Genomic DNA, 144,179 nt, shown 5'->3' on the forward strand with positions numbered 1-144,179 from the left:
ACGTAACTTGCACAACCAATGCAGAACTAGTGCCTTTATCCATGGGAGATGGAAAGAACATTAATCTACTCACCCAGAGTAATATCTTGAAAGGGAATCATGCAATGTCATTTAGGCATAGCAAAATTGAGGATTACTTGAATTTTATTCTTTTGTGTTTTGTGATCAGTTTAACATGGTGCATTTGTCAATCTCATCCATAACTTAACTGTGTTTTGTTTTTTTGTGCCTTAAACTATCATTTACGCCTAAAATTAAACTTGTATTCACTTATGTATTTAAACATGTATGGGAATTTAAGCTTTTTATGATGATCTCTATACTATGCAGTAAACCGTGCCGTTCATTCCCAAAGCAGTGCGCTTTTACCTTGAACATATGAAGTATTTTATTGCAAATTATCAACATACTTATGGTTCTATGTAGTCATAAATTTATATGTAATGCCTAATCTATGTTATGTAAGACTGTTCACTTTTTACAGAGTTTTGCCACTTTTTTGCAAGATGTTAAAACATTGGTAATGGAATAAAATACCTTAAATACTCGTATAATGGCAGCCGGTCTATATCCAGTTATTGGCTGGAAGGTTGTAATGAAGTTTGGCTTTCCGACAACATTTTGCCAAATCTTGCCTTAGCATATTGAGGAAATCTATACAGAAATGTCTTACACACTGATATTTTTATCGTCTTGCTCTTTAAAACAAACTTTTTCAAAAAAGAACTCAGGTTCTAGTATGGCAACTATATTGTCTGTATATTTTTTACAAATAGGTTAATAAAAACTATACACAAAGTAATAATCTGTGGTGTTTATTATGTATTCGGCAGCATGGTGTTTTCTGGTAATCTTGTTCCACACATTTGTTCAAACTAGTTTGTAACAGATCTTTGTCAAAGTTAAATATAAATGGTGCATTAATATGTATTGCATTATATTAGATGGGATTTAAGTATTGTATTCCTCAAATTCACCCAATTGAAGTCATGTTTTTGAGGATCTATGTGTATGTGAACAAGAAAAAACTTTATGACCAGGTACAATGGATTAATTGTGGATATAAGGAATCTACAAAATGTGGCCTATTGTACTAACTTGGGCACATGTTTAAGGAACACTTTTGTTTTTTAATGTCATTGTATTACTCTTTATGGGCCAGATGTACTAAGCTTGAAAAGTGATCAAATTGAGTGTGATAAACCACCAACCAATCAGCTCCTACCTGACATATTTTTTTCAAACACAGCCTGTGACATAACAGGTAGGAGCTGATTGGCTGGTGGATTTTTACTTTCCATTTTATCACTTTTCAAGCTTAGTACATCTGGCCCTATGGCTCATCCACAGCCACAGTTTTGATTTAAAAATGACACTTTTGTAATATGGGGACTTTGTGTAACACTATCAGATGCTCTATGGAGATTTACATGTCATGGCATAGGCTCATTCAGAAATTCCCAAACACAGTTCTCATGGCACATGCTCGGTTCAGTTTTTTTAGTATATCCATGTTTGACCAGGTTATGGTATATAAGATCTGCAGTGTCTAGGTCGACCACTATTGGTCGACAGTCAAAAGGTCAAAATGGTCAGAAGTTCGACATACGGTTTTCATGTTTTTGGGTATCTAGGTTGACATGGACACCATATAAATGTACTGCATTCACCATGCTTCAGGCATTATCATTTATTTATTTACAGTTTCTTATATAGCGCACACATATTCCGCAGCCCCAGTGGAGCTACAATCTATATTCCCTACCACGTGTACTCGCGCACACCTTAATTCTAGGGTTAGCCAATTAACCTACCTGTATTTGTTCGGATCTGGATATAATCTAACTGTATTCCCACATTGATGGTAAAGTATGAACAAGTCAATTTTATTTTATTTTTTAATGAAAAACTTATGTCAAGCTTTTGACTTTTGTCCATGCTGACCAATAGTTGTTGATCTTTTGACTGTCGACCTAGACATTGTATATCTAACGAACTGGAATGTTTACCTCATATAGCAAATATAATCTTTTTTACACAACATTTTTTATTTGAATTTATATAACAAATGTGAGCGACGCTGGCATTTTTAGTAGATATTTTGTGAACCTCTCACTCAATGGGTTAATTGGGAAGGCCAAATAGGTCACCAATTCAATATGTACATTAACCCCTTCAGTCCTGCCGGGATTCAGGGGTTGCACTGGTGGGTTTTTTTTAGGGAGCGCTCCCCAAAGAAAAAGGAAAAACACCACTGAAGGGGTTAAAAGTGCTATGGACAAGCTCTTTTAAATCTATGTACTACAGGAGTTGAAAAGAGGGAAAACTTACCTAAAAGAAACGGGGAATGGGTTGTGCTTGAGTATTTTGTGGTAATCACTCAACTAAATGAACATGCCACTGCAGAAATACTAGTAGATCAAAGGATATGGCGGTGTCATGATCCAGGTAACAAGACATCTATTCTTACCTCTAAAGCAGTGGTTCCCAACCCTGGTCCTCAAGTACCCCCAACAGTGCACGTTTTCCAGGTCTCCACACAGAATCACAGGTGACATAATTAGCTCCACTTGTGGATCTTTTAAAATGTGTCTGAAGAATGAGTGCACCTGCTGGGTGACCTGAAAAACGTGCACTGTTGGATGTACTTGAGGACTAGTGTTGGGAACCACTGCTCTAAAGTATCTCTGCAGACTGTCATTGGGCTCCAGGTCTGAATCCCTTCAGTGCTGTTTGCATGTAGTCTACAGCACAACTTCTCCAGAGGTCACCTGACGCTGCAGCAATTCATGTCTGCTTGTCAGCTCCTGTCTCCTGTGGCTTCCACACCGCTGCCATGATCAGTCACAACCATGCATTGTACAAAGGTTTTTCCCACCTTCCTTGGACATGTGAGCAGTTATGTTCATTCCAGTCAGATTTTTATTCACAGCCAATCCTGAGAGTTCTCCTGTCCTGCTTACTGCAATCACTGCACATTGGCTGCTACAAGGATGCTGGGTAAGATAACCAACCTGCCAGTTCAATGATGTCTGCAGCCTAGCTGCTACCTGTGCAAGCTTTCCTTTCAAAGACTTTGGATAATTGCATCCAGCTGCATAGTCTGTCTCCTTCCAGTGTAGCTGGAATTAACTACCCACCAGTGCCAGTGCTGCTACTGCTCCAGTGGACTCTGCTCCGTCCAAGGACCTGTGTCATTCCTCATCGGTTCCAACTGACCGCCTGAGTCTTCTACTAGCTTCCTAGCTAGTCTCCTGCTCCATCTATGTTCTACCATCAATATCCACCTCCATCAATGTTCCATCATCATTCCTGAACCAACTCCATTGGTATTCACAGTTACATATGCATCAGTTTATTGTGCTTCACAGTTAATACCTGCAATAAGAACTGCATCAGTGTTTACAATGCACCCATTGCCTCTGACCATCGATGTTTATACATCTCATGCAATGCCAATGACTGTGTGTTATACAAGTTATCGATTGCTAGTCTTTTCACCGCTGTTCACCATCCTGCGTGTATAATAAAGGCTTTGTATTATACTTGCCTGCTTCTTGCATTCTGGCCTTCCACTTACCATATTCTGGTTCAGGCTTCCAAGTTCCTAGAGTCCTCTGAGTCAACCCCTAAGCCCATGGCTTCTGGTTCCAACCATGCCTCGGGATTGAGAGGTAGACACTAAAAATGCCATAACTTCACCATCCGGTAACCGAAGCAATTGAGGGCGTTTTGTCTGAAAGAGAGGAGATCCCCTTTCTGTCTGGAGAGCACATGGCAAGAACACCCTATACCTGTGGTTCCCAAAAGCGATTCTCAGAATATTCCAACAATCCAGATTTTAAGGATATACATACTTTGGCAAGGGGCCACGTATTGCTATGTCACCTTTCCTGAGTTAGGAAATATAAACAAACTAATAATATTGTCGGAAAGTTCAAAAGTGCGGGATTATAAAAGTGGGGATGTTGCCATAGCAAGATTCTAGCTATTATCTTCAGGAAAGTGCTAGAGAAATATCTGTTTTTTTTATGGGCAATCTCTCTCTACTTCTAAAAACCTGGACTTTAGTAAATATACCACTATCTTTGTGACCGAATTGGGTAAAGGGGTGGTTTCAGAAAGTTTATATTCAGAAACCTGCCAGTATTGTTCATCCGGTACTTATGTATTATCTGGGCTCCCATGTTAAATGCACCCCATTTTTTCATACCCCTACTATCCAACTACGCATGGAGTTGATTTTATATAGTGTGGCGAGCGCAGCGAGCCACCGTGCCCGAAGCGTGGCGAGCGCAGCGAGCCCCGCGAGGGGATGCGGTCTCATAAGAAAAACGGGAGCCCAGATATTACATAAGTACCTTTCATCCTATAGGTTCTATTTGGCCACGGACACATATCCAACTGTAACTGCTACCCATATACACCGCAATGATTTCACTATTGCAGGGCAGTTGTTTCTGCCACTACCAGGGTACCTTCACTGGTACAGCTTACCTCTGGGTTGTGTGTGTAGCTGCTTCAGCACCTCTTTGCTGGTGACTGCAGAGTAGTAGCTAGATCATTTACACAGCCCTTGGTATCTCTTATCTGTAAGTTGCATTATTTAATCAAATAGGGATCCTAGAGCAATAATAAAGAACAGTAAGTATTTATTGATGAATAGCTCAAAACCTACTGTCCCAATAAAGTGATAAGAAAAAGGTAATACAATCTGTACAAGGTTTTTATACATTTGGCATTCCTTTAAAAAAGGAAAGCATCCCTTGACCCTTTTGAGGGTCAAGGAATCTATTAAAAATCCACTTGTTACCCAGCTGTCTTTCAGTAGTAGAATCTCAAATAATTTGTTGCAGGAGAAATGGGTGTTTCACCTTTGGTTCTGTGCTTCCACTAACTTTTGCTGGTGCTTTGGTGATAAAACATGTTTTACATATGGGTAACATAACTGCTTTTCCTCTACCTCCCCCATGGCAGCCATTACATATGGGTTTTTCCCTGATTGGGTAGCTTTGGAAAGGAAAAAAAGACTCCTCCTGTATAAAAGGCTCCTCCTCCTTCTTGCTTGTGTCTTTTTTTCCTTTCCCTAAAAGCATGGGTAGCTGAAAGGTGGTGGCTTGCCCTGCGAAGTTTGGCTAAAAACCTCCCCTCATTCCTTCCGGGGTTATTGAGGGGAGAAAGGGTACCTGAGAGTGCCTGGGTCTCACGGGCCGCATGCCGTCCTCAGGTATGGGCGGCTACAGGCGGTGGCGTCCTAGGTGGCCGAGGGAGCGGTCATCTGTCCGGGTCCATCAAATAGTGAAGCCGGGCGGACGTCGGGGACACTCGCAGCAACATGGAGCTGCGAGTGAGAAGGCGTGCGCGCGGGAGGCGCCGGAAGATGACGATGGGCGCTTCAGCGTCACCTGCGTGGGAGCGCGCGTCCGGGAGCGCTGGACACGTGCACGCAGCGCGCGGCTGGATGACGCGGCCGGCTCCGATTGGAGGGGGGCCGGCGCGCCAGTATATGAGCAGCAGCGCTATGCAGCTATGTCACCAACGGAGCTCCCAGCTGAGGGGTGTAAGCGGCGGCAGACGGAGGTCTCGTTTGGACGGAAAGTACCTCTGGGTGGTGAGTGTGCGCTCACAACGTGAGTGTTATGCCCCTTTGTTTTTGCCGCTTGACACTAAGGTATAATGTCTTTTTAGACTAGACTACCTAAAAATGGAGGAAGAAAAGAGACAAGCCATACAAAAGTCGGGGTAAGCCACCATGAAAGTAGAGCTGAAAGGATTAAAGTATATACATGGATAGTAATTAAGGGCTTGTTTTGACAGGTCCGACAGCAGTAAAGATAAAGCAGGAAAAGCCAGGCATAAGAAACAACATGTTGACAAATGCCTGATGTGTGACAAAAACTTGCCAGACAAACATGTGGGCAGTGTATGTGAGACATGTAAAGTCCCAAGGATCCCACTGTCACAAATGTCCGGATTAGTGGACATGCTTAAAACAGCCCTTACCGGGACTTTTGTGACCCAGGAAGACCTGGTGAAAGCAACCGGGAAAAGAGGGCGCTCCCGCATGAGTGAGGGAGAGTCTGGGGAGGAACCAGGAATCTCTACAGCAGAGGCTATAGAGGACACAGAGGATACACCAGTGGATAAAACTGAGAGTGACTTCAGTGTGGATATGGTGGAAAATTTGTTAGCCTTGACAGGGGCGGATCCAGGATAAAATGACAGGGGGGGCACCATGATAAAAGAGGGTTTAGGTGAGTGAGGGCCAGTGTTAGTGGTGCCAGTGTACATGCTAAGAGAGCGGCAGAGAGAGGGTGGCAATGGGATTAAAAATAGGCCCACCATGGCAACAAAAGTGAAGGATATAGTTGTGCGCGCGCCGAAGGCGCGCTCTGGAAAAGGGGGTGTGGCCACTCAACAGGGGGCATGTCCTTGAGTGGAGTGTACAACACCATATACAACTTCTACACATTATGCTACAAAATACTAGACCCCATTATACTTGCCCCTTACACATGATGCCAAATGGAATGAGCCAAAATTCAAACAATGCCACATGGATTGTGTCAAAATTCACACAATGCCACACAGATTTAGCCAAAATTTACATAATAACACACAGATTGAGCCAAAATTCACATAATGCCAAATGGATTGAGCCAAAATTCACAAAATGCCAAATGGATTGAGCCAAAATTCACATAATGCCAAATGGATTGAGCCAAAATTCACATAATGCCACACGTATTGAGCCAAAATTCACATAATGCCACACGGATTGAGACAAAATTCACATAATGCCACACAGATTAAGACAAAATTCACAATACGCTTCATAAACAGGGACATTGTCCACCAAAGGCGCGCATTAAACATTGACACCATAATGTCCATTGCACGTTAAGTTACACGGCATGATGTCCATTATGTATTATGCCAAACACCATAATGCCTATTAAAAATTATGCTACATACAGTAAGTGCTGCTTATCTACATGCTCATTGCCAAGGGTTCCATGCTCATTGCCATGTGGGATTACATGCTCATTGCCAATGGGGAATACATGCTCGTGGTAAATGGGGGACAGCCGCCGCCAGGCAGAAGTGATAGCCACTGACTGTGGCAGAGCCTGGCTGAATTTCGAGCACTGCAGGTCCCAGCTATTTGAAATAATACCCATTTCACACCAGAAAATGCATTCCCAGGTTGGCCCCTTTTACACCAGCCTAGTCCCTGCATTTTCTGGTGTGAGGGGGAGAGAAAACCACCCCTCCCCCCCTTTAACCAGTTATCTCATTTATATATCTTCGGAACTAACTGACCCATTTACATGAGACAAGTATCATATTGAAGAACTTTTGAGTGGGCTTTGAATGATTTTGGTCCAGTGAGTTTGGTTCCAGAGTAATCTGCCCTCAAAGAACATGAACAGCCATGAAATTACATTTTAAAAAAAAAAATCGATTTACACGCTATATCTCTGGAACCGATTGACCTATATGGCCCATCCTGGTACCATATTGAAGGCCCAGCGATTTGGAATTGAATGACATCAACCACAAGCTCCTGTGATGCCAGGGAGGGAACTGGCAGCCGTCGGAACCGGGTGGGGGTCGGAATTGACGGGTCCCATATTATCCTATGGGGAAAAAATGTTACAGCTTTGCCAGGCGATATCTCCGGTTCCCGGGGGGCTAGAGACATGGGGCTGGGCTCGTTGGAAAGCTCTGGTCCTCATCTACAAATTGAATGACAGGGGGGGCACGTGCCCGGGTGCCCCCCCCCTGAATCCGCCACTGAGCCTTGATAAACAAGGCACTCATTATAGAAGAAGCCCCGGAGGAGCTTAAATTACAAGAGTTATTATTATTAAGAGACAAGAAAAAGAGGAATAAAATTTTCCCTTTGTCTCAGCCTCTAACGGAGATAGTGCTGGATGAATGGAAGCATCCGGATAAAAGGACTGTGGTCCCGGCTAAGATGGGGAAGATGTACCCATTCCAGGCAGATCTCACTACGGCATGGGATGAGCTGCCGAAAGTAGACGCAGCAATTGCAAGACTTTCGAAAAAAACGACCCTCCCTTTGGAGGACGCAAATAATTTCAAAGACCCAATGGAACGCCGAATGGAGCTGGGGCTGAGGAAGCAACACCTGATTGCAGGAGCAGCACTGAGGCCGGCAGCAGCCATGGCCATCACATCTAGGGTGACGCGAGAATGGTGTAATCAGCTGGAGGCAGACATGCTGGACGGCATAAGGAGGTCGGAGCTGCTCAAAACGGTGCAAAATGTGCAGTTGGCAATTGAGTTCATGTGCGAAGCATCACTCGACGCAATGAGATTAGCGGCTAGAGCCGGTGCGGCAGCAGCAGTGACCAGGCGGGCGCTATGGCTCAAACCATGGGCAGCTGATGTACAATCAAAGAACAAACTGTTGACTCTCCCTTTTCAAGGGGACTACTTGTTTGGCACCCAGCTAGACCAGATCATTACAAAAATTTCCGGGGGCAAATCAGTGTGGCTTCCTCAAGAAAAGCAAAGTAGAAAGGCGCCTGGAAATAGAAACTTCAAATTCCAGAGTCAGGAATATAGAGAGGCGAGAAGCTACAGACCGGGCAGAGGGTACAGAAGAGGTACCTGGCTTTCAAGGGCGAATTTTCGGGCCCAAAGAGGCAGAGACAGCAAATTCGCCACAAAACAAAATACACAATGACGCCGAACCCCAGGCGGTTGGGGCCAGGCTGCTCGAATTTCAGAGCACCTGGGAGGTATCCACTTCAGACAAGTGGGTACTGGAGATTATACGACAAGGCTACAAAATAGAGTTCAAAGAGCGTCCAGGGTCATTCTTCACAGAATCTCCAATACCAAGGGATCCGGTGGAGAAGGAAGCTTTGCTGTCCAGCCTAAAAGAGATGGTACAGCAGAAAGTGGTGGTGGAAACACCGCAGTCACAAATAGGAGAGGGCTGGTATTCACGGTTTTTTGTGGTTCAAAAACCATCGGGGGGATTCAGGACGATACTGGATCTAAGGAAACTGAACCAGCTAGTAGAAGTAAGAACGTTCAAGATGGAGTCGGTAAGAAGTATATTACCAGACCTCAAGAAGGACGCGTACATGACTTCTATAGACCTCAAAGACGCATATCTCCACGTGCCCATTTGTGTCAGCCATCAGAAGTACCTGAGGTTTTCTATCCAGGGGATAAGCTACCAATTCAGGGCACTACCATTTGGCCTAGCAACATCACCAAGAACATTCACCAAAGTACTAGTGGTATTGGTGGCAAAGTTAAGACAAAAGGGCATAGTAATATGGCCATACTTAGACGACTTGCTAATCATGGCAGAAACAAGAGAACTGGCAGTGAAACATACCGGGGAGGTGTTACAATTCTTGACAATACACGGGTGGTTGATAAACAAAAGCAAAAGTCAATTGGAACCATCAAACAAGATAAAGTACTTGGGGGTGATTCTGGACACTCAGGCGCTCCGGGTCACTTTGACGCCAGAAAGACAGGAAAAGTTGATTCAGTCAATAAAACCCTTATTAGGGGAATCAGTGACTACAGCGGAAGCATGTATGAAGGTGTTAGGACTGATGGCCTCGGCGTTAGAAACCTTACAGTGGGCAAGGTTTCATACGAGAAAATTGCAGAGGTGCTATCTGACGCAGTGGAATGGCAACAACAAGGATCTGACCCAGCGAATTCGACTAACACAAAGGGCGAAAGAAGATCTGAGGTGGTGGTCAGACAGAAGCAGATTGCAGGCAGGAAGACTATTTCATCTGCCCGACCAGGTGGTGATAACGACAGACGCGAGTGGAACTGGCTGGGGAGCAGTCTGCGAGGGTCAGTCGTCCCAAGGGGTCTGGTCAACAGACGAGAAAAAAATGCACTCAAATCTCAAGGAGATGAGGGCAGTAGTGTGCGCATGCAGAGCCTTTCAGAAAATACTGAAGAACAAGGAGCTGGTAGTCAGATCGGACAACCAAGTAGTGGTGTCATACATAAACAGACAAGGAGGAACACGGAGTGTAGGCATGATGCAGGAGGCCGAGAGACTGCTGGCCTGGGCAGAAGTACAAATACTAAGTTTAAAAGCAGTTTACTTGGCAGGCAAGGACAACCAAGTGGCGGACGGCCTAAGCAGGACTCTGTGTGTATCAGGAGAGTGGGGACTGAACAGAGAAGTCTTTGCAATGCTAGCGGAAAAGTGGGGCAACCCGAGTGTGGACCTCATGGCATCAAGGCAAAACAGGAAAGTAGAGAGGTACTTTTCAAGGTTCCAGGACCCACAGGCCGAGCAGTGGGATGCGCTAACAGCAACCTGGCCAAAACAACTTCTCTATGCATTCCCACCGTTCCCGATAATCCCAAGGTTCCTAAGAAAGGTGCAAAGGGAGAAGGCGACGGTGATCGCAATCCTACCAAGTTGGCCCAGGAGGCCGTGGTTTCCCCAACTACTTCGGATGACAATAGAGGGACCAATACAACTCCCAAGGAGGGCGGATCTGCTAGTACAGGGCAGAGTGCAGCAACCTCAACCATCAGCCTGGAATCTGAAGGCGTGGTTGTTGAGACCAGGACACTGCTAAAGAAAGGGTTCTCTAGTAAGGTGGTGGAGACGCTACTTAAAGCTAGGAAGAAGAATACATCGAAAGTGTATTATAAAACTTGGTTAAAGTACACTTCGTGGTGCAGGGAGAAAAACAGAAGTCCGGAACAGATTCCAGTGATATTAGACTTCCTACAAGAAGGCCTGGATAGAAGACTGGCAGTTAGCACTCTATAAGTGCAGGTGTCAGCACTAGCAGCGATGCTGGATAAAAGTATAGCAGAGGATAGATATATCCAAAGGTTCTTCCAAGCGGCGAAGAAAATAAGGCCAAGGTTTCATCAGCCGTTAGCACCATGGGACTTGAATTTAGTTCTCAATGCACTCACTAGAGAGCCGTTTGAGCCGTTACAAGAAGTCTCGCTTAAAATACTTACCTGGAAAGTGGCTTTCCTTGTGGCCATAACGTCGGCCCGAAGAGTATCGGAGATACAGGCGCTGTGGTCAGAGGAGCCATTTATGAATGAGTTTGAAGATAAAATAATATTACGGACAAATCCGCAGTTCTTGCCCAAAGTAGTAACGAACTTTCATGTAAATCAAGAGATTGTACTCCCGTCGTTCTGTGGGAATCCCAAAAATGATAAGGAAGTTCGATTGAACAAACTTGATGTAGTCAGGGCCCTGACGATATATAAACAAAGAACGGAAGAAATCAGAAAAGATACAAACCTATTCATACAGTACTTACAGAGGGTAAGAACAAAGGGCAGAAGGCGTCAAAAATGACAATTGCCCGATGGATTCGGTGCTGTATTCTGGAAGCTTATAAAGTGATGGGAGCAGAACCGCCCAAAGGGTTGAAGGCGCATTCTACCCGAGCAATGGCAGTTTCATGGGCGGAAAAGGGTGAAGCATCCATACTAGAACTATGTAAAGCCGCGGGATGGGCTTCGGTGCACACCTTTGCTAAATATTATAGGCTAGACGTGATGGCGTCAGCAGACGCAAAGTTTGGACGTAAGGTATTGTCTGCAGTGATATAAGAGTGTAAAAAAAAAATAAAAAAAACAAAAACAAAAAAAAAAGTAAAAAAAATAAATAAATCATCATGTGAAATTATTGTTATGTTGAAATATAATTGCCCAACCCTGAAACGTGGAACTGCTTGGGTATAACCCATATGTAATGGCTGCCATGGGGGAGGTAGAGGAAATATCAGATTCTTACCTGATAATATGTTTTCCTCTACTCCACCATGGCAGCATAGTTCCCTACCCTGTATTTCTGTGCAACTAATTGTTTGTGTTTGAGAGCTAGAAACAAAGACACAAGCAAGAAGGAGGAGGAGCCTTTTATACAGGAGGAGTCTTTTTTTCCTTTCCAAAGCTACCCAATCAGGGAAAAACCCATATGTAATGGCTGCCATGGTGGAGTAGAGGAAAACATATTATCAGGTAAGAATCTGATATTTCTTCTTCTTAATTTTCAATGTCCCATCTCCTAGTATTGGAACAGCCCACAATTTGTGTAACCCTACGTCAGCCAATAAAATTATTCAGTTTTAAAATTGCTGTAATCTGATCAGTGAGGATGGACCATTGTGACATACACTTATGGGGCCTACACACCTAGTGATTTAGGGGCATTTTTCTACACAATCTCACTAGTTCGATTACAAAATGCCCCTACATTGCTCCATGCATAGGGGCATAGTGATAACGATATGTGATGTCCCTATCACTCTGCCGATTAATATCCTGCACGCTGAATCAAGCTAGTTTATCACTAGGGTCAGGGCCAGTGTTCTCATCAGAGAACACTGGCCCTGACACCTCTCAGCACACAGTGCTGACACATCGCTGTGTGCGGAGCCAGTGGCGTAACTATAAATTTTGCTCCCCCCAGCCAAAATATTTTCAGGCGCCCCCCCCCCCCCCCCCCCCCCACATACTGTCCCTTATACATTAGGCAATACATCTTAATGTCACAAACTATATGATACACACTGTAATTCCACCCCACACCATAATGTACCTTACACTATACACTCTATGGTTAGGGTTATAGGTTGCGGGGTGTATGGTTAGTGTTATAGGCTGCGGTGTGTGTGTGTAAGGTTAGTGTTATAGGCTGTGGTGTGTGTGTGTAAGGTTAGGGTTGTGGGATGCGTGGTGTGCATGTATGGTTCGTGTTATAGGCTGCGGTGTGTGTGTGTGTATGGTTAGGGTTATAGGCTGCGGTGTGTGTGTAGTTAGGGTTATAGGCTGCGGTGTGTGTGTGTATGGTTAGGGTTATAGGCTGCGGTGTGTGTATGGTTAGGGTTATAGGCTGCGGTGTGTGTGTATGGTTAGGGTTATAGGCTGCGGTGTGTGTGTGTGGGTATGGTTAGGGTTATAGGCTGCGGTGTGTGTGTGTATGGTTAGGGTTATAGGCTGCGGTGTGTGTATGGTTAAGGTTATAGGCTGCAGTGTGTGTGTGTATGGTTAGGGTTATAGGCTGCGGTGTGTGTGTGTATGGTTAGGGTTATAGGCTGCGGTGTGTGTGTGTATGGTTAGGGTTATAGACTGCGGTGTGTATGTGTATGGTTAGGGTTATAGGCTGCGGTGTGTGTGTATGGTTAGGGTTATAGGCTGCGGTGTGTGTGTGTGTGTGTGTATGGTTAGGGTTATAGGCAGCGGTGTGTGTGTAGGTTAGGGTTATAGGCTGCGGTGTGTGTGTGGTTAGGGTTATAGGCAGCGGTGTGTGTATGATTAAGGTTATAGGCTGCGGTGTGTGTGTGTGTATGGTTAGGGTTATAGGCTGCAGGGGGGGTAGGTGTACACACTCACACGCAAACTTGGTGCAGGTGTATTGGTGCAGTTATTATACTTATCTGCTCCTGCAGAGGTCTCTCTGCTGGCTTGAAGTCTGCACAGCCGTGCAGTCTGGAGCAGGAGGGTTCTATTAGGCAGGCAATGAAATAGCGCTGCAGGCGCTATGTGGAGAGACGGACACCGTCGGGCAGTGATTGACAGCTCCCCCAGCATAATGTCACAGCGGGCTCCGTCTCCTCAGCTCCCCCGGCATAATGATACAGCGCGGACTCCGTCTCCTCAGAGCAGCAGCAAATATAGCGCCGGGGCTCTCCTCAGTCACAGGAGGGATGCTGATCCTAGTTACACAGCGCGTGCACAGCACACTACAGCGCTGGGACCCTCCCACAAGCAGCGCTACAATTGGCTGCTAACGGAGCGCTGAGGGGCTAACTGCGCTGTCACTCAAAGATGTGACAGCGCAGGACCGCCTATACATGGGGATGGTAGCTGCAGGGGACAAACAGCCTGCGGGCTGCTGCTGGGGTTGACATGGAGAAGGTTGCTGAGCGCACCTCTCCAACACCTACGCCCCTGTGGCCCCGGCTCCCCCCCGCCACCGCTGGGGCTGCCTACCGCTAGTTACGCCACTGTGCGGAGTGATCTAGCATGTCGCTACATGTGCAGGCCCCTTTACAGATAAAATCTCTAAAGGTGATCTAAACTCTTTTTTTTACTTTCAGATGTGACCAGGGTGACACAGGTTTAGTGATCCTTTTAGAATCTGTTTGCTGTGGGAATGTTGCCCACAGCAACCAGATTCTAACTATTATTTTCAAAAAGGGCCTAAATTAGTGGTTCCCAAACTGTGTGCCGTGGCACCCTGGGTGGACTTGTTGGGGTGCCCTGGATTGGTGGTCCATGTCCATGGAAAAATTATTTATTTACCAATGTAATAAGCAAAATGTGAACAAACAGAAGTGAATCCTGTCCATTAACGCATAACTGGCACGGAGGATGAGATATAAACACAATTTGCTTAATTTAATATTTTTTTACTGATTTTATCAATGAAAAACTTTTGTCCTTTTGTGCTGTGAAAAAATTCTGATACTCAGGTGCCGTGATTCACAAAAGTTTGGGAACCACTGGGCTAAATAAATAAGTAGAATTTGATTGGTTGCTATTATTTATTTATTACCAGTTATTTATATAGCACACACATGTTCCGCAGCATTGTGCAGAGAATAATTGCACATTCACATCAGTCCCTGCCCCAGTGGAGCTTACAATCTATTTCCTACCACAATCATTCTAGGGTTAATTTTGTTGGAAGTCAATTAACCTACCAGTAAAACCCACGGAAGCACGGGCAGAATATACAAACTCTGCACAGTTAGGACCATGGTGGGAATTGTACACATGACCTCAGCGCTGTGAGGCAGTAATGCTAAACATTACACCATCCATGCTGCGGGCAACATTCTGGGTGAAATGTAATAGGATGAGATATTCAGAAAGTGGAGATTTGGGAAGAAATCTCCAGATATTTTAAAGCGGCAATCATTTACATTTGAAAATCAAACTGGTTTTGCAGTGTAAATGATTGCCGCTTTAAAAAACCCTGGAGATTTCTTACCAAATGTCTCACTTTTTGAATCTCTCATCCTATTACATTTCACCCTTGGTCTTTATTAGAACTCCAATCTTAGTAAATTTACCCTAGTGTATGAGAACTTACAGTGTAAAATGCCAAACACTACAAATGCAATGCAACTGTACAGATTTGAAATATAGGCATGGAACTTTGCACTGGTTAAGAGTGGAATATTCTATACTAAATGTTGATTTTGTGGAGTTAGATATTTACATTACTCTGTCTTTCTTTATTTATTTTTGATGGAGCCAGTGTATGCTTTGGTGCTACCATCAAACAGCAGCGCTTACTGTATGGGAAGAGCAAACACATTTGTTTATTTTTCTCCAGAAGACTAGTTACCTCCAAACTGTAAAATGGAACTAAAGTTAATTTTATTGTTTTTTTTTTCATTATTTGAAAAATATATAATGAATATCCCTTTAACACTGCTTTTAAACCCCAGGTTAAAACGGCTTATAAACTGATAAAGTATATGTTGTTGATGCAAAATACAGTGAGCGTACGCTGATAAAACACACTTTTTGGATTGGAAAAACGCTTTAGATCTTTTAATGCTGGGTATACATTAGAATGATATAAGGGGATTTTTGTAAGAACTTACCATTCAAATCCCTTTCTCTGAATCCATCCTGGTGACACAGCTCAACCATGGGATGTAGGAGGGTCCGCCAGGAGCCAGGCACCTATGCTAAAACTTTGAGACAGGCAGGCTCCTCCCTTCAGCATTCCTCAATTCAACTTCCAGAGCACACTAGGATACATTACTCAGTACAACGCCTGAACATATTGATATGCAGAATCAAATAAATAAACCATTATAACATGACAACAGATGAAACGTCATTACTTGATGAGCGTAAGGGAGGGATCGCTGTGTCACCAGGATGGATTAAGAGAAAGAGATTCGAATGGTAAGTTCTTACAAAAATCCCCTTTTCTTTTTCATCCATCCTGGTGACACAGCTCAACCATGGGACGTTCAAGAGCCGGTCCTTTGGGAGGGTACGCTCAGGCACGCAGTTCTCATTACTGATTGCCCAAATGAAGCGTCCTCCGACGCAAACTCATGGAACCTGAAGAATTTGGTGAAAGTGTGAACAGAGGACCAAGTGGCAGCCCTGCATACTTGCTCCGCAGTAGACCAGTGACGCACAGCCCAAGAGGAAGCAACCGACCTGGTGGTATGAGCATTAAATCTGGAGGGCACTGGTCTGCCAACTTTAGTATAGGCAAAGGCAATCACCGACCTCAACCATTTAGCAATGGTTTAAGGAGAAGCTTGCCACCCTCTCTTATGTAGGTCATACAGTACCAGTAACAAGTCAGTTTTCCTAAACTTCTTCACTCCTTCACATAAATGCGCAGTGCGCGAACAACATCCAATTTCTTCAGTTTGTCCCTATTACTTACCTCCTCTGGAGGACAAAACACCGGGAGCATGATTTCCTGGTTTAAATGAAAAGTGGATACCACTTTAGCCAGAAACTTAGGAACTTTTATCATGATATACAGAGATTGCATTTCTTTCCTGAAACATATATTTCTCATGTCTGTGTACTTCATTTACTAGCTCTACCCATTTTGCTATTTCTGGTTGTTTTGGTGAGAACCATTCACGGGCAATTATGACCTTAGCCAGTGTAAACATGCATATAACATATTGATATATCTCTTTGGAGCATAGTTCTCTCACTTCCAGACCGAAGATACAGGCTCTAGGACTATATTGTATGTTGATCGGGACTGTGGAAATAACATCATTCCAGACTTTCTTCCAGAATGCAGACACGGTGGGACATTCCCATAATAGGTGCCAGAATCCTGCCTCATCCTCCCCGCACCTTGGGCAGTATGCATTTGTTCTCAGGCCACATTTAAATGGGATGGCTGGTGTCGATCAAAAATGTACAAACCCTAGTATATATATGACGGTATTTGGCAGGTGTATAGTAAATACTAAATAATGTATGGTAGAGCACTCAAGTAATCTAGAAACAGAGGAACAAAAGCTTGCAAGTGTATGATGTCGCAATATACGTCAGATTAAGTATGTTGATAATCAATACCCCAGTCCCCCTCTCCAAACGTGGTAATAACTAAAGACCCTTCTTCCCATTTTAAAGATGGTAACAGATATAACTTACACTAAATATTCACATGTTTATAGGAATAAAAATTGTAAAAATACTATCTTCACAGAAATAAGGGCAAAGGCTCTATTAGAATAATATATATATATATATATTTTTTTTTTTCTTCTCTTTTTTTTTCCACAGCTATATAGAAAAAGCTCACTTTATAAGTAATCACTTGTTCACTATAATAAATATCCTAAGATAGTCTTAGTAGACACTAGACACTACCACAAACTTAAATTTGGTAAATCACTGATGCAAAGACGAATGTCCTGTACTAAGGAATAGAATGAGGAATAACACTAATGTCACATACTATATAACGGAAGAAAGTGGGGAATGGGCTGGAAAGAGGGAGAATGTGAATCAATAGCTGAAGTCCTTTGTAATGACTCGTACGCTCACAAATACGTAAAATAAAAGATAATATAACGTACTGGGAAGGGAAAAAAGGAGGAAAGGGCTAGTAAGCCAACTCTAGCATGTGAATAATTGATAAAAGGGAACTAGTCAATAGAACTAAGACAGCAAACTGTACTTATATCATCTAAATGTAATGTCAATTGTATGTGGTATGTAAGGTAAATGTTGTAACTGCTTCTTTGTTTTTATATGTACGGAAAATTGAATAAAGAATATTGGATATGTCAGAAACTTAGGAACTGTTCTCAAAACAGCCCTATCTTCATGAAATACCAGAAAAGGATACTTGAAAGACAAGGCCCCTAGTTCCAACACACGTCTGGCCGAAGCAATAGCCAATAGAAACGGCAGTTTCCAGGTCAGAAACTTAAGGTCAGCTGACCTTAACAGCTCAAACTGGGTTTCTGCAGCACTGCCAAAACCAGCGACAGATCCCAATGTGCCACTGGTTGTTTATAGGGAGGTTTAACTCCCTGGAGAAAGGTTTGAACCTCCGGCAACAAGGCCACTTTCTTTTGAAATTAAATGGATAAGGCTGCCAATTGCACCTTCAAGGATTGTAGGCTTAACCCAGTGGAAAAAAAACATCCTGGAGAAATTCCAGAAGTCTAGACACCTTAAATCTGGAGGTGTGAACTTTTTTTTAATTCAATGATTTTTATTGAAATTTTTGAGATACAATAAACCTACTTCCCCCCCTGCATGGATAGTAAATGTAACAAGCACAAACATCAGATCCCGCATAATTGGAAAAACGACATCCATAGGGTATATATACAGTAAAATACAGTCGATATGTTAATATCAATGAGGCATACGGAAACATGAGAAGTTTTGCATTACAGTATAGGTGAACCACCAACATCCAAAGGTGCCATCTGGACTGGCGGCAATAGGGGATATATAACTCAGAGATATATGGTAAAATGTCTCGCTACGATATGACATATACTAAGAACATGGTAAAGACAATCCAGAAAAGAATGCTGCAAAATCAGACGTTCGAGCAAACAGGGAATATAAGTAATAAAAAAAAAGTAGGGAATAAAAATAAAACTTAATTACCACTAACTAAAGTACTACCTACACTACCCAAAGCAAAACCCCCCAAAAGAAACCTCCCCAAAACCCCCCACCCTGTATGACCTAACCCCAACCTAGGTATACTTGGATCCCTAACAGCCCCCCCCCCCCCCCCCCAACTAACTATACTACCCATTACTAAAAAGGAGATAAATTAGTGGCCGTCAGCTATCTTAGCTAACCTAGCCTAAAAACCTAATTCACCCCTTTCTCCCATCCCCTACATTACCGTACCTACCTAAACCCCCCCCCATATATTGATCGGATAATAAGCGGATGGGTTAACTGGAGCAATGGCTTGATAATATTCAAGGATTGTAATTGTCTATGCAGAACCCTTCTCTCCCTCCGACAACAGGATATCTTATTAACTAGTATAGGAATAACTGCACATAGAACTAAAAGAACGTATAGTTTTCATAAGAAAAACTGACCAGACTCTACTAAGGAAAAATAATAAGCAAGATAGGGCTGTCACACATGTACATAACAAGCACAAGAGTCATTATGCCAGCAGACATTGAAGGGCGCAGGAGATAAAAGTATTAATCCAGCCAATCCTCCGCCAACAACGGAGATGTATATAGAGCAACCCTCTTCATTTTGAGATAATCAGGAGAGTGTCCAGGGTATGCTCTCCAATATTTCAAGTAGCACATAGACGGTTTCAGGGGCCATTGAGGGACATAAGGATGAGCCACAGCGGAAGCCAGGTAGACAAAGATTGAAAAGTGAGGAGCCATATATTTGGACGAAGTTCCAGTATAACAGTCGGCCAGTATGTGAGGGTATTTAGGATTTGCAGACATTGCAAAGGCAACAGCCATAAGTACAGTCCCCCCAATCTATCCAGCACATCGCTCAGGTGTAGAAGAAGAACCATGCCATTTGGGGCCATCATTGCTGGTAGGTGGACCATCCGAGGAGAACACATTTAGGATGTTGGCAACGGATTTTTCCATGATCTTGCCAGACATATCAATACAGGGTAACCCAACCAGTGTAGCAACAAATGTAGGTGCTGCAGATGTAGCAGGATCATAGCACTGAGGTGGTTTCTCCCCATCTTCAGGGTCACATTGATCAGGAGCAACATAGGTTGATAGGGAAACCCCCTGCACCTCAGACAGTTTAGCAATAAGTCTGTCGGCAGAAGCGTGTATAGCCTGCAGTAGATGTTGAAGAGAGACTTCCATACTCAAGGGATTATTGTATGCAGCCAGTGTACTAAAGTTTAAGGATGGCAATCTGACTGCCATAAAGGAGCCCTTATAAACAATGGTGGTGGCTAGCACACCACCAGATACACCTAGGATAGTGGCAGCAGAGGCGCAATTGGTAATGAGCACCCCCACCTGCAGCCTGCAGAATGTATGCCTTGTGAAGCACGTGTCAGCCTGAATGATTACAGGGAGACCGTGGAACCAAGACGACCACCAGAGCCTATACAGCAAGCAGGCAGAGGATTGCAGGGGAGAACAGCTGCCACTCCTATACAGGATAGTGCCAGAGTCTTTATTGCAGAGGGCTGCGTGTGAGGCAGTAACAGGCGCAGCGGCCTCCCAGCAGGTGCGACCACGCCACCCCACAGCCCGGGAGTCACATTTACCACCGGAGCCAGAGGCAGAGCGCATCAAGGGGAGAATGAATGCAGTGTCCCTGAAGCGTGTCCCGCCGGCGCGTCAACGGGCAGGAGCAGGCCGGAGATGCAGAGCGGGTCCAAGATGGCGCCCGCGTCTGGAGCACGGAGCGTAGCAGGCCCAAACTGCCACCGAGTCTCCCACTAGCCGTCCCGGAGTCCCGCGGATGGCGCAGAAGGTGCAGGAGAGGTCACAGGGAGCAGAGGGTGAAGATGGTTTGCCAGTGGTCCATGGATCAGGATAAATTGGTAGGATTTATAGCGGAGCTTGCCCCACCAGCATCCGCTCATGTCCCTGGAGGTGTGAACTTATTGTCTCTCACACCACCTAATGTATGTTTTCCAAACTCTATAATAATTTGCTGCTGAAACCGGTTTCCGTGCACTAATCATAGTTCGGATAACTGCCTCAGAGAAACCTTTCTTCTTCAAAAATGGAGGTTTCAAGAGCCAAGCTGTCAAATTGAGCTGAGCTAGGTCCTGATGAAGAAAGAAGAAAGGGACCTTGCTTGAGACGGTCTGGTCAAAGTGGAAGACGGCATGACACTGTAAACAATCTCAGTATGTCAGAATACCAAGACCTCCTTGGCCAATCCGGAGCTATCAGAATGATCTTTGTCTCCTGTGTCTTCACTGTTTTGGGGACCAGACATGGGAAATGCTGGTAAGACATATGCAATGCTGAAGCACCACGGAACCGTCATGGCATCCACTGCCCATGCCATCGGATCCCTGGTTCTCGAACAGAACCTGGCATCTGACAATTGTGTCTGGATGCCTTCAAGTCCACCTCTGGGAGCCCCCAGAGGGAAACAATTTCCTGAAACACCTCCGGATGTAACATCCATCCTCCTTCCAGCAGCTCTGCTCTGCTGAGAAAGTCTGCTTCCACAATCTGAATCCCCGGAATGAATACAGCTGATATAGCCGGAACATTTGCTTCTGCCCACCAGAAAATCTGAGATACTTCCTGCTTCGCCATCCTGCTGCGAGTGCCTCCTTGGTGGTTCAAATAAGCCACAGCCTTGGCATTGTCCAACTGAATATGAATGGGAGACCCCTTCAGAAACTCCTCCGCCTGCAGCAGTGTCTTCCAGACCGAACACAGCTCCAGTATATTGATCGGCAAGGATGACTCAACACTGGTCAATAAACCTTGCAACCTCAGGTTCAGGGTTACTGCGACTGGCATCGGTTGTGACCACCAACCAATCCCAAGACCGCAGGGAGCATCCCAATTGGAGGGATTCCAGATCTGTCCATCACAGTAACGAGTCCGGAGTCTCCTGATCCAGAAGGACAATTTCTTGTTTCATGGACTTCGGGTTCCCCGACCAACTGGAGAGTATGTTCCATTGGAAAGGCCTCGAGTGGAACCTTGAGTACTGAAGGGTCTCAAAATTTGCAACCATCTTGCCCAGCAGTTTTAAACACTGCCATACTGATGGACCGGGTGACTGAAGAATGGCCAGCACTAACAGACGAATGTCTCTGGCCTTTGTTTCTGGAAGAAAAACACGGTGAAGGTGTGTATCCAGAATTACTCCCCAAAACTGTAGCCTCTGAGTGGGACATAGCTGAGACTTTGGTAGATTTAATATCCACCCATGGCTCTGCAAGAAATGAGTTGCAGCCGCCAGGTTTTCTTGCAACTTCTCTGCTGACTCTGCCTTGAACAAAAGATTGTGCAAGTATGGGATAATCACAATTCCCTTGAGTCTGAGAGCCGCCGCCATGACCACCATTATCTTTGTGAACACCCTCGGTGCTGTAGCCAACCCAAATGGGAGAGCCTGAAATTGCAGATGGAGGTCACCTATCGCGAAACGCAGCAAAGACTGATCTTAGCAAATAGGCACTTGAAAATAGGCGTCTTGAATGTCCACTGATGCTAGAAATTCTCCTGGCTCCAAGCTCAAGAGAACAGTCCTCAGCGATTCCATCCTGAAGTGGTCCACCCACAGGTGAAGGTTCAGCGATTTCAGGTTCAGGATAGGCCTGAAAGAGCCGTCTGGTTTGGGGACCAAGAAAATAATGGAGTAAAACCCCTTCTTTCTTTCATTCCGCGGTACCGGAATCACCACACCCTTCACTAGGAGAGACTTTGCCTCCCCCCAAAAGGGAATTTCTCGAGCGCACCTTCCTTGGTAAAGGTGTAGGAAGAAATCTCATCGGAGGAACTCCCCTGAGACTGATCCTGTATCCTTTAGAAACAACACTGAGAACCCAAGGATCCTGGGCGGAGAGAGCCCAATTGTCCCGGTAAAGCAGGAGGCGACCCCCCCCCTCTCTGTTCCCAGAATGGGGAGCCTCCATCCCGTCATGAGGAGGGCTTCTCCTCCCCCTTGGTCACCTGCTTTCTTGCAAAGGCACCAAAACGGGACTTGGGAGCTTTTCCTTTCCCCAAAGGATATCTACCTCTATCAGACTGCCCTCTGGTGGAAGCACCTTCTCTAAAGGAGGGACAAAAGGAGGAGCGAAAGGCTGCGAACCTAGACACTCCCTGTTTTGCACTGTGGCCTGTTTGATAAGGGATTCTAGTTCAGAGCCAAAAAGCAATTCCCCTTTAAAAGCTAGTGCTTCAAGAGACTTCTTGGACTCATTAGCTTCCCAAGCCTCAAGCCATAAGGACCTCCTGGCCGTCACTGAAATGGGCGACACTTTTGATGCCATCTTAACTCCCTCTTCTCCAGCCTCACAGGTGTATTCATCCGCAGCCCTTAACTTTTCTGCCAAGGCCAACGCTTCAGAATCAGGCTGAAGCAGAGAACACAAGGTATTCGCCCAAACCATCATGGCCTTAGAGACCCAGGCTGATGCAATAATGGGGCGTAAAGTAAAACCAACTCCTTCAAAAACTGCTTTCAAACAACCCTCCAATTTCTTATCCACAGGGTCTGTGAACGCAGCACCCTCTTGCACTGTCAAAACCATAGTTTTAAATAGCCTGGCCACTGGGGCATCCACAAGTGGAATCTTTTCCAAAATGTTACATGCTCCTCCAGCATGGGATATAAGCTCAAAAAACGTTTGGGCATAAGGAGTCTCGTATTGGGCATTTTCCATGCTCCCCCCAGCAGTTCTTGCATGCCTACACCTGAAGGAAAGGTAACTGCGTCTCTGCGCTTTTTCTTAAACACACCCTGCTGGAGTGTCTTATTCACATCAGACAGATTTAATGCCTGTTTAACAGCCAAAATCAAATCTTCAATACCAGGGACAGAGGATTCAGTTTCTTCCCTCTGATCCCAAAACATCTCTTCAACACATTCTCCCTCTTCTTCAGAGTCAAAATTAGGAAGGGGTGGTGTGGTGCCTGGGTGAAACCTCAGGATCCTTAGCAAACTGCTCCATAAAGGTATTAATTTTGTGTACACTCTGAGCAGTGTCCTGCATCACCTGTAACAATGCAGGGTCCCCTTGAGAAAGAGGAATGGAGCCAACAGAAGGTTGTGAGGATGACAATGGCCTAGGAGATCTAACTAACTCATCCCTCTGTCTATTTAGAGACTGTACCAAGGCAGACACAGACCTTCCCAGAGCCGCTGCCCACACAGGCTCTGGTTGCTCAGCCCTCTGGGCTTGCGCCCCACTGGGCACAGATTCACAGGCAGGGCACAAATCCCCATGGTCCATCTGTTCAGCAGTTAATTTTACCCCGCAAAACTTGAAGTTAATTAACATGGCAGCCGCTCCCTCCCCAAACACAGCAGCATTACACCTTTCTGTCATGATAAAGACTCACAGTTCAATAAGTTAGGCGTTTGTACAAAGCAATACACCAGTATACTTAGCTGTCTGCCGTAGTAGACCCTCAGTGGTCACAGAGGAAAGCGCTGCCTCAGAAGAAACTGTCACTCTCTATAGATATAAATCTCCTTCCAGCTCCGCACAGTGTGGGAAGAAAGGACGCCAGGGCAGAGTGAAGGAGGAGACCAAGTCCCTGATTCAGCGGGGAGGGGAGCTGTATTTTGCGCCCTCCCCCTGCAAGCCGCTCCTACCAAGTGTTTCTTCTGCCTTCTAGTGTCTCCCCTCCTCTGGGGACCACTTGGAAGTACCCAGCTGAGCTCCTGTGATAGACTTCAACACCAATGGAGTTTAGCCTGTAAACCCTATTCAAGATAGCGGCCGCCATCGCGGGGTGTCCATCACCCATGATCCCCACCCTAAGCAGGAAGCCAGCTAAGGAGTCTCCCAGGGCCCAGGAAACCTCTCTGTGAGGAGGTCAGAGCGCTGTGCTGAGAGACCAGACAGCATCTCTCAGCACACAGGGAGCTGACAGGACGTGCATCTGTCAGGCTCTGCTGTGCTGTCAGTGTGAGGAAACTTCCACAGCAAGCTTCACACTGCATCCTGTACTAACTAGCTGTAATATTAATAGAAAAAAAAATCCTAGCTACCCTAACACATGGCTCCGGTGGGCACCTAAAACAAACTGGGGAATGCTGGGATGCAGAAGGGAGGAGCCTGCCTGTCTAAAAGTTTTAGCATAGTTGCCTGGCTCCAGGTGGACCCTCCTACATCCCATGGTTGAGCTGTGTCACCAGGATGGATGAAAGAGAAAATTACAACCAGTCTGTTAGTTTGCTACCACAAGCTGAAAAACTTCAGGAAATGGTCATTCCAACTAATTGGGAAAATCAAACAGGTTTAATTTTTTTTAACAAAGATCAAGATAAATAAAATGAAGGACCTGGGATTAGGGGCAAATATCTGCAGATGGGTAGGAAACTGGCTGTGTAATAGAGAACAAAGAGTGGTTGTGAACAGTGCAGTTTCAAATATGATACCATTACTAAGTGGAGTGCCACAGGGTTCGGTTCTAGGGCCCATTTTGTTTAACATTTTTATTAACGATATTGGGATAGGGTTACTCAGCAATGTATCCATCTTTGCGGACGATACAAAACTGAGCAGAGTTATTAAATCATCAGAAGATATCACCACGCTTCTAAAACTCTAGCATGTATTAAAAGAGGCATGGAAACTAGGGATTCAAAAATAATTATGCCTCTGTACAAATCATTGGTTAGACCGCACCTCGAATACGGAGTACAATTCTGGGCCCCACACTATAAAAAGGACATCATAGAATTAGAAAAAATCCAAAGAAGAGCAACTAAGCTTATTAGGGGAATGGAGACTTTAAGCTACGATGAGAGATTAAGCAAGCTGGGACTATTTACACTAGAGAAGAGACGTTTAAGGGGGGACATGCTCAACATGTACAAATATATCAGGGGCCAATATAAGGAATTGTCAAACACCCTTTTTTTCTGCTAGACAGGAATCTAGGACGAGAGGGCACGAGTTTAGATTAGAAGAAAAAAGATTTTGTTCATCTAGAAGAAAAAAATTCTTTACAGTCAGAACAGTCAAACTTTGGAACTCTCTTCCTGAAGAAGTGGTGTCGGCAGACACTATAAATACGTTTAAAACAAGGTTGGATAAACATTTATTGGTTAAAAACATCCACGGGTATGAATAAGTAACAATCTGTCTTTAAAATATCAGAACATACTATACAACAAGGGATTAGCTACTATAAACATAGGTTGAACTAGATGGACGCAAGTCTTTATTCAGCCTCACCTACTATGTAACTATGTAAAAATAAGTAGGCGGACACTTAGGGCCAGCGCTACCTGCTCAGTACAGCTTGTAGGTAGGCACCGGCCTTAAGAGGCTCCCCCCTTTCTGTCACTGCTGCTGTAGCCTTGCCTGTCAAAATATAACCGTATGGGGCAATATTCTACTCATTATGTAAGTGGCACTACTCTCATTATGTATAAGGGCCACTACTCTTGGCATCATGGACCTTATTCAGATCCATTCGGTCCTCCGGAGGACCGATGTTGTGCGTTTGCAAACGCATTTCTGCGCATGTACAGAAGCATGGTGCGTGCACCCATGACAAACATTCGGTTCGCCGGGTGCACAAACCCTACACAGTGGGCGGGGGGCACTGGGCAGCACCATTAGCATATGGGAATGCCCAGCATTTCATGGGCTTTCCCATGAGAACATTGGCCGTTCTCAGACTAATGAGGCCGTGACGGACATGCGCGGAGGGGTGGGGTGGTGACATAACTGGATGTCAGCTGCCCACCCTGTCCTCGCACAGGGCGTCCGCAGTTTAGAGTTACTACATAGGTGTCTCTGAACTGCGAGCCCTGGAGAAATCATTCGATGATCGTCAACCATTGAATGATTTCTCCCCGCCTGTCATGGATGATTATATGAATCATCTATTCGCAGCCGTGCGGGGGGCATTATTCTGACTTTTTTTGTGTGTAAGCGACACTACTACTCTAATGACGCCTCCGTCTGTCAGAACCTGGAACAGTAAAGGAGCTTGCAAAGACATGGGCATGAGAGGGTAAGTTATCCACAGGCAATGGAGGGATGTGCACAATACAAACATGGGGGAAAAGGGCAACTCAAAATGGGAGGTGGCAGAGGACATATAGAAAAAACATAGGAAGGGAGAGTGCAATATAAATCTTCAGGGGGTGGAGGACAAATACCTAGAGGACTTTGTGCTGGGGAGTGGGCGGACACCACAATGCAGAACAGGGTGATGGGGGCTGTAAATTACAGGACACATAGGGCGAGATTTAATGCCACCTGAGTTCAGCGGCAGTGTGAGATTTCCACCAAACGCTGGTGTTTTTTTTTTAAAGGGTAATTAACTTACAAAACCATGCCTTGTAAGTTTATTCCTCTTTAAAAAGAAACGTCCGAGTTTGGAGGATCTCGCACTGCCGCTAAACTCGATGGGGAAGGGACACGCAGCACAATGCAGGACATACATATGGGGAGGGGATGTACAGTAAAATGCAGAATATGTCAATGAGGGCAGTACAATAAAAGACAAAGATATGGAGAGGGAGAAAGCAGCAGAATGCAGAACATATCAAAAAGAGTGGATGTCCAATAACCTAGTTTATGCTTATATGGGATCCAGACTTTTTTGACGACATGAACAATAGGTCAAAACAATCAACAAAAATGTTAGCATGGTGATGGTGGAAACATAAAAAGGTCAACATTAGTTTTTTATGAATATGATTGGAAACGGTAAAGTGTGCTGAGAGAGGCACCTAGGCAGAGGCATAGCAAGGGTATGTGGAACACTATTTGGGGGATGGGGTGATGATAACGGTTTTTGTGATGCTGGCGATCAATATACCAATGCCGGCATCCCGACTAGCTAGGTGTGCTCTAGCGGGGAGTTTTATGGTTAGGCTATGGGGGTGGGAATGTTGGGCACTAGCAGGAAGGGAGGGTTAGGGTGGGCAGGTAAGTATACTTTAACAGGACCCCTGCCAGAATACCCTCCTTTGAAATGTCGGCATCCCCACCTCTGGATATCTGTCCACATTTTAAGGTAAACCTTAGGAGCCACATCCACTTTTATAATATTACTAACATATATGCGATTAGTATTGCTCTCTTAATAATAGCTGTACTGTGTGTCATTGCATTTACCTAAAGGGGTGCTGGTAGAGATCCAGCTAGCTAGATCATAGCACATACCGAAAAAAGCCAACCAGAGTTTCTCAATGGATAAGAAGGTTGTAAAGAAGGAAAGAACAAGGGGCCTGATTCAGACTCGACTGCTGGGCTGCAACTCTTCAGAGCCCATTGATCAGATAAACACCGCCCCGCCTGAGTTTTCCCATGCCCCTGAATGTGTTCGCAGCCGCACATGCAGGAGGAATTACATTTGCAACCACTCACCGTCGAATGGATTTCCCCCTGTTCGCAGCCACTGAACATGTCCAGACTTACTTGGTGCTGTGATGGCAGTGGGCAGATGGAGGACGCTGCTGACTCCAGCGGCCATCAGTCCCAACAGCGGGGCGCCATATGTGTACTGTTCATAAAAGGCGGCCAGCTTCCAATCACTATGTGAACAGCAAGCAATGGCAAGTCATTGCTAACTTCCTTCACAGGGGTCCCCGCATATGCGCACTTGCGGTCAATCGATATTTGCTCAAGCTGCAGATTCACAACCCAGCAATCAGGCCCAAGTAGAAAGACAACAGGGAGCAGTAGAGAAAGAGTTGAGCGGACACAGAAAAAGGGTAGGCTAGAGATACCAAACTGTCCACTGTCTGCCATATGGATCAAATGGGGGAAGTTTGGCATCAGAGCCAGAAAGAAAAATGCCTTAGAGGAGATATCAGCTGAGTCCCATTCATGGGAAAAGAAAGTACGGATTATTACCTGTTAGTACGCTTTCCTCTACTCCACCATGGCAGCCACATATGGGGTTTTCCTCCAATTAGGTAGATATCTGGAAAGGGAAACACAACAGCCAAAAACCACCCATAGACACGGCCCCCTATATAAGGCCCGCCCCTTCAGTGCTCTGTGTCTCAATTATATAGCTTTCCAATACATTTTATATATCATATTTAGGGCTGGGAAACTGCTGCCATGGTGGAGTAGAGGAAAGCGTACTAACAGGTAATAATCCGTACTTTCCTCTACCTCCCCATGGCAGCCACATATGGGTAATACCATAGCAATAATACAGTAGGGAGGGAATAATTCAAAGAAATAATAATTAGTACTTAAAAGGATACAAGGTTATCTTCACCCCCTTATTTCTCCTTTCTTTCCTTCTTTTTTTTTTTTTTTATATCACTGCACTGAGGATCTTCCTGCCCAGTTTCGCATCACTGGAGGCTCCTACATCCACTCTGTAATGTTTTGAAAAAGTATGAGCCGAAGCCCAACATGCTGCTTTACAAAGTTCCTCTATTGAAGCTGCCCCTTTTTCTGCCCACGATGCAGCCACTGCTCTTGTCGAATGGGCTTTAATTCCTTTTGGCACCTCCATTTTTCTTATCTTATAAGCTTCTGCTATGCATTCTTTCAGCCACCTTGCCAGTGTAGCCTTTTACGCACCTAAGCCCTTATTTTTTCCTTCCGTTACTAGAAAAAGCGTCTTTGACTTCCTCCAGCCCTCCACTCTTTGGAGATAAATTATTAATGCTCTCTTCACATCAAGGGTATGGAGTCTCCTTTCCTTCTCATTCTCTGGATTAGCACAGAATTCTGGTAGCACTATTTCTTGGTTGATATGAAATTGAGATACTACTTTCGGAAGGAAATTAGGGTTAGTCCTCAACACCACCTTGTCCTCGAAGAAATTAAGAAATGGTTCCTCTGCCCAGAGTGCCTGCAGTTCCGATACTCTTCTGGCAGATGTAATTGCCACTAGAAAAGCAACTTTCATTGTTAATTTCTTGATAGATATTTCCTGTAGCGGCTCAAATGGCTCTTCCGTTAGTACATTTAATACTAAGTTTAAGTCCCATGGGGCCATAGGATTATGAAACTGTGGCCTGATTCTTCTTAATGCCTGGACGAATCTCCTTACATACTTATCCTCAGATATTTTTGTGTCTAGCATAGCTCCTATTGCTGAGATCTGAACTCTTAGTGAGCTGGTTGACAGCTTTTTTTTTAATCCAGCCTGCAAGAAGTCCAGGACTGTGGGTATGGACCTAGGGTTCCTACGCCCTGCATCGCAGAACTGAATATAAGTTTTCCATATCTTATAGTATGTAGTTGATGTATTATTCTTCCGGGCCTTAAGTAGCGTGTTTATTACCTTCTGAGAGAATCCTTTTTCTACCAGTGTTCTGGTCTCAGTAGCCACACCGTCAGACCCCAGTTGTCTGGTTGTGGCCGCGTGTAGTTCCCCTGTCGTAACAGGTCCTCCCTGTCCGGTATCCTCCAGGGCACATCTACCGACATCCTCATTAATTTCTGAAACCACGCTCTCCTCGGCCAGAAAGGTAATACTGCTATCACCGTTGTCTTCTCCCTTTGTATCTTGTTGAGCAATCTTGATATTATCGGGAACGGAGGGAACACGTACGCTAGGCCTGTGTCCCACTGTGCCGTCAGAGCATCCACTTGACTTGCTCCTGGCTCCCAATGCCTTGACATGAAGATAGGTACTTTGGCATTGGCTCTTGTGGCCATGAGATCTATAACTGGGCATCCCCATCTTTTTACTATGAGTTGAAAAACTTCCTGTGACAGCTCCCATTCTCCGGCTTTTACTGCCCTTCTGCTCAACGCATCTGCTGCCTGATTTTGGTCTCCTGCTACAAACACTGCCGTGATGCTCTTTACGTGTAGTTCTGCCCATTGGAGCAGCTCTTCTACAGCCTTCATCATACTTCGACTCCTTGTTCCTCCTTGCTTGCAGATATAAGCTACTACCGACTTGTTGTCTGATCTGATTATTACCTCCTTTTTGTATAGCCTGTCTTTGAAACTTTGACATGCTAGATAAACTGCGTACATCTCTCTTAGGTTGGAATGTAACTGACTGTAGATCCTGTTCCATTCTCCTTGTGCTGCTTGTCCTTGGCAAATCGCTCCCCAACCTGATTGGCTGGCATCGGTTGTGACAATAATTTGCTCGCCTATTATAAATGACCTTCCTTTTGATATTCTTCTTTGATTCATCCACCAGCGTAGATCTTCTTTTGCCTTCTTTGATATATGCACTCTTTGCGACAGATTTTTTTCCGTCTCCGTTCCATTGTGCTAGCAGACAATTCTGGAAGGCCCGCATATGAAACCTTGCCCAATTTATGGCCTCTAATGCGGCTGACATAAGCCCCAGTATTCTTACGCAGTCTCCTGTGCGTACTACTTTTCTCTTCAGCAAACCTGCAATCTCGTTTCTCAATTTGCCGCTTCTTTCTTCCGTTAGACATACTGTCATTCTGACCGTATCTATTACAAACCCCAGATACTTCACTGTATTGTCTGGTTCCAGTTGGCTTTTCTTTTGATTCACGATCCAGCCGTGTTCCTGTAGGTAGCTCATCACCCAGTTTGTATACTCTCTTGACTGCTCTGCAGACCTCGCCATGACAAGTAAGTTGTCTAGATATGCCCAAACTGGAATACCTTCCTTTCTTAGATTTGCTATCAGCACTATTAGCACCTTTGTAAAAGTTCTTGGTGAAGTACAGAGGCCGAAGGGTAAGGCTGTGAACTGATAAGTTATGCCTTTTAGGCGAAACCTTAGATACTTCTGATGCAGATGATTTATCGGGATGTGCAAATAAGCATCCTTCAGATCTATAGTGGTCAGAAACGAGTTCTCTTTTATGTCTGGGAGTATTGTGCGCACTGACTCCATCTTGAATCTCTGCGTTTTCACAAAGGTATTTAGTCTTCTTAAATCCAGTATTGTTCTGAAGCCCCCCGTGGCTTTCCTTACCACAAAAAACCTGGACTGCCATCCTCTGTTCTCTTGGTCTTGTGGTACTACCACCACTACACCTTGTTCTATCATATTTTGGAGGCTTTCTAACAGCGCTTTCCTCTCTTCTGGATCTTTCGGAATTGGCGACTCCTCCTTCCAGGATCCTGGTGTTTTTATAAACTCTATTTTGTAACCGGATGAGATAACTTCTCTCACCCACTTGTCCTCTATAGATCGGTCCCAGACATGATGAAATTCTCTTAGTCTGCCCCCGACCTTTAACCTGACGTCATTGTGACACGTTTCTAAATCCAAATCTTCCTTCCTTGCCTCTTTGGCCACGAAAGGAGCCTCTATTACTAAACCAGGGTCTTCTGTACCCCCTTCCTGGCCTGTATGCTCTTGCCTCTTTGAAATCCGTTGTCTGAAACTTTTGCTGTCTGACAAACGGCCTCTTTGTAGACTTTTCCTGAGGGAGCCATGCTGATTTCCCTCCTGAAGTTTTTGATATTATATCATCTACATTTTTTCCAAATAAGTATTCACCCTGAAAGGGCAATGACACCAATTTATTTTTGGATTGGGCGTCTGCCACCCAGGGTTTCAACCAGAGAGCCCTCCTGGCGACAATTGTTGCTGCATTACTCCTAGCTGCCAAGTGCACATTGTCCAGGGAGGCGTCACATATAAATTAGATAGCCACCTGTATATTCTGGATTACTTTAAGTAGCTCTGATCTCTTAATCCCGTCTAGTAAGTCGGACTCTAGGTCCTGACACCATGACCTTAAGACCCTGGAGGTCACTGCCACCGCAGAAGAAGCTTTTATGGCTGCCCCAGAGGTCATATATTGTTTTCGTAGGCACATTTCTAATTTTCTTTCCATTGAGTCTCTAAACACATTCACGTCTTCCAACGGAAGAGTGGTTTTCCTGGAAATTCGGGCAATAGCTGCGTCAACCTTAGGTACTACTTCCCATTTTTTAACCTGCTGATCTTCAAATGGGTACATTTTCATAATCCTTAAAGGAACAGCCACCTTTTTATCCGGATTGTTCCATTCCTCCTCTACTATGTCTTTCAATGGTTTGGACAGAGAAAATGTTTTACATTTTTTCTTCTTATCCTTAAACAGAAGATCTTGTAACTTCCCCTCTTCCTGAGGATCCTCTATATCTAAGGACTTATTGATCAGTCCCAATAGATTATTCAATAAATCTGGATTAAATTCCAGCTCGGCTTTGTCAGAGGGAAGTTCACCTTCCTCTATTTCATCCCCTGCAGCTATGCCTTCCGCCTGTTCAGAACCATCTGAATCTTCTGACGGGGGTTCTCTGGGTCACTTCTTAGACATTTTCTCTAAATCACCCTTTGATACAAAGGTATCAGCTAATGCTGATCTAAGCATAGACACCAGGTCATTCATTTGTTCTGGTGCTAGAAACTGCACCCCTTTACATTTGTCACATACTGATCCAATTGTCTTGTCAGGCAATACTTTGTCACAAATTGAACATTTCGCCGTATGCAGTTTTTTATGCTTCATCTTTGTCTCCACTTTCTCTTTACTTGTTTCTCTGAAACAATACGGAGACAAACCTGAATCCTAATCTCAGTAGTATTCCGTATGAGAAACGGAAAAAATAAAAAATATAAAAAATATCAAAGAAAAAATGTCCCCTGGCTTACCCTGCCTTAGGAGTTTGTTTTTTCTCCTCCTCCATAGTGACCACTGCACACTCTAATACAGAGGAAACAGAAACAATGGACTATCATTCCATGTAAGAATGGAGGAGGTAAGCCAGTGCCCCAGCAGCGCTGCTGCTTCGTAGGGCCTTACCTGGACAGCTGGCAAAACGGACCGACTAAGTTCTAGTTACTTGGTCCTGCGTAATCCCCTTCCTGTTTAGCAGCGATGTGCCCGGCGCTCAGGGGCAAACGCAGGATTTTCAGAAGGGGGTTTCCAGAGGGGCGGAGCAAAGCACAGAGATGGACACTTAGGTGACCCAGTATATGCTTTGATGTCCCGTGGGTGGTAGGGGGTATTATATCAACCGCTCAGCATGTAGGGCCTGGATCAGTAATTTCTACTAATTACCCCTTTACTGCACAGATGGTGGGTGATGGGGTGGGAGAAGGGGGCCTTGGGCTGAATGAAGGGGCCCTGATACATAACTTCCAGGGTGGTAGAGGATGTTTAATATGCAGAGGAGGGATGTATAGTGGAGTGGGCTTATTATTCATAATTTTCTGGTGGAGGACAGCTTGCTTGACTGCAGATATCTCCAGTTCCCGGAAATAGATTTCTTAGATTTTAATGGAATTAAAAATTAGAGAATCCCACCTACCAAATGGTATTGGGGACTAGGGGATGAGAGTTCAGAAGGCAGAGCAATCTGCCAACGAGTATATAAAACTACATACCAGGTGTGTGGAGCTGGAGCAGTAACCAGCTGCTGAAAGGCTGATATTTCTGGTTCTGGGCACAGTAGAGACAATCTTCTAGTGTCTTTCAAAGGGGGAGAGTCCCAGCTTTTGGAATTTACCCTCAGAAAAACTCTATGTCAGACAAAACCTGAAATATCTGACTGGGAAGAGCAATTAACAGGCTTGGATGGTGACCACTGCTTTGAAGTCAGATATCTCTGGTTCCCAAGGTCCGATTTTAAAAATTCTTGTACTCATGGAAAGAGGGGACCCTCAGCTTTCAGGCTAAGGCCCTTAGACTCCTGGGGGGGTTTCTGGGTACTCGGAAACCCCCCCTGCGTGCGCTACTGGCGCTGTCTCCATACCAGCGACCTCCTTAAGTAGCAACCAGTTGCCGGCGTCCCGCGCTGGGTATCCCGCGTCATCACCCTGCACCGCGACTTCTGCTGATGTCAGACGCCGCCGTACGTGCGTCCCACGCCGCCGTCACAGGCGTCAGACACCGCGACCATCGACAGCGTGTTGTATGCGCCAGCTCCCTCGCGCAAACTGGTCCCGGCTCTTGCTGATCCCTGACACCAACGCTGCCGGAGGGGGAACGTACCAAGGTACACGCTATCCCTAACTGCACACAGCAGCGGGCGCCTAGCTTCATCTCCCCACTACACTAGGTAGCGGGAGATCCATATTCCTTGCCTAACCCCTAACTGCACTGGGCAGCAGAGAAGGCTCTTCACAGGGTAAACCTTCCATCTACCTGGAAAGGGAAAAAAGCCACAGAGCACTGAAGGGGCGGGCCTTATATAGGGGGCCGTGTCTATGGGTGGTTTTTGGCTGTTGTGTTTCCCTTTCCAGATATCTACCTAATTGGAGGAAAACCCCATATGTGGCTGCCATGGGGAGGTAGAGGAAAGAACAGTATTTCACTCCACTCCAGTGGAGCCCTCATTAGTCAGCCCAGAGACACCTAGCACAGTCTGAAGTAAAACATAATTGGTAATAAAAATGCAAATGAAAAAATGTAAATACAAATACATTTGCAGTAAACTAAAAGCCATAAGGCAAAAGGCTTTAGCTGTGGAACCATGACAAGAGGAGGTTGCATGGGGGCCAGAGAAGTTTAGACACACGAGGTCCACCAGAGCTCTAAATGGGCAAGTAGGGTTTGAAGGAGAAAACAAGGGGCTTGATTTAGACTTGATTCCTGGACTGCAAATCTTCAGGTCCCAGTGATGAGGTAAATTCTCCCCACCCCTGAATGTGTTCGCAGCTGCACATGAAGGGGGAATTCCATTTGCAACCACTCACCATTGAATGTATTTCCTCGTTTGCAGCCACCAAGCTGTCTAGACTGCGATGGTCATGGGAAGATGGAGTACACTGCTGACATCAGCGGCCATCCCTCCCAACAGCCGGTCACCATCTGTGTTTCCCAGGGCACTCCCAGAACACACTGGTGTGCTGCACACAAACAGCCACCAGCTGCCAATCAACTACTCAATGGGTGGTGTTTACAAGAGGAGATTTCTTGGGGGCCAGATAGGTTTAGAAGTTGAAGAACCTCATTTTGTGTATTGGAAGCCTTGATTTTTCCATCATAGTGACCCTGGAAGTAAAAAAGGAAGCTCCAGTGATGTTAATATCTCTTATTTTGGTGATGTCCTTTATCTCTCTTTTGGACTCTTCAAAAGTTATGTTGGGGGACTGATTAGCTTTCCTGTATATCCAGTCATTCGCTGTATAGTATAATGGCAGAATCACATCTCTACGCAGAGAGGCTTCTTAAAATCTAGGATGGAAGACTTGATGAGCTCTGTCCAATAAATGCAAAGCATTGGGGGTTGTAGGGAGCACAAACACAGTTAAAATCAAAGAAGGTAGTTCACAAGGTGTGCAACTTCACAGACCCAGGATTGTTGTAGGTAGATCCCACATTTGTTAAATCTACCCCCGTTTTTTTTTGCCAGATGGGCAACTTTCTGCTCAGACTACTTTTGATAAGCAATAAGCTCCTTTTGTTTTCTTTCTTGAGGCAAAACAATACTTCAAGTATCCAAAAAGGTTGTGGAATCCATGACTGAGGTCATGGGTTTGATTCCCACCACTGGCCTAGCTTTGTGGTTTTCTTGTTCCCCCCATGTTCGCATGGCCTTCCGCTGGATGCTCCCGACAAAAATGTGCCTTAGTGTGAAAGTGTGTGCGTGTTGTAGGAAATATTGGGCCTGATTCAGAGTTACAAAAAAGCACACACTGTTAAAACCATGTTTCACTGCAGGTGGAGCCGATATAATGTGCAGAGGGATTTAGATTGGGGTAGGTTAGATATTTTATGAGCAGGGTAAATACTGTCTGCTCTTGCATGTAGCCCACAAATATTGAACAGCTTTATTTTTACACTGCAATTCAGATTTCCATTTGAAAACTAAATCTAACTCTCTTCCATATGTTACATCAGCCCCACTTGCAGTTCAACATGGTTTTGCCCATTTGTGTGCTTTCTTGTTTTGCTTGTAACTCTCTGGGGGCAGGGACTTATGTGAATGGCCATTCTCTGTAAATCACTATGGAATATGTGTGCGCTATATAAATGTCTACTCAGTAAACTTGATTAAAGGCCCATACACAGTGGATGATTCTGCGATGAAAGCAGCTCACTTTTGCCGTTTGAGCTGCTTTCAACTCAAAACCGCCCAGTTTGTATGCCCCGGCTATGAGCGGTGAGCGCTGTTGCGTGCTCCTGCATCCTCGCCGAGTGATTTTCATCACATCTGTGACCATACACACTGGGCAAAAACACTGAGTGTGTATGGACCGTAAATCATCTTTCAACTCATTCAATAGCTGCCTTACGTAGAGTATGTTTTTTATTTTTTATCATGCAGTAAATGTAGCAGGTACATCAACATGTTTAATTTATATAGGTGTAAAGTAGATGATATAGGAGGTATTTGCTGCTTTACAAATACGGCTTGTAGCAGCATACCTCCCAATTGGGACTCTCCTGCACAGAAAAACAAAGCACTTCAAACTGGCGCCCGTGTATTCATTTAATAAAGTGCATCTGGAAAATCCCTACAGAGACCATCCACCTCTGAATGAAAGCATACCCGGGGCCGGCAGTGTCCAGCGGTGGGGTGCAGTTCAGAGTCCCCCATCAGAGCATTAGGGAAAAGACAATGTGCGTATGCACACAGTGTCTAAACACGAAGGCAGGGGGCGTGGCTGGAAGCTAACAGAGCACTGCCCATGACCACAACAGTACCAAACCCCTTTTCGGAAGGCCAGGTAGTGTATGTCAGGCAGTGCACGGGGGTCTTGCAGCACGATTTTAAAAGACTGGGAGGTATGCAGCAGCCTTCCCCAGTTTTCATATGGAGACAAACAGTGGCAGCTGCAGCGCCAATCATATAGGGCCTTATTCTGGTTGACTCTTTGGGATGCGCGTTCTTTCGGAAATGACCAAACGCCACGCAAGGAGGACATTCTAAGAACACACGCCCACAGGTCATCCGCATCCGTTCCGATGGACTCTCTAAGAGGGAGTGTCTTCAGACTGTATCCAAACGTGTGTGCGGTGGGAACTCAAAGATTCTGCACGGTCTTACTGCGTCTGAGCGGACGGGAATCTGACCGTATGCACCGAGTTGGTGTATATGCGCAAACTTCACTAATCTATTCGGAAGTCATGCTTCAGCAGCATGACCCATTTATCCAATTAGGGTACCTCATAACATATATATTTATTTTTCATTAAATCAATTACTTCCTAAATGACACTTAAACACATTACTAGCACTTTAGATTAACCCTTACATCATGTTAAGTTGTAAAACTTCCATGTCCATTGCTTGCAGTGTAAATGTGGGGCAGATACCAACAATAAAGTTGTGTTTGCTGCATATATTCTAGTATTTTGTAATGGCCCTTTTAGGCAGCAATGCTTCCAATTGAACCTGTGAAAAGAGTGTAATTAATCACTAATGACTAGAGGAGTGTATTGTATTGTGCTCAGCTGCGAGTGTTTAAGGTGCGAGCGTACTAATTGGGCGATCCGAATGCCTAGCGCATGAACCATTGCCTTCCGAGAAGTGAAAGCTGCTTATTGACATAGAAGATTTCTGCCGTGTTGGTTCGCTTGCACGCCTACCACTGTTCGTGCACTCCCACGTGTACGCCCAGTTTTGCCCACTTTGAAACCATGCCCTTGTGTCAACCTTTTCCTATGTCAACCTAGACCCAAGTCGACCATTTCCCATGTCGACCTAAGGACTGTCTACCATCATGCTGTAGACCAAATGACCGCATCCCATTTATAAATACATACTCCATATATTTCATTAATATCTTTTGTACCATTATTTAATAAATATATTAGTTTTATTTATTACGATCTAAAAGTACATGATGGTAATTTTTAAGCATCCTAAAGTGAGCGCTGGAGATATTGTGCCCTACTCCAGGCTTTCCCAACCACGGTCCTCAAGGCACACCAACAGTGCAGGTTTTAGGAATATAAAGGCTTCAGCACAGATGGTTTAATCAGAATCCCTCAGATACTAATTAAGTCACCTGTGCTCAAGCCTGGATATCTACAAAACCTGCACTGTTGGTGTGCCTTGAGGACCGTGGTTGGGAAAGCCTGCCCTACTCTGTACAAGGGCCCTCATTCTGGTTGACTCGCGAAGCTGTAAATTTCACAGCTTTGTGAGTCAATTAAACGCCACCCACCGCAACGCCTGCTAATTTCCCTCGCACGCATAGCAGACCATCAAATGATTTCTCAAGCGCTCGCAAATCTAAAGGTGCCCATACACGTTACAATTATTCTATACAATATTGTATACAATATCGCATCTCGGTTTTGCGATAAGATGAGATCTAGTACAAAAAGTATGTGCAGCACATACTTTTTGTACTAGATCTCATCTCATCTGATCTTATCGCAAAACCGATATGCGATGAGATATTGTATACAATATTGTATACAATAATTGTAACGTGTATGGGCACCACAAGTCAGTCTCTGCTGACTTAGATCTGTGGCACCCTTGTATGGGAAGAGGGTGGGCAGCTGACCTCCTGTGATGTTAGATGCCTGCGGCCGGCACCTGCATCACGGGCGAATTGCCATGGAAAGCCCAGTGGTTTCATGGGAATAATCAATTTGCCACACCAGTTCGCACAAAGAGGCCTCACATGCGCACAGACAAAACACTGCTCCCTGCCCTGTGCAAACATGCAGGGGAGCGAATCAACCAGAACCAGGGCCCAGGTGCATAACACAGGTGCGGGGGGATCCCTGTTCCCTCAATAGCAGCTACTGTACTCTATGATTAGTGAAGAGTGTAGCCTCAACCATTAGTATTATTGTTTTCAGTGTGAGGAAATAAGTCACTGGGTGTCTGGGGCACTTTCAGTTTTATAAATATGCCATGAATCCTGTTCCCATTCCTCTCTTTCCATCGGTGTCAAAAGTATTTTGACAGGAGGAGTAGCCGTCGCCCGCGCAGTGCTGTACAGCCTGCAGTAATCTTCCCGGTACTGGGCTGCTATCTCTTCTCTCCCCTCTGACAGGGGCTACATTCCTGACCAGCACCATACCTTGCCAGCAGGGGGCATAAGGTTACAGCACACAGATACTGATGAGCGGGAGTACTGTACCCGGTTACACACATGATCGCACGCACCATGCCCCATGAGAACAGTCCCACCCGGCCAGGCCCAGCAGCAGAGGCCCTGTGCACTCCCAGAATGCGCGCGTTGAAGCAAACCTTACCCCGGGAGCTTGACGTCACGCCGCTCACGCGCGGCCATGTGCCGTCACCCTCAGGATTGAACCTGTAGAGTGCAGGCGCGTTCTTCACACGTCACTTCCGCTAGGCCGCCAGTCCTCAGACTATTGCGCGAGCGCCATTCGGGAGCTAGTTCTCTCCGCTGCCGCTGTGTCTGGCTGCCTGGCTGGGGCCGCGGGGTCACGATGAGGCGCAGCAAAGCGGAGCTACAGAAGTATATTGAGAATGTTCAGGGCAGCGCGGCCTCTCCCCGGGAGGTAAGGAGCCGGCTGCATGTCACATGCGCTGCCGGCTTACCGGCACTCTCTTAGGCTGTTCAGATGGTGCTTTCCCCCCCAGTCAGTCTCCCCGGGCTATCTACACTGTGGCCACCCTTTGATGTGCTGTACTGGAACATACCGTCTAGCTTGCATACAGCTGCACTCATGCTGTCACTGTGTGCTGGAAGCGGCTTCCCGGCGCCGGGTGAACACACTCTATCCCGGTGTTCTGTCTTTCAGCTGCTGCTTGCTCGTACATATTAATCTAGCTAGCACAATGGTTCCCCTGCTGCATGTGCCCCGTGTGAGCCCTGAGCAGCAGCAGTGTATCACCAGCTGTAGTTATTAGATATACTTTTTGAATGCCGCTTATTCTCTTTCAGAAATCCATGAAGGGATTCCTCTTTGCCAAGCTGTATTATGAAGCTAAAGAATATGATCTTGCCAAGAGGTAACAGCCCCCCGTCATGCTCTACATGATATTCTACTACTCGGACCACGACACGTGTGTTTTCACTTGAATGAATATCACTTGAATGAATATGTATATACGGGACTATGTAAAAACCGGACCTGGACCACACTCTGGACTGCCGGACAGGACATCAAAATCTGCAGTCCAGAGCTTGTAAGGTCCGGTCCGGGGGGGGGGGGGGGGGGGTGTCTTGTCAGGGGGGTCCCTGTGATAGCTATCACCAGGGACATGGGGAGGGGAGATTACAGCCTCCCCGGGTGGTCCGGACTGTCCGGCTTTTGCTACATGCCCGGACCATACAGGGAGGCTTTATTCTACCCCTCCTCCTCTACCTGATGACAGGTGTGACAGGCAGCCCCCCCGGACAGGACACCCCCCGGACCGGAGGCTACAAGCTACAAAATGCAGAGTTTGATGTCTGGTCCGGGGGTTTTGTCCTGGTCCGGTTTTCACCCATACCCTGTATATACTAGGTTAGCAAGATGTGCAGTTTGTGTGTGCCGGGTGGAAAGGTATGTTAGAGGTCTTGACGTGTGATATGGGGGTCTGACAGGATTACGACTGTCATCAGACCAATGTTAGAATCCTGACTGCCGGTAGGTACTCTGATGGTGGGGTAGCACAAAGAAGCCCCTTGTGGGCTCAGTAGCTTGCTGCACTCCTTACAAGTTCTATTCTCCCCTATGGGGATCGTGGATCACCACAAGGGAGAATAGACCCTGTAAGTCGGGATGCCGACTTTTGGGCTTTTAACAATCGGGATTCTGATATCTGGAGGCCATCCAGCATGCATGTTCTACACTTTTGTCCTCACATTCACTTGTCTGATCATAATTTGTTATCTTTAATGCAGTGAGGTTGATGCATGCATTACCTTGTTTTAAAGTGTATAACTGGGTGTACACCTAAAGATTTATCTATTTGGCGGGAACAAAAATCTAGTAATATTTTGGAGTATATTACACTCAATAATTTGCTCCTAAACACTGGAAATCAGACCATGGTCACGAAGACAAATTGGTTAAATGCATCTTCTTTAACAAAATTCTCCAAACAATACGTTTTTTTTCCCCCTCTATTTTCAGCATTTGAGAACAAAGGGTTGATTGGCATGTGTTTCTATAAATTACCAGATTTGTGTCCCCACTAGATAAATTGGATAGAAATATTTGTGTACCTAGCTTTTAAACTATAGACAATTTTTGGACAGGTTTTGTTTCCTATAACCTATTTATAGTGAATAGTAAAGGAGTAATCCATCTGTTGAGTTTTATGGAGGCATGGTTGTCTTGGGACTTGTATACCTATTATAATATTCAGGGTACTTGTTTCCTAGCACGGCCACAATCGCGGGCATCGGGTGTCATTTTTAGTGGTATACGACGCGACCGACGCAATGCCCCCGATTTTCCCATTGAAATGCATTGAAAACAGTCAAAATCGGGTCGGTCGCGTCGTATGCGGCTAAAAAAGGCTTAAATGGTCCAGACGCGATGCCCGCGATTTCCCCATAGGGAACAATGTTAAATGCCTCAATTTAGCCGCGATGCCCCCGATTTCCCATAGGAAACAATGTTAAATGGGTCAATTTACCCAAATCATCATAGGGAACAATGGTAAATGGCCCAGAAACCCCCCAAAACACCCCTGAACAGTGAAATGTCCCCCAAAAAGTATTTTACGCCACCCCACGATCAACGTGAACCCAAAGCGTGGCGAGCGTGGCGGTACGCGTCCTCCGACCTTTTCATACCCCCACTATCCACGTCGGCATGGAGTTGAGAATAGAATAGTGTGGCGAGTGCAGCGAGCCACTGAGCCCGAAGCGTGGCGAGCGGACGCGGATACCTTCACAGGTAAACGCTTCCCTTCACGGGCTTCACAGGTATCCGCGTCCCCTCGCGGGGCTCGCTGCGCTTCGGGCTCGGTGGCTCGCTGTGCTCGCCACACTATTCTATTCTCAACTCCACGCCGACGTGGATAGTGGGGGTATGAAAAGGTCGGAGGACGCGTACCGCTGCGCTCGCCACGCTTCGGGTTCACGTTGATCGTGGGGTGGCGTAAAAGACTTTTGGGGGGACATTTCACTGTTCAGGGGTGTTTTGGGGGGTTTCTGGGCCATTTACCATTGTTCCCTATGATGATTTGGGTAAATTGACCCATTTAACATTGTTTCCTATGGGAAATCGGGGGCATCGCGGCTAAATTGAGGCATTTAACATTGTTCCCTATGGGGAAATCGCGGGCATTTTTCCTCACGATGCCCACGATCATGATCTTTGTGGCCGTGCTAGGAAACAAGTACCTTATTCAGTTATGTAGTGTTCCCGCTAGGCTTATTTCACAGGGCGCTGCGTCTGCCCCTTTAAAATCTGCCAAATTACGCACTGCCTCTTTTTGGCCGCCCTGCACAGTTAATAGCCGCTGACAAATTACTGTCCCTCCCTGCCCGCTGACAGTGTACGCTGTTGAGCGCGGCAGCGTATGGACACTACCCCCTCAGCCCCTAGCCGTGCTGTCAGTCCTGCCCTCCTCAGCCCTGGCGCGGTGACTGAAGGCATAGTCTTGCCCTCCTCAGCAGTGGAGCGGTAACTAGTCTATGCCCGCTGCCGCATTCACAGTGTACGCTGCTGAGCGTGGCAGCATGTGGACTCTTCCCCCTCAGCTCTGCATATATATCCGCGCTGACTGTCCCGCCCTCCTCAGCCCTGGCACGGTGACTGTCTATTCCTTGTGCATGCAGACTATAGGTCTGCTGAGGATCTGGGAATTACAGGGGGCTTGGTTTTCTTCTCCCGCCGAAGTAAAACCAGCCCTACTAGAGTCCTATGCAAATCTATGTACTATCTGCGGTTACTGATGTGTAAAACTATATATGGCAGAATCATTAATTCATACACATTGTAAAACATAAATATTTAAATCTGTAAACCTCCGTCTGGTTATATACAGTAAACTGTAACACATCATCCATACATGTCCTGTTATTATACTATGGTTGTGGTACAGCAACAGTACTCTATTGTATGTGTGTATTTATATGTATATTTTGTAATGATGATGCATGCTTGAGTTGGGGCTTACTGAAAGTCAGTTTTATGTATGTATGTGTGTATGTGTGTTGAATGCTTATATATTGTTTACTATTTTTCAGTGCTTTCTCCAAAGTATTATGTACACCTCCTTAAGGTGTGTACACATGGTGCAATATGGTCGCTGAGCGATTTTTGGCTTATCGATTAGGGACCATATCGCACAGTGTACCATTTTTTCTTCTTCTTACTTCATGGCAGCCATACAATGGGTTCATCCCTCTCTCCCCTTACAATTAGACAGGTAGTTTTTCCCTAGGACACGCCCCCTTCTTCCACCAGTACATAGCCAGCACCTTCCCCCATGACTCCAGTCTTTTTCCTGTCTCCTAGACAGATAGACAGTGTAGTACAGGTTTTTATTTATTTTATTTCTTACCTACTGGTAGGCGTTACGCTGCCAGTCCTGGGCAGCATTGGGGTGGCGGTGCCTTTCCCATTAGGAGGTCTGGCCGGCGGCATGTACCTCGCTTGCGTGTACTGGTAAGCGGAGGGAGCCGGAGGTTTTCTCCTAGTTAAATCCCCGCCGGCAGACAGAAGCGTCTGTGCGGCGCGTGCTGGGCTCCCGGGGTGCGGGTCATCAGGCGTTCAGGCGCGCTGCTCTGACCCGAACACGCTGTCCCCGCGCAGTACTGTGACGCAACCTTGCGGTCCACGGGGCAGGAAGTCAGGCGGGCGTGCGTTCCAAGCGTCGGGATGACGCGCACGCTGCCTGACGCTGCCGTAAGGCGGAAGTAGCCTTCTTAATGCGCCTGGTCGGTGTTACAGGCGCTTCCTCGTGCTAGCTGTGCTGTTTGCAAGCCCCGTGGTACCAGAGACATGGAGGAGGAAGCCTCTCAAAAACTTTCTACGTTGCTGCCCAGGTAGGTCCTCTCAGAGGACTGAGTTTTTTTATATATGGAAATTACGCAGAGTAGTTAGTGATTATTGTTATTTAATCTTCTAGTGTGCCTGTGGGGACTAAGAAGAAATTGGCCAAGAAGAAACATGTTAGCAAGACATGTATTGGTTGTGATAAGATTTTCACTGGAGAGAATTCCTTGTGCCGCAGCTGTGACAAGGGAGCTGATACCAGTATTGGGACTGTTTCCCAGATTAGTGAGCTTATGGCCTGGATGAAAGATAACTTTGTCTCCAAGAAAGAATATCAGGGGAAAAGGTCCAGGTCACAGACCAGTCTGGATGTAGAATGTGATTTGCCTGCGACTGCGGATATTGATGATGATGATGAGGATGATGGGGATGACGGCACAGAAGCCGGTGAACTAGTGGAAGAGGAACGGTCCTTTAATTTAGAGCTGGTGGAGGTGGTTCTTAAAGAACTGTATAAAACACTGAACTATAAACAACCAGTGAGAACCGAGTATGACGCTCTGTTTGAGGACAGGTCGAGAAAGGGGAGGTGTTTTCCCGTGCACAAGGTGGTTAAGGAGATCCTAATTAAGGAGTGGTCCAATGCGGACAAACGGATTGGGCCTGTGAAAAGGACAGAGAAGATGTACCCCATAGAGGATGCAGAATTTCTAAAGTGGTGTAGTATCCCCAAAATTGATGCGGCAGTGTCCGAAGTCACCACCAAAACTACGATTCCTCTTGAGGATGGGGCATCTCTTAAGGATGCTATGGAGAAGCGTATGGAGAGCGCTTTAAAAAGGCTGCACATCTCTAGCGCCACATCTATCAAATCAGGAGTGGCTATTGCCTCCTTGGCTAGAGCCCTTAGGATATGGTGCGCCTCTTTACAAGAGGACCTACAAGAACGGGTGGCTAGAGAGCAAATGATCAGCAGTCTGGCACAAATCCAACTTACCGTTGATTATATATGTGAGGCATCCCTAGACGTGCTGGATTACTCAGCGAAGGCGTTGACCTCTGGAGTGGTGGCAAGGAGAGCCCTGTGGCTCAAGTCTTGGGCAGCAGACACCCACTCTAAAAATAAACTGGCAACCCTGCCGTTCGAAGGGGAATTCCTTTTCGGCAGCAAACTCGACCAGATGATACAGAGGATGTCGGGTGGGAAGTCAGTGAGACTCCCCCAAGATAAAAGGGGAAGAGGTTTCAATTATTTCCCCAGGCAAAGCTTCAGACAAGCCAGGGCCTATAGGCCCGGGAGGCCTTTTCGGGAGAGATATACCTCAGGTATTTCCAGAGCCTTCTTTCGGCAGACTGTCAAAAGAGGGGATAAGAAACAGTGACAGGTTGTGTCCCGTGGACAATTTACAGGTGGCCGGAAGATTGCTGCAGTTTGCCCACATGTGGGAACAAACGGTACAAGACACCTGGGTTCTAGAAGTGGTGTCCACGGGATATCGCCTAGAGTTCATTTTAAAACCCAGAAGGGAAAATTTTTTAGTTTCAAGGATTCCAATTTTAAGGGCGGAGCAGGAAGCATTGGCCCTGAGCATAAGAGATCTGGCGGATTCGGGGGCCGTGGAGCCGGTCCCAGAGGCAGAGCAGGGCCTAGGGTTCTACTCCCGTTTGTTCGTGGTAACAAAAAGTTCTGGAGGTTTCAGAACAATCTTGGATCTAAGAGATCTAAACGCCAGAATCTGGAAACGCAAGTTCCACATGGAAACAGCCAAGACTATCCTTATGGGTCTGAGAAGGGAAGACTACATGGTCTCTATAGACCTAAGAGACGCTTATTTCCATGTCCCTATCTATATACCAGACAGAAAATTTCTCAGGTTCTGCATCAAAGGAAAACATCTTCAGTTTACCTGCCTTCCCTTTGGTCTCACATCCTCACCGAGGGTATTTACAAAAGTACTCGTAGTCATGATAGAGTGCTTAAGGAGAAAGAACATAGCAATATGGGCTTATTTGGACGATCTACTTATCTCAGCAAAGTCAAAAGCAGAAGCCGTCCGAGATACAGAAATAGTAGTCCAGTTCCTACAAGATCACGGATGGCTGATCAATTGGAACAAGAGCCATCTGTGTCCTACACAGACCATCCAATACCTAGGCGTCATCGTGGACACAGTACGGTTCGAGGTCACCCTGTCCGGCCAGAGATGCGAGAAGATTCAAGAGCTGGTAGAGGTAATCCAAAGGAATCGGAAGGTTCCGCTGAGACTAGCAATAAGTCTCTTAGGGATGATGTCTTCAACAGTGGAGGTGGTACCATGGGCCAGGTGGCATATGAGGACACTACAGTGGCATCTCCTACCCTATACCAGAAGCCAAGTTTCTCTGGAACGCTACATCACACTCCCTCAATCAGTGGTGTCGTCACTTCAGTGGTGGCAAAGCAGGTACATGGCGGTCAGAAGAATGTCTCTTTCAAGCCCACAGTATGTAGTGCTGACAACAGACGCAAGCGTCACAGGGTGGGGAGCACATTGCTCAGGCAAAACTACCCAAGGTATCTGGTCCGTCCAAGAATCGGATCTATCATCCAACCACAGGGAGCTTCGAGCAGTTTTCATGGCCATGAAGTTCTTCTCAGGCGAAATAGGAAAATCCCACCTAAGAGTCTTCTCAGGCAACGTAGCGACAGTCGCTTATATCAACAAGCAAGGGGGGACAAGGAGTCGCCCACTGCTAGAAGAGATCCGGTTGATCATGGGCTGGGCAGAGAAACCTCTCCGATCCATCTCGGCATTACACGTGCCAGGGGAAGAAAATCAGCTGGCAGACTTCCTAAGCAGGACTCAAATTCTGCCAGGAGAATGGGAGCTGAAGGACTCAGTCTTCAGACAAATCGTTCGCAGATTCGGCCAGCCACAAATAGATCTGATGGCGACGCCAGAGAATACGAAGGTTCAACGATTCTTCTCCAGAAACCTGGCACGAGGATCGGAAGGCGTGGACGCCCTGTCCCAGAGATGGCAGTTCTCCCTGGTATACATCTTCCCACCCTTCCCACTCATACACAAAGTACTGTGGAAGATCAGGTCGGAGAGAGTTCGGGCGATAGTTTTTCTCCCATATTGGCCCAGGAGGGCCTGGTTCCCGATGGCAGAGGGCATGGCGGTGGCAGAGCCATGGTTTCTTCCAGTGTCACAGGATCTTCTGATGCAGGGCTCAGTAATGTGCCAGGACCCACAGAAACTTCATTTAGCGGCATGGAATTTGAAAGGAAGCAACTGACAGATAAAGGCCTGTCAGCAGTCGTAGTAGACATGCTGCTTCAAGCAAGGAAGAAAGTTTCCTCTGATATATATTATAGAATCTGGAGGATCTTCGCGGGATGGTCTGAACATAGATTTCCTTTTCCCAAGGCTAGACTGGCGCATGTTCTACAGTTCCTCTGTGAAGGGTTTAATAAGGGCCTATCCATAGCAACTCTGAAGGTACAAGTTTCAGCCCTTAGTGTTCTACTGGATAAGAAGTTAGCAGACCAAGGACTGATAAAAAGATTTTTTTCAAGCAGCCAAAAGAATCCGTCCAAAAGTTAGACCAGTGATTCCTCAGTGGGACCTCAATCTGGTACTAAACGGTCTCATGGCAAACCCATTTGAACCATGTGAGAGAGCTGGGCTAAAATTTCTTACGTGGAAGGTAGCGTTTATGGTCGCTATTACGTCGGCAAGACGTGTAGGGGAGTTACATGCGTTACTATGTTGTGAACCCTACCTTAAGTTATTTCCGGACAAAGTAGTCCTAAGAACCAAACCTTCATTTTTTCCGAAGGTAGTCTCATCTTTTCATAGGAGTCAAGATATTGTTTTGCCTTGTTTTTTTCCAAATCCAACCACTAGAAGAGAAAAAGATCTTCATACGCTGGATATGGTGAGAATAATCAAAATTTATTTGGATCGTACAGCAAGCTTCAGGAAGACGAGATCGTTGTTTGTGATTCCACAAGGAGCAAAGAAAGGATTTGCGCCTTCAAAACAAACTATCTCAAGGTGGCTCAAAGAAGTTATTTGTTTCACCTACAAGAAAGTTGGCCGACAAGTTCCAGAAGGTATAAAGGCACACTCGGCTAGGGCAATGGCAACTTCCTGGGCAAGAGAGGCTAACGTCTCGGTCAAAGACATATGCCAAGCTGCGACATGGTCGTCCATACATACCTTTGCAAAACATTATGCATTGGATGTAGCTGAAGAATCTTTTGGGAGCAGAGTTCTACATCAGGCCTTGATTTAAGGTATTGTAGCCCACCCTACTGCTTTGGTATATCCCATTGTATGGCTGCCATGAAGTAAGAAGAAGAAAGTTACGGATTATACTTACGATAATTCCTTTTCTTCGGAGTACTTCATGGCAGCCTGTATTATTATCCCCCCCCCGTGTTTGTGTTTTTCCCTAGGATCGGTGGCGGAGACGAGTCAAAAGACTGGAGTCATGGGGGAAGGTGCTGGCTATGTACTGGTGGAAGAAGGGGGCGTGTCCTAGGGAAAAACTACCTGTCTAATTGTAAGGGGAGAGAGGGATGAACCCATTGTATGGCTGCCATGAAGTACTCCGAAGAAAAGGAATTATCGTAAGTATAATCCGTAACTTTTTTCAGCAACTTTTTCAGTTTTGACTGAAGTCTCATGGGCATGCTTCTGCAACCAGCGACCACTACAGGGCTGGTTGTGGGAGCGCGCACTTAGCGATATTGCATTGAAAACACAGGGGCTATGGTCGCTCAGCAATTCTGGCTAATACAGTATACACTGTATAGCCATGTGTGTACAGGGCATTACACTTCCTTTCCGGTGCTAATATAGCAAACAGAAGAATAACTTGGATAAAGCACCAAGCAAGCTCATTACTCAATTTTCATGCACAGTCTGTAAAATTGCAGTCAGTAGTTGGTTGGTACTTTCTGTATTTCTAGACTGTATTTATTTCCAAAGTTTTATATATCTCCCCTTGGTCTGTTACAAGTACTATATACTTTCTTAAATGCTGAATTTTGGCCTTGGGTCTATCTACTTTTCTTGTGTCTGAGTACAAGTGGCCTCAGTCACCTCTTCACCAATTTTTTAGTTTTGTCCTAATTGTTGGGCAATGTATGCTTATAGTGAGACCACTTTTGACTGTGGGCAAAAGGAACTGGAAAATACTGAAACTATGAATAGTGGAAGAAATTAAAATAAACGCAGTGGTGTGATTGGGGTAAGGAATGTAGCATCAGAAGGAAAAAAATATTTTATTTTGTTAACTTCAGAAACACGAGATGATGATTTAGTCATTTAGCATAATGATTAGGATGTCAGTTATGGTTTTGACTGGAAAGCCTGTAATGAGGTCATAATTAAATTTTAAGTTCAGAATTGTTTTTGTTACTGACTTCTCAGCAACTATTACCTGTGTTCAACAACGGTACTAAGTAACAATTGTTACTAAGACTAAACAGTTGTCAACACAGGTGAAGTCACTGCCAATATATGTCTTGTTTAAAGGTGCCCACACACTAGAAATATCTGCAATCGTAAGATGTGCGCATAAATAAGCCTTGAAATCTTTTGTCCGTCCTGGACAAAAGATTTCAGGCAAGCGCACATCTTTACCAAAGATTTTTCTTAAGATCCCGTGTGCGTTCCTATGGATCTTTTGTTAAATCTTCTGATCTTTCGTGCAGCACGTAAGATCAGAAGATTCATCTAAAGATCCACGGGAGCACGCATCGGGCCGATTTTCGACCTATTATCAGTAAACATCGGGCGATATATTGGTCAGAATATCAGAAATCGGCCCAAAAATCGTTCTGGTGTGTGGGCAACTTAAGTTTATCTCTCTATGGGACCTATTTATCAAGCAATTATCAACACATTGACATCTAAAATCACTTGTTGGGATGTGTTAATTTATTTGTGATGCACATATGAACCAACAGTGAACTCTGGGCTTAATTCATGTTTTTCTGCAGTCGGTATTTTGCAGGCAATAGAACTGCTGGTGTTGGCAAGAGATGCCGCTGCCAAGGCGTGAATAGAGATGCCCACCAGAGCAATCGCATACACATTATCAGACAAGCAGTAAATACAGGAAACCCAAAGCTAAGGATTGGTTTATGGCTGTGTAGACTGGACATAGCAGTAGTGACTCAGACATAATGTGTCGCAACTGATGGCTCATACAGTACCTGCCCCAAAAACAGTCTACCACCCCTGTTAACACCTCCATACAGTCACTTCCTGTCAATCACCATGAAATCCATGTTGCAAGCAGGGTTATAGTGACACGTATGCATTGCGATCACAGCACATGCCTAGTCTACTGAAAATTGATCCTTTGTGTTATTGGCCATTTCGTACAAACAAGAATTATGTCTTGTATAAGAATACTTCTATCAACTATCCTCTCCTGCCTTCATGAAATTTTGCTTCACACCTCACTATATGGCCAAGGTTCCCTCTTCAGCCGGTAATTAATGATTTTATTCACTTTATCCAGCGAATCCTGTTTTGGATTCACCGCGTTCCGGGGAGCTGGAGGATTCGCTGCAAGCCCTCCCTCTTCCCCCTATTCAACGCCTCAGGGGCCCACAAATCACAGTGAAAACCCCATTGAAATTCACCAGCGAATTGCAGCGAGCATGAAACGGAGAACTGTTCGCTTTTCAGCGATTTTCAGTAAAAAAGATTCACCACAGAGAGTGAAAACCTGATTCACCATAAAAAAAACTGTTAATCCTGAGCATTGAATACTGGCCTTAATCTTCCACTTTATACTGTCTATGTGCCTTAGTCATTTGCCCCTAATCTTAAAGCTGTGTATTTATCTCATTGTTGTTACTATAGGCCTAATTCAGACCTGATAGCAGGAGAAATTTGTTTTCAAAATGTGCAAAACCATGTGCACTGCAGATGGGGCAGATGTAACGTGCCGGAGTCACTGCAGCTAAATCTCTCAGAACTTCTAAGCATTATAATGCTTTCACGGGCTACTACATTGTTTTGAACTCCAGTTCTCAAGGATATATATTGTTCTAGTATGACTGGGGGCTTCTCGGCTTAGCCCATGTTCCAGATCCAGACTAGCGTTTAATTGTTCAAAATGCTAGCCTCAATACATAGGATTGTATATTTTTTTTAATGTACTTCTGTTCATTGAATATACTTGGCCCTATTAAAGAGGGAGCACTGCATAAAATATTTTTAATATTGTTTAAAAAAAATCATAATATTAAAAATGCTTATTTGATCTTTGCTATGTGACTTTTGTCCTGCTAAAATTTACTAATTTCTCACTGTATAAATTCAAATTGTTTTTTTTTTCTTCCAGAAATGTATCCTCTTACATTAACGTTCAAGAAAGGGATCCAAAAGCTCACCGGTTTCTTGGACATCTTTTTGAGATTGAAGGGAATATGGAAAAAGCTGTTGGCTGCTACAAGGTAAGCTGTTAAGTAGAAGAGGAGTATGCTTGTGAACATATGGTCTCTTTCTGTTTATTTTTTAGTTAAGTTATTGTATAGAATCTAAAAATATGAAATCATTTATGAATCTCCTATTTTTTCCCCCTATATTAGCGTTCATTGGAATTAAATCCAACTCAGAAGGACCTTGTTCTTAAGATAGCAGAGTTAATATGCACTATCAACGTCACAGATGGCCGAGCAGAATACTGGGTAGAAAGAGCATCCAAGCTGTTTCCTGGCTATCCTGTCATTTACAGGCTGAAAGTAAGCTGCGTTTACATTTTTCGCATGTTAAGCTAATGGATTCAGTGTTAACATAAATGCAGATTTAAAATTAGAGATGTTCAGGTTTGGTTTTACTGTTCTGTAATCAGGATCTTATAGCCAATCCGATCCGGATTTGAGAACCAAGTAAAACTGAACCCGCACATCTCTAATTTAATGTAAAAAAAAATTTTTTACCATTACAAATACTTTGCAATGTAAAAGCTGCTGAACATTATTGATGTTGATACAAGTCCTTTAGATCACTGTATTATTATTATTTTTTTTTTTTTTTTTAATGGACTAAATGTTAACTTTTTCTCTCCAAACTTGTCTAGGAGCAGATGCTAAACTCCCAAGGTGAAGCTGGCTGGAATCGCTTGTTTGACCTGATCCAGTCGGAGCTGTTTGCCCGACCTAATGACGTTTATGTGAATATCAGACTTGTAGAGTTGTTTCGGTCAAATAAAAGGCTAGAGGAAGCCGTAGTCCACTGTCTCAAACGAGAGAGAAGAGCTTTACGCACTGACTTAGAATGGTGCACTTGTGTTGTACAAGTTTTAAAGGTATAAAGTTAACTCTTACTACTCATTTTCTTAAATCCTAATACTATAATAATATTTTAGTCATTTTATTTGTTGACCAAAAAAATAGTCTAGTAACCTAGCTTTAAACTAATCAGTCATTTTTGCCAGAACAGTCTACATTATATTGGATTCAGTTTTTTACATTTTTACTATTCTTGACCTAATAAAGTGATATTAGAAACTAATCTATGACCGTACTGGCCTAGAGATAAAATGTAAGTTATCTGATATTGTATGAAGGCATTTTAATATTAAACATGCCTTTTGAAAGGCAGCTAAGTCAGGAATCGAAGTGGAGAGCTTTTTTTAAATCTAAAATTATCGGAATAATTGGTAATCAAACCGATGGTAATACTTCCTCCTTGTCGTTCAGGAATACCTATCTTCTCAACCAGCTTCAGAGAAAAATAATTGGAGAACTATTAACAGAGAGCTGTTACTGGCTCATGCAGATGTTGTTCTCCTAACGCTTTCTACCAGAGGAGTACAGGAAAGCAAGGTGGCACTTCAAAGGTAAAGACCTCTCATTGGGGTAGATTATATAACCTGGCGATCAGGGGAATATGCGCTATCCCCATGCGTTATGGCAGGGAATAGCGCTTCCCCTGATCTATGACACCCGCTGTGCGGGTGTCTAACGTGCGGCGGTGTGGGGCAGGAGGCATAGCGCAGGGACGATCTTTTGTACTGCGCGCCTGCCTAACTTATGAACGGTCAGCATTGCTGACCATTCCGCCGCCTGCAGCTATCGACTTTGACAGCTGCAGGCAGCTATGCCCACAGCAGGGACAACGCTGTCCCTGCTGCTGTCTGAGCTGTGCTGGGGATCTCGTGAGAGTAGCGAGATCCCGCATATGCGCAGTGATCCGGCCGGGGGAAAGGAGACAGTGCATCAGTGTTAACTGATGCGCTGTCTCCAGGAGGGGACATCGCCGGAGGGGGGTGTTAGCGCTCCCCCGCTTCGGTGGGCAAGATGTTAATACATCTTGTCGGTCTCCTCTCCTGCTTCGCCTCGCTAATGAGGCGAAGCAGGAAGTGTTATAGCGGCGCGTTCACCCCATTATACTAGTTGTGTGAACCATCAGTCTGTTCATAACTTATCTATATCAAGCTTCCTGCGTTTTATAGTTTTAGCAATATGAATGCAACAAAGCTTAGTCCTCTTAGACCAGGCTTCTTCATGAGCACAGGAGGATGCATTTGAGAAATGCAGAACTGTTAACCAAGCAGAAGTTAATTTCTATAATCGCAAAGCCCCTCCCCCCTATACTTTACTGAACATAGATGACGGGTTGAGAGTACTGTAATTGGCAAATGTGTGCAGCAAAACATTGCTTTTATGTTCAGAGGCATATCGCTCATAATTCTATCTGCACCATAGGGAGCAAGTAGTTGCTCTTGTGGCACTAAGTAATTGCAGCCACAGGGAGAACACAAAGCATCGAATGGCAGAAATGCAGCAGTGGTATATGTCAGACATTTCTGTGCCCGCTGGTAGCAGAGCTTTGTATTCCCCACTGCTCTACAGCACAGAGAAGGTGCTTTACAGCTGCAACCTAAAGCAAGAAATCTTTTACTACTTAGTATGTGATTTTTATGTGTGGAGGAATTGGGTTGAATTTGTTTTGTGTAACTCATCTATTCTATCTAATTTTTATTTCTCCTTAATTTACAGGGGACACTGAAGTACTGCTTACATTGGGGATAGAGTGTTACTAGGAGTCGGCACTTAATGTTTTTGTGAAGTGTGATAGGCTCCACCCCTCTATCCCCTCCCCTAGACCTCAATCTTAAAAAAAGTGCCAGAGGAGTCTGATGAATCCCTGGTCTAGGTCTCCTAAGGGAGATTATTATTTCTATTACTCTCTACTTTTTATTTTTACGAAAGGAACGGGCAGACAGGTAAGCCACTGTCTGCCTGCATTGTTAGTGCCCCGGAAGGAGTGTAGTTGCCACCGCCTTTGGTTGCATTTCTGAGACTCTACCACTGGTGCATCCACACCGGTTGATGTTTGATCTACGGCCACAGCCACGCACTTCAGGGGCACTGGCTGAAATGCTGTGGTGCCAGTAAGAGGAGGCTGCAGTTTGAATTTCGTGCCACTGTCCTCAGTGTGCACAGTCCGCTCTCCGTGCAGAGCGGGAGACTTCAGCAGGCAAGTGCCATTATCCTCACCACGCTGCAGACTCCAGAGAGAACTGTCCCAGCTATTCACCACCGCTTTCCAGTCACTGAGTGCTGCTGCGTTGCAGGTGGTGTAAAAAATCTGTTTAAGTGAGGTAATGAATTGGTAGCTCCTTTCCTCTATTGATTTTTCTTTTTCTCTCTGTTTAGGTGAGGTGGCTAGAGATATTTCAGAATTGGCCGCATAAATATCAGATTCCTCTATCCTGGCGAGGTGCACTTTGTGGCTCCGATCCTGGCAGGCGGAGGCTGAAATTAAGTGTGTTGTAGAATCACTTCCTATTCTGGTGATGTTCTCTTTGGACCGGAGCTAGATAAACTCATTGCTCAGGCTACTGGAGGAAAGTCTACCTTTTTGCCTTCAGCACTTCCAACACAAAAGCGGTCATATGCAGGACCTTCCTTTCGATCCTTTCGGGGTACCTTGAGATTTAGAGGTAAATCAAGAGGTTCCGTCACAGCCTCCAGAGGCAGGTTCTGTACCTTCATTGTCACCAGGAACTTAAAACTACAGAAAAACCATTGGCATGATGCCCTTCCAACCCATCTGGGGGACCCCAGAGTGGGTGCACACTTACTTGATTTTCAGGAACATTAGTTCCTGACTTGCACAGACAGATGGATTTGGGACATTGTCACTCGGGGATACAGCCTTGATTTCGTTCTCACTCCACCAAACTGTTTTTTCCCAATGGGTCTTCCCAAGGATGACTCCAGACGAGAGGTAATTTCAACAGCTATTCAAGGTCTTTTGTATGCAGGAGTTATCATCCCAGTTCCTCCACATCAAAACGGCTTGGGATATTATTCCAGTCTTTTCACAGTACCAAAGCCGGAAGGTTCAGTAAGCCCCATTCTGAATCTCTAATCCCTAAATCCATTTATCAGATACCAAAAATTCAAAATGGAATCCCTTCGGTCTGTGATTGCGAGTCTGGAACCACTGGAATTTCTGATGTCTCTAGATATCAAGGATGGGTTGGGATCATTTGGTCTATTGCATTATGGTAGAAAGTCATTAGGTCGAATCCATTAGGTCGACATGCTAAAAGGTCGACATGATTCTAGGTCGACATGGGAAAAGGTCGACATGATTCTAGGTCGACAGGTCATTAGTTCGACATTGTCTATGTCGACATGGGGTTTTTCACTGTTTTTTTACCTGAATGTCAACACAGTCGACATGGACACAGTTTAAAGTGCACTGCATCCCCTCGCATCGCTCGCTGCGCTCGTTATGCGTCGGGCACGGTGCCTCGCTACGCTCGGCACACTATTTTATTCTCCCACCACGCCCTAGTGGATGGTAGGGCATGAAATACCGCCTGTCGGCACATGTTGGCTCAAAAAACAGTGAAAAACTCCATGTCGACCTTGTGAATGTCGACATAGACAATGTCGAACTAATGACCTTGTCGAACTAATGACCTTGTCGAACTAATGACCTGTCGAACTAATGACCTTTCGAACTAGAATCATGTCGACCTTTTCCCATGTCGACCTTTTAGCATGTCGACCTAATGGATTCGACCTAATGACTTTCTACCATAATGCAGTAGACCAAATGACCGCATCCCTCAAGGATACTTACTTACATCTGGGAACAGCATCAGAGGCATCTGAGATTTGCCTTGCAAAATCTACACTTTCAATTCCGGGCCCTTCCGTTCAGCCTGGCATCAGCATCTCCGGTATTTACAAAAATGATGGCCTGCATGGTGATGAATCTAAACCTGCACTGCATTATAATAATTCCTTATCTCGATGGCCTTTTGCTGAAGGCACCCTCAAGAGAACAGCTGCAACTGAATGCTTACCAGACATGTCAATTTATTCTCCGCCATGGGTGGATCTTGAATTTAAAAAAGTACAGTGGAGAAGATTCAATCTCCCCAAGAGCAGGTACAAAGAGTGCTACAAGACAAAAGGGTCGTCTCGGTACACCTTTGTATCAATCTCCTGGGCAAGATGGTGGCATCATTCAAAGCTTTGGACGCTTCCGTTCCAGAACATTCCAGTTGGACCTACTTCACCAATGGACAGGATCTCACCTTCAATTACACAGATTGGTGCTGTTAACACTGGACACCCGGTTCTCTTCATTGGTGGTTGAACAATGCCAATCTGTTGGAAGGTAGCAACTTTGCCTTTACACAAGTGGACGATCCTGACAACGAACGCCAAGCCTCGGGTTGGGGTGCGGAAGGGTGTGGTATGACACAGCGACAGTCGGGATTCCGACAGTCATTTCTCCGACGTTGGAATCTTGACTGCACAGCGGGGGGAGCGCAATGAAGCCTCTTGCAGGCTCGCTGCGCTTGCCACCTATTTTATTCTCCCTCTATGGGGGTCGTGGACCCCCACGAGGGAGCAGTCGGGATTCCGACGTCGGAGTAATGACTGTTGGAATCCCGACTGTCGGGGAGCCATCCGGCACCCGTGCAAAAGTTCTGGATCACCACTTTCAAGGAAGTTGGTCACCCCGCGAGACCAAGCTTCCAATTAATGTGTTGGCACTTCGAGTGATACACCTGGTCTTACAGCAGGCACATCCCCTGCTCTGCGGAAAAGTTGTAAGAATACAGTCTTGACAATGCTACCGCAGTAGCATACATAAACAACTAAGGAGACATGCGCAGTCGCAGGGCAGGGCAATGCAAGAAGTTTGACACATCCTCAGTGGCTCTCAGCAATATTTATTCACGGAGTGGAGAACTGGGAGGCGGATTACCTCAACCGCCAGGATCTCCACCCGGGGGAATGGGCTCTGCACCCATCCTTATTCCAACAGTTAACGCAATGCTGGGGAGTCCCTCAAATAGACCCGATGGCCTCCATGAATCACCAACTCCCAACCTTTTGCTCACGCACCAGAGATTCAGCAGCGGTGGCAGTGGACGAGTTATCAAATCCCTGGAATTACTGTATGCTGTAGTCTACCTCTTTCCACCCTGGCCACTTCTTCAAAGGCTTCTCAAAAAGAAAACCGGAAACCTTGTCTGTCATCCTCATTGCCCCGGACTGGCCTTGCAGGGCTTGGTACACGAACCATCGCCGGCTTCTAGTGGACGAACCGTGGCCGCTCCCTCTCAGAGAAGACCTCATTCAAGGCCCATTCATTTAACCAGACTTACTGCATTTGGGTTTGGTGGCGTGGCTATTGAATCCACGCTGCTGAGGAGACGTGGTATCTCCCCGCTCGGTCATTCCACCCATGTTAAGAGCCCGTGACATCACAAAAATATGGAAAGCAACTTTTGCAGTTCCTACAAGCTAGTTTCTCAGCTGGACTTAGCTTAGGATCTTTGATGGTCTAGATTTTGGCCCTATCGGTATTTTTCCACAGAAGATTGGCTTTACTCCCGCAGGTGCAGAACTTCCTCAAAGGTGTTCTTCTCAGCCAAACTCCAGCAGTAGTTCCAACAGAACCTTGGGATCTACCGTTGGTTCTTAATTTTCTTCAAACAGATACTTTTGAGCCACTGGCTTCAGCTTCACGGTTTGGTCTTGCAGTTTTGCAAAGCTCTGTGCTCACCCACCCGAGGGGGTAGCTCTGGAACATCCCCAATGTAAGCAGTAATTCAGTGTCCCTTGTGAATGAAGGAGAAAAGAGGAATTTGGTACTTACCAATAATTCCATTCACCGAGCACCAAACTCCTCTTTAATACTGCCTGTTTTTTACTGTTGTCAGAGTAATGTAACACCAGGGGCAGGATATAATGCCACCTGAGTTCAGCAGCCATGTGGGATGCCGGCCGAACTTTGATGTGTTTTTTTTTTTTTTTAAAGGGAAATTTACTTTACTGCGTTATAACTGAACGCCATTTAAAAAAAAAAAAAAAGGAAGTCCACGATTGGCCAGAATCCTGCACGGCCTCTTAACTCGGGGTGGCATTACATCCCATCACTAATGTTGAATAAATTGCCTTTGTAACAAGTTGAATGGTTGTCTACATTATGTTTACTAATGTTTGCTTTTCTTCAGGAGACTAATATGTCTGAAAATGACACTGTATTCCCTCTTAGTTTTGATCAGGCACTTCTATCGGTGAAACCCCATGCCAATGGCACAGATGATCTGTCTGCTACGTTTTCTGAAATGCGAGGTCATTACTACATGCATGTTGGAAGTCAGCTACTAAAAATGGCTCAGCACCGTGAGGATCAGTGGAAGGCTTTGTTAGAACCTGCTGCTCTGTGTTATCTTCTTGCTTTCCAGGTAAGTTTTATTGGCCACAGCACAGTACTTCAGAACCCATACTTGCTGTTCACCAGGTATTGTGTGGTCCCAATTACTTACGGTTTTCTTATTTTCTCCTTTTGATTAGATTCCATGGAATAAACCAATAAATGGAGACGAAAATCTTCTAAATATTCTTGAAGGATTAGCCTGTGATCGGCAGAGTCAGTCAGGTAATATAGATTATTCTTTTGGTAATTAAAGGTGCTTCCAAATACAGATATTGGTTTTCTGCAGTTTACTAACTAGTGGCGATAATAGTTAATATTGTCTCTTTTTAAATGGCAAGCAATAATATCTGTGATTTGATGATGCACTTTTTCCCCCCTCAAATTTATGTAAACACCTAATACTTAAATCTGGGACACTTTCCAGACTCAGCTGGGCTGAAAAATAAGTGGGTTAAGTATAAAACAGGTTGAGTATACCTTATTCAGAATGCTCGGGACCAGAAGAATTTTGGATAATGGCTTATTCCCTATTTCAGAATACTTTGATATTTCAATGATGTCTCTTGAGGTATCTTGCATTTGTTGTACAAACGCATTTTACACACACATTTTATTTGTGCATATAAAAAGGTTTCAAAACATGAAACAAAGTGTGTACTATCTTAGATACTGAATTTGAATAAGCAATAATTTTCTTGCACAATTTTAGTGACAATTACGTATACTGTCCCCAGTAGTGCCAGGTGCAGATCATGTCCCCCAGTAGTGCCAGGTGCAGATCATGTCCCCAGTAGTGCCAGGTGCAGATCATGTCCCCAGTAGTGCCAGGTGCAGATCATGTCCCCAGTAGTGCCAGGTGCAGATCATGTCCCCAGTAGTGCCAGGTGCAGATCATGTCCCCAGTAGTGCCAGGTGCAGATCATGTCCCCAGTAGTGCCAGGTTCAGATCCTGTCCCCAGTAGTGCCAGGTTCAGATCCTGTCCCCAGTAGTGCCAGGTGCAGATCCTGTCCCCAGTAGTGCCAGGTGCAGATCCTGTCCCCAGTAGTGCCAGGTGCAGATCCTGTCCCCAGTAGTGCCAGGTGCAGATCCTGTCCCCAGTAGTGCCAGGTGCAGATCCTGTCCCCAGTAGTGCCAGGTGCAGATCATGTCCCCCAGTAGTGCCAGGTGCAGATCATGTCCCCCAGTAGTGCCAGGTGCAGATCATGTCCCCAGTAGTGCCAGGTTCAGATCATGTCCCCAGTAGTGCCAGGTGCAGATCATGTCCCCAGTAGTGCCAGGTGCAGATCATGTCCCCAGTAGTGCCAGGTGCAGATCATGTCCCCAGTAGTGCCAGGTGCAGATCATGTCCCCAGTAGTGCCAGGTGCAGATCATGTCCCCAGTAGTGCCAGGTGCAGATCATGTCCCCAGTAGTGCCAGGTGCAGATCCTGTCCCCAGTAGTGCCAGGTGCAGATCCTGTCCCCAGTAGTGCCAGGTGCAGATCCTGTCCCCAGTAGTGCCAGGTGCAGATCCTGTCCCCAGTAGTGCCAGGTGCAGATCCTGTCCCCAGTAGTGCCAGGTGCAGATCCTGTCCCCAGTAGTGCCAGGTGCAGATCCTGTCCCCAGTAGTGTCAGGTGCAGACCCTGTCCCCAGTAGTGTCAGGTGCAGACCCTGTCCCCAGTAGTGTCAGGTGCAGACCCTGTCCCCAGTAGTGTCAGGTGCAGACCCTGTCCCCAGTAGTGTCAGGTGCAGATCCTGTCCCCAGTAGTGTCAGGTGCAGATCCTGTCCCCAGTAGTGTCAGGTGCAGATCCTGTCCCCAGTAGTGTCAGGTGCAGATCCTGTCCCCAGTAGTGTCAGGTGCAGATCCTGTCCCCAGTAGTGTCAGGTGCAGATCCTGTCCCCAGTAGTGTCAGGTGCAGATCCTGTCCCCAGTAGTGTCAGGTGCAGATCCTGTCCCCAGTAGTGTCAGGTGCAGATCCTGTCCCCAGTAGTGTCAGGTGCAGATCCTGTCCCCAGTAGTGTCAGGTGCAGATCCTGTCCCCAGTAGTGTCAGGTGCAGATCCTGTCCCCAGTAGTGTCAGGTGCAGATCCTGTCCCCAGTAGTGTCAGGTGCAGATCCTGTCCCCAGTAGTGTCAGGTGCAGATCCTGTCCCCAGTAGTGTCAGGTGCAGATCCTGTCCCCAGTAGTGTCAGGTGCAGATCCTGTCCCCAGTAGTGTCAGGTGCAGATCCTGTCCCCAGTAGTGTCAGGTGCAGATCCTGTCCCCAGTAGTGCCAGGTGCAGATCCTGTCCCCAGTAGTGCCAGGTGCAGATCCTGTCCCCAGTAGTGCCAGGTGCAGATCCTGTCCCCAGTAGTGCCAGGTGCATTTCTATGAGCCCTGGAGCTAAATAGATGCATGAGCATAGGGACGGGATCACATCAATCGCCACAGATGTCGCATGTGGCAATGATGGTTAAGACTATAATGATACATGCAGGTTTTCATGTTGGTGGGTCTTTTTGTAAAGGATAAATTTGTCAGGAACCATTTATTTAACATGCAACTGTCTTTTATGAAGTAGTACTTATCAGTGGCCATTTAGCCTGGAATACCTCTTACTCACATCCCTTGGTTTCTTCCAGTGGCTCTACTCGTGTTTATTAGTCGTCCCTATTGGAGACAGGTTTCACTTTTCACTGATTTACTCCCACACTAACCTTGCTTGCCAGATGTATTGTTTATTGAGCGTTGTGTTGCTAATTGTTACCTGTGCACTGTTTTGGTTAGTGTAATGTAATTTTCTGTGTACCCTGCATTGTACTACGGATGTCCGTACAATGCTGTTGACTACTGGTGGCCTTTAATAATAAAACGTAAAAATAGAGAAAAATAAGGCCTTACTCAAATTAAAAAAAGCAGGCTTTGTGTATCTTTTCTCTGAAATATTACTGCTGTTCTGAGGAAAACCTATATATACATGTACGGTATATTAAATCAGTAAAACACTTCAGTGAGTTCACACTGGTTTTGTTTCCCAAACAGGACACTTGCTACTGACTCTGAGCCATGGTAAAGATGATTTCTTGAGAGATGTCACTGAAACCTTTGCTAACCAAAGTGGTCAAACTAATTTGCTGAAGTTGTTGTTTGAGAACCACATGTCAATGGAATCCTCTTTCCTGGGCACTGATGACATGCGAGATGTAAGCTGTCAAATACCAGATCTAAATGAGTTACGTCGATATGACCATGGTAAGATGCCTGCTGCTTTTTTACAGACTAGAAAGCCAAATGTCTCCCCATTTATTGTGACCTGCAATGTGGATTCCTGTATTCCTGCACTGGATACCCTTATGCTTTATTCTGACACTGAAGCTTACATTGTTTTAATGGATCTATACATTGTTTGTAAAGCTGAGATGTACAAGCATGCAATTACTGTACAAATCCCATTTAGAAGCGATGAAATACATTTTGATTCAAATGCAGATATTTGTAAACCTTTTAACCAATGAAGAGAACCATATTAAACCAATGTTAGGAGCTTGCAGGTAAACAGTATTAGCATGTGTACTGTAATTAAACATGAACCTTTTTCTGTATTAATTTAATTTTTTTATGTTTTAGGTGCAATTCGTGCACACAATGGTGATTTGCAGCATTTAACCTGGCTTGGACTACAGTGGCATTTCATGTCATCTTTGCCTAACCTTCACAAGTGGCTTAAGCAGATTTTTCCTCAGCTACCTCAGGAAACTTCTAGAATAGAATCAAATGCACCAGAATCAATTTGCATTCTTGACCTTGAGGTATCTTGATGATTGAAGTACCCCAGTTTATATTGAAAAGGCCTGTACAATGGTGTATAAGGGGTGTACAAGTGTATATGCGTGTGTAGACCTATGTGTTTTTAAATGTAATGGAGCAAACTGTTTTGTAGGTTAAGAAAATTTTGGCCATCATACCAAGTAGGGATGCCATTCCCAGGGCATTTTTTCAATCCCGGGATTGGGGTTTGAAAAATGCTTGCATCAGTTTGTCAGACTGAACCATCTTTGCTTTGGTTTGAACCCACTGGAAAATATTCTGATTTCTGAAGCATGTATTCAGGAGGATTCTGTATTTCTTCTGTGCTATGCTTATGGATTGTGGGGGGGGATACAATCTGTGCTGATATTTCCGCTGGTGGAAATACCGGTACTTGCCTATTCACTGCTGTTTCTGACAGGCTTTCAGATTCATATTAGATAGGTATGTTGTGGGTTATAAATACCAGTTTTATATCTGCTCACTCAGTAATTTCTTTTATGCTTAATTTTTATTATCACTACTTATCTTAATATGCTATGTCAGTGGTTCCCAAACCTTTTTTTTTTTTAAACATGGCACCCTATAGTATCAGAATTTTATCCTCGGTTTCCCTAGGCCAAAAATTTCCTTTTTGAGAAATTTAAAAAAAAAATCTGAATTAAATAAATGTTTATGGTGGTATGTTTAGGTTTAATTATGCGGTGAGGGACATAATTAGCTTCAGTTTGTCCACACATTTTAATGATTGCCAGCAAAAAGACAGGTTTGCCCACTACATTTACCAACCAACTCGAGGCACCACCAATGACAGCTCTCTTGAGGTAAAGCACTCTTGAGGTAAAGAACCCCCCCTCCCCCACCCATGTGTAGTTCTTGGCTGATTACTCACTATTCTCAAGATAGTTGATACCCCATGAGGTTAGATCTTGCATGGCGCCTCAATAAAGAAAATTGTGCCAACAGTTGGTCTCTTCTCCCCAAGCTGCTTGCATATTGTCGAGTAGCTCATACCAGCCTTATGCAGCTATGCAATTTTGTCCCTGGTGTCCTTAGACAGCTCTCTGGTCTTGGTTATGGTGGAGAGATTGCAGTCTGACTGTTTGAGGGTGTGGGCAGGTGTCCTTTGTACAGATAACCAGTTAATACAGGTAACGAGTGGAGGATAGAAGAGCTTCTTAGGTCTGTGAGAGCCAGAAATCTTGCTGGTTGGTAGGTGACCAAATATTTATTTTCCACAAGAAGATACAAATAAATTGGGTACTTGTTTCCTAGCACGGCGCCCATCGCATCTATACCATAAGACTAAATATGGTATACAATGTGATGCAATGCGATATTGTACAATAAAATATCGCATCGTATGGCATACAATGCGATTGTATACGATTTTTTATTGTACAACCACTCTGATGGGTCCTTACAATGTTAAATGCCCCCCCATTGTCAACGCCACCCCCTGGATCAACGCCAACCCAAACCGTGGCAAGCGCAGCGGTACTCGTCCTCCGACCTTTTCATAACCCCACTATCCACGTCAGCGTGGAGTTGATTTTAGCGCGGCGAGCATAGCGAGCCCTGCGAGGGGACGCACAATACATGTAAAAGTAATACGCGTCCACTTGGCAGGGCTCGCTGCGCTTGCCACACTATCTAAAATCAACTCCACACTGACGTGGACAGTGGGGGTATAAAAAGGTATTGGCTGACAAGGACAAGAATTGCACGGTGTATGGTGGCTACTGTGCAACAAGTATTGCTCAGTTGGGCATGAGAAATCTTCCAGCATTCCCCACAGACGAAATAATTGCTTTTCTGATTTTGGTTTACTCCCCTTAAACCAATCAAACCAATTAAGTGACCATATTTTTACAATATTTCTTTGTTGCAGGTGTTTTTGCTAGCAGTTGTGTACACAAGTCATCTCCAACTTCAAGGTAATTATAATACATCAAATGATCACCATCGGCCACGTTGTTTACCTCTGCCAATCTGCAAGCAGCTATTTACAGACAAGCAGGGTTCATGGTGGGAATCAGTCTACAGCCTTATTCATAAGACAGCTCAGTAAGTAACAATCTACTTCATGTACTGATGCTGTATATTAAAAATTGCTTTATACTTAAGTGGCTCAAACCTACTATGTGCTTGTGTTTTTACTTCTAGGTCTGGTACTTCGGCAAAGCTTCGTCTTGTTATCCAGCATGAACTTAACACCCTGCGGGCGTTGGAAAAGCATGGTCTGCAACCTGCCCTCCTCATACACTGGGCAAGAAGTCTTTTTAATATAGTAAGTTTAAGGTCTCCCCATAATTGTAATGCTGCCATTAGTGCTCAGTACATGTTGGAGTCAATGTATATCTTCATCAACTTATTGATATTAATGAATTAATTAATGGGTTGTATAATTTATTTATTTTTTACATTTGCTTGTCACGTCAGGGTAACAGCCTGAATTCCTTTTACGACCAAAGGGATTACATGGTCCGCTGCATTCATTACTGGAAGAAAGTGCTGCCGCTTTTGGACCTGGTCAAACAGAAGAGGAGCATCCCTGAACCAGTGGATCCTCTGTTCAAACATTTTCATAGCAAAGATATTAAGGTACTCCCATTGAGACATTCTTGTTAAACAGATTTTGTTTACTGTTTTGAAAAATTTATTATGTTGACAAGAAAAGCTCCTTGCAGGCTCGGTGGCACCCAATTTCCATGAAGGGGGAAAAGTATGTGTAATATTAAATGATTCAGTTACGTGTTGACATGCTTTTTTTCTTTTTTTTTCGCTAGTTATCTGAAGTAAGAGATTTGGAAGATGAGGCTGGTATTGCATTTGCAAAGATGGATCTGATTGATGGAAAAACAGATGATGCCATTCTAGCTTTAGAAGCCATTAAGAGTGTTGCGTCCTATTGGAGTCTTGCTGTGGTGTGTATAGTTGCTGTACTATAGTTAATTATTTGTTCACATAGCAGTTGTTAATTGCACATTGTGCACCACTGTAGCTTGTCATTGTGCATTGACAACGTTTTAAAATCCCACTGCCTGGCTATAGTCAGAAACAGCTGGTGGTCAGAACCATGGCATGCAAGGTATAGAAGTGTGTCTGGGAGAGCAAGACATCCCAACATCTTTCTTCCTCCATCTATCTTTATTTTCGTAAAATGCTGCACCCTACTACTGCAGATTCTTCATTGTTGGGGGAAGGGCTACAAGGTCCAAACCCAGCCTAAACAGAGTTATTTTCTCTTCAGCACAAGGTACCCTTCTCCCAAGAATGCATGCAGTTTTAAAATGTTAAGAAGGGTTTATGACTTTTGTGTCTGTCTATAGGTATACCGGCAAAAAGGAGAGGATATTGAGAACGATATTCTATCCTCCGAAGAGCAAGAAGAGTTTCAAATCTGTATGCAAAAATGTAAATCTTATTTGGTTAAGATTCTTGACGAAGTCTCAGCAGATCCTTCATTGTCAGAAAAGGTAACATGATTTATGGTAAAAAATTAAAATTTCACCTTTTGATTGATTTTTTTTTTTTTTGCGTTTTTAACATCCTAAACCAGACCTGGCCAAAAGGTAGATCTCTGGGTATCCACAAGTAGATTGCAACCAACATAACAAAAACGAACCTAGGAATTTCATATGCAAGTAATGAATTGTCCCTGATGACTACATGATTGAGGGGCAGATTTATTAAGCTTGGAGAAGAGATAAACTGGAGATAAAGTGGAGAAAAGGTAAAAGGAGATAAAGCACAGCCAATCAGCTGTGTTTGAAAAAGACAGTTGGGAGTTGATTGGCTGGTGCTTTATCTCCTTTTACCTTTTCTCCACTTTATCTCCAGTTTATCTCTTCTCCAAGCTTAATAAATCTGCCCCTTAGGGAGCTTAGAAACCACTCTCCAGATCCAGCAGAATGGTGGGGGGCAAGTCATAACTTCACTACCACAAGCTCTGAGACATGCCCACAGTATGTAGTAGCAATCACACTGCCAGCTCCCTGCCTTTCCACTGCTACTGGAGATTTCACTGCTGGCAGCTTGAATCTAGCGGCACCCTGTAAAGAAATACGTCCAGGTCAGTCACACTGTCTGTAACTGCACAAAGTGCAGGATCACCGAGCGATCCAGCTCTCCCAACACCTGTACACTAGCTGGGGCAGCGTTGGCTATGTTGAGCACACACACTAAGTGGTTTTAAAAATAAATATATTTTAGGCCAAAATGAGCGATATCTTTTTGTAAAAAAAATTCTGCTGTCTATGGGGCTTAAGGTTTTCTTTAAAATGTAGCTGTTTAAGTGAGAGACTTTTTTTTTCTGTTCTGTTTGGTGTGTGATACTCAGCCCAATAATAATGCAATCTGCAGACAGTTGGAGCAGTTAGTAAATGTATTCTCAGAAGGTAAAAAGCACTTTCCCCATCCCGCATACCACAAACCCATCCAGCTGGATTATACTTTTTGTTTGTGGTCATGAGTCAAACACCGCCTATAATATTACAGTTAGGATTGGGGTTACTGATTGGTTTGTACTTTATCTTCGCTTTATCACTCATGCTGGCTTATTAAATCTCCATCAATGTACTTTGTGTGAGTGAATTTGATTATTTTTATTTCATATTGTAAGGACAGTTATGGTGGCTATTCCAAAATCCTGAGGGGTTATAATTATCCTCTTGGCAGCAAAATCTCTTAAGTAGTAGTAGTACGTTTATTTAGCTTCTTAGACTTCTAGCTTTGATTGTACTGCCAAAAGACTAAATACTAAAGTGAGTGGTTTTGCACATAGCAAACAATCGGCTTCTACTTATCATTTATCAATCTCCTTCAAGAGGATAATATCTAGAATCTGATTTGTTTTTTTTATAGGCATAATCTTCTAAATACTTATACTTTATTAAATTTACCCCCCTTGAGTAAGTTATTGTCCATATACCTTCATTCATCTTTTCCATGTTTATATCTCACCTTGATGAGTAAACCTTCAACAAGGGACCATATAGAGATACCAATCATGATGAATATTTTGGGATACAGGTTGAGTATCCCGTATCAGAATATCCGTTATCCGAATTATTCCGAAAACTATACATTCCAGAAAGTAAAAAAAAAAAAAATTTTTTTGCTAAAAACTCACTGGGGACATCTGTATCAGCACTACTGAGGACATGATATGTAACTGGTACTATATATGTACAAGAAAATTATTGCTTGGCATTCAAATTCAATATCTGAAAAAGTACACAAATTTTGTTTCATGTTTTGAAACCTTGTTTTTTGAACAAATAAAATATATTTGTATGCATTTCATGTGCTTGATGTGTTTATACAGAATAAATGCAAGATACTTCAAAATACATCCTTGAAATATTAAAATAATCCGTTATCCAAAATTCTCCTGGTCCCGAGCATTTTGGATACGGGATACTCAACCTGTACTTGAAAATCTAATTTCTCCGAACCAGACACTAAAGGCCCATACACATTTGACGATTTTGAGCTGAAAATCGGTCAAAACGGGTGTTTTGGCCGATTTTCAGCTCAATATTGCCTAGTGTGTATGGGCCAGAGATCCCCGACTAGCGATGATGCGCGCTCCCGCATCATCGCTACCGAGGTGGGCAGTCTGCTGGTTTTACCAGCACATCTAGCGATGATGGCTGGTTTTTTTAGCCATCATCGCTAAATGTGTACGGCAGCCGGGCTGAAAGATCAGACTTTCAGCCCAGCTGACCGCCCGCTCCCTCCCCCTGCTTATACTCACCCCTCCTCGCTCCCACGCTGACCGGCTCACACGGCAGTGACGGCACACGCTGCAGACCTGTCCTACAGCACAGAGACTTCTCTCCCCTCCTGGCTACACGCACGCCGGAGCGCCCCGCCCCCGTCCGAATGCCCCGCCCCCGGCTCACTGGCCGCATCTTCCCCCTGCTCCGCACAGTGCGTGTATCATTATGTATGCACACGCAGCCGCTGACCACCAATGATTAAAGGCAGTAATATATACATTGCTGGCACATGCCAGCAATGTATATATTCCTGGCACCACTGGCCACCAATGATATTTATAATGCAGTAATATATACATTGCTGGCACATGCCAGCAATGTATATATTACTGGCACCACTGGGCACCAATGTTATTAATAAGCCAGTAATATATACATTGCTGGCACAGACCAGCAATGTATATATTATTGGTACCACTGGGCACCAATGATTACGTATTAGCTAGTAATATATACATTGCTGGCACAGGCCAGCAATGCATATATTCTGGGTCGTCTTGATGCTAGGGGCCCAAGTTCCAGTGGCGGACTGTGGCAGGATGGCATGTGCCCCCCGAGCCAGTACAACTCTACAACTGCGGGACCGCCAGGTGACACTGCGTACATAAACAGCTTTCACCTACTACCCGTCACTATCACCCACTGCCCATCACTCTCACGCTGCTGTCACCCACTATACGTCACCATCACCGGCCACCCTTACGCTGCCGTCACCCACAATCCATCACTATCACCCACTGCCCATCACCCTCACGCTGCTGTTACCCACTATACGTCACCATCACCGCCACCCTTACGCTGCCGTCACCCGACAATTTGTCACTATCACCCGGGCGGCGCGGGGTGGAGTTTACCTGATTGCTGGGCTCCGAATATACGCAGCCCAGCAATCAGTTCTGAATCAGGCACCAAGAACAGGAATGCACTGATTAAAATGGCCCCTGCTCCCACCCTTGGAATTCAAACCCTGCCCATTATGTAAATAGCCTTATCTATGAAAGATTTTCAGCAAAGTCTTTCGCCTCCTGAAAATCTCTTGCTCTTTGAGGAAAATAGTCCAGTGTGTACGCACTACTTTGGTGAAAGATTTATCTATCAAAGATTTTGGCAAAGTCTTTTGAAATTAAAATCTTCAAGTGTGTATGGGCCTTAAGCTTTTCCAATATGGCAGACCGATTTTAATTTAGTCTAAAGGTGCCCATACACGTTACAATTATTGTATACAATATCGCATCTCGGTTTTGCGATGAGATCTAGTACAAAAAAATATGTGCAGTGCATACTTTTTGTACTAGATCTCATCTCATCGCAAAACTGAGATGCGATATTGTATACAATAATTGTACCGTGTATGGGCACCTTCAAGCTTAGTTTAATTTTAATGAATTTAAGACTTTTACCTTTTTATATTTAGTGTTTTTTTCTTAATTAACAGCTTCACTTTAGCTTCTATATTTTATGCCACAGCAGTATTGTGCAGTCACTTATAAATATCATGCTTTGCCAAGCAAGAAAAATATGTACGTTCGTGTATAGATGGGTATGGATAAAATCAAAAAGGCAATTCATTTCATTTTAAAAACCTGGAGGGGACATCAGATCTTTATGCAACATTTGGGGGAGATTAGTACATATGGGCCCTGCATGCATCACTGTCTGCATTATTTAGTTGTTTGGCTGCTGTCTTTATTTATTTATTTTCTCAATATTTTAGTCATCATATAACTATTCCTTTTGCAGCTGCCTGTTCCTGTTGAGTCTGTTGAAGAGATGCTGGATGATGTAAGGCAAAGTCTTGGTGAAGTTCGTGAAGACCATAGCCCACATGTCAGAGATGCACAATCCTTCATGTCCTCTTCTGCTATAAAGCACTCTACACCTTCTCCGTCAAAGTTCTCCATATCGCCTGGCAAAACACAAAAGGTACTCCATTTTGTAGTGAAGACTGCACTAATGTTCTAGTTTTTAACTTTAAATAATAGAGCCATATCTGGGCAATCTCAGACACACATATTAATTTTAATATGAGTGGAATTAACCTGAATTCTCCTGTGGAGTAGGTTGGTTAAGTAACCTTCTAATTTTTTTTTTTTTTTTTTTAGTATTCAAAGACTCCACCACCGTGGGCTGAAGATCAGAAATTATTAATTGAGCAACTTGTTCAGCAAGTCGAAGCCTTGAAGGTATGTGGATAGTAAAAGGTAAATTATGTGTTGGTTATTGGGTTAAGCTGGCCATACATCTACAGATCGATTGTCAGATTGGGCTGGTTGGAACAAAAACCTGGTAATATCTGAATTACAGTTTTGTAGTTTTCCAGCATTTCAAAGCAAATAGTCAACTGTCATTTGCTCTCATCCATTACCAGGATTTTGTTCCAACCAGCCCAATCTGAAAATTGATCTGTAGGTGTATGGCCACCTTAACTTTGTGAGTCGGGCTGCTTGATTTTTCCACTCAAGGTTTGACTTGTTTGGTAGGTTTGTGACTCCTTCACAATGTCTTTGGTGATTGAAAAAAAAAATGGAGTGTTTATACTCCATATATGCGTCTAGTTTTGATATTTGTACCTTCATTGAGGGGGCATCGGTGCAATAATCAGTCAACAACTTACTTTTTTTTATTTTTTAATGTTCTAAAAATAAATACACCTAATACACTTTTTCCCATCTGCTGTAACCATGTTTATGGAACACACCCAGGCAATCTGTGGTACAGGTATCTGCTTTTCCTGGCTGCTCAAACAAGTACTTGTACACACAAAAGAATATACACTATTCATTAGAAAGTGAATGGTGACCACCAACATTTTTGTGTGCAGTGTCTCATCGTGAAGCATTGCACAAGGCTAGACCATCCAAAATTGTCTGCAGACAAAGAATGTATGTAACGTGCAAGTTTCTTATTTTACAGAAAGAAGTGCAAGAGCTGAGAATGAATGGATCTGCCAGTAATGTGTCATCACAGCGTTGGGCTGCTGAAGGATTCAGTTCTGATACAGCAACAGATGGATACCATTTAGCCCAGAGTTATTATGATGTTCCACTGACAGGTGCGCATGCTGTGCCTAATTATATTTTTGACCATTTATCTGGTAATCAATGCTATTGTGTATGTTAAATGATTTTTATAAGAATTTTTAGATGTCTCTTGCCCGCTATTTTCTTATATTCAATGTCTGTCATTTTCTATACTATGGTCACGTTTATGTACTATACAAAATGCACCTAAAGTCACCAATTTTGATGTCTGCAGTCACGGGAACCTGCAGAATCCCATCAATCAAGTTGTAAAGCATTGGTGCCCCTGTGGGTATAGAAATTATTTTGCAGCCAAGCTAGGCATAGCAGTTGTAAAAGTAGGACACAGCTGGTTCCTATTAGGACCTCCCTGTGTTGATGCCACAGTGGAATATGTGCATCAGAGTTCCCATCATATCTGCACTACTTAATCTGTACATTGTAAAGAGGCACATTGATCTCCTTCTTTCGAATAAGAGTTCCCTGAGTTTATTTAAGTTAAGATGGTGTAGTTTCTCAAATATATTTGGATTGCTTAATTTTTTAAGCATAGGTGGTTGATCTTTGAGCTAATGCACCATTTCAACGTGGGGCCTTCCATTTTCAAGAGGAGGATTCTTCTGATTTTTAAAGTGTTGGCATTTTTAATAAAGTAAACTTTTTTTTTACTATGGCTACAAGATAGGGCAGTTAAATGACTTCCACTGCTATGTTGCTGTTGTGCCAAGTAATACCTATGAAAGAAAATGTTTGTTTTTCAGTGTCTACAACAGCACATCCTGGTTACTATGCGCAGTCACCGGCGTACAATCCACAGCAGCTTCTTAGGCCAGTGACAAATGTTACTCCAACAAAGGTTTGTAGTTCTTTATTCTTGTGTTTTGAATAGCACAAGGAAATGGGCACTGATAGAACATAGATTTCCTTTTTTCTCTATTGGCTTCTTATTGACATGTAGTGCTTTACAAATAACTTTCCCTTAAACCAAACACTGGCTACATTAAAGTGGACTCATGGTTTGACCATAGTCCTTTAAAAAGGGCAGTGTGTTACCGTTAAACTGAATACAATTAATCGGGGACACTTGTTGGTAGTCAGCAGGCATTTTGTAAGTGTGTCCTACTTGATGATCATTAAATGTAACCCAAATCAGGAACACGCTGATTGCTGCAGGGGAAGGCTTGGTAGGCCGCCTTTTATGTATCACTGTCCCAAACCATTCTTTTAAAAGACTAAATAGATTTTCCTGCCATGTCAAAGCAATTGGCACATACACAGCTCATCAGCCCATGACTCCTTCACATGGCAGAACTGCAGTATGTTAGAAAAGGTTTTCCTTCATAATCTTTTTATTGTAAATGTCAAAAAAATCCAGTAAACGATTGAAGGGTAGATCGGGGAATATCCTGCTCTTGCTTTCATGTTTAATTGATTTACCATTTAATAATTTATAATCTTTGGTTTCTCCATTAGACTCCTGTATATCCAGTGAACAGAATGACAACTCAGCAGCATATGTACCCTATGCATACGCCACCAGTCCAAAACACTGCCATTTGTCCACCTGCCTTGCGTTTTGAGTCTCCTGCAACTAATATTTTGTCTCCTCAAACTGATGAATATTATAACTACACCTTACCTCAAAACACTGCAAACCCAGCACTGCCTGAGCCAGGCTATTTTACTAAAGCTGCTTTAGGACCTCAACCGGCCAGACCAGAAGGGTCAAAAGTAGAGTTTGGGAAAAATAACTTTGTGATGGTTGAACAAAATGAAGGACCAAAACCCTCTCCATTTACTGCTCCAATGCAATCTACCCCAGGATCTACCTTTAAATTTAACTCCAACTTCAAATCAAATGATGGGGACTTCACATTTTCCTCTAGTCAGAGTGGAGCACCGCCAAGTGCTGGTAGTGAATGCCTCTTGCGTCTGCTGACATCTGATAAGCCTGCTCATGAGCCAGGGAAAAAAGCATCCACTTTGGAAAGTGCCACTGATTCAAGGAACATGTTCAGATTTGGTGATAAATGTTTTTTGAGCAATTTCGGTGAAGGCACAAATCAGGCTCAAGATAATAATGCGATCTATGGGCAGACTGACAATGCATTTAATTTCCAAAACTCCGGGAAGGCAACGTTTGTGCCCCCAGCCTTTGTTCCAGAGACAAAAGTGCACAATCAAAGCAGTGAGTCTTTTGTTGAAGAGGATGGGCCACATTTTGAACCGGTAGTACCATTACCAGAAAAAATTGAGGTGAAAACGGGAGAAGAGGAGGAGGAAGAGATGTTCTGCAACAGAGCAAAACTTTTCCGTTTTGATGTAGACACTAAAGAATGGAAAGAAAGGGGTCTAGGAAATGTAAAAATCTTAAAGCACCGTGTTTCTGGCAAAATACGTTTGCTGATGAGGAGAGAGCAAGTTCTGAAGATTTGTGCAAACCATTTAATTAATACAGATATGAAGCTAAAACCCCTTGCTGGATCTGACAAATCCTATGTTTGGTCCGCCAGTGACTATGCCGATGAAATGCCAAAGCCAGAGCAGTTTGCGATTCGCTTCAAGACTACAGAGGAGGCCCTGCTTTTCAAAACAAAGTTTGAAGAGGCGCAAAAGCTTCTGCAAGCTACAGATAGCCAAGCTGCTCCTTTGAAACCTCATAAAGAAACCATAAAGACTCAGCCCAAAAGCACACCAGCTGTTTCTTTTGGCTCACAGTTTGGCCTGAAGCAAGGAGAATGGCAGTGTCAGGCATGTCTTGTAAAGAATGCAGAGACCTCTGCTGCTTGTGTATGTTGTCAAACACCTAATCCAAATAGCAGTTTAAGAAAGAGCGCTCCTACAAATGACACTAAACCCATGATGCCTGCATCTGCTTTCACATTTAGCAAGGACGCTATAACTAGCAAACCTTCATCTGGTGAGCAACTTAAAAAGAGCAAGGAACAGTGGATTTGTAGTAAGTGTTCCACAGTGAATGATGCTGCAGAGAAGCAATGCATTGCCTGTCGACCTTCAAATGAGATCAAACCTACTCCAAAAACTGGTTTGGTAAATGCCGCCGATACACAGGGAAGCACATTTGGCTCCGCCTATTTGAAAAAAACTGGACAGTGGGATTGTGAAAGTTGTTTGGTACGGAATGAGCCCTCTGCAGTAAAATGTATTGCATGTCAAACTCCAAATAAATCTAACGAGTTGCAGACCACCGCTCCCTCTGCTTCGTCTTTCAAGTTTGTTGCTCCTGAAAGCAGTTCACAAAAGGACTTTATGGGCCTGTTTGCAAAGAAGGAAGGGCAGTGGGATTGCAATACCTGTATGGTGAGGAATGGAGCCGAAGTTTCAAAATGTGTCTCATGTGAAAGCCCCAAGCTGCCAAAAACGAGCAATGTTGCAGTTCAACCATCTGGTTTCAGTTTTAACAAAACACAAAATGGTAGCTTGGAAACCATGTTTTCACGAAAGGAAGGGCAATGGGATTGCAGTATATGTTGCGTTAGAAATGAAAGCACTGCAGCAGCTTGTGTTGCCTGTCAGGCTGCTAACCCAAATGCGAAAAGCAGCCTTACTACAACGGAGACAAAACCAGCCTTTACATTTGGTCTTAAAGCGAGTTCTTCTGAGCCGTTTGGACCACCATCTACAGGGTTTAAATGTAATTTCACTTCAAAAGATTTTAAGTTCGGCACAACTGATGAAAAGTCATCCTTCTCCTTCAAAGCCCCAAGTACTAGTGAAGAAACCAAACTGACAGGAGGGTTCAGCTCTACAATGCCTTTCAATGCTGGCTCTTTTAAGTTTGGCATTACAGAAGTGGATAAGAAAGAGGAGCCAGGTAAAGAAACACCTACTGTTACGCAGAGTACTGTGGGAGATGGCAAAGAGGTGGCAGTTGTAGCAGCTAAACCTGGAGTAAAATCTGAAGACAGCAAGCAAAAATCAAGTGATGAGATAACACTAGGTCAGTCAGCAAATGGCTTTTCTTTTTCTGAACTTGCCAAAACCTCAGACAGCTTTGCATTTTGTAAAACGGACCCTAATTTTAAAGGGTTTTGCCGTGCTGGAGAAAAACTATTTGTTTCCAGGAATGAAAAAGGAGAGCGAATAATTACTTCAACCGAGCGGGAGGGCAGTGAAGAGCTGTACAGAACAGAGGATCGGGACGACATCCACTTTGAGCCCATCGTACAGCTTCCTGACAAAGTGGAGCTAGTAACGGGGGAAGAAGATGAGAAGGTACTTTACTCACAGAGAGTGAAATTATTCCGGTTTGACACCGAAATCAGCCAGTGGAAAGAACGTGGTGTTGGCACGCTCAAAATTCTTAAAAATGAAGTCAATGGAAAACTTAGAGTGCTTATGCGGCGAGAACAGGTGTTTAAAGTGTGCGCAAACCACTGGATTACAACCACCATGAATCTGAAGCCTTTGTCTGACTCTGACCGGGCCTGGATGTGGATGGCTAATGACTTCTCTGATGGGGATGCAAAATTAGAGCAGTTGGCAGCAAAGTTTAAAACATCTGAACAAGCAGAGGAATTCAAACACAAATTTGACGAATGCCAGCGTCTCCTTTTAGATATACCGCTGCAAACTCCACATAAACTTGTAGATACTGGAAGAACTGCTCAATTGATAAAGAAAGCAGAGGAAATGAAGAGTGGTCTTAAAGATCTGAAAACCTTTTTAACAGACCAGCCTAAGCCTGGAGAGGAGGATGCAAAAATAAGTAGCTCTGTAGATCTCACAAAGAAAGTACCTGACTGCACAGAGCAAACTTACGAGTGGGATACATATGACCTGAGGGAAGGGGCCCTTGAAAGAAGCTTAGATGACTCTGTTTATGCCTCTCCTCTTAGCAGCAGCCCAGATAAAAGTAGTCTATTTAGATTTGGAGAATCTACCACTGGTTTTAATTTCAGTTTTCAGCCAGGGCCAAGTCCGGCAAAGTCTCCAACCAAATTAAATCAGAGCAGAGTGTCTGTGGGTACTGATGAGGAGTCTGATGTGACACAGGAGGAAGAACGGGACGGTCAGTACTTTGAACCTGTGGTGCCTTTGCCTGATTTAGTTGAAGTCAGCAGTGGGGAGGAAAATGAGCAAACCCTCTTCTGCAACAGAGCAAAGCTTTATAGGTTTGATAAAGATAATAATCAGTGGAAAGAGAGGGGAATAGGAGACCTAAAGATCTTGCAGAGCTACGACCAGAAATCTGCTCGTGTAGTGATGAGGCGAGATCAAGTTTTAAAACTCTGTGCTAATCACCGTATTACACCTGATATCCATCTAGAGCCCATGAAGGGAGCTGAAAGGGCATGGGTATGGACTGCGTGTGATTTTGCAGAAGGTGATGGAAATGTAGAATGCTTTGCGGTGCGGTTTAAACTTCAGGAAGTTGCAGACCTCTTCAGAGATGTTTTTGAAGAAGCACAAGTTACACAAAATAAAGACTGTTTGCTCACTCCGGTTTCTTCACGTAACACGACTCCTAAACCTTCACCCTGTGGAAAGGCTGCTGTGGCCATATTGGAGGAAACCACAAAAGAAAGAACAGATGACCCTACGGTTACAAGCTCTGTTTCAGATGCAGACTCTGATACAGGAAGCCCCTCTGATAAGGCCTCAAAGGCTTTGGTGTCTCCCCCTAAGTTTGTATTTGGGTCCGAAGTAGTGAAAAATATCTTTGGCACAGAGAAACAAGGCTTCTCCTTTGGAAAAACTTCAGGAGCAGGAACAATGTTTGGTTTCAGCTTCAAAGCTTCAAAAACTTCTAATGAAATAGACCAGAAGCCGCATCCAAAACTTTCCCCAACACAGCTAGATTTTAAATCTTCCAGCAATTTGAATGAGCCATCGCATGAAAGCATTGTACAGAATCCCACGGTGACATCCTCCTCAACTGACTCACCCACGCCACCACAACATATCGCAGCTAAAGGTGAGATTTTCCTTTTACAATTATCTTTGTACACACAGCTGGTATATTAGTCTTGTTTGTTTTTTTGCTTTTAGTGGATATAAGATTTTAAAAGTTAGATATACTGCCCCCAATATAATTTAGGACTAAAACACTTAAAAAAAAAAAAAAGGGGGGGGGGGGGGGGTGTAAATAATACAGATTTTTTTTTTTTTTTACTTTTTTCAGTTTTTTTCTGGATCTTAGATCAGCTCTTTAAATCAGAATAGTCTGTTTAAAGATGCTTGCACATGTTGAGATTTTGGGTAACAATCTTGACTTTATAGTCAAAATTGTTTGAAAAGTCAATCTCAGTGTTTCATTTGCTTGTGATACCAATATGCGGCCCCATGAGGTCAGTATCTCAAGGAAAAATAGACACTGCAGGCAAAGCAATGTTGTTATGTATTTGCCTTAGGCCACATAGCACTAAATCTACAAAATCAAATTGGGATCACAGACATCGATTGATTAGAACATGTTTTTAAGCGTTCTATCCCGATTCAATGCCGATGCGCGCTCCCGTTCAGCTGAAAGCCAAATAGACAGTGCAGCAATGACTATATAGTGCAGATTAAGGGCCTTATTCAGATCTGAGCTCAGTACAAATTTGTTTGGAAAATGGGCAAAGCCATGTGCACTGCAGGTGGGGCAGATGTAACATGTATTGAGAGAGTTAGATTTGTGTGTTATTTTGTTTCTGTGCAGGGTAAATACTGTCTGCATTATTTTTACACTGCAATTTAAATTTCAGTTTCAGCACACCCCACCCAAATTTAACTCTTTGCACGGGTTACTTCTGCCCCACCTGCAGTGCACATGGTTTTGCCCATTTTCCAAACAAATTTGTACTGAGCTCAGATCTAAATGTAGATAGTATGAATTGTATATAAGTAGTACAGAGTTAGCAAAGATTGCATAGCAAAGGAATCTCACCGTGTGTACACACCATAAGCTTTGCAGTTGCTGATGCATGCATAAATCAAAGTGCAGTTTATAGGAAAGGGGGCACCTTTCACATATCAGTCCATACTAATGTATTCAATTTAAATTAGCATGATGTATATGGCATTTGTTTGCTTTATATTTTGCCTTTTTGGCAGTAGCTTGTTTTTGGAAGTTGCTGTGGGAAAGTCTGTAGCACTTATATTACTGGTACCTGAACGGCCATGCAGTTTTACCAACTTGCAATTTAAGTAGCAGTTTTGTTTTGAGGTCATTTTAGATTAGTTAATGCTTCTAAAAAAAAAAAAAGAAACCTGGGTACTTGTTTCCTAGCACGGCGCCAATCGCATTGTATACCATATTGTTGTACAATAAAAAAATTGTATGGCATTGTACAGTATGTCATACAATGCGATGGTATACAATTTTTTTTATTGTACAACTTCCCAGATGGGTCCTTACAATGTTAAATGCCCCCCCACTTTCAACGCCAACCCGAAGCGAGGCGAGCCCGCGAGGGGCGGCGGTACGCATCCTCCGACCTTTTCATACCCCCACTATCCACGTCGGCGTGCAGTTGATATTATATAGTGTGGCGAGCCACCGAGCCCAAAGTGTGGAATACATGTAAAGTAATACGCGTCCCCTCACTGCGCTCACCACGCTACGGGCTCGCTGTGCTCGCCACACTATCTAAAATAAACTCCACGCCGACGTGGATAGTGGTGGTATGAAAAGGTCGCGTACCGCCTCCCCTCGCGGGCTCGCTGCGCTCGCCATGCTTCGGGTTGGTGTTGCTAGGCGTGGGGGTACATTTAACATTGTAAGCACCCATTAGGGTGCTTATACAATAAAAAATCGCATTGCATGTGATGCGATGGCATAAGATGCCAGATGATGAAAAAATTGGGCGCCGTGCTAGGAAACAAGTACCGAAACCTGTCATCAGATGGATTGGGCACATGTAGCCAAATTGTGAAAGTTAACATTTAAAGGTAGCTTCAACCCGCAAGCTCTGCGGTATTACACACCGTAGCTCTGGACTCCCATGACATTTTTTTTATGCACAAACATTTTTGAGTACAGGGCGAGATCTAGGCGCAAGGGCAATATATAGATAGATAGATAGATAGATATTCTCAAGCGAAGAAGCAAGCAGCGGCACTCTGGGAAATTTTCAAAAACATATATGTTGGCAAAACAGCATACCAACGTTTCGGGGTATGTCACCCCTTTGTCAAGGTGAATGTGCAATAACACCTTGACAAAGGGGTGACTTATACCCCGAAACGTTGGTATGCTGTTTTGCCAAAATATATGTTTTTGAAAATTTCCCAGAGTGCCGCTGCTTGCTTCTTCGCTTGATTTCTATTCGTCTGATCCTGAGGGCACCTGGGTCCTTTACCTGCTGGGGGAGTGCCAGGCCTTTACACAAACTTCTAGATAGATATAGATAGATAGATAGATAGATAGATAGATATATCTAGATAGATATATCTAGATAGATATATCTAGATAGATATATCTAGATAGATATATCTAGATAGATATATCTAGATAGATATATCTAGATAGATATATCTAGATAGATATATCTAGATAGATATATCTAGATAGATAGATAGATATATCTAGATAGATATATCTATATCTACCTAAAACACACACACCCCCACACACACACACACCCACACACCAACACACTCTCCATTCCTAAGAATGATGTGCAAACAGCACCCACTTCCCAGGATGGGGTGCAGTGGCCTGTGACCACACACTCTAGTAATTACAAACACAGGGGGCCCAGCACTCACTACAACAAACTAACTCACCTTAACATTCAAATAATAAATTAAATAAATAATGGGGTTTTCGTTCATGAATTGATCAATGCATTTAAGCTTGCAGCCCATCGCCAAGGGACCCCATTTCACTGCAAGTCCTACACTAATAACTGCTTTTCATGGGAACCTGGCACCTGCTTACACATCATAGCTAAAATGAACATGTGTTTTTTTTCTGGGTTAATGCTCAACTGCCAAGTACCTTATGGCTTTTATATTTTATTTATTTATTGCCCCTAAGAGTTGGAGTTTTCATGCCATTTTGAAAGGCAGCTGACCCACCCCCTCCCCCATGTGACTAGGTATTCACTCCATAGTGGAAGACCTTTAAAAAAAAAAAAGGGGGGGGGGGGGGGGATTAGAATGAGAAAAAAATGCATTACTTGAAATATATCTGAGAATGGTAGTATTCCTTTTAAATATTTTGTATATTCGGTTTGGTCTTACTACGTTTACCCTACATTTTGGTTTTCATTTTATTCATTAATGGTTTCTTTTACTTGTAAATCCATCCTGCACATGTAATTTAATTAACTTACACATCTTCATTTTCATATAAAGTCTTACTTTTTTTGTTTTTCATTAGTAGCCTATTAAAGAGTTCAGTATAAGGGTAGGAACACAGTCCTATACATTGTATGAGATGTAGTTATCAAAGTACATATTAACATATACTGTATGTTGTGTTCTTAATGTATTACAGTTCCAGTCTTTTGAAATTATTTGTTTGTGTACAGCATATGTAAAGTTTTAGCTTGTACCATGGAAATCTTCCTTACATAACTCAGCCCACATCAGCGCTCTGTGGTCGCATGGTAACAAAATTACATGGTGACCAGCATACATATGTACTCAAATGTACATGGTCATTTAGTCACAGGAACTTTTTTTTCTGTTGGCGAATGGTGAAGCCCTATTGTTTGCAGTAAAGCAGCTCCTCAGTATTACTGGGGTACGCACTAACAATGTGTGAACACAGTAGACAGGATGAATCACCACGAAAGCAGGCAGTGGCTGCTCACTAGAAGTGCACGATATGTTAGTCCGATCAGACCACATTGCGGAGTGTGTACCCCAGGATTGGCTGGTTGAAACCATTTTCACTAAAACATGGTTTAAACCCAATGGATTATTATTAACCACTTTTTTTTTTTTTTTTTTTTTTTTAATCTGTTCTGACTACAGGCATAACACCATGACTTCTTAAAGAAAAGCCTATTCCCTGGTATTATTCCACATTCTTATTGCTTGTGGTCTTCTAAGTAAGCTGAACCAATGCAGTAAATCATACACACAACAAAGATATAGGGGATTATTCTAATGTGATTGGTTCCCCGCACGTTTGCAAGGGGGACCGATGTTCTGTGTCTGCGCAGATGCATTTCTGCACATGTGCAGACACAGGGTGCGAGCGGGCACCGCAAACTACATGTTCGCAGTCCCGCTCACCCCTAACAGGGTGGGAGGCACAGCCCATGGAAACTACCAGCGTTTCATGGGCGTTCCCATTGTAATTGTATGGTGATGCAGGTGGCGGGCAGCTGACGTCAGGGGATGTGAGATGCCCGCCTGTTTCTCGCACAGGGCGCTCGTAGATCAGAGACATCCTAGAGGTGTCTCTGATCTGCGAGCGCTGGAGAAATCATTAGATTATGCAAATCATCCATTCGCAGCCATGCGGGGGATCAGAGGGGGGGTGGATTTTGCAGCCGTGTGTGTGTGTGTGTACCAGAATAAGGTCCATTGTGAGGTGAAGCAGATAAAAGGTGCTAAATCTGCCTAGCATCAAGATTTTTTTTCCCCCAACTATCCCATAGGACAGGGGTAAAAAAACGTTAACCCTAACAATCTTAACGATAGACAACACTAACATGTTGTGACATATTCAGTGCTAATGCTTAACTCATTTTTTGTATTTGTGTATTTCTCTGGAACGTTCTTTTGCATATTTACATTTTTTTTAATCTTCAATTGGTTTTATTGAATGATTTCAAATCATATCAAAGCCTAATGACTTTGGATTGTTAATGTTAGAAAGCATTAAATGTGGTTTACATAGAAACATAGAATTTGACAGCAGATAAGAACCATTTGGCCCATCTAGTGTGCCCTTCAGGTAATCTCATCTCTTATACTTAGGGGTGTTCCATAGTATTATAACAAACCGAATAAAGAAAGCTAATTATCGGGCACATAAAGGGATTAATTAAATAAAAAGGAACTCCACTTTATTGCTGCTCCCAATAAGTATTCTGGGATACTCCAAATAGAATAAAAAAAATATACAATTGTCTGGACAATTGATCAATAGAGCGCACTTAGTGGTTATATTATATTTGAATTAAGCGTAAATATTTCACAATACACAATAAGATTACCACATGTAACCTATAAAAGAAAATATGTGTATATGTTAATGGGTGCCGGATGGCTCCCCGACAGTCGGGATTCTGACAGTCAGTACTCCGATGTCGGAATCCCGACTGCTCCCTCGTGGGGTTCCACGACCCCCATAGAGGGAGAATAAAATAGGTGGCGAGCGCAGCGATCCCGCAAGGGGCTTCATTGCGCTCCCCGCGCTGTGCAGTCGGGATTCCGACGTCAGAGTACTGACTGTCGGAATCCCGACTGTCGGGGTATTATACCACACCCATGTTAATAGGCTGATTATTCACACTGAGTGTCATCCAATATCTTTGACTGAGAAACGCGTAAAGAAACAGAGCGTTTTTTAATCTCTGCAAGAAGCCTCATAGTCAGCTCCCTCCCAGCGTTGACATTTGGTGGGCATCTCACTGATGGTGCTCCCCCATATTCCTGACACGTGCCAGGTGAGCAAACCGTACGGACGACAACCACATACTATTGGAAACCTGTGTACCGATGTCCCTGTCTGATCATGGGTGAGTCTGACAGACTGTTACAGACTTCCCAAGAGGTCATTGTGCGGTAACACAGAGTAACCTTCATCTTATTGCACAGACTGGCCTGTTATTAGCGGCAATCCTGCGGTTTGAATTTACTCACATACCCTTACCAATTGGTTCGTGTTTGCATTATACCTGTAGTTGAGTGAATACTGTCCGGATATCTGGTCACACTAATTAATACCATCAAGTGAGGTTGAACATAGCGCTGAGAGACTTTATTGAGGTTTCTATGTGGGACTCAAATGTAATGCTATCAATTTAAATTGCTAATATTGAATAATCAGCCTTATTAATATATACATATATTGTCTTTTATAGGTTACATGTGGTAATTATATTGATTTTGTGTATTGTGAAATACTTATGTTCAATTAAAATATAGTCTAACCACTAAGTGTAGCCTCTAGATCCATTGTCCAGACAAGGGGGGGGGGGGGAGTTGGTTTAAACCCCAAAAACCATTTTTCTAACCTGGTGTACCCATTTGTTCAAAGATGGAATTTAGCAAATATTTAAACCATATTTTCCTCACGAAGCAAAGTATGGGTAGAGAGATGTTGCATTGGTATTTCAACATTCTATTAAGATAAATATAGGGCAGTGATGGCTAACCTTGACACTTCAGCTGTTGAACTACACATCCAAGCATGCCATGCTTCAGTTTTAGCATGGCCAAATAGTAAAACTGTTGCAGGGCATGCTGGGATGTGTAGTTCAACAACCGCTGATGTGTCAAGATTAGCCATCACTGAAATAGGGGCTTTTGTTCTTCAGTCTGTGTTCCTTACTCCATTGTATTTCCCAAAATCCTTTTCAACTTTGACTGCAGGCCTCTTCAGTTGTCTTTGTGTTATATAGGATTTAATTTTAGCCTATTTAAATCTAATCCTGCTGCCTTTTGGACGTGTGCAACACCTTCAAACCCAGAAATGGAAGGTATTTGGATGCTACAGAATGTGCAATGCTGACCATTGATTGAGCAGGCACTCCTACCAGTGCTGTAGCTATTCTGGAAACACTTATTTGGAATGGTTAACATGCATGTTTGCTGGGACCTTAGACTGCGTTATGTGGCAAGTTAACAGTGCCTCAATTACTATACTACAATATGGCCAGAATTCCATTAGCCACAGTAGGCCTAACAGGTCGAAAAAAAATACCTTCTTACTAGCGAGTTAATGGGTGCCACAACACTGTTAACATCTGGTGAAAAGTAAGTACAGCTGGATAGCCTCGGTAATGCCTGAGGCTACCTCCATTTTCACTGACTGTAATTTATCACGGATAATTGAATCCCGGATGTAACCCTGTATTTGTTTGCAGACAGGAGACTTTATTTTTGCTGTGTACCAAAAAATATATATATGGGTTGCTTTTAAATAAAAACCTTTTAATTAAAATGTCTGACATGGTGTGATAGTGGTGATATTGTTTAAATTCAAATTTAGCTTTTATTATATCAATAAACTTTTTATTTGGGTTATGGTATAGGATGTCAACACCTGAAAATGGTTGACCTACCACACAAGCTTAAGATCAACATGGGCATGGTCGACACTTTTTTTTTTTTTTTTTTGTCTCTGCCCTCTCCATACTTCGGGCACACTATTATCCAGTATTCTCGCTCTATGCCCACTTGGATAGAAAGTCCATGTCCTCTTTAAGCTTGTGTCGACCTATAAATGACGACCTATGCTCAGGTGTTGCCCATTGGTGATCTATTTAGACATTGTCGACCCAGACACCAGATAGCTTTTATTTTGATAAGGAAACCTATAAAATGATAATGGTTCCCTTAGGGCAGTGGTTTCCAAACTTCTTTGAATTACTGTAAATACCTAGAGTATAAGTTTTCATGGCACCCCTAGTTAAAGAGTCCTTGGGGTCAGTAACAGATGTCCTCCAATGAATCCTCAATATACCGTACAGTGTGCGATGCCTGCATGATTGATCCCCCAGGTCCCTTGCAGCTCTAGTAATGTTGAGATTTAAAAAAAAAAAATACATCTTCACAACACGATTTAGAAAGCATAAGGAGACTGCAAAAGTTGTACAAGTGTTCTGTATCAGACTAATCCACACATTATCCTGGCGTGTCCTAATTTAATTGCAGATAAGTTTTTCAGCAACAAAAAAATGCCTGCCACTAGAAGACTAACATGATTCTTGACCAACAGCACGGGGCACTGGTGTAAGTGCCCCTGAGGCACCCAGATTGTAAGCCACTGCATTATGGATTTATTATGAATCTGCATCTTTTTTAAGTCCCTCTATTTGCCAGATTGGAGGTGAGAATTTAAAACTACAGTCTGTGTAATGCATGCCGGTCTTTATGCTGACTGAATACGGTTTTCAAATTTCACTTCCAACTCAACGTGAATTGGCTGCTTACAAAAGCCGCTGCTTCATAAATAAAACCCTTAGATTAATTTTATTATACGGTTTTAATTGCCAAAGTTGAGTAAGGGCACAGTAGGCTCCACATCCTGAAATCGCAACTGGGTGGGCATTTAAATGTCTGTCTTGTTGAGATGGCCAACATCAGCAGCCTATGCAGCAAATGTGCACACAGCCAGATGTTCTGGTATTGTATATCTTAAGCATTGGTTGTGTTTCAGGGCTGACATGATGTGTTTGTGTATCTCTGATAGGTCTGAACAAAGTAGTTTACAACCACCTGGCTTGCTAAATATCAGTCCTTCGGTTGAATGGGTGCTGTATCAGCAATTGTGTACTGCTGAAATGTACTAGCTTTGGTGTGTGTGTTGTGATCTTGTTTGCCAATATGGTATACTACGAATTGTCTGTTATTCCTATTAAGGGGTTATTTACCCTAGGTGGCAAAACTAGTTTTAGTGCACCTTGCAGATATTTTTTTTTTGTTTGTTTTGGATCGGGGAAAACTTTTTTTTTGGTACTTGTTTCCTAGCACGGCGCCCGCGATTTTGATCTTAAGCATCGGGACCAAAAAAATTGCGTCCATCGCATGCAATGAGATCGATGCGATTTTTACATTGGAATCAATGTAAAATGGTCCCTGAGACCCAATTTTACATTGTGCCCAATGTAAAAAGCCCCCAAAACCCCAAATGTAATTGCATACCCCCCCTCATTGGTGAAATGCCCCCCCATTGTTAACGACACCCCACTATTGATGCCAACCCGAAGGGGGCCGAGCGCAGCGGTACGCGTCCTCTGGCCTTTTCATACCCCCACTATCCACGTCAACGTGGAGTTGACTTTATAAAGTGTGGCAAGCGCAGCGATCCCCGCGTGGGGACGCGCATAACTTCACAGGTATGCGCGTGGCTCGCTGCGCTCGCCACACCTTATAAAATCAACTCCACGCCGACGTGGATAGTGGGGGGGTATGAAAAGGTCCGTGGACGCGTACCGCCACCCCTTGCGGGCTCACTGCGCTCGCCTTGCTTTGGGGTGGCGTTAACAATGGGGTGACATTTGACATACTTTTAACACATGAGGGTGCATATACAATGAGAAATTGGGCCCATTTCCCATTGTTCCCTATTTAAAATCGCGTTGATCGCATCGTATGCCATTATAATGGCATGCGATGGACGCGATCAACGCAATGTTCTTATTGCCGGCAATAAAGCCCGGTAATTGACAGAATACAGAGTACCTTAACTTAAGGTATGCGATTGACCCCGACGGGCGCCGTGCTAGGAAACAAGCACCTTTTGTTTTGCAAATGACGACATCTTTCTTGCGTTAGAGGTCCTCAACATTAACCATAAAGCTGTTCAATTTAAGTACCGGATTTTAATGTCTATAGGTGCATGTACTGTAAGCTGATTAGTCCCTGAAATTGTCGTCCCGTATGAAAAGCTGCAAGATGGCAACTTTGAGTTGTTTTTTCTTTCTTTTAAATTAGTGATCGTGAATGAAATGAGTGCCCCAGCAAAGAGTCTGTCTTCGCTCTTATAATAATTGATAATGCTTCACCAACTATGGGTGCACCACTAACACAGAGATTGGGATACTGCCACAGTTGTATCTATGTAAATTAAATCTTGTTGGTATCTGATCACATTTACTATGCTGTATGTTATCCTGAAATTCAGCACGAAACATAAAAAACCCCACTTTTCTTTTATAAATGTGGCCAGCTTTTAGATGTGTCCTGACTAATATCCCTTACAAACAGGGGTATAGCAGTAGTGTGTGGAGCGATCTAGTTAAGCACAGATCGCTCAGCGCTGTGTGCTGAGCAATTTGTCACGGACCATGTTCTCAATTGAGAGAACACAGGCAATGACTACATTTATATACTGCACGCAGTACAAATCTAGTCAGACGGTAGCTTTGTATGGGACTGAATCGCCAGGGACCATACACACAACTATCAGTGTTTCATTTCTAAACGATCTAGACAGCTCGCTTAGAAATAGGGCTGTAATCGCCCCTTGTGTATGGCCCATAACACTTTAGCAGTTTATTTCTAGCTTCCAATTATTGTTCGTAAATGACGATAGGAGGGAGAGGATGTATGAAAGTTTGGAGAACAATACCTTCCTAACTCATTTTTCAAACACATCCTGTAGCATGGCAGCCAGATGCTGATTGGATTGGTATTTTCAGGGAGATTTATCAAAGCTTCATGAGAACATGCTAACCATTCATCTATGGCTAAGAATCCCAATAGGCCATATATTGGACAATATATTGTTCCAATGCGAATTGAAACAGTAGGTCATCCCATATCATTCAGTGTGCATATGCGATTTTGAGATCATTCCATCTAATGTACTGCATGTCACATGGGCCAACCCTGCTGACAATTGCATGCATGTGAATGTGATGGGCGAGCTGTATGTTGCACAGTCGTTGTGCAGTGTTTTAGGCTTGGAATATACTGTTCAATCGGCCCTTGGGTTGGCTGAGACATCGTCCTGGTGTGTACCTAACCTTGCTGTCCTTTTACAGACTGCTTGAAAACTGTCAGAATCTGGTTGACCCTTTCCCTCTCACCTTTATCTCTCTCCTAGGTTTGCTTATATCTGCTACTATTGTGTCTTTTAGATGAACGGGGATTATACCCTCTTTGGAGAAGAGTCTAAAAATAGTCAGAAAATTCTTTGGCACCCATCCACTACTGCGACTTCTGAGGGGAGATGTCGCAGCCGAGCCGCCCGGGTCCTTTTGCAGTACTTCTGCATGCGATTCCATTGCTCACTGTGGGATCCAACGGATCTTTGGTGAAGCAGTGACTATTTCCAGTTCTGATCCTATTGGAACGGGACCTTGATCGGAATGGCGGTTAAACACAAGCGATATGGTGCCTTTTCATCCGATTCATTGGCCTGATGCCTCGGAATCTTATGAAAAGGCACTAGTGGATGGGGGCCTTTAGATTTTAAAGTGAATGGCACAGAAAATATCTGCTTTCTGTAGAACACTTTTGATTACTCTGGTAACAACGTTGGTAGATCAGGACCAAGATTTGATATGTTTTTCGAGTTTTACACAAAAACATGACCACTATTTTGCTATATTTTTGTTGTAAACCATACAAGTACATTAGTCATTGTTTTGAAAACCGTTGTAACCTATTTATCGCATTTCTCCCTAAAAGTTGCATGTTTTGCATAGTGTTCCTATAGTTACCCCAAAACACAAAGCATAGTCTTCTCAGATCAGATTCTACATATAAAGAGTGTGCAATGGCAAAGTGAACGTGGATCTCTAGGTTGCAGAGATAGAACACCTCTGTGGGAACGGCTTGTTGATCTAGATTTCTATATAATGCTTCAGATCTTAACCCCTTCCCGACATATGACGTACATGTAGTTAGCTGGCTTGAAAGAGAGCAGGTAATGGCTGTATATTACAGCCAGGTACCTGCTCTCACGGCCACGAGCGGCGAGTTCGCCGATCATGGCCGTTTAACCCTTTAAGCACCGCGGGCAAAGCGCCCGCAGTGCTTAAATAGCTGATCGGAGGGGGGGCGCCCCCCTCCGGCGCCGATCGGGGCCCCCCGCGGCGAGATCGGAGGGTGCCGATCGGTTGCCATGGCAGCCAGGGGTCTAATGTAGACCCCTGTGCTGGCCATGTCAGCATTCCTATTACATCCTGCCTGAGGCAGGATGTAATAGGAAGTGCTGAAAATCACTATGTTCAGCCATAGAGCTCTATGGCTGAACCTAGTACAGGCGATCGCGCCCCCTAGTGGTCAAGTACACTAGGGGGCCTTGTAGTAAAAGTAAAAAAAAAATAAAAAAATATTAAAAGTTCAAATCACCCCCCTTTCCCCATTTCACAAATAAAAATAAAAAATAAAAAAAATAAACATATTTGGTATCGCCGCGTTCCTAAAAGTCCGATCTATTAAAATATAACATTAGTTATCCGCACGGTTAAAGGCGTAAACGGAAAAAAATTCCCAACGCCAAAACTACGTTTTTTGGTCGCATCGCCTAGCCAAAAAAATGTAAATAAAAGAGATCAGAAAGTCGCACATATTAATTAAAAAGTACACTTCAGCCCGCAAAAAATGAGCCCTCACCCAGGTCCGTAGGTGGAAAAATAAAAAAGTTATAAGCCGCAGAAAATGGCGACGCGACGCAAATTAGAAAAACCGTAAAATTTTCTATTTTTTTTAGTGGTAAAACGTAACGAAAACTATATAAGTTTGGTATCACCGGAATCGTAACGACCCATAGAATAAAGATAACCCATCATTTTTAAACGAACTATGAACTCCAAAAAAAACTTAACCAGCGCAAAATTGTGGAATTGCGTTTTTTTTCCTTTTTACCCCACATTGAATTATTTCCTGATTCCCCAGAATATTATACGGTATAGTAAATGGTACCATTAAAAAGTACAACTTGTCCCGCAAAAAAAAAGCCCTCGTGTCTATATAGCCGGAAAATTAAAAAAGTTACGCTTATTTGAACGCGAGGAGAAAAAAAAAAAGAAAAGTTAACAAAAAACGCCCGGTCGGGAAAGGGTTAATTTTTTGATGGTTAAAGCAGTATATTGTCCATAGAGCTTTTGTACGAATTTGCTTAAGATTTTTATATTTTTAACTTCATTTTTTTTTCTGATTTAACCTTTTCAGGCAACACATTTCAATCATAGGTTTCCAGCCATTAGCATCCCCGACCTAGCGTAACATTTAGACTAATCTGTTACCTTGCCAATTGTAGTTCTTCTCTATAACACCATACTACCTGCTGTGTTTAACCTTTATGCTTCCTTCTACTAAATGTTGATGGCATTTCTTGGTCTACATAAGGTCTTTTCTAGCGTTATCTACTGTTTTGTTTTTGCCATTTTCCAGCCAAGAGCAGTAGTAGTCTGCAAGCTGACGACTCTTCTGATGTGGTCATTGTGTATGAGCTGACTCCAACGGCAGAGCAGAGAGTAATGGCAGAAGAGCTGCTTCTCCCACCAACTTTCTTCTGCTACAAGAACACGCCTGGCTATGTCAGTGATGAGAATGACATTGATGGTAATTACTACTTTAACTCACTGTTGACTTGCCCACTTCAGATTTAACAAAGTTCCAGATTTTAAAAGCAATATTACTTAAAACTTTCTTTTATAAATAATACTCCCAACAGTCCTTTATAGAAATTGTTTTCATGCTACTTCTCAAGCATAATAGCACATTTTTTCACTTGTTTTTTTATTTGGTTTGTAGCCCTTCAGAAGATTACTTCACATAATTTAGCTTTAGGTATTCTATAGGTCCGTACACACTGAACAAAATACTAAACCATATACATAATAAAAAAAGTCATAACCTTTTCATGCATATAGTCTATTGTGTAGTCGCTATGTCGCTGGCGAAGTTCTTTCCCACATGTCCTCAGTGATATCCTCACCCCGATGCGGCTGGCACCGCCAAGTGTGTGCACTTGCCTATGCTGGGTACACACAGTGTGTATACAGCTTTAGTCTGACTATGCAATTTTTTTTATTTTTTTATGGCATTTTTGTATATTAACAAACAAACTAAATTTTACTTCTAGCCATGGCAACCTATATTCTTTTGAACTCCTTTTGGCTGGTCTTGGAAAGGAGTGCTGTCCTGAAAGGGCAATCCCACAAATGGCTTCAAGAAGACCGTCTGGTACTTATGTATTATCTGGGCTCCCATGTTACATGCACCCCATTTTTTCATACCCCTACTATCCAACTACGCATGGAGTTGATTTTCTATAGTGTGGCGAGCGCAGCGAGGCACCGTGCCCGAAGCTAGGCGAGCGCAGCGAGCCCCGCAAGGGGACGCGGTCTCATAAGAAAAACGGGAGCCCAGATATTACATAAGTACCGACCGTCTTATATGAAACATTACCATAAATGCCACCTTTATAAAAAAATAAAATAAAGGATAATATTGTAACATGCCTAATCTTCAACATTGAAATCTGTTGTATGTACGGTGTAACAAATTGGTACTTTGCATTTATATTAAAGTGTATATACCTTCTTTTAAATAGATGAGGACTTTGAGTCGGCAGTCAAGAAGTTAAATGGAAAACTTTACCAAGAAAATAAAGGAAAAAATCAAGCCACTACATCAGGTACACATGGCTCTAAGTTCTAAACTTGTTCAGAAAAATTACATCGCAAGCCACCAAACCTCCCAACATGACCCATTCCAGGAGGCACGCAATGCTCTGTTTCTGGGTTGCTTTCTTAATTTTATGATTTTGCCATCACCTGTTTTAAACAGGTTAATTGATAAGTAAGGTATTTCACCACAATTGATGGTAATTATTATTTAAGAGGAAAGTCCCAGGAATAGAGCATTCTGTCCCTCCTGGAGAGGGTCTGTTGGGAAGTATGCAACACTGCACTAGTGTTTAATTCCCTCCAAAAAAAGCAGTCAAGCAATTTGGTCTCATAAACCAACAGCTAAATATAGTATTATTGGCATTGTAATGGAAACTGCTAAGGAGGAATGGAATCTAGGAGTCACTATTTCAGGTGACTTAAAGGCAAGAAAGCAATATAACAAAGCATTGAGGAAGGGAAGTTAGATGCCTGGTTGCATACAGAGAGGGAATCCACAGCATTAAGAAGTAAGTAATAATGTCACTGTATAGGTCATTGGTACTACCTCATAAAGAATACTGTGTCCAGTTCTGGAGACAATATCTCCAGGAGGATAGAAATATGTTATAGACGGTACAAAGAAGGGCAACTAATATGGTATATGTCCTACATCACAAACCTTACCAGGAAAGACTAAAATATCCTAATATATATATTGGGAGAAGAGAAAGGGGGTTTGATAAAAAGGCTCAAATATATCAATGTCTTTAACAAGGTAAAGAAGGGGAAACCTTAAAAGTAGTATTAGGGGGGCGTGGCCTGGCACGCAAGCGGGACAGTCGCACCTTACAGGAGCTCCTGCTTTCAGCGGCCAGATTTCCCTTTCTATCCCTTCAGACCCTACCTATTCCTGCCCTGCAGCCTTTTCCCAGTCCCCCTGAGCACCCGACTTGCCTGGTCCCCGGCCGCGGAGCCGAGAAGCGCTTTTCAGCGCTTCTGCGGGTTGCGGCCTGGTCCGGTGGTTGGAGCCGGGACCTGGATTTGGAGGACGGAGACGGCGGCGTGCCCCGCGAAGCACGAGAAGACAGCTGACCAGCGCTGTACAGGACTGTGCCCCCCTCCGGAAGCATCTTCCGGGCTGGACGGAGAGTATACAGCCGCTCCCACCGCCGAAGCCGGAGCCCGCTCACGGAGCTGCAGCGGCTGACGTCATCCCCTCCTGCGCCCGCCGGCACTGACTCCCGGTGACACGGAGAGTCACTCCAGCGCCCGGTCTGTGAGTAACCCCCTGTGGGGTACGTGCATCACTCCCGCCCCATCGACCTCGGAGGTCCCGGCCTGCTGTAGGCCCCTCCAACTCCAGCTGCCATCGCCGTCTATAGGCAGCTAGGCCCAGGCCTGCTGCAGGTGTAACCCTTGAGGCGCCCTCATAAGCCTCCTGACCCGGCCCTCAGCACCGGAAGCCCCCTCCTCAGTGACCCAGCTTCACACCATCCCTTAGGTCTCAGGAGACCTGCTGGCTGGGCCACTGGACTGACCTGCAGGCCCTGGACACAGGGGTTCCTCCTAGTGCCTCTCATATTTAAAGGCACAGATCCCTACAACTGAGCTCCCTCCAGTCACCTAAATGTGAGCACTCTGCCCCCATGGCTGCCACTCTGTGAAGACCCCCCACTAGCCCCTCACATGATTAAGTGATCTGCCGCATTAACCCCCTCAGTACCACTCTCCTTTTCTACCTCAGCATTACATAAGTGCCCATACCCCATCATGCCCCCAAAGAAAGTTAAAGATTCTGTCCCTGCCAAGATATCTATGTCTTCCAGGAGAACATCTCAAGTCCCAATCGCTCACACGAGCTCCCCAAAACACATGCCAACTCCTCTGGGAGCATTTGGTGAGCTAAGCCCCCCCTCTGGAATAGTGGGGATAGACGCTGACTCAGACGAACCTGTGACAGTAAAATCCCTCTGCCAGGTTTTCTCTGCATTCCAGGCGGAGATAGCCAAGGATCTAAAACTTGCCATACAAGAGGTTAAAACGGAGCTGGTAGCGATTGGCGACAGAACGGATCATTTAGAGCGAAAGATGGAGGAGTTAGTCACGTCCCATAATGACCTTATATCCTCATACGACCGGCAGCAATTGGAAATTACCCAATTCAAATCCAAACTTGCCGATCTTGAGGACAGGTCAAGACGTAATAACGTCAAGATCAGGGGCATCCCAGATTCAGTGGCCAACTCTGAACTCGAGGGCTATGCCACCGCCCTGTTCCGCAAACTCCTGCCCTCCACAGACCCCAAGGATCTGTTGATTGACCGCATTCACCGCCTCCCGAGACCCAAAACAATTTCAGCTGATTTGCCCAAGGACACCCTCCTCCGAGTCCACTTCTTCACGGTCAAGGAACAGATCTTGAAAGCTGCCCGAGAATCAAAAAATACTGACACCCTGGGTGGCCTCCAGCTATTCCAGGACTTCTCCCCTGCAACCCTGGCTAGCAGGAGAGCATTCTCCCCTATCACCACGGCACTAAGATCCCACGACATCCGGTACCGCTGGGGGTTCCCGGTGAAGCTGATCGTATACCATGAAGACCTCATTTACAACATATCCTCCCTCGACGCAGGGATTAAACTCCTGCAGGAATGGGATATCTCCATCACAAGTCCCCATGAGCCGAAACGCCCGCAGACCCTACGTCAAGAATGGTCCGACACTTGAAAGACCGTGGGCCGGCGCGGATACCCCCACTTTTTGCGCAGTTGACTGCACCGATATGCCCCATGCTCCCCTCCCCGCTGGGATGAGGACTTGGCGATAAGTATCAACGTTATTGTCTATCTTGAGTAGTAGGGCCTTAGTCACTTGGACTACCGATACCAATGATATTTACTGTTACTTATGTTGGGTAGTTCCCGTTTACATATGCTGTGATTCCCTTTCTATAGCTGAATTTACCTACTCAGATATGTTATGTATAGTGTTAATATTGCTTCTAATGTTTTGTATGTAATTTGCTAGATTACTAGATATGCCTTATCTTATATTAGCTTAGTTGAATTTAAGAGTGGCGGCCTCCTTCTTCCTTTGTCCCCTAGGAACCAGGCCACCACCCCCGAACCTCCATATACTACTGCACAAAAACTCCCCTTCCTTTCCCTTGCAGTAGTCATGCGGGTCCCATTTGCTGGACCCTTTTGTTTTTTTCTTTCCCTTTACCTTCTTCCTAAATTCATTCTCTCCCCTCCCTCCTTCCCCCTCTGTCCTTCCGTTCCCCTCCCCTTCCCTCTGGACACCAACAATTCTCACTGCCCCCCTACCGGAACCACTGTACCCGACATAGTTATACTCAGGCTTTCCTTTGCGATCCCATAACCGCCTGCCATGCCTAATTTTCTTTCATTAAATGTTAAAGGGCTGAACTCTCCGAATAAAAGAAGACTGGCCCTCTCTTACTTCCGTAAACAAAAGGCGGACATAATCGCCCTCCAGGAAACGCACTTTGCTTCCCCTAACCCTCCCATTTTCAGGGACTCGCATTACCCCACAACCTACTACGCTAATGGCCCCTTTAAGCGGAATGGAGTAGCGATCCTATTTAACCAGCACACCCCCTTTGCCCTCCACTCCCAGACAGCCGATAAAAACGGCAGATATCTGATATTAACTGGCCTCCTAGACGACAGACTGACGACTATCGTCTCCGTATACGCTCCCAACACAAACCAAGTATCCTTCCTCCATAAACTCTTATCCCTCGTTCAGAGAACATCGAAAGGCTCCTTGATATTATTAGGCGACTTTAACTTAGCTCTAGACCCTTTACTGGACAAATCCCGGCGCCCTTCTAGCCGCCAATCCCCCAGCGCCAATCAATCAACAGCCCTACGAAACCTCCTTCTAGAATTTGACCTATGACACCTGGAGAACAACTTACCCGTCCAGTCGAGAATACACCTTCTATTCCCCGGTGCACAACTCCTACTCTAGAATCGACTTTACCCTATGCGATAAATGGTCTCTACAACATACCTCAGGGGTCGACATCCTCCCAATCACGTGGTCCGACCATGCCCCCGTTATGTGGCAGTGGAATTTCCACCCGTCCAAATTACCTCCCAGACCATGGCGCTTGTTCCCACACCTATTAACGGACCCTTTGGCCAAGGACTTCATCCTAAAGGCAATAAACTCTTACATGGCCAACAACTCGCCATCCGACACCTCCGTTACTAACCATTGGTGCGCATTTAAGGCAGTCACTAGAGGAGCTGCCATTCAGGCCGATGCCAACCTGAAGCGCAGGACCATAATGACCCAAAAAACGTTAGAAAGAAAACTGGCTGCTTTAGAAAACCAAAACAAGACGTCCCCATCTAGCACCTTAAAAAAGGAGCTGGCTTCAGTACGCAGTCAACTTCAAAAACTACTCCTCTCCCGGACTCAGTCTGCCCTGAATAGGTTAAGGCACAAATTTTATCTCTCTGGCAACAGATCAGGTAAACTGCTAGCCCGGAAACTTCGTGCCCAACAAGCCAGGAACAGAATTAAATGTATAATCTCCCCCAACAAAATCAAATTTAGCAACCCTAAAGATATTGCAAAACAATTTGCGGACTACTACTCGAAGCTCTATAATCTCTCCTCAGACCCCTCCACATTACAGCCCTCTGGTGACAGTATTTCGTCCTTTCTAGATGGTTTACACTTCCCCTCTCTTTCTCCAGAACAGTCGGACTCCCTTAATGCCCCCTGGTCTATAGTAGAAATCCAGACAGCCATTAAATCACTCCCTCGTAACAAGGCCCCAGGTCCAGATGGGTTCATCACAGACTTTTACATCACCTTCAGCGACCTCCTATCACCGTACTTAACTGAACTGTTCAACGAAATGTCCTCCATGGGGCATGCCCCCACGGAACTATTAAGAGGCCCGCATAGTAACCATCCCGAAACCAGGCAAAAACCCCGCCTTCTGCCAAAACTACCGCCCCATTGCCCTATTGAATAGCGAGATTAAACTATATGCCAAACTAATGGCAACCCGGATTAATCAATTCCTGCCGTTGCTGGTACACCCGGACCAGACAGGTTCGTCCCGGGGCGACAGGCCTCGGACAATACCAGACGAGTGTTTAACCTGGTTGACTCCCTCTCTGCGGAACAGGGCCTCCTCCTCCTATCATTAGATGCTGAAAAAGCATTCGACAGATTAAACTGGCAATATATGTGGGAGGTATTGTCTAGATTTGGTTTTAAGGACCGAACCCTGACGTCGATCATGTCACTGTACAGCTCCCCGACGGCACAGGTGTTCAGCAACGGCTTTCTATCCAATCCTTTCCAGATCTCCAACGGCACGCGGCAGGGCTGCCCCCTCTCCCCTCTTATTTTCGTCCTCTCCATAGAACCACTGGCTATGTCTATCCGCACCAACCCCAACTTACCTGGTCTCAACACAGGCCCCACTAGTCATAAACTTAGCCTCTTTGCTGATGACGTTCTACTCTTTGTGTCCGACCCCGTTAGGACCCTACCACTTATACATGCCACGCTTGCAGCCTATAGTGCAGCCTCCTATTACAAACTTAATACAACCAAGACTGATGCCCTCCCGATTAACCTAGCAAGCTCCTTGCCTCTCCTGAAATCTATCTATAACTACAATTGGCAAGAAAACTCCATAAAATACCTAGGCATACACATACCCCCAAACATGACTTCTGTTTTTGAGGTTAACCTGACCCCCCTCCTCACCTCCCTTTCTAAGTCCTGGCTATCATTTTAAATTTCATGGATGGGTCGAATGGCGGCGTTTAAAATGTCCCTTCTCCCGAAACTAATGTACCTATTCCGCACCATCCCCTATGCTTTCCCCAAAAGGTCTCTGCAACTTGCCACCTCCATACTAACGAAATACGTTTGGTCGACCAAACCTCCAGCAATGGCTCGTTCCAAAATGTCGATCCCAAGAGCCTTTGGGGGCCTAGATCTCCCCGACCTATTCCAATACCAAGCAGCATGTCTGCTAGCGCCAATTAGGCACTACACCGAACGCGTTGCCCCCAGAGCATGGGTGAACATTGAACAAACCCATTGCCCCTCGGTCCCGCTATCTGATTTATTTAAGATCCCAAAACATGTTAGACCCCCCTCCCAAACCTACTCCCATCTACGACTGCCACCCTCCATGCATGGGACCAACTGCTTACTACTCTCAGAGCCCCGACAGCCCTCATTCCCACCCTACCCATTACTACAGTGGCAAAACTAATATCGAATCTTAACCTAAGTGTATGGAAAGCCTGTGGAATTTCCTCTCTCTCTGGGTGACGCCTTGGACGCCCACTCATTACTCCCATTCCCTTCCCTGCAGGAAATCTTCCTGCTTCCCGCTTCAGAAAACTACCACTATTTACAATTAGCCCACTGGTGGAAAACCCACTTCCACAACTACCCCCCATCGGATGCACATTCACAAGCAGTCCTTTCCCGTCCTTCCCTGACGCACTCCACAGGGGACATCTCCTTCTGGTACAGAACCCTAAAAACCCCCCGTGAGTTTATCAAAACCTCTGCTCATAAGAAGTGCGAGACAGACCTGGGCGTCCAGTTTTCACCCCTCCAATGGCAACGGATCTTCTTGTCCTCCTACACAATGTCCCGCTGCCTTAATCACATAGAGATGCATATCAAACTCATTAACCGGCCCTACTTGACACCTGACCGCCTCCACACTTTCTGGCCATCTTGCTCTAACCAATGCTGGCGACAATGTGGGAGTGTAGCTAACATATACCACACCTTCTGGTCCTGCCCCAAACTCCGGGAATACTGGGAAGAGGTCTTCAAATTAATCTCTACAGTACTCCAAATTACTCTCCTCCCTGAACCAGCTATTGCCCTACTCCAGGTGTACAACCAGGAAATCCCGCCAGGGAAAACATATGTCCTCGGACACATTCTCATTGCTGCACGGGCAAACGTAGCCCAGCAATGGAAGCAACCCTCCCCCCCCTCCCTTCCTTCAGGTTATCCTAAAAACGAACCACCACTTCCATTTGGAGACCAGCTTCCTTCCCCAGTCGCTAAAACCTTCCTCTCCTCATTCCCGATGGTCCCTTTGGCGCAGATACATGACGGGGGGGCGACGGAGCTGGACTCCTCCCCTCTGCATCTCCTGCACAATTGCCGCAGTTCAGCTTGAACGAACAACCTGATTCTCCCCCTCCTTAGGAACATGATCTAAGTAGTTGCCGTCCCCACCTCTGCCCCATACTGTCTTATTTGGTAGAAGTGCTTGAAGTATGTGGTTTGAGCCCTGTGCCCAAACTCTTATCGCTGCCATGTGCCTCTAGACATTCCCGTTGCTTCTCTATTTGGTTCGCTCTGGGTAGCGACATGTTATGTTTCATGTTATGCTATGTTATACTGTATCTGCTGTGGTGACTTCAATCGTGTTTGTTGTCCAGCCCCTTCCCCCCCCCTTTTTTACCCTTACCCCCTAAGTACTCCTTCTTTTTGTACCCCATATAACCCTTTGTACCAATAAAAATTTATTGATGAAAAAAAAAAAAAAGTAGTATTAGAATATAGACACATGATGAAACTGGGAGGAGGTATGTTCAAATGAAACGGGAGGAAAAATTACTTTACAGAAAGGATAGTGGATGGGTGGAATTGTCTCTCATTTGAGGTGGTAGAGGTTAAACAGTAAAGATTTTAAACACACTTGAATATACCATATCCTCACAAAGAATTAAGGAACAAATAGGGATAGGTTTTCAAAAGGTAAATTAGGGGCAAACTAACCAAGGGGCTCTTAGCTGCTCTCCAGTTTTATGGGGTAAATTTACTGAAGCTTCTAAAATGAAGAGTTGATGTTGCCCATTGCATCCTATACAATTCTGTCTATCATTTCTCTATTGCATCCTAGAAAAGGATAGAAATAATCTGATTGGTTGCTATATTCAACATCACTTTATTTTTAGAAGCTTTAGTAACTGTACCCCTTTGTTTCTGTGTGCAGTAAGTGAACATGTATCATCCTTGTTTTCTAGGAAAGGTGCGATGTTTGCCACTTGTTTATTGTAGAATTTGCTTTGGTTTTAACTCTTGGGGATCAGTGGGATTTTTTGCCCTCTCATGGCTAGGCATGTATCTATATAATGGTTCTATGGTCTATCCTGCAGCCAAAAGGCATTGGAAGTGGGAGCCAATGCGTGCTCCTCAGCAGCTTGCAGTGCTAGGTAAGCAAGACAGGCCTAGGAGAGCCATTCAGGGACTGGAAGGAGACAGACGGCTGTTATGGGCAGGACAGAGCATGAGGCACACGGAGTTGACCCAGTATATTAGTCTATTTACTAGTATTTTTTATGATGGTTGACAAATGGGGCTTCTTTTTAGTAAAATGATTCTTTTATGTACTTCGTAAAGGGAGTCACTAAACTATCTTTTAGGAACGTAATGCAAGCCCAGAAGTATAATCTAAAGCAGGCATGTCCAACGTTGGCCCTCCAGATGTTTTGAAACTACACATCCTAGCATGCTTTGCCACAGTTTTGCTAATAGAGAATGCTAAAACTATTGCAAGGCATGCTGGGATGTGTAGTTTCAAAACATCTGGAGGGCCAACGTTGGACATGCCTGATCTAAAGTTTCAGTCTAAATTCTACCATATACTGTACGGTATAAATAACAAGTGTATTCTCAGAGTACAGGATTTCTGTTAAGTGAGCAGTGCCAGATGGGAAGTTGCTTTCAAAAAGAGACTTTTAAAGCCGATTTATTTTTGTACTATAGGATTGTCAGTATGCATATTCAGGTAGCTAATGTGGCTACTGCCACATAACGTGAATTTGCAAGCATATTTCATTTTATAACTGTATAATTTTCGTGATCTATTCCTTATAGTAATGCTTTATTGCCATTAAGCTACTCCATGCTTAGGGATGTGTGTGGATGTATTCACCAGTTAGGAGGAGTTGGCACTGTTCTTTCTGTGTTCTGTCCACTCACTTCAGTTGTAAATCTTTCAGGCCACAGTCAACAACCCGCCACAGAGTCTGAGAAGGAATGTGTCATAGTCTGGGAAAAGACACCCACTCGTGAAGAAAAGGCAAAAGCTGAAACGCTGAAGTTGCCACCAACCTTTTTCTGTGGGCTGAGCAGTGACACAGATGAGGATAAAGATAACTGTGACGACTATGAATTTTCAGTTAAGAAGGTGGTGGACTCAGAAGTAAGCACAACACTTCTTGGCACGTCTCTCAGACCTCGGGGCAGAGCGCATTTCCGCTCATGTGTGAAACGGTTGTGTGTGTATGTTTTATGCAACATGCTTAAGGAGTTCTCAGGAGATATTCTAAACTTGCTTGCTTTCCCTATAGAAGCAAGCATAGCTCACTTGTAGCACATGAAGACTTTATTTAAAAACTTGAAAACAGATGAGTGGTTGTGTGCATCTACATATCAGGTGGTAGGATAGTGGGATACTGACTGAGCCCATGAAAAATGTGAGAAAAATAAAAAAAATGTTGGCTAAATAAACAATGGTTTGGCATGCGGTAGGTACAAGTTAAGTGAATATGTGCAATATGAATGTTGCCTTAAAAATCGGATGTACATGGTACACTTTAAAATTCCCTCCATTCATTGTAGAGACATTGTTTATGGTTCCTCTGCTGTAATGTTTACATTTGACACTAAATTGTTTGCTGCTACGCTTTTCATGTACAGTATGTTTATTTGTTGTTGTCATATTTAATTGTGTTGTATAGTGGTCAGGCATGAAGTGAGTTGCTTGTCATTTGGCTTTTATATTGCATTGTGTCCTACATGGAGGCCTTGCCTCATTCATCGGCTGTTTTGTAACTGGTATGTGTTTTGGTATTGTACATATTTGTTAAATATTTTAATTTTATCAATCTTGAGTATAGTATGCTTATATCATACGTTCTGTAATGCCATTTGGGGAATTTATCTTAAATAAGCCAACAGCTCACATGGTACTTTACTTAATGTCCCTGAATATATGCTTTGTGTTTTTGTACCTCACAGCCCCCCAATTTTGTGGTATTCTAGATGTTTCTGATGATCCTTCTATACATGCAGCTGCAGAGCGATTGTAGAAAATGGTTTCAAATATACCAAAATATTTTGCACAGTTAGCTAAAGATGTTTTCATGTACATCTAGCCTCCGTTAGAGTGCTTCTAGTGCAGCGTGTCTTTTTGCAACTTTTTTCCATTGCAAAATGGAGTGAATAAAGACGCACAACCACCTTTTGTTGTTTAAAATGGTATGTGGCATTCCTATATTCCGTATTTGACTGTGCTATTAAGAGTTACATTTAAAAAAAAACTACCTATAACAAGTGCACCACAAACAGACCCTTTTTCTGTTGACCTACCTTTCTAGCACATTTGTGTTATTTGTAAATAAGTCATGTTATAGCCTTCTTTCTACATTCTCTCTCTAACCTGGCAACCATATATACATATAGATACACAAAATACAGGAAAGAGGGATCTCTTGTTGCAATTCAGTGTTTTTTTTTTTGTATTTGACACCTTTCTTGTCAGTTTCTTCTTTTACACTCCAATAGTTACTGGCAGGATCTCAGGTAAATCATTTTAATTAAGAGAGGGCTTGATTGGGGAATTTGGGATTGTAAATATGTCTATATGTTTCTTAAATGGAGTTTCTGAATACAGAAATTCCCATGTGTTCATATAGGAAATCCATAATCTGTACATCTCAATGCTAAAATAATTTACTTTTGTAGTAAGGGATCTGCTTTTACTTTCCTGACCAAATTGCTTTCTGTGATTCTGCTGTAAATGTAAAAAAAATGAAGTCTCTATTGACGTATAAATAAAGGTTTTTCCTTTTTGTCCTCTTGCTCTGCAGCATCTTGTTTTCTTCCCACCTATTTTTCCTTTGTACAGTGTTTAACAATTGTCCGTATCTGTTATAGTCCTCCTTTTAATTCCAGTATTAGGACTTCTTTAAAATCTTGCTTTGAACTTTGTGCATGTTCCTGTCCAGGGGTATTGCCAGGCTATATCCAATACTTTCAGTGCTTTTGCTTCTTTTTGTTATGGGTTTGCTATACTTTGAGTATTTGTGGACTTTGGAGTTACAGTAATACCCAATTTTAAAATATCCCCTAAATATCCCATAAAGGAACGTTTATTCTACATCCTCTTAACTGATTGGTCCTCAATAAGCTGTAATCCTTGGTCAGTACAGTTATTAAAAAGGTTGGTGTATTTGATTAGGTATTGAACGTAGAACTGTTCTATCTGAATATTACCTCTAACCCCCTCCTCCTCTCCCTTTTCCTGTGTTGTTGTGTTTTTATTTTTTTCCCCATGTTTTTCTTCCTCCTGTGTTAGTATGCATTGGCCCTTTTATACCACTTCTAAAACAGTTGCACATCTGTCTCAAGCATGCATATTTTTCTTAGCTGTTCTACCTGTCCTCTACTCTTCAAAATGATGGAGACTAAAGGTGTTGGGGAGGAGGAGAGGAGGACAGCATGTTGTTACTGTGGCTGCTTTGGTAGTTAGTGCTCCTGTATAGAAATATAAATCATTTAAAAGCAAGCTGAAGAAAAACAAAGGAAGTGGCAAATGCTTAATCTTCTTGTCGCTTGCCACATTGATTTATGATCAACATTAGTTTTCCCTGGGATTTTTAAGATCAAGAATACATTGAGTTTTGTAGAACATTGTGTACAACTAAAGTGGCATACAGACGTAGATCTGTGTGCTAAGCGATTTTGATAAGCCCATGGGGAGCACATACAGATGCAGTGATTTTGTGCTGAGCGACTTTGCTAAGCCCATGGGGAGCACATGCAGTGATTTTGTGCTGAGCGATTTTGCTAAGCCCACGGGGAAGCACATGCAGTGTTTTTGTGCTGAGCGATTTTGCTAAGCCCATGGGGAGCCTCTCCTGTTACCGCTTGAAGTGCTTGCAATCACTCTACTAGGTCACCCCTCATCACCTGCCCCACTGGCAGCCACTTCTCCACCATATGGACACACCACTAGAGAGCGAATGGCGGAATAAGGTACAAAGAAACGTCGCAAAATGAATCCCTCCTCACCCTGTTGATGCGCCCAGACACAAATGTAAAAAATTTTAATAGCTCACATGACTAAGTTGCGAATGCCGCCCATGTGTGCTGATAAGAAAAACGCAGAAACCTAAACAATTGAACTGCCCTGACGTTAAGCTGTACTGTATGTGCACTCGGGCACCAGTGGTTTGAGAACTGGTAAATGCTTCTTATGCCATTCACACGTGCCAGCAGTAACATTCAACATTTGGTTCACATTTGTACTGCCAGTGCCTGTATAAATGTTTTACTGAGCTTTTTCGCACTTGTCGACCTCCTGGTGCAGGAGCCCACAAACTACTTGTCGACATTATGAAAGCAGAGAAGATGAAAGTGTCCTGGTTACGTAATGAGATTGTGGAGGAACAATGAATCCAAATTGTATGGGACAGTGTAGTATACTTTAAGGTGCCCATACACATTGCGATAAGCAGCGTGCAATGCGACGCGATGCGGGCATCACAAAGTACAAAAATTATGTGCTACACATACTTTTTGTACTGCCCACGGATTGCATTGCACGCTGCTTATCGCAACGTGTATGGGCATCTTGACAACCCCCTGGTTGGGAGTAATGGTAGGCAGTCTGAGCAGCTCTAACCAGAGGTCCAGCATGCTGACAGTTGGGCTCAGTGTGTCCTGCAGCCTAGTGGAGATGGCACCAGCAATTACAGTTGAGCTGAGCGGGCGGAGGGCAGCTGAACAGATCCTAAAATGGCAATGAAAGTGAAGCTCGATTGGAACAGCAGTTTAACAGAGACGGTATTTTAGTAGATCCTAAAGAAGGCTTGTTTGTGGGGTTTGTGTCCTTTAAGTATGCACAACTAGCTGATACTTTTGGGTTTTTAAGAATAAGAACGTGTGGGGTCGGCCATAGGACTAATGTACTGTTACCTCTAATGTCAGTTGTGAGCCATAAAATACAGTAGAATATTTTTTATAACAAAATACTTTTTTTTTTAAAGATCTCTATACACTTCAAAAGCAATTCTATAAATCTATCGAATATGTACTAGTAAATTGGTAATTCCACCTACCAGATTTCATTTGAAATGTTTTTTTTTTTTCTTATAAGGCAAAATACTGCATGCATAAGACATCAATTCAAAATTGGTGTGTATAGAACCGAGTGGGCTTAAGAAGCATTGCTAGCTCTTGTCCTACATGAAAGGTTTTATTTTTATTTGCAGGAATCTCTGAAAACTGAAGGAAGAAATGGGCCTGCTGAGGCTGCAGTCTCTTTACCTGTCAGACATGAAGGCCCAGGTACCTCTTCTCAGGAACCTGTAGACTTGTCATCAAAAACAGAATCATTGAAGTCAGATCCTGACGACCAAGGTATTTTCATTTTGTTTTACCAGAACCCATTTGTGGACTTACTGTAGGCTTTAAAGCACATTTACTGTGTAATTATGCAGTTGTAACTGCACACACATAGAGTTTTGCAGTGCTCAAGTTCATTCCCTTACTCAGTGGCATTTTGCTGGAAAGTTCTAGACTTGGGGGGTTTTCAATACGTGCCGATTTTTCCAACAGTCAGACAAATCATCACGGTCGGAAAACACGTGAAGCTGCAAATTACTCGCCAATCCACTTGTTTTAATCAAAAATGTTGCAGTTGTCCACTAACTTCTATGGGTGTAGAATTGACTTTAAACAAAAGCCAACCTGCATTGGCTGAAAAGCCATCTGAAAATGAGCTCATTGAATACCACCCCTCCCCCTTAGTAATGATATATCACAGATTTGATTAAACTATTTATTTTCTATGGGACACATTCAGTGCCTGCAGTGACATAAAGGCTTTTAAAAGATGTATTACCAGTGGATATATTTCTTCTAAACCTATTTATCTATGCATGGTTTCCACCCATATCTGTTGATTAGTCTTTTTTTGCGTTTCATTTTGGGTTTACTTCAGATTTTAGTCTGTTCTCTGACTGCAGAGTCCCAAGGTTCTGGTTTTTTTTTTTTTTTTTTAAGTACAGTGTATTTGAAATGTGATTTTAAATTCAAAGCTTTGTTATGTGCCGATATGGCAAGCCAATGAGACTCTAGTGCGAGCTGAAATCCTATCCGCAGCAGTTTTCAACAGTACAAAGTTCTATAGATGAGCGGGTTTGGTTTTACTCGGTTCTTATCGCCAAATTATCGCAATGTCGTATTTTTCAGATTGGCTATAGTCTGCCACATGCTTTGGATAGCCAAAAAAATCTCGCTTTGAGATCCGAAGAAAACCGAACCTGATCATCTCTAGCACAAACACACATTTTTTTCCATTAATGATCTTTAGCTTAGACTTCTGTTGCCAACCACACACACAAGGTATAAACTTGACACTTAACCAGTTTAAACCTAGAATTAGGTATGTATAGAAAAGTTTTAAGTGTTCCTCTAAATATTGAAAAATAATCCACAGAATTAATGTAAAATGTATATTTTAGAAACAGCATTAACAAAACGATGTGCTGAATTTTCAGTAACCAACTTTAACTTTGGCCTGAATGTTGGCTCTGCCCTGACATTTGCTGACCTGTCATCGAATAATGGAGAATTTGCCTTTGGTTCCACAGGTAAGTTACAAACTTTATGTGGACCGAAATCTAGATCTTGCTTTTGCTGATGTATTTTTACAGTGAAGTCAGTTTGTCAGTAGGGGGAAGGAAGTAAAAATTGGGTATGTGGTTCATGGTGTAAATAATTAAGGCTCACAAAACAGTATGTAATGGTTAATTTAAAAATAGCAACCCCATTCATGCTTTGAAAAAAATAGAGCTTATGTTTACAAAGGGCATATTAATCTTATAACAAACTAGTATTTAATGACGATAAAGGAAATACAAATATTGAAAGAAATCAGGCACGTGAATTGTGACGTTGCATAACAGGTTGATACTTTGTAGCATTCCATACATGTAATGTAAATGTAATTGGTTGAGGGATCTCTCAGTAGTGGATTGTATTGCTTATGGTAACTAAAGGTTCTGTGGCACCTTCATGAATATTCAATATGGCAATGATCTGGATGACTAAATTTTTATCTGTGTAAAGCTGGACAAAGGTTTCTTAGGTTAATAGATGTATTATCTGTAGGTACAAACTTCCAATGGGCAAATACTGGGGCAGCTGTGTTCAGTTCGGTGGCACGGACAACAGAAAAAGAAGGTGAAAGTGATGAAGAGTTGGTTCAAAGTGAGGATGTGCACTTTGAACCTATTGTGTCCTTGCCAGAGGTAATGTTCATTCTGTAAATCTCCCAGTTACAGTTTCGTATTTAAGCTGAGACCCGATTTTACATTGGCCCCAATGTTAAATGTCCCCCCAGACCCCATTTTTCATTGTATGTGCGCCCCCCCCCCCCCCCATTGTTAACGCCACGATCAACGGGAACCCGAAGCGTGGCGAGCCTGCGAGGGGCGGCGATACGCGTCCTCCGACCTTTTCATACCCCCACTATCCACGTCGGCTTGGAGTTTATTTTATATAGTGTGGCGAGCGGGCGCGCATTACTTCACATGTACTACGCGTCCCCTCGCGGGGCTCGCTGCGCTTGCCACACTATATACAATCAACTCCACGCCAACGTGGATAAAGGGGGTATGAAAAGGTTGGAGGATGCGTACCGCCGCCCCACGCGGGCTCGCCGTGCTTGCCACGCTTCGGGTTGGCGTTAACAATGGGGAGGGGGGAGCATTTGACATAGAAATTACCCATCAGGGTGGGTATACAATCAAAAATTGGGTATGGGGGGCCATTTAACATTGGTTCCTATGTAAAATTGGGTCCATCACATTGGTTGCATTGTATGCCATTATAATGGCATGCGATAGACCCGATTTTACATTTGTCGGGAAACCTCAAAAAAAGCCCGAAATCAGGTCGGTCGGGTCCCATTGCATACCTTAAGTTAAGGTATGCGATGGAATCCGATGGGCGCTGTGCTAGGAAACAAGTACACATTTTTGTGAGCAGTTTGCAAGTACATGAGTAGCGAGACTATAAATTGGTGTTCTATAAACTGCAATCTTAACATTACACCATGTAAAATAAGTAACAAAACATTGTGGTAACAATAGTAACCCTATAAGGTAACACTCTCCTTATAGCATTTGAGTAAAGTTCCATTCCTAGGATTGTGTTGCATTGATTTAGTTTTTAAATTTTAATTCAAAGAAACTCTAAAAATATATATTTTTTTTAATCTACATTTAACTGCAGTCTGTTAAGTAGAGATGATGAGTAAGTAAGGATGTCTGCTACAGTAAAGGAGCAAGTTTTCTCATTAATATTAACAAATCATTTATACAGGTGAATTGTGTACTGTAAATCCACTGTCATCCTGACTGACACCAGAAACATGTTTTTTCCACTTGCCACAATCCTCAGAGTTCCAAGGTGGTCTTTCCTGTTATTTACATGTATGTTCTTACTGAGCAGCCATTGACATAAATTACATTTCCTGTCCATTGCTATATTCAGGTGGAAGTCAAGTCTGGAGAAGAGGAGGAACAGATTCTTTTTAAGGAAAGGTCAAAGCTGTACCGCTGGGACAGAGAAGCCAATCAGTGGAAGGAGAGGGGAGTAGGGGAAATTAAAATCCTTTACCATCAAGAAAAGAATTATTACCGTGTATTAATGCGACGAGACCAAGTATTGAAAGTGTGCACAAATCACACGATCTCTAAAGACATAAAGCTGGCACCGTTAAATACAGCCAACAATACACTGGTTTGGATAGCAAATGATTTTTCTGGTAAGTCCTAATTGTTTTAACTGATGGTTTAGAAAATAACATGAGCTGCAAGCACGCGGTGGTCTGATCAAGGCGTGAGACAGGGGGATTAAGGAGCAGCTTCATTATGCATAACTTTATTAAAATATGCAGCAAAAGGTTACACTTTGAATAGATGGGGTTTCAGTGCCTGTTTGAAGCTATGCAAGGTCGTGAAGAGTACTGGAGCAGGGAAGCGCATTCCACTGAAACGGTGCAGCACAGGCAAAATATTGAACTTTAGTATGGGAAGCAGTGACTATGGTAGGGGAGAGGTGACGGTCATTGACCGACCGTAGAGGGCTAGAGGGAGTATGACAAGTGATGAGGCTAGAGATCTATAGAGCAGTGGAATTAGGGATGGCCTTGTATGTGAGGTTGAGGAGTTGGAAGAGGATCCTATAGGGCAGGCTTGTCCAACCTGCGGCCCTCCAGATGTGCTAAAACTACATATACCAGCATGCCTTGCCACAATTTGGCTATTAGGGAATGCTAGAATGATGGCAATGCATGCTGGGATGTGTAGTTTTAGCACATCTGGAGGGCCGCAGGTTGGACAAGCCTGCTAAAGGGGAATGGGACCCAGTGGAGATTGTCGAATGAGTGGCAGAAGAGAAAGACACACCTAGCCACGGAGCTGATGACAGATTAGAGGGGAGTGAGATGGTAGCAAGTGTGTTGGTGACCAGTGAGTGGATTATGGTGATTTTAGTTGCAATATTGGATCGAAACGGCCCAATGCGAGCAAAGTTCATATCTGGAACCGATAGGATTGCGCCAGAACTTGGCTGTGGAGTTTAAAATAAAGGGAGGAGTCAAGAGTGACGCCCAAGCAGCAGAGTTGAGAAACAGGGGAGATGATGGTGCTGTCAACAGATATTAGTAGGCAGTGTTATTTTGGCTTGGGAAAAGATAATGGGAGAGATGTATTAAGCCTTAACTAGATAAATGCGAGGGTGATAGAGAGAGATAAACGTCCAGCCAGTCAGCTCCTTACTGACTTTTTACAAACACAGCCTGTAACATGGCAATTAGCAGGTGATTGGCTGGACAGTTAGCTCTCCTGATCACCCTTGGATTTATCCCTTGTTAAAGCTTAATACATCTGCCCCAATGAGATTTGTCCATGTTGAGCTTCAGAGAGCACTTAGATATCCAGAAGGAGATGACGGAGAGGCAGCTGGAAACCTGAGAGGGGACAGATCAGGGGAGAGAGTTGTGTGTCATCCGCATAGAAGTAATGTTTGCAGTGAATGTGGAGTAAGGGGAGTGTCTCAGTGCTTCTGGAATTGGTATGTTGATAGTGAATGTGAGCAGAGTGGGGCACTAACAACTATCTCGCCTCCAGGCTCCTGGTATGGACTTTCTGTCCAGGGGAGTAAGTACTCATTCAAGTGAGCAATTGCTTTTAAATATTACAGGAGAATCTGCTAGAAACACAGTATATTTTGTACCATGTATTGATCTATATTAGATATGAGATAGTCAGCGGTACAGTCCTAAAATTTAGTTATGAAAAATAGTCACTATATTTAGGGTAGTTTTGATGCTTGTTGCCCATAATACAATTTTTTTTGTTTAATAACTTTTTCCTCTTTCCATTTAGACTTACTATCAACATTGCGAAATTCACTAGTTCGAAGTCTATTTCCATCACCGGATGTCAGCTGCCCACCCTGTCTTCATACAGGGCGCACGCAAAGCTAAGACACCTGAGTGTCTTAGTTTTGCGTGTACGCTCCACATCATTTGATGGTTACTGTCCATCTAATTATGTGGTCCTCGCCTCCCAGGCTGTGAAAAGATGTTTATGTAAAACATACATTTGCAGCCGTGTGGACTAATTTGGCGTGCAAGGTGGGGGCAGGCGGCATTGTGGGTGGTGTTAAAATCGCATGCAGCGATGCAAGCTTCGCAGCGCTGCGTGTTGAACCGGAATAACCACCTAAGTCTTAAAATGTTGGTGTAATATTGCCTGTGTCTGCATATGTTAGCTAGTGCTGCCTTCACTACTTGTATATGTGAATAAAGATTTTATCTTTTTTATTTTATTTTTTTTATCCTTTTTAGATGGTGAAGGCAAGATGGAACACTTTGCAGCTAGATTCAAAACTCAGGAGCTGGCAGACTCTTTCCAGAAAAAGTTTGAGGAATGTCAGCAGAATCTATAAATGTCTGTGTCCCATTGGAAACTTTTATTAGCAGTTAATGATAGCTCATCCACTTTTGGATTTATTGAAAATGGCCCTTGTTAGAGTTCACTTATTCTCTCTACATTTCTGTTGAAGAGTAAGCTGTGCTTCCTACAGAAGTATCTTCTAGTTTGTTCTGCATCTTTCTGAACAGAATAACTAAGTGATCGTAATTATATTTACATTTGTGTAAACAAATTCTTTGTGCACTTGTAAGAACACAAACTTATTTTTTAAATGTTAGTATTGTAAATAAAGTTCAGAGTGAAATCATGGTCTTGTATTCATTAACAATCACTCAAGTTTATCATGTTATGTGCCATATAACTTCTGAATTGTGTGAAAGTAGCATGATTCCGTTATTTACCTTACACTGTAGATGATTGAAGTGACTTTTTCTTTCCTCTCCCATAAGAGGACTATGTATTATAATATAATGTACATAATATACATGTGTTAAGTAAGCTGATATGGTTGAAATAACTACAAAATGTTGCGGTATTTCTCCAAACAGTATAATACTTTTCTCAAGGTGCACTATGAAAAGTGTATGGTTACAGTGACAAGTTAGTTTTATTTATATAGCGCACTTTCTCCACCAGGACTCGCTTTACAGACATCAAAACAACGCATTTGGGTAGTACAGCAATAGATAAGTCACACAACATAAAATAAAGCACAGTATGCACAATGTAGTGTTAGTGCAGGCATTTTGGATGAGGATTTCTACAAGTTGTGTATTCCACCCTAACAAGGTATCAAATGAGGCAGCCATCTTGGGCACACTGTGTAGGTTTACCCTGGGTGGAATAGCTTACCCCTAGAAAAAAAATGAAGTGATTTGCTGTGTAGTGTAGGGGCATGATAAAAACACCTTTGCATGGGACCCCTAAAGGGGGTTAATTTGGGAATCATTATTGTGATAGTCATAAATGTCCTGGTCTCATGGGAGCAGAATGGGTGTGTGTGTGTGGGAAAGTTAGGTAATTTTAAACTTTTAATTGACCATACTGCTAAGGAGAAACTCCTTATTTGTATATTATTTATGTGGCTCTACAAGGGTTCTGAAGCACCTAACATAGTACATAAACAAGTGAGCAAAACAAAGGTATACAGTACAAGATAAGTACATGTTATACCTTGTATAAACATTGCTGTATCAGCGGACATGAGAGGAGCATCAGGGTGGTGGAAAGTGAGGGTTAGGTGCTAATGTATGGAGTAGAAGATGGTCGGTACATACCCCCTTTTCCTACTGTTACATCCTAAGCTAGATCAATAATGTCTGTTTCACAGTAAAATATGTATACTCTTAAAAATGCACACAATTACAGATACAAAAGCATTAACCCTGTCTAAAATGCTTTTCAGTTTATTCAGGAGATTTTTTTAGATCTAAAAGCTTCATGGTACCCAAGGGGGTGCAGACCATTTTGTTGCTAAAAATAGTAACTGTAGTTTGCACTGCCCTCTCTCCATACACCTTAACACCTAAAGTATTGCAGCCTAAAACTGGCCGTACATTAGAACGACTCTCGTCCTACCACTCAACTATAGATTTATGTCCACATACATCTAGCTACCTGCATGTTATTGTGTTCGTTTACATTTCAAAGTTAAAGGTAGGCAACATTTTGCTCTGTTAAAATCTAGTCATGCTCTGCGAATAGGCGCACATTGTAGGGTTTTTTTTCGGACTCCCTACACATGCCCTTTTTATATGTGATCAGACACCTCTTAAGCCACCTTGCAAATTGGTCAAACAGCACACTTTACCCCTCTGGCTCTCGCTGGAATGCAGTGCGCTAATTTACCTCCCTGCACTGTGCAAGTAGATGAGGTCAAATGGCACAATGCATGACCCACTGCTCTACTCTCCATACCCAGCTGGGAGATGGATTTAGTACAACAAATAGTTGGCTTGAATGGAAAAGTGCAAACTGAATAGTTCGGGCACATAAAACTGTCTAAAAGGTGGCTGACCCCTGTTGTAAATCTTTCCTGTGACCTTATTTATTACTCAATGCAAAAAAAAAATTAAGTTGCTAGGGGGTGTGGTCTTTTTTTTTGGGGGGGGGGGGGGGGGGAATGAGACTGAGGCAGCTCCTTCTTTTCAGTGACTGCTGCAGCCACAATCAAGCTGCTGCTCCCTGAACTTTGCAAAGTACAGAAGATGGCTGAGGAGGGCGGTGTTCATTCCTGACGTGGAATAGAGGTACTTTTGGTCATTTGAAACCCACAAAAATGTTCTGCACTCAGAAGGGAAAAGGGAATCCCTCTCTTCTGGTCCCTGTATGCTGTGATCTTTGGCTGGTGCAACTCTCTTAGCTACTCCTCTGCTGCTGTTAGTTTCTCAGGACGCAAAGTGTTTGTTTATTACTGTTGTCTTTTCTGTACTGGGGAATTGGCCAGTGGCTGTGTGACCTTTTATGTATCTGAGAATTTGTTCAAGTGGGAATTGCCTCCTAAGGTTGGTGGTGCATTTTAGCTGAACACATGTCTGTTCAGGGCTTGTGACTTTTAAAGATTAACTAAGAAAAATTCAGACAACCATTCAATTTTATCAAGTTCCTGGGTCTCTGACCTTTTACTAGCCTCTGCATGGGTAGCTCAATCTATGGGGGACTTGGGCCAACAAACTCATGGAGGCCCTTCACATAATTTCATCCAGGCATTCACTACTGGGAATTGCATAACAGCTTTGTGGTGCAGCTCAACATCTGAGTCCCTGCAAGACTGCTCAGGTGGCGTCCAGGGTTTCCGCTACGGCCATAACAGCTCAAAGGGCTCTCTGCTTGGGATTCGGAATCTAAATGTTACTTATAATCTATTCCATTTGGTGGAGACATACTTGTTGAGCTTGAGCTAGAACTGGAGACAATTATTGTCCAGTTTACCAGGGGGGAAAGCAATCTTCTGTTAGCTCTTCTTAAGCAGCAGGGTCTGTATTTTCAAGTTTTTACAGTCTTCCTTTTGGGTTGTAGTGTCAATTGTTTTATTCCCTTGCAGTGTTTTGGCTTCTAGGGGTAGATACTCTGGTGCTAGCCAGAACTAGGGCTCCTGAGAAGCCTAGCAACTGTCGGGGACTCTCTACATTCCATTTGCAAGTTGTAGGGAGTTAAGGCCCATACACACTGGGCGACTTTGAGCTGAATGCCGCTCAAAACAGCCTGTTTGAGCGGCTTTCGGCTCAAAGCCGCCCAGTGTGTATGCTTCATCGCCGGGAAAGCCGCTCATCTGCTGGTTATACCAGCAGATGAGCGGCGTTGAGGATGGCTTTGCATAGCTCTGCAACGCTGTCCTCCCCCCGCCGTCGGCGCTGGGCAGGGGGAAAGCCGCTCAGTGTGTATGCACTGAGCGGCTTTCCCCGCAGCGATGATTGACATCATCGCTGTCCATACACCCTGGGCATAGTCGCCCAGTGTGTATGGACCTTTATTCCAATTCAGACATTTGGGTGGTGGTGTGATGGCTGGTTTCCGACCAGCTTTAAAGGCACTACTTTGTAACTAGGGATGCCAATCCCGGGGCATTTTCTCAATCCCGGGAATCGGGATTGAAAAATGCTCAATCCCGGGATTGACATCTCTAAGCGGTATGCACGGGTAGAATAGGCAAAAAAGGAGCCCTGTCCCCCTCACTCCGGCCGCCCCAGACATATTTACTTACATGACAGCATGGGAGGGCGGGTGGCCAGAAGCAGGGCAGACATCAGCGGGTGCAGGCAGCGGGAAGGAGAGGAGCAGGCGGGTGACGGCGTCGGTGGCAGCCGAAGCTGCAACTTGAGGACTATGGTGAGGGCTGAGAGGTCACTCTGGAGCAGATATGGGCGGTGCGGCCTGCGCAGCGTGACCCTCAGAGGTCACGCTGCGCAGGTTGGACTGCCCATACCCGCTGCAGGCCGTGGATCGGGAACTCCTGGGCAGCGTCTGAGCGCACGCTCAGACGCTGCCCGGCTTTGATATGCACATACACAGCCAATCCCGGGATTGGAAGGTCCAATCCCGGGATTCAAATCCCGGCGTTTTTTAGGCTAAATCCCGGGATCCTCCCGATCCCGGGATTGGCCACCCTATTTGTAACCAGATTAGTCAGACGATGCCACAGCAGTGGCATATGTAATTCATCAGGGAGGCTCAAAAAGCCTGGTGGGAGGCGACCCAAAAGCCTTTCCTGGGCTGAGAACTTCTTTCTCAGCCCTCTCTTAGCAGTGTTCATAAAGGAAGTAGAAAAATTGGAATGCAGACTTCCTTGTCAGAACCACGTTACGTCTAGGAGACTAGTCTCTTACTTCCGAGATCTTACAACTGTTGGGCATTGGGCTTCAGTGTAAAAGTCTGTCTTGCATCTATTTAGTTCTCTGTCCATACAGTTATTTTTATTTATTTATTTTTTTATGTTTTCATGCTTTTGCCTTTAGTACTGCTCACTCTGGGCTTTCAGTACTTTGGTTAAACAACCTGAGCATTCCTCGACTGTAGACAGCTTTCTGAACTTCGCATGGTCCTGTCTGAAAATCTTTGGTCATTTACTGTTGAGTCATTTACGCTGAAGCAGGCCGGAGGACACAGAGTCCCCATTCTCAGGCTAAATTGTACAGGGTTTTTGTTCTAGGCTTTTCCTTGCGGTTCTGTGTTAAGTTTCTCTGGGTTACTGCTACTCTTTCTGGGATTTCCTAAAGTTACACTGGCCTGTTGGGGTGCTTAAGAGAAAAGGATTCAACAGTAAGGGACCAATTTTTTTTATTTAATCAACGCTAGTTAAAGACTTGATACTTTCAAATGAGTAGCTATGCAGCATTATTCACCTGCCGTCTTAACAAATTTTACATTTTTTGTGATACATAGTCTTTTATGGTTTGAGCCTAGGTCCTTGATGGCTTACCGTGACACTCCAGATGTTGCTGAACTACACATCCCAGCATGCTCTGCTACAGTTTTGCTATTTAGCCATGCTAAAACTGATGCAGGGCATGCTGGTATGTGTAGTTCAACAACATCTGGAGTGTCAAGGTTAGCCATCAAGGTCCTAGGTCTACTATGGATACAAAGACCACTCCAAATTACTTCCTGGGATTATTACTATCAAGAAGTATTTATCCTCCAGTCCAGGGAAACTATTAAATCCATGAAATTCTTAGATAGTATTACTTGTTCAGTGCAAGGATTATATTGAAAACATGCTCTGGATACTCTTCTACCACATTGTGAATGGGAGTGTGCCATTCATCACATAAGTGGTAAAACCACCTTGTGGTCAAATATACCATTTATTATCCATTATAATTGTGTCATGCCGTTTGGACTCTAATGAAGTGGTTCCCAACCTTGGCCCTCAAGTACCCCCAAACAGTTAATGTTTTTGAGGTCTCCACACAGAATCACAAGTGATATATTAGCTCCAATTGTGGATCTTTTAAAATGTGACTGTGAATAATAAGTACACCTGCCGGGTGCTTTGGAAAATGTGCAATGTTGGGGGTACTTGATAACTGAGGTTGGGAACCATTGCTCTAATGAACCATCTGTTTTTAAGAATTAGATCAATAAAATATTTCGGGAACATTAGGCAAGTGCTAGTCTACATTGATATTTTGATATTTCCACCAGGTCTGGAAACCCATTATATTCTTAATAAACCAGTTCCTGCGTATCTGTAAGAGAAGCTTTATTGCAACCTTCAGAAATGTATTTTTGTGCTAACCGCTGTACCCATTTTTAGGCACATATCCAGCACAAGTCTTCTAATGGATCTAGAGAATGTGTAGGCCATTATGAACTGGCTGTTGCCAATCCTGCTAAGAGTGATTCTGAAATTCCTAGGGTTTTTACAGGAGATTAATATGGTGTTCCTCCACAATTGCTCTAATGAACCATCTGTTTTTAAGAATTAGATCAATAAAATATTTCGGAACATTAGGCAAGTGCTAATCTACATTGATATTTTGATATTTCCACCAGGTCTGGAAACCCATTATATTCATAATAAACCAGTTCCTCCGTATCTGTAAGAGAAGCTTTATTGCAACCTTCAGAAATTTATTTTTGTGCTAACCGCTGTACCCATTTTTAGGCACATATCCAGCACAAGTCTTCTAATGGATCTAGAGAATGTGTAGGCCATTATGAACTGGCTGTTGCCAATCCTGCTAAGAGTGATTCTGAAATTCCTAGGGTTTTTACAGGAGATTAATATGGTGTTCCTCCACAATTGCCACACTAATTACAGCAATTGCTATCATGGTTGCTAATTCCTCTAAGTTCTCAGAGGAGGCAAGTATTGCTTTCCTCCAAATGAAACTCCTTTTTCTCAAGCACCAGTCCTATGGCAACCTGATTCCTCGAATCTTTCCAGCTAAATTCAAATATACCAGAGGTTTTCAAACATGATTATTAAGGCACCCCAACAAACCAGGTTTAAAGAATATCGGCTCAGCACAGACTATTAAGACTATTAATTTAAGTTACCAAGCATGAATATATTTAAAACCTGAACCATTGTGTTTAAGAAACCTCTGGACTACCATTGGTGAAAAAGAATATACTGGCCAAAAAACTAGTTTTAATGGAATGGAGATCTATTCTAGAGGGAGCCCACTGACTAGACTCCGCCCCCCTCCCCCCCCCCCAGCGACAGCAATGCACCAGTTTGGGAACATGACACCAATTCTATCCTGGGTAATTCATTTGAGAATTTTTTAGAATCCGCGGCTTATCAATGGAAATGACATCTAAAAGAAGGGCACAAGATAGCTTTATACAGATGAAAGTTTTTGAGACATTTCTGCACCTACTGTATATTTCCTCATCACAGGATGAATGAGCAGAACCCATGCCTAGGGCACAGTTTATGCAGCGCTCCTGGGGTTATACACAGTTGTGTATTAACCCATTCTTTGGTACACATTTTTTAATTGGTCTAGTGGAGCTGCTATAATGAGTTGCTTTCTCAATTTCAATGAAAGACTGACACAGAGACAGACCTATTTTTCTAATTGGGATAGACCACCTGTGGACAATACGTCCAATAATGATGACAACTTGAGAGAGGATTTTTATTTACTGGAGGATTTATTAAAGTCTGAGACAAAAAACTGGTTGGATAGTACAAACCTCCAGAAGTATCTGGAGAGAAAAATAATACCAAGAGGTCTCAGGCTTTCTAAACCCTCAGTATTTAATGGCAATAAAGAATTCCAAGAAAAATGGGATTTAGCGCTAGATAAATGCTCCTTTGTTTTGTTGGAACTAGTCATAGATTTTCGGACACAGAAAACTAAACAAATAGAAGCACAAATAGAATCATTAAAGAAGAAACTTGAACCTTTCAATAAAACAAAGGAGTTTAAAGAGAGAGATTCAATAATTATGGAGAAAATTACTAAGTTTAAACAAAACCTGATTGAGAATAAATGCAAAAAATTTCAACGTGACATAGAGGATTACCAGTCAGGTAATATAAGAACCTTCAACCTAAGAACTAGGAACAATAGATACCAGAATCGTGGTCCAATGGATAGACAGTCAGAAAGGGTGAAAGATATAAAAGTCTATGACAGCCCAAAAGACTATGCATATAGAAGGAGGAACGATAGAAGAAATGAGAGACCCCAATATACCAGAAATTATACACCCAGAAATCAAAACAGGAGAGAGGGGATGACCACTACAGAGAAAGAAATGACCGCACTTATAGGAGGGATCTAGGAGCATGACCTAAAACAATAGATACAGATAGGACAAAGACTATGCATGAGAATAGGGAACCCGTACCACCATCTGCCTCTTTTTTTAGAGGGGAATGTAAGGAGAAATCAACCCCCAGACAGAGAACTAGGCTGCCTTACTCCAAAAAGACGAAGGTACTCAAGCGTAGAGGAGGAAGGGCAGGAAAGAAAATACAAATAAAACGAATCCAGATTAAGATGTAACATCGATCTGGAAAAGTCAATTTTTAACCTGTCCTCTAGAAAATTAACTTCTAATGAAACCCAATTGTTAACTAAGGGTTTGAAATTTGCCCCCACCACTCCTCCTAACATATTTAACATATTTGTGGAGTTAAATAGGTTCATTCGCACATTGTGTAGACCAGTGGTAGCCAACCCTAGCCTACGAGAGCTACCAACAGTTCACATTTTCCAGGCAACCTAGCTGCTGCACAGCTGCACTCATTAATCACTGACACATTTTAAAAGATACACAGATGGAGATAATTAGCTCACTTGTGATTCTGTGAGGAGACCTGCAAAACATGCACTGTTGGTAGCTCTCGAGGACTAGGGTTGGCTACCCCAGGTGTAGACAAAAGTATTTTGCAAATAGAAATAGTAAAGAAGGGAGTGAGGAGGAAATTCAAATCTTTCTATATGCAAGTGATGACACAGCATTGACCACACTGAATGAACTACTTACTGAAAATAATTCCACTAATGACACCCCAAGAAAAATTTTCTGCATCAACAAATCCTCAATTAAAACTAAATCTGAATTTTTTTCCTATTAAGAACAAAGGTATGCATATTGAAAGCTTTTATAGGACAACGTTGGAAGATTTCAAAGCTTTATGTAATAAACCTGTAAAAAGTAAAAATAAAGATAATCTGACAATACATGAAAAGACCGCCCTAAATACCCTTATGAAAGATCGCTCTATTGTCTGCAGACAAGCTGATAAAGGAGGGGGCTAGTCTTACAAGACAGAAGTGACTATGTCAAAGAAGCAATGAGGCAGCTGGACAATTTAAATGTCTACCAACCTCTACCATCTGACCCCACTCCAATATATACTAATAAATTGAAACAGTTATTATTTAGTGCTTTGGAGAATAAAATTATCACCAAAGATGAATTCAGATTCCTGTTTGTAGAACATCCGATCACCCCGGTTTACTATCACCTCCACAAAACACTCACTACACCTCCTGGACGTCCTATTATTTCTGGTGTGGGTTCACTTTCTTCTAATTTATTCCATTATGTGGACACTTATTTACAACCACGGGTGTCCTCACTGAAATAACACATCAAGGACACCACACATTTTTTAAATTTGATCAACAAAATAAAATGGAAGGATTCATATGCCTTCCTTACGATGGACGTGGAAAGCTTGTATTCCAATATTCCCCATAATTTGGGTATAAAAACAATAGAAAATAGACTAAAAGCAGATGGTGATTTTAGTGAGGAACACATTAATTTTATTTTGGAGTCTATCACGTTGATTTTGAAACATAATTATTTCATGTTTCTAGAGAATTTTTATTTACAGGTGATGGGAACGGCCATGGGGACCAGATTCGCGCCCAGCTACGCCAATCTCTACATGGGGGAGGTCGAAGACCACCTCGTGTGGGGGGGGCGGCTGGGACGCGAGTCTGGTGTTCTATGGCCGTTATATAGATGATTTATTTATTATTTGGGATGGGGATGTCACTTCAGCACTTTCATTTGTTACCCATCTTAATTCAAATCACTATAATTTGAAGTTTACAATTGTTCTAAACTGCAGACATATGAAGAACAAGCTAGAGATCTGGGAGAGTCCTTTATGGCTAGAGGCTACCCTACAGGTTTAATTAAAAGCTCAATGGATGAAGTGGGTAAACTTGAAAGGGAAAGATAATTAAAAGAGAGAGTTAAAATCATGCCTTTAGGGGAAAATAAAAATAAATTCCCTCTCATTTCTGTGTTCAATAATCAGTATAGAGACATACAGAAAATTATCCGAAAAAATTATTCCATCTTACAAAATGATAATATACTAAGAAGTCTGTTACCCGCACAACCATCCTTTATATTTAAAAAGAACAAGTCTTTGAAGACGTTACTAGCACCTAGTGTACTAAAAGATTCAGAGAGAGAATCCATACCCTTGCAGGGTCAGTGGCTTCCAACTGTACCTAATGGATGCTATAGATGTGGTAGAACTGGGTGCATCACTTGCAATTATATACAGAAAAAAAAACACTACTGTAACAATAATGGGTGGAAAAAAACCCCATTCCGATAAAAGGATTTATCAATTGCAACACAGAATATGTCATATATCTATTGGTCTGCGGATGCGGCCTGATATATTGGCAGAACTACGAGGGCTCTGAGAACCCGCTTTTTGGAGCATAGAAGAAATATCTTAAATAATAACTTCTTGCACAGTGTATCACGTCATTACAGTGAATATCATAAAAGTAATCCTGAATGCCTAAAACTGATTGGTTTAGAACAAGTAAAGAAAACAAAAAGAGGAGAGAATAGGTACAAAGTCCTGTGTAATCAAGAGATATACTGGATGTTTAAATTCAGTTTGTTGTTCCCTAACGGATTAAATGAAGCCTTAGAGTTGAACGTGGTCCTTTATTTGTATATAGTAAATGTAAAAAATCAAGATGAAACTGTTAAAGTTATGATGGAATATATGCTATTGACAGAGTAATGCTATGTCCATTGGAGTACCCCTGCCTTGTCTTCCCCCTATCCTCCATGGTCAAATAGAACGACAGATTAAAGATGTAGAAAATAAATAACATCCAATTGGTCACTATTAGCATGGGTATATTGAGTCCGTAATAAATATTGGTATAGGATTCTTATTCCCGGGCAGCACGTATAGGAAAACATTTACTGAATAAGAAATGTCATCACTGGTTACTATGGTAACCACAAGAAGCATAACTCTTGTATCATTGTAATGAGTGAATCAGGAAATTATGCAAATGAATCCCATAATGCATTGGGTATAAATACAGGCTCTGAGCACACAGCAGTATACCTTGACAAAGCTGACGTTTGGACAGCGAAACGCATTGGTACTGCCGGTTGCCAGATCCTGGTAATATCTTGGAGGTTCTACCTACTCAATCATCTGACCACTATAATCCCTAAAACAAGTGTTGGAAGTCTGCGGCCTAAAATTCAACTATTCAATCTGACCTGGACACCTGTGCCCACAGGATTACAAATCGCCGGTCATTGGACTCCACTTAAATATTGGGACAACTACACAGTGTGGACAGTGCAGGATCCACTACTCCTCCACCCCAGATGGGGATGCCCTGATACACGTGAGATCTGGTCACCATTAATTGTTTTAAAAAAAAAAATTTTTATGTATATTTTTTGTAACAGTGTACACTATAATTTTTTGTATATGGTTTATTTATATGTTATAAACGTGCTGCTATATATATGAATTTTTATACCATTATGGTTGAAAAATAAAGTGCCTAATATATTTTTTTAAATCTGATTCGCTCATTATTGATTGTGAGCGCTGCTTTTTTTGTTGTTTTTTGTCTGATATATATTTTTGACCTACTTACTATTTAGGAAATTAAACATTTTCAGACCTCCCCACTTATATTATTTACTACCATTTTATCTCTTACCCGATGTGATGGACACTTCCCTTGTCATGTCTTTATGGTTCAGCACAATCTCGCTTTCTCATCTCAACCTTCTGCTTAACCAGCAACAAACGTTAGCATTTCTGCTAACTTAGTATATCTCCTACAACCACGTCCAGAAGGCTATGCAGCAACATATAAATCAGGGGAACCTTCGGCTCTCCAGCTGTTGTTGAACTACACATCCCAGCATGTGCTACAACAGTTTTGCTATTTGGCCATGCTAAATCTGTTGCAGGGCATGCTGGGATATTTAGTACAACTGAAGAAGAAAATGGGTGGGAGGAGCCTGCACTAAGATGGGAAAGAATTAAGTAAAAGGATAAGGAAAATTTTGGCACAAAAATTAAATAAAATTATCATATATAAAAAAACATATATACTCACTAAAAAAACAGAATAACAAAAATAAAAATAGATTTTTCACTTGGCATATATAAAATCAAATAAAAATTAAAAAAGTTTTTTCGAGCAGTTTAGCAGTTGTAGATTGGGGGATTAAGCGTGCCCCCCACCCGAGTTTCTTTTTTCTTCTTTGTTTATATTTAGTACAACAGCAGATGGAGGGCTGAAGGTTCCCCATCGCTTATCTAAATGATGTTGACCCAACCCACTTCTCATCTACACTGAAACTGATCCTTTCTATAAGTATCCTGTAGCATGCTGATCTGCATGCCTGTTTTCACAACAGCACACTCAGTTAAGCCATAGACATGGCAGCTCCAGGAACTAATATACTGAAATCCAAACTTCAACAATGTCACACTAAACAGACATAGGCCCTTATTCTGGTTGGTGCGGTACGGCCCGCGTGCGGCCGTACCGCCGATGTTTTCCGTCTGCACATGCGCAGAGGTCAATCTGCGCATGTGCAGGCGAATTCGCCGCACATAACGTTACTACGCCGCAAAGGGGGCGTATAGGGGAGTGAGGGGCTTCATGCCCTCATTTCCCTATGTATACGCCCCGCGTTTCATGGGCGTTCCCATGCAAACGCGGGGCGTACGCATGCTAATGAGGGCATGACGCAACTCATGGGGGCGGAAAGCTGACGTCGCCGGATGTCAGCTTTCAGCCCCCATACAAGCTACCACACGGACGATTGTCCGTGTGGTCTCAGCTTGCGGGAGCTGCCGCGGCGTGCGGACCTGCCTTCGATGGTCGACGACCATCGAATGCAGGGGGCAGCTCCCACCATGGTGGAGGCGTAGCCTCCACCATTTTTATGCGGATCGCCAGCCGTCCGTGTACGGACGGCCGTGGCGATCCGTAGGGTGGGCGGGGATTCGTCTGGTGCGGTCGGAGCCGCATATGCGGCTCGACCGCACCAACCAGAATAAGGGCCATAGTACTTAAGGAAAATAAGATATAGTGCACTTTTTCACGTTTTCTGTTTTCTGTAGTGTGTTACGTTTTTTTGGGTTGTGTGGTTGACCCTTATGGGCGTACCATTCCCCAATGTGCCGAAGCTCTCACCTTTTGGGGAGAGCTTCGGTCCCCTCGAGGATGACCCTGAGCCACAAGGCGGAGGGAAGTCTAATGCGGTTCTCTCCAAACCTTGGGGTGCGGAGGACCCACCGTCCTAACCCTTCCGAGGGTTAAGGAAAGAGGGTCTCTCTAAGCTTCGGCGAAGAGGACCCACCGATCCCTATTTTCCCATTCTCGGCCTTATGGTTGAGAGGGGTTAGGGGAAAAATGGTGCCCTTCTCCGTTTGGAGAGGGTCCATCGATCGCACGGCCCCCTATGCACGTGTTTAGGCACAGCACTGGTGGTGGGAGCACACCTCAGGCTCCCTGAGTTTCTTCAAACTTAAGGAAAAAAGAGGATGTTTGGTTAGTTTAATCCTTTTCTTGCAGGTTGGGATGCAGTGTGGCACTTATTTTACCTCACATGGAAAATGTATAGATCAGTCTGCGTACAACATACAGCAGGCAAATTGTGTCATAACGCACTGTATGGCCTGCTTCAGAGAAGGATTCAACACCAAAAACCTCTTTCAGCAAGGCTGATGGGATATTTAACAGCCGTCCCCAGGTGAGGGAATGCTCAGGCTGCCTGACCAAAGAACTGTATGGACCTTGTATCAGTGCTGGAAAAGTAGGAGATGCCACCAGGCACCTACTGACATTGAGAATGTCTGCATACCATGACCTGTCTCAAGCCACTAGGATTTCTGTCACTTGCTGATCCTTTGTCACGGCCTGGACTGTCTGTGTTCCCGGCACTGACCTGGGTGCGCCAGTGGAGGGCGCAGGGAACTGGAAGCGAGGAGGCTTGAGGTAGCTGGAGCTCATGCACGGAGACAGGAGGGAGATGAACTGCCGGGGACACAGAGGATTGGCTGAGACCTAAAGCAGAGGCGCGGGGTCTAAGCCGACAGTGGTATTCACCAGGGACCCCCGCAAGGGGATATGGACTTCGCTGCAACTGCCGACCAGGTCGCGGCCCTCTGCCCAGGTTCCCCTGTGGCTTTGGCAGAGTTGAGGCACAAGAGTCTTTAAACGGGTTACTTAAACCATCGATGGTGGTCGATGGCACTGAATGCTATACAGCAACACAGAGGGTACTTGAGAGATGAGAGATGCGGCCTGGAAGCCGAGGATGACACAAGGGTAACACAGGGGGGCGCTGGAGACACTGGGGACACTGGGGCGGCTAGGGAGCCGATACTTGAGATCACTGGGGATCGCTGGAGCGGCTAGGGAGCCGGTACTTGGGATCACTGGGGATCGCTGGAGCGGCTAGGGAGCCGGTACTTGAGATCACTGCGGATCGCTGGAGCGGCTAGGGAGCCGGTACTTGAGATCACTGGGGATCGCTGGAGCGGCCTGACAGCCGAGGGGAGACGGGTAGGAAACCCTCGGATAACCGGACACTGAGAAAGTAACCTGGGCTGCACGAGAAGACAGGATCACACGGCAGATGGAAACACGTGGAGACTTCTGGCAGGAGTGGAATAACCAGGACGCTGAGAGTAACACAGGTGACAGCGGACTCAGGAAACCGGACCTCTGGAGCACGTGGGGAGTCTTGACCGGAGCTTAACGCTGGAGAACTCACAGGTAAACTGACGAGTTGTTCAAGACAAGGAGGAGGCTGTGAGCTGGGCTTTTATCCCTCCAGGTGATTAGGGAATCAGACGCAGGTGATGGAATCAGCCGCAGCAGCAGCACACAGACCAGGAAGTGAGTTGGAGCTTACCTGGATCATGTGACCCGCAGCTTGATCAGGGAATACACCTGGAGCTCACAGTGACGCAGGGGCGACTTGGAAGCAAAAGACATCACGCCAGGGATTGCCGACTGTGCCGGCAGCCGACCTACGGAGGACACTACCCCAGCGTGCCGGTAAGGGGCGCATGCGAGCAGTGCGAGAACCGGGGTTCATGACAGTACCCCCCCCTTTTAGGGTGGGCACCGAACACCCTTTGGGCTTACTCGGATTGTCTTTATGAAAAGCTGCAATCAAACGGGGAGCATGCACATCTGCAGCATTGATCCAGCTTCTTTCTTCCGGGCCATAGCCCTTCCAATCGATGAGGTATTGGATGTTTCCATATCTTTTGCGAGAATCCACCACCTTATCGACCTCGAATTCAACCCCTCGATGGGTATAAACTCTGGGGAGCTCAGGAGTAGCACTCTGGAACCGGTTGAGAACGAGAGGTCGCAATAAGGATATGTGGAAGGAATTTGGGATCTTCAGGTATGGTGGTAACTTCAGCTTATAAGCTACCGGGTTGATTCTTTGGATCACAGGGAATGGCCCAATGAATCGGGGGGCGAATTTCATGAACGGGACTCGTAGGCGAAGATTTCGAGTGGAGAGCCATACCTTGTCACCAAGTTTTAACTGAGGAACTGCTCTTCTTTTACGGTCAGCAAAGAATTTGTATCTTTTTGAGGCTTTCTTGAGAGAAACATGCACATTTTTCCAAACTTGTGAAAAATGCTTGAGTGTGGAAGAGGCGGCAGGCACTTCCAAGGCTGGTAAAGGCTCAAAGATCGGTGGTCGAGGGTGTTGACCGTAAACTACGTAGAAAGGAGAGTAGCCAGTAGCTGTGTGGTATCTGAAGTTGTGGGCAAATTCAGCCCAAGGCAGCAGACTGACCCAGTTGTCTTGTGACGAGGAGACATACAGGCGTAGGAATGCTTCCAGATCTTGGTTAACTCTCTCTGTTTGCCCATTAGACTGCGGGTGGTACGCTGTGGAAAAGTTCAATTTTACCTTCAGGGCAGAACAGAGAGCTCTCCAGAAGCGGGCTACAAATTGCACTCCACGATCGGAGACAATATCTGCAGGGAGTCCATGAATTCGAAAGATATGTTGAATGAAGATCTGGGCGAGCTTGGAAGCAGAGGGCAGGCCAGTCAATGGGATGAAGTGTGCCATTTTGGAGAACCGGTCTACCACCACCCAGATGGTATTACATTCTTGGGACTTAGGCAGTTCAGAAATAAAGTCCATGGAAATGTGCGTCCAGGGACGCATGGGAGTGGGCAACGGAAGGAGAGCACCTGCAGGAGACTGACGATGGACTTTATGCTGGGCACAGGTAGGACATGAGGCCACGAAATCCTGGACATCCTTTTTCATGTGAGGCCACCAATATGACCGGCGGAGAATTTCCAGGGTTTTGTGAACGCCTGGGTGACCGGAGAAAGGCGAGGCATGAGCCCAAGATAAGACTTTGGGCTGGAGTTTTGGTAGAACCAGCATCTTTCCTCGAGGTGGCACGGGTGACACATGGGTAGCGGCAAAGGCCGTAGGACTGATGATAGGACGCTGTTCTTGCAGCACTGTGTCATCTTCCATAGAGCGGGACAGTGCATCGGCTTTTGCATTCTGGGACCCAGGACGATAGAAAATTTTAAAACTGAATCGTGAGAAGAATAAGGACCAATGAGCTTGGCGGGAATTAAGACACTGGGCTGTCTGGACGTACAATAAGTTCTTATGATCTGTGAAGATGGACACGGGAAACTTGGCCCCTTCTAACAGATAACGCCATTCTTCCAGTGCAAGTTTAATTGCCAACAACTCTTGATCGCCAATGGAGTAATTTTTCTCGGCAGGGAGGAATTTCCGGGAGAAAAACCCACAGGGGTGCTGTTTGCCATCGTCTGTAACTTGAGAGAGCACAGCACCAACACCCACATTCGAGGCGTCGACTTCCAAGAGGAAGGGTTTGTCTGTATCTGGCTGCCGGAGGATGGGGGCAGATATGAAGGCTTGTTTTAGCAGGTGGAATGCGGACAAGGCTTCTTCGGACCAGACAGCTGGATTGGCACCTTTTTGGGTGAGAGCTGTGATGGGAGCGATGAGGGTGGAGAATCCTTTGACAAATTTTCTGTAGTAGTTTGCAAAGCCAATAAAACGCTGGACTGCTTTGAGAGTGGTTGGTTGGGACCAACTGTTGATGGCTTCAAGTTTTGCGGGATCCATTCGCAATTCTGAGCCAGACACGATATACCCTAGGAAGGGTATCTGGGGGACTTCGAATGTGCACTTGGAGAGTTTACCGTACAATTTATTAGCACGTAAACGGGACAGCACTTCTTTGACTTGAGAACGATGAGACTGGAGATCTGAAGAAAAGATTAAAATATCGTCGAGGTACACAACAAGATATTTATAGAGGACATCTCTAAAAATTTCATTGACAAATTCTTGAAAGACGGCAGGTGCATTACTGAGACCGAAGGGCATCACTAGATACTCGTAATGCCCATCTCTAGTGTTGAAGGCAGTCTTCCATTCGTCGCCTTGGCGAATTCTGATCAGATTGTACGCCCCTCTGAGGTCAAGCTTGGTAAAAAATTTTGCACCTTTGATACGATCAAATACGATCAAGGGAAGAGGATAACTGTTCTTGATGGTTAACTCGTTGAGACCTCTATAATCTATGCATGGGCGTAACCCTCCATCTTTTTTTTCACAAAAAAGAATCCTGCACCAGCAGGGGAGGTAGAGGGTCGGATGAAACCTTTCTGGAGATTTTCTTGGATATACTCAGACATCGCTTTGGTCTCAGGGATTGACAAAGGATAAGTACGCCCCTTAGGAGGGGACTTCCCAGGGAGGAGATCGATGGGACAATCCCACCGACGGTGTGGAGGCAGAACATCAGCGGCTTGTTCACTGAATACATCACTGAATGCATGATACACTGAGGGAAGATCCGGAAGGCTTTTGACTGCGGAGGATCGGACCGGAGTTACTTCAGTCAAGCAATGTTTCTGGCAATATTCGCTCCATTCCACAATTTAGAGAGATCTCCAATCGATACGGGGATTGTGGAGTTGTAGCCATGGTAGCCCTAACACAAGGTCATAAGAGGATTTAGGAATGACCAGGAAGTCCATACATTCTTGATGAAGTACACCTACATGGAATGAGACAGGAACTGTCCGATACACAATATCGCTTCCGGGGATCCTGCTTCCATCCACCGCTGTTAGGAAGTGAGGCTGGGAAAGAGGCAGAATTGGAATTTTACACTTCTTTACCAGCTCGGCTGAGATAAAGTTCCCTGCAGCCCCGGAGTCTGCCAGGGCTGAGACTTGCAGGGTACCCACAGGGGACACAAGGGCAACAGGTAGAATCAAGTCAGTGGTGGGAGGAGTTTTACTGAGACAACCTAACCTGACTCCCCCACTGCAGGTTAGGGCTTGGCGTTTCCCGGACGCTCGGGACAGGACCCAATGAAGTGACCGGGGGCGGCACAGTAAATACATAATTTTTCTTTTTGCCTCCTGGACCGTTCTTCTGTAGATAACCTAGATCTACCTATTTGCATAGGTTCTTCTGTAGTGGTTGTCGTAGGACGGTGCTGAGGCGGAGGCGGAACTCGGGGGACTACTTTCTTTAATTTTTCTAGACCTCGCTCCCTTAGGCGCAGGTCTATTTTGACACACAAGGAAATTAATTCTTCAAGCTGCTCAGGGAGATCTCGGGTGGCAAGTTCATCTTTGATGCGTTCTGAGACGCCCAACCAGAAGGCGGCTGTTAACGCCTCATTGTTCCATTTGAGCTCGGAGGCAAGAGTCTGGAATTGAACCACGAATTGGCCCATGGGGCGAGAGCCCTGTTTGAGGCGGAGAATTTCTGTAGAGGCTGATGCAGGCCTTCCTGGCTCATCGAATATCCGTCGGAAGAGAGAGACGAATCTGTCATAATCGGTGAGAATTGGATCAGATCTTTCCCAGAGGGGTGATATCCAATCTAGGGCAGAACCAGTCAGCAGGGAAACAATATATGCTATCTTGGTCCTGGCAGTCGGAAAGTTCTGTGGTAGAAGCTCAAATTGGATGTCACATTGGTTTAGAAAGCCTCTACAGCCTTTGGGATTGCCATCATATTTATTGGGAGTAGGCAGCTGAAGACGAGGAATATATGCTGGGGCATGAGGCTGATTAGATACCGGTGGCGGAGGTGGCCGGAGAGACTGCTGGAGGGAATCCAGATGAGTGGACACATCCTGGAGGTACGTAATCACCTGCTGCTGCGTCGCTTCTTGCGTTTCTATACGCGAGGTGACATCTTGGAGAGCCGCTGGCCCCACACTATGGTCGCATGCCGAGTCCATCGGTCTTGAACAATCTGTCACGGCCTGGACTGTCTGTGTTCCCGGCACTGACCTGGGTGCGCCAGTGGAGGGCGCAGGGAACTGGAAGCGAGGAGGCTTGAGGTAGCTGGAGTTTATGCACGGAGACAGGAGGGAGATGAACTGCCGGGGACACAGAGGATTGGCTGAGACCTAAAGCAGAGGCGCGGGGTCTAAGCCGACAGTGGTATTCACCAGGGACCCCCGCAAGGGGATATGGACTTCGCTGCAACTGCCGACCAGGTCGCGGCCCTCTGCCCAGGTTCCCCTGTGGCTTTGGCAGAGTTGAGGCACAAGAGTCTTTAAACGGGTTACTTAAACCATCGATGGTGGTCGATGGCACTGAATGCTATACAGCAACACAGAGGGTACTTGAGAGATGAGAGATGCGGCCTGGAAGCCGAGGATGACACAAGGGTAACACAGGGGGGCGCTGGAGACACTGGAGACACTGGGGACACTGGGGCGGCTAGGGAGCCGATACTTGAGATAACTGGGGATCGCTGGAGCGGCTAGGGAGCCGGTACTTGGGATCACTGGGGATCGCTGGAGCGGCTAGGGAGCCGGTACTTGAGATCACTGCGGATCGCTGGAGCGGCTAGGGAGCCGGTACTTGAGATCACTGGGGATCGCTGGAGCGGCCTGACAGCCGAGGGGAGACGGGTAGGAAACCCACGGATAACCGGACACTGAGAAAGTAACCTGGGCTGCACAAGAAGACAGGATCACACGGCAGATGGAAACACGTGGAGACTTCTGGCAGGAGTGGAATAACCAGGACGCTGAGAGTAACACAGGTGACAGCGGACTCAGGAAACCGGACCTCTGGAGCACGTGGGGAGTCTTGACCGGAGCTTAACGCTGGAGAACTCACAGGTAAACTGACGAGTTGTTCAAGACAAGGAGGAGGCTGTGAGCTGGGCTTTTATCCCTCCAGGTGATTAGGGAATCAGACGCAGGTGATGGAATCAGCCGCAGCAGCAGCACACAGACCAGGAAGTGAGTTGGAGCTTACCTGGATCATGTGACCCGCAGCTTGATCAGGGAATACACCTGGAGCTCACAGTGACGCAGGGGCGACTTGGAAGCAAAAGACATCACGCCAGGGATTGCCGACTGTGCCGGCAGCCGACCTACGAAGGACACTACCCCAGCGTGCCGGTAAGGGGCGCATGCGAGCAGTGCGAGAACCGGGGTTCATGACATCCTTGATGTGCTTGAGTACGTGAGGCAACATAGTGGTCAGATGAAATGGATACACTAGAGCAGGTGACTATTTTGCTCTGGGACCCCATCAGACAATAAAAATAATTACAGTACCCCAGAAAGTTACTGCAGAAGATCACATGTGTAGTCCACAGACAGCATATACATGGCAGCAATGTGGAGGCACAAAATAATGGGGGGAGTCTAAAACAACAGACAATTCAACAGATTGTTCAGACTCTTTGAATCGCTGACAGATTAGAAGAGTCGTAGAAGGTTAGGGGGTTTCCCCAAACGATTATGCACTTGTGGTTGAGCAGTGGCTTGTGGTTGATCCAGCAACATTTCAACCTTCTTGAACCTCTGCTACACTATACTCTTCCACCCTAACAGACCATGATTTTGGTTAACAGCTTTACCTCTACTAACTTTGGCCTCACAAATGGAGCAGATGCCTTCACAAACATTGTCAGGATTTTGGTAAAAAAATAATTCCAAACAGAAGAGGTCGCTTTTGTGGTCTTTTGCCAAGGTGTCACAAGGGCTTTCTATTTATCATGGACAAGAACTGCTGCCACTGTTGGCGGACATAATAAAAATCACACAAATATCCCACTCATCCGGTTCCACTTCCACATTACCATTATAATCACCATCTTTACTTGTACTGTTCTTCCCCATATTTGCAGATGGTCCAGAAATAGGATGCTTACACTAGTACAGTGTGAAAAATGTCGGACTTACACCTATTAAAAACAACGGTGCGGGGACTTCCGGTGGGCGGGATGCCTTGTGCAGCCGCATTTTAATGGAGCTCCCTGTAGCTGTGGAGAAAATCCAACAACATCGCCCTCCAGCTACACCCTGGCTGCCCTCAAAATTCATCATAGAGGAGCCGACACTGTGCTGGCCACATTGATGCCCATTTGGAGCCGGGGGAGCAATTTACTGCCAGAGTCTGGCCTTTGATCAAGAGGCCTGCCTGACCACCTGCAATCGGGCGCGAAAATTGGACCACGGAGTGTACAGAAGACCCCGGTCGGCAGCGCTCAACAGCTGGTAAGCCCATCTGACTCCCTCCCCTGCCCCCTTACCGGACCAGCAACATCTGACGAACTCCCACCTTCTCCCCACTATCACCGGCTGCCGCGACCGCTGACACGCGGCTGACGCGCCGCACAGAAACACCGGGGGGTTTGAGGAGACGATCGGCGGCTGCCGGACTTCCCTGACGTCCCCCCTCGCCTCTCCTCCAGAACGACGGCACCTGGGAGCACCGCATCCTGTCCCTGCTCCATTCGGCTGCCACAGCGAGAGCTCCGGGGCTGACACGCTGAACGCGTGTACAGGAGCGCCTGAAGCGCTAAGCAGCCGCCGCTGGGCTCACACACCAGCCCCCCTTCTGCCTCCCCTCCATAAAGCCCCCAGCTCGCCCCCCCTCCCCTTACCTGCTGCGGAGGGAATCCCACGGCTGGAGATACACCCGAGGGGCTCTCTCTGCGGGCGGAGAGACGGACTCCTCGTGGTGTACATAAATAAGTAAAAGAAAAAAAGCACCAGCTGACCCTGAAGGAGTCAGGACCCCCTGAAACCACCCAAGACCCGGGACTTGGACCTGAGGATACCCTACACACCTGCTTGACCCTATACCCGAGCTGGGTGAAGGGGTTAAATTGCCTGTTATGAAAGGAACTGGCTGGGGAGAAACGTCATAAGCTTCCCAACGCTGCCCTATCCATTAACCCCTAAATATTGCTGAACCACCTATAAGCCCACATCCAGGTCCATTCCCCCTATAACTTGCACAGAGACTGCATCTGTAATCATTGGCAGAGACTGCTGGAAAGTGAACAGCAACAGAGACCCACACAAGATAGAGCACAGGGGCCCTTATTCTGGTTGGTGCGGCCAGAGCCGCACACGGGGCTCTGGCCGCACAAACCAATCCCCGCCCACCCTACGGATCGCCACGGCCGTCCGTACACGGACGGCTGGCGATCCGCATAAAAATGGTGGAGGCGTACGCCTCCACCATGGTGGGAGCTGCCCCCTGCATTCGATGGTCGTCGACCATCGAAGGCAGGTCCGCACGCCGCGGCAGCTCCCGCAAGCTGAGACCACACGGACAATCGTCCGTGTGGTAGCTTGTATGGGGGCTGAAAGCTGACATCCGGCGACGTCAGCTTTCCGCCCCCATGAGTTGCGTCATGCCCTCATTACCATGCATACGCCCCGCGTTTGCATGGGAACGCCCATGAAACGCGGGGCGTACACATAGGGAAATGAGGGGATGAAGCCCCTCACGCCCCTATACGCCCCCTTTGCGGCGGACGAAATCCGTCTGCGGCGAAGGGGGCTGCACATGCGCAGATTGACCTCTGCGCATGTGCAGAGTAAAAACATCGGCGGTACGGCCGCACGCGGGCCGTACCGATCCGATTAGAATAAGGGCCAGGGAGAGGATTACACTGAACTTTCTGAATACCCCTGCCCCCAGAACACTCTACAGGCCAAATAACCTAACAACAATACACCAACAGCAGTGTACTATCATCGTCCTTGCAACCAATTCATCAACAATTGCACCAGCAGGAATGGAAGGATCACTGTTACCTTAACTACATGTCAGCAGAACTGTAAACCTCATACACCAACAGCAGTGTACTATCACCATCCCTGCAACCAATTCATCAACAACTGCACCAGCAGGAATTAAAGGATTACTGTTACCTTAACCACATGTCAACAGAACTGTAAGCTTCATCCTCTGCTTACACTTGTTATATCCCTACTTACGGTACAACGCTGACACCTAGTGGTGCTGTTTGAAATTTTTATTTTTATTTTTTTTATTTTTTCTCTTTTTCTTTTTTCTGCTCTTTTCATTTTCTAATATTTTTTTTTTTTTCTCTTTGTGTGTTTTCTCCGATTCTTCAACTGGCCTGCCCACACACGCCCGGCCCTTGAAGTAAGACATTATACCCCCCAAGGTATTGTGTCACTTAACCGGCTCCATTACAGTAGCTGACTATAATATATAAGTTACTAGCTTGAATAGATTTGACAAAAATGTAAGATTTCGACATAATTGCCCCCACTATAGTAGTTAACTATACTATATAAACTGCTGGTTGAAATAGATTTATCAAAATATACAAATCAAATACCTGAGAACTACCAATACACACTGTTTTATAGAAAAGTATTATTATTGTTGATACAATATTGACACCTAGTGGTGAGATACTATATTGCTATTATTTAATTCAACTGTTCTAGTAACACCTAAAAATGTTCCTTTGATGTCTTAACCAACAATACACCTGGGACAAACACCGTGCTTGTATTACTGGGTAACAACAAGATATATTGTACTTAACTGACCAATAATAACAAAATACCCATATACTCCTTACCCCCTAGGGTATGGACAAATTCATTGAAAAAAACATGCCTACTAAACCACTCGCTAGCGCTGGCAAACCAGGGAGAAGCAGGGGCACAAACCAAAAATCTGGCCCCTCATCCCCTAGTAGCATCCATGAAGACTCTCCTGGCCTATCTGAAGGGGGACCCACCACCCTCACAGCAAAAGAAATCTCAGATTTCATGCTACCACTCCTAGACCAAAGGTTTAATAACCTACAAGCTAGTCTGGATGCGGGACTAGCACGCATTGAAGCCAATACCACCCGCATCACTGCCCTAGAGTCCCGCATTAGCGATGTAGAGGACGATATGCAAAAATATCGGGATGATGTGACCCCTCAGGAGGGGATCATACAACAACTGCAAGAAAAGCTAGAAGATCTAGAAAATAGGTCACGCAGAAACAATCTGCGCTTTATTGGTATCCCAGAATCCATCACGGGCAATGCCCTTATAACCCTTCTAAGTGTGGACTTACCTAGGGCCCTAGGCATCACAGACACCACTGATATACCACACATTGAGAGGGCGCATAGACTAGGCCCATCCCGAGACGAAGCCACTAACCGCTCAAGACCGGTAATTGCCCGCTACTTAGATTATAGGAGAAAGGAGAATATCCTGGCGGCATACCGCAAAACAAAAGATTTCACAATGGGCGACCAGAGAGTCTTGATATTTCAAGATTTCTCAGTAGCAGTGGCTCAAAAACGCAAAGAATTCTCCGAAATATGCACTTATCTACATAGACACAATGTGAGGTTTGCCCTTTTATACCCCGCAAAACTAAGAGTGGTAGAAAATGGTGCCCCAATATTTTTCAATGACCCGGAAGAGGCGAAGCTCCACTTCACGCAGGATAAATCACCTAGAAGATCCCCAAATAGGTGAGCCTCGCCTTAGACACAAGCACTTATTACCAAACACACTACACTCCCAGGGTAGAAAGGTACGACGGAGTTTGTACACACATGTTTGCTTTATATTATTGTTTATCTCAGCTTAATAGTTAGAAGTGCGCACCCCTTGAAAAGGATGGTGCCCACAGTTCTTTGTTGGAAGTTATGGAAAAGTTTAGAAAATGTTAATGTGAGACATTGTATGATTACTTTTGAATTGTTTGAAGCATTGAAAATGATATCCAACCGTCAGATTGTGATAACTTTTCTTTTATTTTCCTGGTACTGTGCCACAACCCCGCTGGCCCCCCCCCCTCCTCGCAGGGGCCCTGAAACATGCCCGTTCTCAACTGACCACGACATGGAGAAGACCAGCTATGCCATCCTTGGAGCGGGTGAGTAGCCATGCCGCCCACTACATCCATTGCCGCACTACCCCCTAAACCCCTGACCCTTATCTCTTGGAATGTTGGAGGCCTACGCAGCCCCATCAAGAGGAAAAGGATAGTCACCCGCCTTAAACGATTTAACCCCGACATAATACTATTACAGGAAACACACTGGACATCTGAAGAGCCAGCTATGCTAAAAGCCCCATGGATTGGTTCATGCCTTTCTGCATCCTTTCATAAAAAAGCCAGAGGTGTAGCAATCATGTTTAGAAAAGACCTACCAATATCCATTCTAGAAGAAAACATAGACCCAGAAGGACGATACATAATCTTAGATATTGAAATTTACAACACTAAATATACTCTTGTGAACTTATATGCCCCTAACATAAACACTCACCTATACATCCAAGACTTCGAACACATTCTTCAAACCAAAGCTAAGTACCCAATAATCATGGGCGGTGATTTCAATATGGTAGAAGACCCAACAATGGACAGAACCCCACGCTTACCTAGAACGACAGACTTCCAAAGCAGATATCTACTATCCTTGAACACTAACTTAGGACTAACAGACCCTTGGAGACTACTAAACCCAACGGACAGAACACACACACACTTATCACTGACCCATAACTCCCTCTCCCGTATTGACAAATTCCTAATAGCCAATGAACTAATAACTGACGTAAATAGAGCTGACATCTATGACATAATAATCTCTGATCATGCCCCAATTATGGTAGCACTAAACCACTCACATATGCACCCAACAGACCGGATCTGGAGATTCCCCTCCTACTTGTCTGACTCGGATGATTTTAAATCATACTTAACATACAACTGGACCAACTATGTGGACGAAAACCTAGCCTATTGGGACCGCCCGGATATTTTCTGGGAGGCCTCAAAGGCAGTAATGCGAGGACACATCATTGGATATGTTGCCAAAAAGAAAAAGGAAGCAAAGGTTAAACATGACACCCTGAACAAAGAAATGACAGCAGCCTTCCATAATTACTCCACTAACCCATCAGATTCCACTTTACAAACATATAAACAAACCAGACAAATATTCGAAACCTATTTAGCTACTCAAGCAAAACACTCCATAGACTACACCAGAAACAGGTACTACAGGTGGGGAGACAAAGCTGGCAAACTACTAGCAAAGATATCTGCGCCACCCAAACGACGCAATATAATCACATCGCTAAAACATCCAACCACCGGAGAAGTTATAACCAAAACCTCCGAAATTGCCTCACAATTCCAAACCTACTTTGAACACCTATTTGCCTCCTCACCTGTAGACCCTGTCGCTCAGGAATCTCTAATCTCCAATGAAGCCCTACCCCTCCTTACACCAGAACAAAAAACCGCCCTTACTGGAAACATCACAATGGACGAAATTAACTCAGTAATATCCAAACTACCCAATGGCAAATCACCAGGACCAGATGGACTTTCTGGTGAATACTACCGTATGCTCCAACCCCAAATTGCCCCTACCTTACTAGAGTTATTCCAAAACATATACAAAGATAATATCCAAACACCTTATTTCAACGAAGCCCATATCACACTCATACCCAAACCAGACAGAGACCCTAAACTACTGCCTTCATATAGGCCTATAAGCCTATTGAATGTAGACTACAAAATATTAACGAAAATAATAGCCCTACGACTTCAATCTATCCTACCGGACATACTCACCCCATCACAAATGGGATTTGTACAAGGAAGACACTCGATTAAAGCAATACGCGCGGCAATAGCAGCAATTACCTCCTCCCACGACTCCCCACACTCGAGAAATATGCTTTTAAGCTTAGACGCAAATAAGGCATTTGACACAATACTATGGCCACATTTATATTATGTTCTGGAAAAAAGGGGATTTGACTCAGAATTCATAAATTTCATTCACACTATATACCAAAACCCACAGGCTTCACTATTAATAAATGGTTGTAAAGGACCTCGCTTTAAACTAGGAAAAGGAACCCGACAGGGATGCCCTTTATCACCCCTCCTATTTAATATCGCACTGGACCCCATTTTACGCACACTACACAATTGGCCAGAATTTAAAGGAGTAAAAATAGGATCGCAGGAGCTAAAACTATCGGCATTCGCCGATGACATACTCCTCTACGTAAGCCACCCGGAGACTACACTACCCCTCTTATTAGATAAAATAACATCCTTTGAACCTATAACGGGACTGAGCATTAACATAGACAAATCGAAAGCTATGCTCCTATATGGGCCCAATACCCCCCCCTTATGGGCAAGCCACCTCACACTAAAATGGCAAACATCACATATCCCATATTTAGGGGTTTTGCTTCCACGTAACCCTGCAAACCTATACACTTTAAATATCACCAAAGCTATTAACACCCTAAACAACGATATTAACAAATGGGAACATCTCCCGCTTTCATACCTAGGAAAAGCAAATCTATTGAAAATGGTAGCAATCCCTAGATTACTCTACCCCATACAAATGCTCCCTGTACTGCTAACGAAAAAAGACACCCAAAACATCACAAAGCTCTTCCGAAAATGTATCTGGAAAAATGGACGGGCACGTATAGCTATGAGAAAACTTATTCAACCAATATCCAATGGAGGCATAAATTTTCCTGACATCACCACATATAATTATGCAGCCTTATTCAGACACTTAAGGGATTGGCTACACGGTAGTTCAATATACACAAACACAACGCTAGACCAAGGATCCCTAGGCAATATCAATCTAATCAGCTTTCTACACCAACACGACCAAGAAATACCCGAAAATATAAAACATAACCCTCTCCTATGGACCACTAGGAAAATATGGCACATACTACGACATGCAGCAGGCTTGAACCAATACCACTCCCTCCACCTACCCCTCCTAAATAACCCGGCATTCTTGGGCGGCATGGCTGCTCACCCCTTCAACGCTTGGAAACTGGCAGGTATCACCTCAGTAGGATCGCTAACAATGAGAGAAGAAAAGCGTCTTCTTCGCTTCTCTGAATTATCAACCCAATATACTACGGTCAGTCCGTACCCGCTGGCATTTGTACAGGCTAGATTTTATACATCACATGTTATTAACCATTTTGCAGACGCTGATTGGTCTAATACTCTAGATACTATGCTATCTTACCCAGTTCCAACCTCCAAAGCCATATCAATACACTACACCTACCTAAGACAAATCATTGACCACTCTATAATAAAAGGAGGTATGTCTACCTGGCTAACACACTTCCCCTCGCTAGACATAGAACAACTGCAAAAAGGTCTTCTCTACTCTCGGCAGACTCTCAAGGCCAGCATGTACACACAACTCTTCCTTAACATCTACCATAATTCGTACCTATCCCCCATTAGAAGATATCACATAGGAACCTCTAATACCCATACATGCCCAAAATGCCACACGGAGAATGCAGACAACTTCCATTGTTTGTGGGCCTGCCCAATAATACGCCACTTTTGGCTTATGATAAAACGTTACGCAGAAGATAAACTAGTCACACGTGTCCCCATGGGCCCAGAATGGGCAATCCTAGGCATATTAGATCCAGATATACGCATGACGAAAGAGAACAAGAAACTTTTACTGGCCTTGAGCGCTGCAGGAAGGAAAACCATCCTTCAAAACTGGATTGAACATACACCCCCACAATTCCCCGTATTTTTAGCAAAATTCCACTTCTTATTCAGAATGGACTGGGTAGAAGCTATTGTAGATAAAAACAAACAAGTAGAGAGGTTTTTTCGTTTATGGGAATCTTACATACCCGCCTTACCGCTTAACACAAGAAAAATGATACATGCCAGCCTGAAATCAACTACATGGTATCTTACAAGAACGGCCGCTCAAGATCCTCCTGTTCCTCTTGAATGATAATTGGCTAAAGCACATAACAAAAATGATACCTAGATAATTTGTTAAAAGCTATGACGGTTGGACACATGAATATAAAACTCTGTAAAGTGATAAAATGATTCAATGAATGTTAAACAACACATAATGCTCAACAAATATTGTTTATTGTATGTATACAGTGTCTCAATAAAAAAGTTTTGAAAAAAAAAAAAAAAAACAACGGTGCGGCACCTATTAAACTTAATTGAAGATCAAGTTGTAATCAAAACAATATTATAGTAATGATGGTGGGCACCAATATCGGTAGTGACAAAAAAAAAAAACTGCACCAAGGTTTAAAGCTGACACTGATGCTACTTTCACACCGCAAAAACGGCATGGTCCCGGTGTTTTTGAATGTTTCTAAAAATGGGCCAGACAGCTAAAAACCCTTTCACACCGCATATCTTAAACGGTATTTCAATGCGGTTTTTGGTCCCTTCACATTGAACCAGTTTTAAGTCCATAGAAAACAGTGGATGTTCAGACTGCAAAAAAAAAAAAAAAAAAGGTTCTGAAACAGGTAGGACCCGTTTAGAAATACCGGTATTCTGAAACCGGTAATTTCAGTCTGGACCTTTCACACTGCACATATTATCGATTTTAAACGGTAAAAAAATGGCAAAATACCAGGCAATAAGTGCGGTCTGATAGGGGCATGAGAATGTATTAGGACCTGTGGGCTGTGCACAAAGGTGCAGTAGCGCACGCAGGGGGGGTTTCTGAGTACCCAGAAACCCCCCCATGGGTATAAGAATTTTAACAATCGGCCCTTGGGAACCGGAGATATCTGACTTCAAAGCAGTGGTTCCCATCCAAGCCTGTTAATTGCTCTTCCCAGTCAGATACTTCGGGTGAGATTTAATAGGATGAGAGTTTCAGAAAGTGAGAGATTTGGTAAGAAATCTCCAGTTTTTTTAAAGCGGCAATCAGTTACACTGCAAAACCAGTTTTATTTTGAAGTGTAAATGATTGCCGCTTTAAAAAAACCTGGAGATTCCTCACCAAATCTCTCACTTTCTGAAACTCTCATCCTATTAAATCTCACCCTATAGGTTCTGTCTGACTTAGAGTTTTTCTGAGGGTATATTCCAAAAGATGGGACTCTCCCGCTTTGATGGACACTAGTAGCTTGTCTCTACTGTTCCCAGAACCAGAGATATCAGCCTTCCAGCAGCTAGTTACTGTTTTATATGCTCATTGGCAGATTGCTCTGCTTCTTGAATTCTGATCCCCTAGTCCCCAATACCATTTGGTAGGTGGGATTCTCTAGTTTTAAATTCCATTAAAATCTAAGAAATAATAAGCACTCTCCACTATACACCCCTCCTCTGCATATTAAACATCCCCTACCACCCTGGAAGTTATGTATCAGGGCCCCTTCATTCAGCCCAATGCCCCCTTCTCCCACCCCATCTCCCACCATCTGTGCAGTAAAGTGGTAATTAGTGGAAATTACTGATCCAGGCCCTACATGCTGAGCGGTTGATATATACCCCCTACCACCCGCGGGACATCAAAGCTTCCCGCACCCCTACCGCTGGAGGATCTGTAGGTTCCCAATACATTGCTATGCCCAGGGGTTTACACTGCTGTTGACGCCCCTGCATATGTGTATATATATATATATATATATATATATATATATATATATATATATATATAGGAAAACAGAATATCCAAAGGATATAGATGGCAGCACTCCTGATGATACTTGTAAAAAAGGGTTTTTATTTCATATGTCACCTGACATGAAAGTTAGCATATATTGCTGGGGTACAACTGCAACTGATGGAATAAGCAGGTACAATAAGACATGGGTCTCAATTCAATGAATGGAACATATTCACCATTATGGCAGTCAACGGAGCCCGTTTCGGCTTATCCTGCCTTCATCCTGGACTGACCCACACTAATTCAGTGTCCCAGAAACGTATATATAGCCAACAACAATTAGGTTAATTCACACCACCCTGTGCAATTTGCTAGGGCCAATTACGTTACTCCGTTACCCTGTGTATGCATATTACTACCCACCGGATCTCCAAATATGGAGTATCCGGTTTTCTTCCAATCAGAGAGTACAGGACAGTGCACACCTCCGTGCGTATCACGGAGCTCAGCCTGTGTGACAGGGGCGTGCGTCCGATGCGTCATAACGTCATCGCGCATCCACCCAGTCAGCTAGAAGCCGAGACAACCTCCGTGTTTAGGAAGGTTACTCCTCCCATCTGGCAGCGTCCTCCTGACGCACTGTCAGAACAGCCAAGCACCGTTGCCCTGGTAACCCGCTGCCACCAATGTACGCTGCAGTAAGCAAAGCCATCGGGGCCGGGTTGCATCAGGTGTATACATGCTGTGGGAAGACAACTGACAAGTACACATCAGGTAACCATTTATATCCTGGTATCTCGTCGCAGCAGTCAGTCGACACCAATCAGTGTCGACCACCGTGCCGAGCCTCATCAGGAATCGGGACCGCGGTCTGTAACCCTTAGGGACCGCCTTAGGACCCTCTGAAGTGAACGTGTAATGTACATAGAAAAGGGTAGGGGTAATTTAGGAAGCATATGCATTACCCTAAGGGTTACAGACCGCGGTCCCGATTCCTGATGAGGCTCGGCACGGTGGTCGACACTGATTGATGTCGACTGACTGCTGCGACGAGATACCAGGATATAAATGGTTACCTGATGTGTACTTGTCAGTTGTCTTCCCACAGCATGTATACACCTGATGCAACCCATGTTTAAACAGCGCAGCTCTAACAGAATTACCTTTAATATTTTGCCCCACTTTTGTATGGTTAGAGGACTTACTGGTGATATCACTATACCAATCGTGCCGCGCTATGCATAACATATCCATTTGTTAGAAGGATTTTTGAATCTCCTGTTTTTTTGATTTATAGTGTGCATGTAGAGTATTTACAGATAAATATCGCATCGCAAATTGCACTGTATCTCATACATACTCTGATCTGCTGATCTGGCTCACGGCCAGGACCTGTCAGATCCAATCTACAAATCTGCTATTGTAAAGAAACAGCCCAGATTATTGTACTACTCAGTATATCCTGTATGCACTCTGACCTGCTGATTGGACTTAGCCTGACCAAGTCCATTTTGTCTATTTACAGACATTACCAAAAGTACTTAACTGCAGGTGGCATCATATGTAATACTGACAGGAGTTTTTTTGCTATATTTTGCTCCACGATACACACCTGCAAATACCACAGCGACAAGAATCTGCCAATTTGGCTAAAATGTCAGAACCTGTCACTATTTCCTGTGTTTACTAAACAGTACCCTAACAAACCCCGGGGTGAACTGGGTGATCAGACCTACCAAAATCCTGACACCTAGAACACTAGCCACACTTCTGGACTGAGGGTACATTCACTATTTTACGTTACTCTCATCAGATACCTCTCTACTCTCACTTTCAGATATCCACTGATCTGTCACCAACTCTCACTCCCTACTCTGGGCAAACTGCCCTATTGTTTCCACTCCAGGGAGGAACGCCCCACCCCCTCTCTCTCATCCCCAATCCTATACACCTGTAAGATTGGGGACAGCAGAAGTCGGGCTCAGGCACTACATTCCCCCTCTTTTGACTACCCACTATCCAATTTCAGTGACTCTCTCATTGGCCCTCCTGCTAATTATCACCCTGCAAGGCCCTTTGGTAACAGGGAGAACTATTTTGGCTACGGGACCAACAGCAGAAGCACACTTGAGCTCATTTTCCGCCAGCCAGGCTCTCACGCTATAATTATACGGCCATACCTCACTGGACCGCCTGGTACCATCTGAACCCAGAAGCTAAGCAGTGAAGGGCCGGCCGAGTACCTGTCTGGGGAACCCACAGGGAATAGTCGGTGCTGTAATCTAACATAACAGCAGAGGCTAACAGCTGTGATAGTGACGCTTTATTATAACCTTATTTCCCTATCCTGCTTTCCTCCTATCATACTGTGACTCTACTCTCCTTCTTCTCCACTTTCTCCTTTCAGATACCCTATTTAATTAATTTCATTTGAATACTGAGGGGTGGTGTGTCCTGCGCCATCAGCACTGCTATTTCACACTTTGATGACAATCGGATGTCTTAAGCATTATCCAATATAATTGTCATATTAGGAAATAGCTATATGAGTGACTTATTTTCGCCTAGTTTACTTGTAGACAATTACCTGACAGAGTCAGTATAATTTTGATTTATTGCTCAGAGGAGGAGGATTTAATTGTACAATTCTGCAATTTTTCAGCATATGTATAACCCCTC

The 144,179-nt window shown here is 44.2% G+C and overlaps 2 protein-coding genes and 1 pseudogene across 4 annotated transcripts in view; all 3 read left to right on the plus strand.

Moving 5' to 3' along the window:
* LIMS1 (LIM zinc finger domain containing 1) overlaps positions 1-805 on the plus strand; it is a 110,411-nt gene extending 109,606 nt beyond the window's left edge. For all 3 annotated transcript variants that reach the window (XM_083174013.1, XM_083174012.1, XM_083174010.1), the window contains exon 10: positions 1-805. This exon is cut by the window's left edge and continues 959 nt beyond it. The gene's annotated coding sequence lies outside the window, so the exon portion shown is untranslated.
* A 38,979-nt stretch (positions 806-39,784) lies between these two features.
* LOC146060618 (E3 SUMO-protein ligase RanBP2-like) lies at positions 39,785-111,276 on the plus strand. Its single transcript, XM_083174017.1, has 28 exons — positions 39,785-40,026; positions 40,413-40,480; positions 51,766-51,877; positions 52,013-52,165; positions 52,504-52,731; positions 53,126-53,265; positions 58,965-59,157; positions 59,267-59,351; positions 62,134-62,343; positions 62,719-62,900; positions 64,790-64,965; positions 65,065-65,188; positions 65,341-65,502; positions 65,688-65,825; positions 66,231-66,377; positions 70,425-70,607; positions 70,787-70,867; positions 71,598-71,736; positions 72,466-72,560; positions 73,178-77,642; positions 90,686-90,856; positions 91,851-91,934; positions 100,953-101,155; positions 105,231-105,378; positions 106,521-106,613; positions 107,134-107,273; positions 108,520-108,793; positions 110,882-111,276. The coding sequence occupies exons 1-28, from the start codon at positions 39,955-39,957 to the stop codon at positions 110,980-110,982; spliced, it is 8,367 nt and encodes a 2,788-aa protein (XP_083030143.1). The 5' UTR covers positions 39,785-39,954; the 3' UTR covers positions 110,983-111,276.
* Positions 111,277-143,666: 32,390 nt separating this feature from the next.
* Positions 143,667-143,784, plus strand: LOC146061719 (5S ribosomal RNA; annotated as a pseudogene).
* The last annotated feature ends 395 nt before the right edge of the window (positions 143,785-144,179 follow it).

This window comes from Crinia signifera, chromosome 2 (genome assembly GCF_055691185.1).
Source record: "Crinia signifera chromosome 2, ASM5569118v1, whole genome shotgun sequence".
NCBI classification, from domain to species: Eukaryota; Metazoa; Chordata; class Amphibia; order Anura; family Myobatrachidae; genus Crinia; species Crinia signifera.

Bases quoted from the DNA above. Each gene is read 5' to 3' on its own strand.
- LOC146060618 (XM_083174017.1), top strand. From the start codon at position 39,955: ATGAGGCGCAGCAAAGCGGAGCTACAGAAGTATATTGAGAATGTTCAG. The intron at 66,378-70,424 runs GTAACATGATTT...TTCCTTTTGCAG, and splicing joins ATCCTTCATTGTCAGAAAAG to CTGCCTGTTCCTGTTGAGTC. The intron at 101,156-105,230 runs GTAAGCACAACA...TTTTATTTGCAG, and splicing joins AGAAGGTGGTGGACTCAGAA to GAATCTCTGAAAACTGAAGG.